The sequence below is a fragment of the Cnephaeus nilssonii genome (assembly GCF_951640355.1).
Source record: "Cnephaeus nilssonii genome assembly, chromosome: 6".
Classification (NCBI taxonomy): domain Eukaryota; kingdom Metazoa; phylum Chordata; class Mammalia; order Chiroptera; family Vespertilionidae; genus Cnephaeus; species Cnephaeus nilssonii.
This window is the reverse complement of record NC_137077.1, coordinates 55,702,629-55,846,807: the sequence shown is the minus strand read 5'-3', so window position 1 is coordinate 55,846,807 and position 144,179 is coordinate 55,702,629. Positions and strand designations below refer to the sequence as shown.

The 144,179-nt window shown below is 40.3% G+C and overlaps 1 protein-coding gene across 1 annotated transcript; it reads left to right on the top strand.

The window, feature by feature from the left end:
- Window positions 1-59,365: 59,365 nt before the first annotated feature.
- Window positions 59,366-110,275, top strand: LRIG3 (leucine rich repeats and immunoglobulin like domains 3). Its single transcript, XM_079774495.1, has 19 exons — window positions 59,366-59,894; window positions 65,828-65,899; window positions 66,111-66,185; window positions 87,877-88,008; window positions 88,574-88,717; window positions 89,735-89,878; window positions 90,175-90,318; window positions 90,731-90,874; window positions 91,793-91,873; window positions 92,815-92,886; window positions 95,491-95,562; window positions 96,078-96,241; window positions 98,299-98,619; window positions 99,685-99,966; window positions 100,922-101,374; window positions 102,245-102,403; window positions 104,183-104,326; window positions 104,426-104,701; window positions 106,063-110,275. The coding sequence occupies exons 1-19, from the start codon at window positions 59,680-59,682 to the stop codon at window positions 106,305-106,307; spliced, it is 3,339 nt and encodes a 1,112-aa protein (XP_079630621.1). The 5' UTR covers window positions 59,366-59,679; the 3' UTR covers window positions 106,308-110,275.
- The last annotated feature ends 33,904 nt before the right edge of the window (window positions 110,276-144,179 follow it).

The following is a 144,179-nucleotide window of genomic DNA, read 5'->3' as shown; positions in this document are numbered from 1 at the left end:
ATGGTGTCCTATCATGCTACTAAATTAAGTATAATTACAAAACCATATTCTCGATTTTACTGGGATTGTTATAACCTCCTTTAGGGTAAATCAGTTGCCTCACTCTTGCCAATAATGGATTGTGGTTATGAGCCATGTCTTGGTAGTATACTTAGAATAAAGAATAGGTAATAAATATAGCAAAGATCATACTATACCTCAGCATACTCTTGATTTTTATTTACTTACTAATCACAGCTGTCTAATATTTTTCTCCCCAAATTAGACAATTCCTGATATCTTAGAGTTCCAATATTAATGAAGAAGAAAATATACAAGCATATTATAGAAAGTGGTAGACAATCTCATGTGAAAGTTCAAAGGAGGAACAAATGGCTGTGAGAGAAGACTTCATGAATGGGATAATGCGATATTCAAGGAGTTTGCCAGTCATAAAAGAAAGAAGAAATAATAGCATTCTTTGCTGATAATAAAGGTAATCACTAACATTTATTGAGGGCTTACTATGTATCAGTTACTGTTCTACACGTTTTATAAGGATTAACTGATAATCCTAATAATGAACCATAAAATAGCTACTATTGTTATCCCTGTTTTGTAAATGAGGAGTTCTTAAGTAGCTTCCTATGGGCATATAGCTATGAAGCAATAAAAGATGTATTTGAACTCAAGGAACCTAATTCTAGAGCCTGGGCTCATAATCGCATTGTTTTTTATAGCATGTACTATATTCCATTAACCTCATATCTAATTTAGTGTCCTGTACAAAAAAAATGTTAAAAGGGAAAAAATGAATAATTCTATTTATAATCCCTATCTATCCAGCCACCTCCAATGATAGTGGTTCCCAAATACTGATTTGCCACATGTTGTGAAAGCAGAGGGTATAATCTCCTTACTTCCCTTTTGGTCATGGGACAGAAACATAAAAGGCTTTTGTGTCACAATCAATTAGAGTTGGAACAAGATATCCATCACTGGCAATCACCTGCTACTTCATCTAGCAAAGCCACCAAAAGTCTTGGTGACTTGAAAGAGCAAGGTCAGGCATATAAATACCGGAAGAATTTGGGAGATGCGCAGTTTTAACAATAGTTTCCTTTTCACATTGGTAGAGAGCAGAAGTTATAAATTCATAATCATTCACGGCAGTGTAGCCTGACCGTGGGTATTGGAATGTCAGACATGAGAAGGGGATTTAAGGCAAATTATGACTCTGTTGGTTTTATCGGGAAAGTAAACTCTCTAACCATCAATGAATAAAAGCAACCTTTCAGATTAGTGGAATATACTTTCTATATTATTTTTTTAAATGGTGCCTCTTTCTCCCAAGAGGACACCAAAAAATAAAAAATAAACATGTAAAGATAAGAGAAAAATATTTACAGCTAAATCCAAGTACAAAAACTTTCTTAATATTCCACAAAACACCTGGAATATAGTCCAGTAATTAAATTAATTTTTAGACCTATTCCAATGTGGCCATCTAATATCTAATTTGCTGACTTTAGACAAAAATAATCAACCAAATAAAATCCCCTTAAATTAATAAAACCTTACCTATTTCCAGCACTTCCATTCACATGAGAAATATATCATTTTGTAGTACACTGCTTGAATAGGCCACTTTATATTTTCATGCATGTGTTAAGACTGGCAGTATAGCATAGTGGTTACAAGGACAGATTCTTGAGGTACACTGCCTGCATTGACTCCTAGCTCCTCCATCGGCTAGTCATATGACTTTGCGTTAGTCACTCAGCCATCGTGTGCTTCAGTTTTTCCTTCTGTAAATTGTTGAAAGTATCCACAGGTGCCACATTGGAATGTTGTGAAGATTAAATGAGTTAACATATGTAAAGTTATAGAACAGAGCCAGGCACACGGTGATTCTCATTGAATGCCTGCTATCACCTGCTAAGGTTGTTTTTACATATTATAGCATTTAATTTTTGAATTAACCCAGCTATTTCCTAGGACAGATATAAGCAGTCCTACTTGTTTTCTATGCACTACACCCTCGTGGACTGTATTTTATGTTTGTGTGTGTGTTACAATACTGACTACACACATGCCCTGTATCCTGATTGTGAATTTACTAATTCCTTACAAGGCAATATTAGCAAACAAAAAAAAAATACAGAAATAAGGAATTCCAATAGAAAACACAGGTTCTGCCTGTGCTACTATTTTACAGTGGAGAAAATGCAGTCCCTATGATTCTAAATGTTTTGTTTATAATGCTGTCCATTTCTAACCAGATAAAATAACTTGATCACAAGTGTAAATGTTTATTTGTATAAAGTTCCTGTGTTTCACTTATTTGCATTACTTGAAATAGAAGTCAACCCACAAACACTGCTGAGGTCGCTGGGTGCCTTGGTCCCCTTCCCAGGAGCAGTGGTCAGCAGGGGCCCGGCTCTGAGCGCCTCTCAGGCTGTGAGTACAGCAGGACTCTCGCCGGAACTCGGCCTCGTCTGCTGCGTCCTCTGGTCTTGGACCGCTGCCAGCACCCATTTCATCACCCTGCTTCAGAGCTAAAGCCTCCATGGAATTCCACACCACTATTTGTTCTGACAAGGAAAATAATCCTATTTGTCATAGACAAATTGAAGAGTTTAGTAAGAACATAACCAAAATGTTGAGGGAACTTGTAAACATCTCCAAGAAAGCCCAGATAAAGACATTGGGTTGGTTAGTGGGAAACAATGAGGGACCAGGTGTATCTGATAACTGGCTTGGAAAAATGTGAAAAGCTGAGAGACGGGGAGGAGGAATTAGACTTGCTCTTATACTACGCCCACATACAGACCTGGGGCTGGGACTAAAATGAAAGGAGCTAGATTTGGACTTAAGAAATGGATGGACATACTGACCATCCGACGGTGAAACAAGTTCCTGTCCTGGAGCTACACCAGCAAGGGCTGGACTAAGTAAGGGGTCAGAGGTGCTCAGGAGTGAGTTCCAAAACTGGCCGGATGGAGTAGCTTTGCTGACCCACCTTTCAAGTCTCAGAAGTGGGAATAGAAGACTACAAAACCCTGGACTGTAATAAGGGGGAAAAATGAATAAACTGGTGCTCACAACAATGGTTCCTATGGGACCAAAAGGAAGCTTTCCAATAGCAAGGTGTGTTTTTCACACATCTAAGGCTGCAAATGTAATAGGCTATTAAGTGTGCTGATATATGGTCACTGTACTAAACATTTTACATACTCTTGTGGGTTAGACTGTGTCTCCCCAAAAGCTATGTTGACGTCCTAACCCTCAGTACCAGTTCCTATAACCTTATTTGGAAATGGGACCTTTGTAGTTATATTCATTAATATAAGATCATACAGAATAGGATGGGCTCTAAATGCAATGACCAGTATCCTTAAAAGGAGAGAAAGATTTGAGACACCCAGATACCGAGGGAAGAAGGCCATGTGCAGCAGAAGCAGAGATTGGTGTTACGTAACCACAAGCCCAGGAATGCCAAGGGTTGCTGGTCACCACCAGAAGAGGCAAGGGAAGGTACTTTCCTAGAGCCTTCAGAGGGAACATGGCCCTGACTGCTCCTTGATTGTGAATGTCTAGCTTCCAGAACTATGAGAGAATGAGTTTCTGTTTCTTTAAGCTGCCTGGTTTATGGTAGTTTGTTATGGCAACCCTAAGAAACTAAAACATGTGCTTTATTTGATTTAATCTTTATAGTAATACTATGAAAAATATCTCTAAGAATGGATGAAAAAAACTAAGAATGAAGAGATTAGAAAACTTAGTCAAAGTCATACTCTAGAAAATAGCAAAACAGAATTTCATCCAGATTAATATTTCTCTGTATGCCATTTCCTGCTCCATGCTACCTCCTACAGCACGCACCCGCCCAGAGAACGTCACACACCTTAGTGTTGGGGGCATGAATGTGTTCTGACTTATGCAACAGAGCCCCAGTTTCCACTTAAATGTTTTCCTCCATCCCAGAGGAGCCCAGTTTTGGGCCATCCTCTATCATGAGCCAAAAGTTCTTTCAGTACCTGACTTGAGTGGAAGAAGTCAAGTCCAGGAATAAAAGCAAAGCACAGAGGGACTGTGGCCTCCCTTTACATCAGTCATATGCCAGTACTTCCCAAGCAGCCACAGCCCCTCTAATCTCATATTTAATAGGATATGAGATTTCTCATTTGCTGAATTCTGATTTATTGGAAAGGAAATATATTCAAAACAGTCTGTGTTGCAAAGTTTTAACAGGGAGATAAAAGATGGTGCAGATAAATATTCTTCTTTGTTAGCTTAATGCCATATGATCTCACTTATATGTGGAATCTAATGAACAAAATAAACTGATGAACAAAATAGAAACAGAGGCATGGATACATGGAACAGACTGACAGCTGTCAGACAGAAGAGGAAAGCGGGGACTGGATGAAAGAAGGTGAAGGGATTAATTTAAAAAATACACACACACACACACACACACACACACACACATAACACAACACATAGACATAGACCAACAGTGTAGTGACAGAGAGAAAGGAGGATGGGGAATAGGTGGAGGTGGGCAAAGGGCTGGGAAAATGGGGATGAAAAGAGACTTTGCTTGGGGCAATGGGCATAGAATGCAGCGTGTTGATGCTATTTTGTTGAGTTGTACAGTTGAAACCTGTATGGTTTTGTGAGCCAATGTCAGCCCAATAAATTCAATTGAAAAGAAAAGAATCAGGAAACAATGCTGGGAGGACAGTTTGAAGCTATCACTGGTTTCTATTTTAGTCAGAGAGCTGATCTAAAAGTGTCAGTTACATCTTTAAACAGATTTTTCTAAGCCATGTGTAAAGAAAGTAACAAAGGAAAACAGAATTATGGATGAGCTTCCAAGGACCTTTGATGGAGGCTGATGCTCCATCTCACACATGTGGTTATCACCTGGATGCTCATCCGCTCCTTTGCCGAGAGAAGTGTTTTGCGTGAGAAATTTCTTGGCTGGTGGTAAGCAGCTGTCAGGCAAGCCTCCAAGAGATTCCCTGACTCTCTCTAGTGAACCTTTTGAAATATTTATATCTATATGCTAATAAAAACTAACAGAACAATGTACCCAGGTACTTTTAAAAGTCATGGAAATACTGGGTCATTGTACTTAGGGAATTGCTTAATTTTACCTTTGAGAAAACAATGCTTCATAGCAGTCATGCTGGAAGAATGTATGTATAGAGACATATGAAAATCAGATGTATTTATAATGTAAAATAGTAGTATGGCCTCTCATATCTAGAGTACAGTTGTGAGTATAGATGTATGTAGAAAAGGTCACTCAGCCTCCACAGGAACCATCTCAGTTCTAAGGATGAAGCTGGGTGGTTTGTTTCAAAGGAGAAGCCCTTAAGCTAGAGGTGACTTACCCTGGGATTGGACTCACCCATCATTTATTGGGTAGATACTTGGTGTCTTAAATCAACCGGGTTATCATGGTGATCAAACAGCAAGGCAGGTGGTGTGGTGAGTAGAAAAACATTGGCTTTAGAGTCAAGTTCCAAATCCCAATTCTGATGTTCACAAGCTGTGCTGTCCTGGCAACTCAGTCTGTCTGGATGTCAGTTTCCTCATCTGTGCACTCAGTCATCACGTCAGCCTCACAGGCTGTTCCAAGTGTTATCAAACGAGACAGTGCATGTAAAGCACGAGCCAGGCCTTGTATGCGTCATCATGTCTCATGTGTGTTTCTTCCTTTCCCTCTACAATTCTCAACCCCTCCTTGACAGTGACTGATTTTACATAGATCTTACTCTAGTTCCCTCCTGCACAAGACCCCGCCATCTCTCCTGGTCCGTGAGTGGTAATTCTATGTGACACATTCAGTTCCTCCAGCCAGAGCGTAAAGGCTGGTTGTAAAATGGTTGAGATTTGTAGGTTGTTTAGGATTTTGTACTTTTTCATAGTAGTAGTAGAAGATACTAAAGGGCTTTAAATGGATGTCAACTTAGGGTCACTATAGAGAGTGAACTGGGGAGACAGGAGGGGATGCAAGACTTTTGCTGTAGTTCAGTCAAGAGCAATGAAATGCTGGGTTGCGGAAGGGGCAGGTATCAAAGAAAAGAATAATTGGATTGACTTAAGAGAAAATTTCAGGTAAAATGTTAGACTGGAGACTAATTAGATATAAAGTAAAGAAAAAGATAAATGGCACATATATAATTGACAACAGCCCACAATTATATTAGCTACATAGATACTCAATAAATGTTAGCTTCATTATTTTTATTATTATACTTACCTATGATTATTTAATAATACTTATCCTATCTTAATAAAGAGGTAATATGCAAATTGACCATCACTCCAACACACAAGATGGCCGCCCCCATGTGGTCAAAGATGGCCACTCCCATGTGGACATAAAATGGCCACCACAAGATGACCGGCCGGGGAGGGCAGTTGGGAGGGACCAGGACTGAAAGGGAGGGCAGTTGGGGGGACCAGGCTGGCAGGGAGGGAAGTTAGGGGTGACCAGGCCAGCAGGGGAGGACAGTTAGGGGTGGCCAGGCCTGCAGGGGAGGGTATTTGGGGGTGACCAGGCCAGCAGGGGAGGGCAGTTAGGGGTGACCAGGCCATCAGGGGAGGGCAGTTAGGGGTGACCAGGCTGGCAGGGAGGGAAGTTAGGGGTGACCGGGCCAGCAGGGGAGGGCAGTTGGGGGAGACCAGGCCTGCAGGGAGGGAAGTTAGGGGTGACCAGGCCAGCAGGGGAGAGCAGTTAGGGGCAATCAGGCTGGCAGGGGAGCAGTTAGGCATCGATCAGGCTGGCAGGGGAGTGGTTAGGGTGTGATCAGGCTGGGAGGCAGAAGCAGTTAGGGGCAATAAGGCAAGCAGGCAGGCAAGTGGTTGGGAGCCAGCAGTCCAGGATTGTGAGAGGGATGTCCCAGATTGGAGAGGGTGCAGGCTGGGCTGAGGGACACACACACCCCTCATGCACAAATTTCATGCACTGGGCTTCTAGTAATTAATAAATAATAAATAAATATAGTAGCATAGTATATTATATATAAACTAGAGGCCCAGTGCATGAAAATTCATGTACTCAGGGGGAGGGGTGTCCCTCAGGCAGGCCTGTGCCCTCTCACAGTTCAGGAGCCTTCAGGGGATGTCCAACTAACGGCTTAGTCCCACTTCCCGTGGGGAGTGGGCCTAAGCCGCAGTCTGGCCTCCCTCTGTGGGAGGCAACCGAGTGGGCCAAATCAGTGGATGGTGCTGGACCCTGATCGCTGTCCCCTCCCTCTGCCCGCTGCCACATGCCTTGGCTAGCCTGGCACCGCCTGCTCATCAGCCACACCCCTGCCAACTAGTCATTCTGCTGTTTGGTCAATTTGCATATTATGCTTTTATTATATAGGATTTTTAATATAAATACATTAAATTATTAATACATTTACAATAATTTAATTTATTAATATATATTGATATTTTGATTTATTAATGTATTTGTATTAATAATTTTATATGATAAATATATTTATATTAACCATTATTTTATTATACATACTATACTTAAAATATACACAAATCACACACAAACTTTACTTTTTATTAGTACAAAATTATGAAATGATTATTACAGTTTTGTTTCTGCAATTCTTTGGCTAGGCATCCCAATGAGTTTACAATTAGTTATATTTTATAGTAAACATGTTGCATATTCAGGAATGTTTATGAAAAAGGAAAATCTAAACTGCAGACTTTCCAAATTCATGGAAATTTTATGAATACTAATTTTAACAATTAAGGACACTGACTTATGTTCTTCAGACATTTAATTAAATAATTATCAATGTTAGTTTTACAGTTTTATTTTTCATATTTTGGAGCATATTATTTGTTTTCAGGACTCAGTTATTTTAAAGATCTTAAAAAAGCTCCAAGGACCTAAGTCATGTGCCTTTTATGCCTAATTACCAGAATAGTCCTGAAATGGTGGACAACTGAGAAAGAATACAGTCAAGCCAGGGTCATGATTCATGAGATTCTGCAAAAGAGGACAATTTGGAGAAAATGGCATCACATGATCCAATTTTCTTTAAGTTTTATTAATTGGTTCCCAGGATATCTCATCTATAACCTGAGAAGTTTATCAAATGTCACTGCAATTTAACAAACACCATTTGCCCTTTTCATCTTATTTATATGTAAATAAGGACTTATTGAATATGCATTTTATCAGATTGTTTAGATTCAAAATCGTTGTATATTCATGAGTATTTTTTGAAAGTATTGAGTTAAAAAAAAAAACCACGTTAGACACTACTAGAATAACATTTTTGACCTTAAAAGGACATTAAAAATCATAATTCAAAAAGGAGAAATGATTGGGCAAGGATCATGTAGCAGCTACTAACAGCTCCAAAGGTGTCACTTCTAGAAATTCTCTGACTAGTTCTTACATGTGCTGGTAGCTTTAAGAGGTAGATGCATGCTAGCCGGTAGTATCAGCCCAGAACCTCTGTATCAGCTCTCAGTGCATTCAGGGCACTCATCCTCTGGTCCCCTATGTGAAGACAACGCCTTGAAAACTCACTGTGAGAACAATTTAGGAAGATTAAAATGATCAAAACAACCTGTCAGGACATTGGCTATTTACCATGAATTCGAGTCACAGAACTTGGATGCATTTAAGAATTTGCTTAAAACACAAAATGGCAATCTATATATATATAAGACCCTAAAATGCAAATAGACCGAATGGCAGAACAACCAAACAATTGAACAATTGAACAACCAGTCACTATGACATGCGCCGACCACCAGGGGGTGCACGTGAAACATGTGGGCGTTGGCCATGGTGGGATGGTGGAGCAAGTAAGCGGAGGCGCCAGACCAAGGCGGGGCATCGATGACTGTCATTGGGGTGAGCCAATTCTTTGCTCCCACGCACCATGGTCCCGCCTGGTGCTCGCACCTGCTGCCGGTGCTGGCCCCATCTGCACCCACTGCCAGCGCCGGAGATGCCGCTTGCACCTGCTGCTGGAGCCCGGCGCCAGCCCCGATTGCCTCTGAGGGCTTCTGCACCTCCCCTTGCTCCGCTGATGGCACTGGCCCTGCTTGCACCTGCTGCTGGCACCAGCCCCAATTGCTCCGAGCCATCAGCACATGAGAGCAGCAGTGGTGGGAGTGGGGCTGCCAGCAGAGAGGGGACCAGGGGCCACAGTAGGAGGGGCTGGGAGGGGGCGTGGATGATAGGCCAAGACCAGCCCTTGTGCCCACCACAGCATCACGGCCCACAGTTCCTTTCAAGGTGCACGAATTCGTGCACTGGGCCCCTAGTAAGTAAGTAAGTAAGTAAGTAAGTAAGTAAGTAAGTAAATAAATAAATAAATAAATAAATAAATAAATAAAATTTTAAAACACTCTACCTTACCCATCTTTTCCAATGGAAGTCATTATAACTTATGGGATTTTCTCAAGTGATTCACTTGATGAGTCACAAGAAATGACAAACTGATCCTTGATTCATATAAAGCATAACTTTTATTCCAGACAGTTCCTTATCTAATATTTGTAGTGGTAGTTATCATGAGAAAAGTGAAATCTATACTGATTTCCCTCAGGGTGACACTGGTCATACCACAATGCCAGAAAGTGAAATACTTGCAGGAGTGTTGTAATAAAAGAGTTCTAACTACCACCATAATTATTCCTTTTCATTGCAGCTATCAATCATTGAGAACTTACTATGTGTAAGGTGCAAAGTAAGATCATTTAATTTTACAACAATCCCAATAATTAAATGTTATTGTTTCTTTACTTTTACAGATGAAGAAATTGGGTCTCCGAGAATTTAAACTATTTATCTAAAGTTACACAGCCAGGAACTGGTGGACATTGAAATTGGGTCTCAAAAGATCTGTTGGTCCAGAAAGAAACTCACTACAGACTGATTCATTTGCCTGTCAGCATAACTATTATTGCTCATCTCACATTCGGTTCTTATAAGTATATTTCTAGTAACACATGATCTCACTCATCTAGGGGAAATAATGAACAACATAGACTGATGAACAAGAACAGAACCAGAAACAAGGAGGCATCGACCGGACTGTCGGTCCTCAGAGGGAGGGTAGGGGAGGGTAGGGGGGAGAGATCAACCAAAGGACTTGTGTGCAGGCATACGAGCCTAACCAATGGTTAAGGATAACAGGGGGGTGGGAGCATCCGTGGGGAGGGGTGTGGGATGGGAATGGGGGGATGAGGACAAATATGTGACACCTTAATCAATAAAGAAATTTAAAAAAATATATGAATAAAATAAAATAAAAAAGGTTTCCACCCTTTTAAATAATTGAAAAAAAGATCGAAAGATGAATATTTTGTGGCATGTGAAAATTATAAGAAATCCAGATTTCGGTGTCTACAGAGCTTTGGATTTTACCAATAAAAACTTTGCAAAAAATAAATAAATAAATAAATAAATAAATAAATAAATAAATAAAGTAAGTTACACGGCCACTAGGCTTCAAGTCCTTGTCTGAATGATGGCATGGCCTTGTTGTTAGGAACTATACAATTGTTTATTTGAATTACAGAATATTTATTAGTCAGCTGCTAAGCATTTCTGAAACCATCCCTGTAGTTGGTTACAATAGCCTAAAGATCAAGCTAGAGTTCTGACAAGAGATAGAGAAGTGATTTTCCTATCTGCTTAGTGCTATTGATACGTCTGAGATCATCCAGAGTGTCCGGGTAAAACATGATAGTTTTGGAAGTGGTTGACTGATAACTCCTGTGGAAGCACTATTCTACATTCAACAGCCCATCACCCCTATCAAACCCAGGGATGCTGCCAGGGGCTCAGGAAACCCCATAGCCCATGCAAATACAATCACAGTGACAACTCTGGTTTTAACAAGCCCAATCCTCTAATTGAGAAAAGAAACAAACCAACAAACATGGTATCTGTTTGGGATGGTCTTGTGGCCATCTATTCACCAGTTTCTCCTTGCTCTGGAGTCATGCAGTAAGAACCGATGCTCAGAGATATGCCCAGAGCTTCTCAGAGTCCGAGTCACTATAGTTCCTCACTCCAGGTTTTCCCCATCTGGTCAGCAGCAATGCAAAGCAGGGAGGATAAGACTTTCTTGGGTATGAAATGAAGACAGCAACAGTGAAGTGGGATTCCAGGGGAAGGAAATGATTTCCTGCCCAAAGACATGAAACAATGCGTTTGGCAAGGAATAATACCTACAAGTAGTAAAGCACTCAATTGCAAAATGAAAAACATAATAAAAGCAGACAAAGTTTCATATCATGTATAATCCCACAAATCATACCTTTAATTAACTTATTTTAATGAACTTAAATAAAAATGTATGTGCCCTGAAATAGCCTCAAAACTATGTCCACAAAAAAACAAAAACAAAAAAAGCTATGTCCACACTATGTTACAAGAATTTAAATAGCTGTAGCTTGAATTTACTTTTTTTTAATTTTTATTTATTTTTGTTAATCCTCGCCAGAGAACGTTTTGCTATTGATCTTTAGGGAGAGTGGAAGGAAGGGGGAGAGACCGAGGGAGAGAAACATCAATGTGAGAGAGACACATCATCAACTGGTTGCCTTCAGCACATGCCCCAACTGGCCAGCAACTGAGGTACATGCCCTTGACCAGAATCAAACCCGAGACCCTTCAGTCCGTGAGCTGACTCTCTAGTCACTGAGCCAAACTGGCTAGGGTGAAATTTACTGTTTTTAATGTGAAGCTTCATAGTAGAATGAATGCCTTTTGTTTTTGTTTTGTTGCTCTTTGTATTACATTAAAAACACTAACAGAAAATTTGCTATTTTAACCGTTTTTAAGTGCACAATACAGTAGTGTTGATTATATACACATTTGTGCAACAAGATCTCTAGAACTTTCTCATCTTGCAAAACTGAAACTGTGCCCACTGAACCACTCCTCTCTCCACCCTCCCTTAGTCCCTGGCAGCCCATTCTACTTTCTGTTCCTATGAGTGTGACTCCTTTAGATACCTCATGTAGGTAGAATCAGGCAGTGCTTGTTTTTATTTTTGTAATATCCTCAAGGTACATCCATGTCATAGCATATGACAAGATTTTCTTTTTTTTTTTTAGGGCTGAATACTTTTCTGTCTTTTTAAATAGGCATTTTTTTCTATAATATAACACAAGCTAAAATATTTTAATGTTTTACAGAAAATTGTAATTCTACAGGAAATAAGAAACTTCTAATAGTCCAGCCAGGTATTCTTCAGCAGTTTCCCATAACACTTCCTAAACCAAAAATCTCACTCCATGCTATTTTAAGTTAAAAAATGTACACATTTCAAATGATATTTTGATATTTCTCTTTTTGGCTGCCCCCCGTGTGAGAAGAGGTAAGTGTGAAGGATGTGGGGCAGGTAACTGAGCATCTCCTACCTGCCAAGCTTCAATTAGGATGGCACACTAATTTATTAATATTTGAATACATTTTATTTCCATGGGAAACACATGGGTCAAAGTATTATAAATATTTACTCCATATAGACAAAAATGAAGATAAAACAAAGTCTTTTTCCTCTCACTATTAGGATTTACTGAAAACCACTTTTAGCAATGCATGAGTTATCTACTTTAAACCCAGCTAAAAATGTTGACTTTATATAATGTAAAAAATCCCTATGTTAATTGTGCTCAAGAAGCATAAAACTACGAAAGTCTTTTTTTATTTCAAATACTTTTTAAAAAGACTAGGTGTGCATTCTTAATAAATGCATGCATGCAGAGACTCCACAGGAGCAGACATAATCATTCTGAAAGAATTAGATATGTGGTCATGAGGTACTGTCTAGAGGCTCTATCACTTGGGTTTAGAATTGCTGTATTTTTTCACTCTAAAATATGTTCAATTATCTGCATTTGAACGTGGATCACAAATGTCAACCCGCCTCTCCTAAACTTTTTGTCAGAGTAGCTCATTGGTAAAAATTAGGCTGAGAGCAGGAATTACATTTCTTGATCGTTGCTTTTGCCTTCCACACTCCAGCTCTTCCCACACACATTGCACACTTCCACCCCTTGATGTCTTTGCAGACCTCCTTTTAACTGTAATGTTCCTCTCTGCCCTGCTCTTACCAAACCCTAGTTCATCACTCAAACTCAATTCACAAGTTACCTCTTCAGGGAACCTTTCTCAACTCTCCTAGGCAAAATTAGCATCTACTTTAGTACTATCACTTTCTATTCCAATTTTTATTTAAAAATCTATCACCCCATCACACTGTGTAATTCTCAAGTACAGGGACTATGCCTTATTCATTTTCGGAGTTCCAGAATTTCTTACAGTACCTAGCACATATGCATAAAGGTACTCAGAACATGTTTGCTGATGGTCTTACACACACACACACACACACACACACACACACACACACACAAAGACCCTGCTCATTCTTAAAATACTGTGCTATCTCTAGTAGCTTATTTTACCATCTGAAAAATGGGTTCATAAATCTTTACAGTGAGATTTTAAAAATTATACAAAGACTTTTAAAATATTCATTAAAGTACATTGAACTGATTTGAGGGGAAAGTATTTTAGGAGAAAATTTTATCTTTGAAAACATACATAAATGATGCCCTAATTATACATTTGATAAACAAGTCTAGAGCACTAGGCACTCACAGGAGAGTTCTTTCTTATTATATATATTATAGACCTTTCCCTAATCTCTTTAAGCTGTGGCCAATTAATATTGCTTATTATTAAAATGTGATGCTGATACTAGTAATAAGGCTGATGGCATTTATTCCATTCAAAAAGTGACTCCAATAAAGATAATAATAGTTTTGCAACCAAGTGCTAATACAAAGAAGGGCAGTATATCACAAAACTACTTCAAAGTCCAGAGGAGTTCCATTGTTAACAGTTATTGGGTAATTGGGTTGAAATACTTCAAAATAAATAGTGACAACCAACAAGTTCACAAAGCATTCCCTTTTCCCAGATGCCTCAGTTTCTTGTCTCTTTTGATCTGATACGAGTTAACCTCCTACACCATTTAGTCTTTTCCACTTCAAATATCCTACACAAATCTGTCAGAAAAATAAAAACAACCACCCTCTCAAGAAACATGAACACATTATCAAAAACATGCCCTGAAAATATAAAGACCTCAAACTCAGAGCTGGGAAGAGGCTGAGAGGAGGATCCTGATACTTCTCTCTTCCCTGGCGTCTGTAGAGGGCACTTTTCCACACTCGCTAATTCAACACAGAAAAGCTTCGGATCAGCCCAGCTTCGTTTCTTTAACTTGCAGACTAGAAGCTTGATTTCTAGCAACAATTTTATTTTAACAAAATACTATTGCCAGTAAACAATGTGGAATTTTCACGGAGTTCATGAAACACATCCTCTCTCTCTCTTTCTCTCTCTCTCTCTCTCTCTCTCTCTCTCTCTCTCTCTCTCTCTCTCTCTCTCTCTCTCTCCCCCCTCCCCCTGCTTTCTTCTTTCTTTTCTCTATGTTTGAAAGAAATCTAACCACCCCTGACCTTGCTTGTTTCAACATGACCGTTTCTAAATTTTTCCTTCATGGATCTAAATAAAAGAAAATGCATCCCCAGCTGTGTTTCCCCCACGATTTACCCAAACGACCTCAGGGCCACAGTTCAGGGATGCCGGTAGTGAAGTCTCACCAGCGACTGCCAACACCCCTGAAATACCAATACAGTAAACTAGCAGGCATCAAAGGGATTCCTAAATCACGCCGAGGACAGTTTTATTACCCATAAAGTAGAAAACCCACACAGAAGAGAAGCTGTCCTGGCTTTACTGTTTATTGGCCAGGTGGAACTGATTAAGAATGTGAGAATCTGTGGTACCAATAATCATGGGCTTCTTGTGTTCAACATAAGAAAGGGTTTCACATAACCCAGCAATAGCAGGGCATTAGTGCTCAAGAAATGCAGACTTGGAGTTATTTATACTCACGACTGGGCGAGACAGGCTGCTTCATAGAAAATAATGTTAAGGGGAGAGTGTAGAAGACAGAGAATTTACTCTCTGAAACCACAAATAAAGCACAGCATATTATAATTCCTTTGAAAATGAATGTAATGATTAACCAGAGTGAATTCAGTCAAGGCTATGTTAAAAACCAGGCTCATAACCAGGCCTGGTTTCATTTGAAATCCTCTTTACAAAGGAGGCTGCTTCCCCAGGTGGCGCGGCGGGGAGAGATGCTACCACAGAGCAGCTGTCTGAAGCAGGTGGGTGGAGGAGAGAGGCATTTTATCTCTAACCCTCACGTGCAGGAAAACAGCCCTATTTTATGAAAATCCTAAAGTAGAAGAATCCAGAAAGGCAAAACATATATAATAGTTGATCAGTTTCATGGTATGAATATTTACTTTGCAAAAGGTTTTGCTGCAACATTGCTCTAAATGTGTTCCTAGTATATTTCACAAATCGTTTTCTAGTTTAAAAAATATGTACTTTTTTTCCCCCGAAGGCATCCATTGCATAATATAAAAACACTGTGTGAAAATTATTCCAAAAATCTATATATTGTGCTTATCATACAAAAACAAATGTGACTACTGAAACCCAAATTATAATAAATTTTCCAGAGACTCTGATAGTTTTCACAGAATAATAAGTCAATTAAAGTATGAAGGAAATAAGATAGGTTGACAGATTTAAATAGGTTTGCTTTCAACAAAATTACTCAGTTTATACCAAACAAATATTCTCACCAAGGATTTTTACACATCTAGTTTTCAAAACTCTAATAACTTCCAATTTTATTCCATTAAAACCTTTATAACACTTCATAAGTTATAACTGATTATCAAAGGGAATACACTTTACCCTAAATATGTGGAATATGATTGAAAATTTTTTTATTATTTTTAATCCTCCTGAGAATGTGCTTTTATTGATTTGTTTGTTTGTTTGTTTGTTTTAGAGAGAGAGGAAGGGAGTGAGAAAGAGAAACATCCATCAGCTGCTTCCTGCATGCACCCTGACTGGAGATGGAACCCACAACCCAGGTTGTGCCTTGATGGGGAATTGAGCCTACCGACCTTTGGAGTACTAGATGATGCTCCAACCAACTGAGCAACCCAGCCAGGGCTGTGGAATATGATTTAGTTAAAAACAAAAATGGCTCTTTTATTGAAAACTAAAACTTTACAAAAGGAAAATAAGAGCCCATAATACATCCAGAAAAAAAAAGCTCACATGTTCATATGCCATGTATCAGTTATCTATATATATAAAGAGGTAATATGCAAATTAGGCCAGGAAGCCATAAGGGTCACAACCAGCTCAGGAGGAGGGGCCTGGCATGGGCCCAGAGCCTGAGAGAACAAGAGACAGGGCAGCCCACACCCGGCCCCGGAGCCAGAGAGAACAACACGCAGGGGAGCCGGCCCCCAGCCCCAGCCTCGTGGCTGCAGCGCTGGGCTGCTGCGGCCGGAGTGGAGACACAAACCCGTAGGGGGCTGGGTTCAATTCTGATCAAGGGCATGTACCAGGTTGCAGACTCCTCCCTGGCTGGGGCCCAGGTCAGGGCTCATGCAGGAGGCAACCAATCGAAGTGTGCCTCTCACATTGATGTTTCTCTCTGTCTTTCCCTCTCTCTTCCACGCTCTCTCAAAATCAATGGAAACATATTCTCAGTTGAGGATAAAAAGAAAGAAAGAAATGTCATATCCTATGAAAGAGACATCTTGAAAATGCCTAAAGAAAGTTGTCATTTTTTCGTGAAGGGACTGGAGTCTGTATTGATGAAAACACCTTGGTGGCTGCCGGCAGTGGCAGCAGCAGCAGGGTGATGGGGGTGGCGCCTTCCCCTGATCAGCCCGGTTGCCTGCCACAGAGGGAGGTCAGACTTCGGCTTAGGCTCGCTCCCCACAGTGGGGAGCGGGCCTAAGCCGTCAGTAGGACATCCCCTGAGGGCTCCCGGACTGTGACAGGGGGCAGGCTGGGCTGAGGGACCCCACCCCCCCAGTATACTAATCAATAGCATAAAAGTGGAAAAATAGCAAGTACTTAGAGCTTAGTAACTACTGTGATATATACTGTGCCAAAAGGAAAAAGAAAAGCCAAATCTAACTGTACAGTATACATAAGAAAGCATTTGCTCATAGTACATCTGTGAGTAATTAGAGTATAATTCTTTATGATTCTGAGTATGAAAGATCATCAAAAGCTATAAAGCAAAGCAAGAACTTTTTAAGCATTTGATGAGTCCTAAGTCTGGCTCAACATTTAGAGTTGAATTTCAGAATACCTAAATGATGTTCCATTTTAAGACTAGAGGGAATTCATTCCACTCAGTGATCATTCTCAACGTGTAGGTTAGGACATTCCTGAAATGGAGCAGCCTTCTGCAGCCTTTATGGTATTTCTCAACAATCCTTGTATAGATGATTAGGCATGAAGTCATGCAACAGCTGTCTGGCCATGCATGTGCTGTGGTCCAGAGGAATCGCACTGCCCAGCTGCATTGCAGTGGTTAGTCTACAGTTGACAAATGGCATCTAACCAGGTTCAAAGACAACATAATGAAGAGCTTAAAAGGCACACAGCAATTTAAAAATGGGGGTGGGGTGAGATTATTTACCTTATTAACATCTAGATTTCTACCTCAATAACAAAGTTTTGTTTTGATTTTTATCTTAAACAACTTTCTCTCAAGATTTTCTAACATATACGGCAATTTGTCAATATCTTATAAATCCTAGAACTTCATTTAGAAAGGTGATTTCAGAAAGGAAAGTTTCTACAACTGGCAAATGGGTTGTAAGCATGCTCAGAGAATTAGGGCTCTTGAGCCAAAACAGTAAATAGGAGGCAAAGTCTCCTATGGAAGAACAGTTATATTTGCTGAGTCAAGGTCTAAACTGATCACAAGTCAAAACCCACCCCCAGGTAGGAGCTCCTAACACCTGACCACTTTGCACCAGTGAGGAGGGCCTCCTCCATCTAACCTGCCTAGCAGTGAGTCAGCGTCTCTCCATGGACCCAGGTTTAGCAAGGCCTGACAATCAGCTTCCTACCCATCCACATAGGGACTCACACATGCATATTCAGTTCTGGAATGTGTTTCCAGAATGCCTTGATCTGTTTTTGCCTGCGGTAAAATATTTGAGTCTTTTAGAAGACTCCCACCAAAAAAATGATGGGGAAAATACGTTCATCTTGTGTGACCCCCATCCCCAAATCCATGATCTTACAAAGTGCAAATTTGATCATGTTCTTCTGCTGTTTTAAAGCTTTCAAAGCAAAAAATTAAAAACTTAAAATTTTTGTCAGCAAACCCTTCTAACCTTAGCCTCTTAGTGCCCTGGGTATAATCCTAAAATATTGGTTACAACTTATTATTATTTTTGTTAATATCGTTATTGGTTTTATTACTCTTCTTATTAGTTTCCACCTTCCTTTGCTAAACTACCAACTCTGTAAAGTCACGGCTTGCTTAAAGCTACTTCCTGAGGACAGTGTCTGGCATATAATAGGCACTCAAAAATAGTTGTTGAAGGATGAATAAACTGTATTGCTCTTGGCTACAATACCCATTTCTGTCTAACAGAAGGTATACTTTGGAAGAGGAACATTTGCCCTGGAAAATTAATGAACTATACTTGCAAGACCATTTTCTTTCATATTTACACATTATGGTGTGTGTGTGTGTGTGTGTGTGTGTGTGTGTGTGTGTGTGTAATCTTGATGTCATGTTACCTAGGCAAATGAAGCTGCTGGGATTGCCATAAATTACCTCTGGTGGGTGAACGCTCACATCAGTGAGGTCTTCACACCAGTAAGAAATAAAGAGCATTAGAAAACGCATAAAAACACCCTTGCTTAGATCACTCTTTACATGGTTGAAAGGTTCAAACACTGAGTTGGGGACAGATGCAAATTATTATTGGCATTTGTCAGCTTTGCATTCCAGCTGTCCACTTCCCCATTACAATTTCGAATTAAATTTATTTTTCTTTTGGTTCTTCCCTACACCACCTCCACCCCACTTTTTTGTAAGACAAACCAATTTCCATATGGAGCCCGCAGCCAGGGCAGGAAGACCTCAGGTTTCTCTCTGCTTTCTGTGTTCTCCTGATTGTTACAAACTACCCCGGTGAACTGGGCTCCCTTGACCTTTCGCTTCTCTCTTCCTGGTCTGAAACAGAATCACTTACAGATGCAGCAAAGCTGAAAAACTGCAAACATTTGGGGGCCGAGACAGCGGAGGCTCCTCCAGAGCAGGTCTGTGCATTGTGCTTTCTTTAGTCCATTTGATTTCAAGCCCCTGATCTGGCCCCAGTCACAAAAGGTAGACAGGTAACTTGAGGTTGAAATTTTGTTGTTGTTGTTTTTTAGAAAAAGAAAAGATGCTATCACATCAAAGTGTTTTATTTTTTAAATTAACTCGCAAGCACCTGCATGTATGGACTTCAGATTTCAGTTCTTAAAAAATAAAAAATAGAAACCCCACCCTTTTCTTATAGTGAAAGAATCAACAATTCAATCAAATATTTAACTGAGTAATGTGGAGAGAATGCAAAATAAATACTACATAGTTAATATTCTTTTGAAGATTAGAGTCCAATGGTAGAGATAAATGCACACATGAAAAAATTCAATATACTATACTGAATAAATTCACATTTTATAGAGCATTACTGTATTGCAAGCACAAATATAAACATATGTATGCGTATTCATACACACACACACACACACACATATATATATATGTATATATATATATACACACACATATACACATATATGTGTATGCATTAGGCCCTAATGAACTATACTGGTTGGCAAACTCATTAGTCAACAGAGCCAAATATCAACAGTACAACGATTTAAATTTCTTTTGAGAGCCAAAATTTTTAAACTTAAACTTCTTCTAACGCCACTTCTTCAAAATAGACTTGACCAGGCCGTGGTATTTTGTGGAAGAACCACACTCAAGGGGCCAAAGAGCTGCATGTGGCTCACAAGCCTCAGTTTGCCGACCACAGCATTAGGGCATGATTAACATTTTCTGTAATTATCATAAGGTCCTTGCAATACACATGACATGCTATTATTGAAAAAGGAGGTTAAGGTATTTGCCCAAGGTCACACAAGTAAACTAGGAAGTGACTGAGATAGGCTTTGAACTTCAGCCTCCCTAATACTAAAGTTCATACTCTTTCCACAGAGCATCCAGTTATGAGTACTATGTACATATCTAAAAGCCAAGTGACTGAAATGACAGAATGACATTGGCACCTCAGATTAGTGTTGTCAGTCATTAGTCCATTCTTAAATCACTTAAAATTTCACCATGATTAAGAATCCCTGACACAATATATCACCTGTATCTAATATAAATGATAATGGATGCTTGTGTGATATTATTTTATGTATGAAAATGTTAAAATTCCAATGAATACAATGTTATTCATCTCTCGCATAGGTGCCTTAAGGACTCCAAAAATTTAAGAATGTGCTTTTGATGCTTTAAATCAGGCCCACAAATCCTATTTAATAAAAGCCTAATATGCTAAGTGTTCGGTCATCCGGTCATCCATTCAACCAATCAAAGTGTAATATGCTAATGATATCTTAAGGTGCTGAACTGCTCGCTATGATGTGCACTGACCACCAGGGGGCAGATGCTCCAACCAGTAGGTTAGCTTGTTGCTGGGTTCTGGCCAATCGGGACTGAGCAAGATGGACTGGACACACTCTGGAGCCCTCCCGCAGTCCCTCCCAGGCTGGCCAACCTCCCATATCCCTCCCTGCCCTGATCATGCACCAGTGGGGTCCCTCAGCCTGGCCTGCGCCCTCTCACAATCTGGGATCCCATGATGGGGGATGTCGGAGAGCCGGAATGACTGGTCGCTATGACACGCACAGACCACCAGGGGGCAGATGCTCAATGCAGGAGCTGCCCCCTGGTGGTCAGTGCGCTCCCATAGGGGGAGCACTACTCAGCCAGAAGCCGGGCTTACGACTGGCGAGTGCAGTGGCAGTGGCGGGAGCCTCTCCTGCCTTCACGACAGCACAAAGGATGTCTGATTGATGGCTTAGGCCTGCTCCCTGTGGATGTCAGTTGGACATTCCCCAAGGACTCCCAGACTGTGAGAGGGCGCAGGCTGGACTGAGGGACCCCCGCCCCCCCAGTGCACAAATTTCATGCACTGGGCCTCTAGTAAATAAATAAGACCATAACATTTCCATCCATAAAAATCAGGTCTCTGTTAATGCAGCAAAAGCAGAAATTAAAGCACTTATCTGGAAAATTCAAAAGGCTCAACTACAACACAAATTAAGCACCTGGGGCAGAATATATCACACAAACTGGGTTTAAACCCACCTCAGCTGCTTGTGTACACAGGTCAGACACTCAAGGCCTTCAGCATTCACATGGATTCTCAATAGAGAAATCTCCATGTAGCCATTTTCCCAGTCACCATCAATTACTCCAAATGAACAATTATCTATACATACACTTTCCAAGCACTAATTGCAGTCACCGAATTAACTTAGGCACAGAACAAAAAGCCAGGACATTTAAGAAGTCTGGCCCTAGCCGGTTTGGCTCAGTGGATAGAGTGTAGGCCTGCGGACGAACGTGTTCCAGGTTCGATTCCAGTCAAGAGCACATGCCTGGGTTGTGGGCTCGATCCCCAGTGGGGAGCGTGCTGGAGGCAGCCAATCAATGGTTCTCTCTCATCATTGATGTTTCTATCTCTCTCTCCCTCTTCCTTTCTCTCTGAAATCAATAAAAATATATTTTTTAAAAAAAGAAAAGAAAAGAAGTCTGAAAATAATTCCTGGAGATCATGGCTATTTGAATCCCCTAAAACTAAAGCTCTGAATATTGATCCCCTTGAGATCTAAGGGGTAGAAACATATGGCTTTCAATGGCTCCAAACTCTAGAAGCCATGCTAAATGTTACCAAAGCACCCATCTGGCCACAAAGAACCACAAAGTGAAGAGAGTGGGAGGGAAAAGATTTCCCACATTCCCATTTCCAAAAATTTACTTTTGAAAGCAAGGATTCCCCTCAGAGAGGTACCAATAAAGGTAACAGCAAACATGTTATAACCTTTATCATGTGGCATTATCTCACGTTCAAGCTTCCCCCCAATACCTAGTTTCATGTTAGCATTAGTTTTCCTTAAACCAAAAGCCTCCTGAGAGGATGTGGAGTACAGTAAGCACCCCAGTCTCATGGGAAGACACAGCCCCCACCCCCACCCCCTGCTTAATAAACTCCATAAAGTTGTTTCTGGGCATCTCCTGCCAGAGCAAGAGCTACAAGGGAGGACACACTCCATAAGGACTTTCTTCGTTACTCTCTGGTGCTTCTATCAAGTTGACTTGCCAATACATGCTTCTACTGATTGCAAGGAGGACCTAAAGTACAGCTTTGCAGAAAGGGACAATTTTGTCCCCTTGAACTAGCAGTGAAAATAAAAGTGTAAAGCTAAACCCTCATGCATACATCATAGCCTAGGTCCAGAGTCAGTGTTTCAGAAAGATGAGGCGATTTGTTTTGATGAAGCTGAAACCTCCATTGACCATTTGCCTTCCCAACCACAAGGCACATCCTCCAGCACAACCACTATTGCCAGTTTGGTATAGATTCTTCTAAACTTTTTCCTATACATTTGCACACAACCATGAAATCACAAAGAATGTAAGCAAATATTATGTCATATTTATATAAGCAAATATTATATCATATTTATTTTTACTTAAGTGTATTCTTCTCATTTGATGATATACAATAGATGTATCTACATGTCTACAGTACTCTATAGTTCCTTTATATTTAGACATCCCTTTCTGGTAAAAAAAAAAGAGTTTCTTAGTCTTTCAAAAACCCATACTCAGGGAATATCTTTGCAAAAGCTTCATGGTGCAAATTTCTCTGTCTGCTGAGAAGCAAACTGGTGGCTCAAAGGTTATGTGCATTTTAAATGTTAATAGATGAGGCCACATTGCTCTCTCAGCCATGTGTGAGGGCCTATTTCACCACACCCTTGTTAAATTATTCTATTAGCTAATATTTAAAACTTGCCCATCTGGTGGTTAAAAGGTAGCACCTAATTTTTGTTTTCTTATATCTTGATCATCAATGAAGTAAAACATTTTTCTGTACATTTATTATCTGTGCTTCCTTTTCTATACATTGGCTATTTATCTGCCCATTTTTCTATTGTTTGGTCTTTTTCTTATTGAAGTCAGGAGTTTTTAAAATATACAATATAGTAGACACCAATCCTTTGTTATATGTTGTGCATGTGCGTTTCCAGTTCTTCCTTTGTGTTTTTACTTTGTTTATTGTCTAGTTTTAAAATTGATTTTGGTTTGCTGATGAAAGCCTTCCTTACCTAAAGTCATTAAAGATATACTACATCTTTTTCTTGCAAATTTTTAATACATTTGACTTTTATATTTAATAGTGGGAAATAGAAACAATATTTTTTCAAAATAAATATAGCATTGTCCTATAACTTTTTCTAATTAATTAGAAATGTCACATTTATCATATATTAAATTTTTATTTACACATGGTCCATTTTGGGAATTCTATTGTATCCTATTGATTCATCTTTCTAATCCCCATGCTGGTTAATTTCAATTAACACTTTTTATATGTTTTGTTCTAGAATAGGGCAAGTGCCTCTTCTGTTTTCCTCTTTGAAAAGAATGCCTATTCTTGGATATTTCCTCTTCCATATCAGATTCAGTTTACTAATTTCATAAAAATTAATTTTGAAATTGTAATATAATAGTATTTAATTTAGAGATTAATGTTAAGAGAATTCACAATTTTTTCATGATTGAGTCTTCATATCCATGATCATTAAGTCTCTATGTTTATTGAGATCTGCCTCTCTCAGCCTTTTAAAATATACTTTAATTAATTGATCAATTAAATTTTATTCATTTATTTTCCATTATCAATATCTAATAATAGTATTAATACCTACTAGGCCATCTTCTACTACTTCCCCATTGCTTTTCTTTTTTAAAAAATGTTCTACCTTCTCTTGCCTATTTATTTACTAAATAATAATTAGCATGCTTTTATCCAGTTCTATAATAAAAACCAAACTTTATCTTCCTCATTATGAAAAGGCACACATTTTTCAAACAGAGGTGAAAAAGCTACATTGAGTGGAATACATTCCGGCAAAAAGGTAAAGCTTGTTCAGAGACAGGAAAATAGGAAGCCACAGAGTATGTTTGATGATTACAAATGAGAAGTGATTAGACTCCAAGTGTAAGTGGGTTAGCCAATGGAGGGCCGCACGTTCCAGGATTACAGTGCTGAATTTGACGATACTGTATTTACTTAACTATGTGATGAAACAAATTTAAACCTAGAATTCTATTGTTACCATAGTTGGCTAACTATTAATAAGAAGGAAGCAAAGGAACTCAAACATTGTTAAGCAAGGTCAGCTGGGGAGCATGAGCCTGTTTGCTTCACCAGGAAGCTAAAGCTTCATCCACTCCAGGGATTAACACCCCTCCTTTCCCCACTCTGGTACCAGATTGTTGAGGGGAACAGGGGTAGGTAAGCACATGCACAATAGAAGTCAAAATGGCACAGGGGGAGGTGCTTGACCATAGAGGCCTGTCAGTCTAACCTGGGAAAGGGATCATTGGTCAGGGGGTGGACCCATCTGAAGCTGGAAAGCTGGGGAAGCTGATTGGTTATTTTGATAAAGCTCCAGAGTTATAATCCCAGGGGAACAAGAGTTCTCTTTTTCTCTCTTCTCTTTCTTTTTCTCTTTCTCTTTCTGTCGTTCTTTCTCTTATACTCTCTACTTCCCTCCCTCGACCACCCGTTGGGTGACCTATACTTGCCCATTTGTTCATGTGCTCTCTCACTGAGGAACATATGACCTTGGGTGTCTAGGCCACCTGGGGCCCAAGGCAGACCACATGGGTGCCAAAGGACTAAACATTAATATGAAACAGAAACTCTGGACACTGGCCTTTGTTTGGGCCTTGATGAAGACAAGATTGGACTTTTTCCATGGCAGGACGGATGGAGATGGACATTGGGAAACCAGAAGGGGAAGCCAGAATAAATCCTGCCACATCATAATCTCCCATGCATGGGTCTTTGGAATGCTTTCCTATCGATCCCATGGAAAAACCCATTTTCCACCAACAACACTATCACTAGCATAAAATCATATACAGCGAGTCCCAAAAAATGTATGCACACTGTAACAGCTGATAGCTCAATTTTGAAAATGAAATGTATTTTAATAAACTTTATAATTATTCAAAGTGTGTGCACATATTTTTCCAGACACCCTATTTTAGATATGGTTTCAAATATAGAAACTCGGAGCAAAAATGTGGGATGCATGCTCACTGACAAGTTAGTCTTGCTCTGGGTGAAGAAACCCAGCTTAGGCCCTGCCGGCATGGCTCAGTGGTTGAGTGTCAACTTAGGAACCAAGAGGTCACAGTTCAATTCCCGGTCAGGGCACATGCCTGGGTTGTGGGCTTGATCCCCAGTGCGGGGTATGCAGGAGGCAGCCAATCAATGGTTCTCTCTCATCATTGATGTTTCTATCTCTCTCCCTCTCCCTTCCTCTTTGAAATCAATAAATATATTTTTAAGTAATTTTTTATTGTTGAAAGTATTACATATGTCCCCCTTTTTATGTCCCCCTTCCCCCCCCCCATTTACCCCCTCCAGCCTGCTATTTTTTTTTTTTTTTAAGAAACCCAGCTTAGAAGGAATGTGTAAAATCAGTAAGTAAGCTTTGTCAGAGAATGGAGAATGAGTCATGTCAGGTGGATAGGTTTTCCCCCTTAGTTGTGGAAATTAGAGAAATAAATGCCCTAAGGATTAACAAATAAATATTATTCTGAGCAGCAAAAGCAAATAAGTTTTAAGGGGATGCGGGGTCAGGGGGGAGTGAAGGAAGATATGGGAATGGAGCAAGAACCAAGTGGCAGTTGGAAATGTCAATTGTGCCCAGGTATCTTCTTGCTTTTCCTACTTCTCTCACCCCTCCTTTAAGAGGTTACTTCCTCCTACATCTAGCCTCCCTCTTCTGCTGCCTTCAGTTGCTGTTTGCCCTGATGCTGCTCAAGCAAACACCTTTCTTTACTTCCCCCCTCCCTCTAGAGAAAAAACGCCTGGCTCTCTGCTGTGAATTGTGTTCTCTGTTGGATGGCAATAAGTGGTAAGCTATTCATTATATGAAGAGATCCTCCTAGGGAATGAGTTCTCAGCTACTGCTTCTTGAGCACTATTGTAGCTTATCTCAGATCAAATGCCCACTTTCAAGGGCTCCATTAGATAACATTGGTCAGGAAGGCTTTTAGCATTTCTACTATCAAAATAAGCCACTCAGCAGAGTGGCTCTGGTAGGAATTTTTGAGCAGAATATTGTCAAGAAAAAACAAAAACAAAAAACTGAAATCTAAGACACTCATGCTTGATGCAGGACATGTGGTTACCTTATCCTATGTAGTCAGTACATCAGAAAAATATCAAATGCAACATACTCATTGCCAAATGAACTCTGCCACATGAAGCTTAACCCTGGAATTTCCTGTATTTGTATTTCAATTGTAATTCATTTTCTGGATTTATTCTTCTCATTAGGGGGATGTGAGGAAAGAGAAAAGAAAGTAAGAAATGGGAGATAAAAAAGAAAATGTTCAAAAGATTTGTGAATTAACATTAAATGAATACTCCACAAATGAGGGGGAAAAGTCCTCAGCCTGAGGAAAAGGTATTTTAAGCAGACATTTAAGGAATACCAGCATTCAAAAGAGGTGTGAGGCTTATGTGTTTTGATTATAGCAAACACCATAAAACACTCAAATGAATACTCCCATAAATAAGACTATTAAGTCACCATTCATCAAGTTTATCTTCAGAGTCTTTCCTGTCAAATGCCAGGATAGTAGTCTTAGCTGCTCTTCAGTTACTACATACATAGAAATAAGGGTCATTAGGACCCAAACTTAAGAAAGTGGGTTTGATTATGCACAACATTCCCCAAAATGCACCCATGTCACACTGCACCACCCATGGGAGCAAAGTCCTAGCTCTCAAATTGCTTTTCTTCAAAGTTACAAGAAGCTGAACTGGCTAAGATCTGCAGAGCTGTCTTCATTCAGGAGTTGAGCAATAAGACACTCTTCATTTCATTTCTCCTGCTTGGTGTGGCCCAACAGTCTAAGAGCACCCGCCAATTTCAGGCAGGGAGGTCCCTTACATACGTCATTTTGGAAGCAAATAGACAATTCTTAAGGATCCAATTGTAATACAACAGGAAAAAGCCTTATCGAACAGGAATTACATCTTGATCTTAATATATTTTTGTACAGAAGGTTATTCTTAACAATATTCTGAATATGGAATATGAGGGGAATGTCAGTAAAATTGCTGGGCTTGCCTACTGAACCTGGGAAACAGGCATTTTCCTTTGGCCCTGGATTGCCACCTGGTTTTCTTCATTCATGGAATGGGTATAATCGATGGTGTGCTATTGTTTGCTCATACTGGCTTCTAAAAGCTGATATGCACATCTCTTCTCAACTCCACATACAGTAACCTTGGGAGCTTAAAACTGGCCCATGGTGGGAGTATTTATACCATGGACACGGGCAAACAACTACAAAAATCAGAGCTTTTCTCCAGAGAGCCAGCTGTTGAATATTTACCACACAACTAAGTATAAAGCATGGTATTCATATTCACGGTGTGCTGACAAACTTTAAAGATTCCGTCGTCGTGTTTGACTTTGCTATTTTCTATGTAGAATGTAACTTTTCTGACTTCTGAAAGTGATCACCAAAGCAGTGCACATGTTTATTTCAACATGGCTTATTATAAACCATTTTAGAAAATCATTAATGAAGAGCTTGATTCCTCATTATTTTTAAAAACAATTAGCTTTCTAATTGGGGATTGATCCCAGACTAGAATTTAATGTGAAGTGACATGTGTACTTATTCACGACACATCTGGCCCATCACAAAGATCTATGTGCCTCTCACCATAATGGGGGATTTACTGAAGGTGTCATTAAAGATCTTCAAAAGCTATCTTCCCCTGTACCTTTAAGGGTTAGTTAGAGCTGGCAAAAGTTCCAAAAGAAAGAAGCTAAGAAGTTTGTAGTACAGTTTGCAGTTTGATTGAGTAATTTGCTTCTCCCTCTTTGGTCAGCAAGGATAACAGAACGGACCAGACCACAATAAAATGACACTGCCTTTGGGTAGAGCCAAATAACATCCCTTTTTTGATCAGGACAAATCTATCGAGAGGGCCTCCCAGAAGGTATTGTGCCCTTACAAAATCAAAAACCATGGACTTGGGGTTGTTTCTATTAGAGAATTATTTCCCAGACATTATGTCACTTTATTTTTCTTGTAATGTTGTTTATGAACAGGTCTGCAACTATAGTACAGGAAATGTGTCGATTATACTTATCACAATGAAATTGTTTTCCATATACTTTACAATTTTCATGCCAATAAAATAATTTGGAACAACTTTGGCAGATAGAAAATGTACTCATTAAATTGTATATGTATTCATTTATGAGGTTATTTTCTGTTTCAAAAATTCAGATCTCATAACTAAAGTTTTCTCTCCCTTGGGTTTAAAGCAGTCCTTTTATCTAGTTAAGAAGCGTAAGAACAAAAATGTATCAATTTTCCAAAACAATTCTTAAACACTTGGGATATTTACGAGATGCTCTTTCAAACTGGAAGGAATGTATAGCCAAGCATTTCCTGAATTTTCAAAGAAATATTAGTATAATATATTTACATACAATATCAGAATCAGTTACTTTATGAACATCAAAGTCTCAAAAGAAAATCAAAGAACTACAGAATTTAAGAACTGGAGTCTTAAAAATCATGTCTGATTCTCTAATGTAACAGATGAAGAGGCCAAATGGTGAGATTCAATGATTTATTTGGGTAGGTGGTACTAAACCAGGTGTTCTGATTTTGAAGGGGATTTTGCATGACACCATAGTCTTTCTAAGATAAGCAGACAACATTCCAACATAGCATTTGCAGGGATACAGTTGTGCCTCTTTCTCCAGAGCAACTTTAGCACATTTCAAATAAACTACTTTGTTTGGTGTTTTCATTCTGAAAAGTATTTATTGTAATGAATCACCTTTACAATGCATATGTTGACACATAGAATTCACTCTTGTAAGTTAACCATAGTACATCCCCTTTTACCAGGTGTGAAGATGAGTCTATATAAGTCAATATATTTCAGAAAGAATTATGATTCACAGTTAGAGAAATTAAGGCAAACAGAAATTACTTAACACCGTGGTCGGCAAACTGCGGCTCGCGAGCATATCCAAAACCACAGAATCCTAGTTAGTGACAGGTCACTGCTTTCTTTCAAATTAGATTGCTTTCCACTTAACTATACATCCATTTAATTTTTAGTAACATAGAGGAAAACCACAAGAGCAACCCAGTGGCTTCAATTACCTATAGCAAAACTCACAGATGCATCATCAGGGCCTATAATAAAGACTCCACATTGGGGAAAACCCAAAATATAATGGAGATATCACATTCTGAATTCAGCCCCCTTGTAGGCAAACCTAGTACTCTCTATGATGGAGATCATTCTTAGAGTTGATTCTCCCTAGTACCGTGGTCGGCAAACTGCGGCTCGCGAGCCACATGCGGCTCTTTGGCCCCTTGAGTGTGGCTCTTCCACAAAATACCACGGCCTGGGCAAGTCTATTTTGAAGAAGTGGCGTTAGAAGAAGTTTAAGTTTAAAAAATTTGGCTCTCAAAAGAAATTTCAGTCATTGTACTGCTGATATTTGGCTCTGTTGACTAATGAGTTTGCCGACCACTGCCCTAGTCTATGAACTCTACCCAAATCTTGTATTCACCTTGTATATGTGACTTTTTATCTATAATGTTCACTTATTAGTTTTAAACTTTTAGAGTTAGAAGGGGTCTTAATATCCTGTTAATGCAGGAAGTCCTTTAGCATTGCAAATAGTCACCTGGATTTTGCTTTAAATACCTGTACTAAGGGGGATACATATCAAAAATCTTACAAAGGCCCCATTGCAATGCAACAAGAAAGGTATATCTCCTCTGTGGAATGCTTCCCCAAAATTCATAGCATCAGTCTAATCATAAGAAAACATCAAACCCAAAATGAAGGGCATTCTACAAAATACCTAGCTACTGGTTTTTAAACGTGTTAAAGTCATGAAAGACAAGAAAAGGTCAAGAACTGTCACAGACTGTAGGAGACATGATGACTAAAAGCAACGTGGTATTCAAGACTGGACACTGGAACCAAAAATACTTCAGTGGAAAAATTGGGGAAACTCAAACATTAATTTCTTAGTTTTGATGAACATACCATGGATGTATAAAATGTTTATATTAGATATTACATTACATAAGATGTTAACATTAGAGGAAGGTTGGTGAAGGGTATATAGAAAGTCTCTGTACTAACTTTGCAAATCTTCTCTAAGTATAACATTATTTCATAATAAAGTGAAGTAAAAATACCCTACAAGGATATTATTTCCATTTTATGGTGAAGAAACTGACTAAGATGTGAGAGAGTGGATTTTTAACTTTAGTCTGTCCCTTACATTTTTGGGGCCTTAATCAACATTTTGTTGAGAGTCTGCATAAGAATGAGTGCTCAGTCTTGTTTTGAAGCCAGTTTCTGCCACTCACAAATCTATACAAATTTCCTTGCCTATAAAGGTCATGGTGATTGGCACGGCGTACATGCCCAATAACTGTTAGCCACCCACAGAATACCCAACAGAAGGCACAGAAACTGACCTAGCTAATATCCAAGCAGCCACTTTAACAGCAGTCCCCAAACCTGGCTGAGCATCAAAATTAACTGGAGAACTTTAGAAAAATATAAATTCCCAGGTCCCATTGCTTTTTTATAAGTCTCCCCAGGTGATTCAAATATGCAGCCAATTTGGGAGAGCCACTGCTCTTTAGTATTTAGAGACTCACCAAGGGGGAGTTCTTTGTGCAGTGTTCCTTGAAAGTCAAGAATTTAAATCTAAGTCTCTGAATAAAGAACCAATAGATCCTTTATAATAGGTAACATTATACATAGTTCTACCTTCCCTGAGGGAGCATTGGAAAAGGGGCATTTGTATGTTGTTTAAGGAAAGGTATAACTGCAAGAACTTAATCTCCTGGCTGATCCTAAATGCTATTACATATTTATGTGTTCTCAGTGTAATCACTTTGTATTTAATCCTCTTGCTTTCATTTTTCAGTTTACTAGAGCCAGGAAAATGCCCTTTCATTTACTTGAGTTTGCTCATTCAATTACTTAGCTGTCATTTTTCATAAAATAGTCGTGACAAATTGGGGCCCAGGTGGGAAAACCCGCCTGGGACACAGGATAAGAAGAAAACACTGGGTAAAGACAAGGAATAAAGAGGGGACATTGACTAATGATTGACATTTTTATCTAGGGGCCAAACTTATTGGTTAATGAAGACAATATGTATTTATAATATCATATATGTATACATATACACAAGAATACAAATATGCATATATAAATGTGTATATGTAAATGTATGTATACAAATGAAAATCTAGATAAATGGTTTTCTAATTTGGAGTCCAGGGAAGCAAAGATAGAAAATATAAGAGAATCTACTGGCAGCAAGAAGAGAGTAGAATGGTGAGTAAATAAGATTGGGGTTTAGGAGGAGATTGATAAGGCCAGAATGAAAAACAGAAGTGAAGCCCTAAATAAAAGAACAGTGACCATCAGGTGGGTTACCAAAGGGAGCAAACCACATTTCAGCTGAGTCACCCCACCACCATTCAGATCTACTCAGCTCCCTGGTTCTGGCTTCAACTTTGAGAATAAAGATGTTTGCAGAGGGCCTTATCCTGCCTTTATTCCATAACGTTCCTTAAAGCTTCCATAGTCATACTATATACTACTTTAAAACAGAGTTCTATTTTGTTCTTTTATGTTTGTGTCACACAGAGGTCTGTAAGAATTGTGATTAAAAACAGCATTATGTGTTGTACCTTTTAAGCAAAGACTGCAATCTTTGGCCTAATTTCTCTTCTTGCTGTGTCTCCCTAAAAAGCTGCTGGGAGAACACAGTTTATTCAAAATCAATGAGCAATCTATGTGTGGATTAGCTCCAGGGGTTTCATACAAAGATAAGGCAGTGGCTTATTAATGAGCAAAGGTCAGGCTTGAGTTAGAGAATGGTTTCCCCATTGCTTAACCCCTGCCTTCTCTCATCACATCACAAAAGCTTCTACAATGTAGGCACTCTCATTAATTAACTTTTAGAGGGGAGTTTGAGTTTATTTCTAGATTCGGCTTTTTCCCCCAAAATTGAGTTGTACTCATTATTATTTAGAAAACTGTGACATTAAAATGTCCTCATAGCAAGCAATCATTCTACTTTTAGAAATGTATCCCAATAATTAGAAATGCTAAGATTTATGTAAAAAGAACTTCATCATAGCACTATTTACAATATCAAAAATCTACAAACAATCCAAATGCCTCACTTAATGGGAATAATTACATATAATAGGATACAGTCATATAATGATACATTAGGTGACTACTTAAATTAGGTTAATGAAGAATTATTAACATGGGAAATCCTTATGATAATAAGTTCATAAAAAAGCAGAATGGTACATTATTTCTAAAGTATGGTTTAAATTAAATATAAATGAGCATGAATATGAGGCAGCGGAGTATAATAATAAAGTTCAGACTCTGGGGTCAGACTGCTTGAATTTGTATGTACATACTCCACCACTTCACTCTGTGTGCTCTTGGACAAGTTACTTAACTTCTCGGTATTTTAGTCCCCTATAATATGGGAACAGTAATATTTCCTACCCCATAATATTTTTGTGAGTATCAAATTAGAAAATGTATATAAACACATACAGTAGAAACTTACATAAAGCACACAGAATGTATGTAAAGCACTATTCTTATGTGCTTACATAAATGTCCCCATTTGATCATTTCAATAAATAAACTATGTACTTATTGGTTCATAATTATCAGTATATGTTAGCTGCCGTTATATTACTATTATTATTATTACTAGAGGCCCAGTGCATGATTTAATCATGCACCTGGTGCACCAGCGGGCTGTCCGCCGGTGCCCCAGGCCTTCCGAAAGCCTCCGGCGCTGCGGAGGCTTTCGAAAGGCCTTGCGCCGGAGCAGACAGGCGGCCAGGTCCCCCGCTTTGGCCTTTGATCGCGGGGGACCTGTCCGGCTGGCTGTCCGCAGGCGCCCCAGGCCTTCCGAAAGCCTCCGGCGCTGCGGAGGCTTTCGAAAGGCCTTGCGCCGGAGCAGACAGGCGGCCAGGTCCCCCGCTTTGGCCTTTGATCGCGGGGGACCTGTCCGGTTGGCTGTCCGCAGGCGCCCCAGGCCTTCCGAAAGCCTCCGGCAGCCATGGTACAGACGCTGAGCTCGCGGCGCCAGAGGCGCCGCGAGCTCAGCGTCCTTCTGGCCCAATCAGCTACCCCGGCCACCCTGAGTCCCGCCCCCTGCGCCTCCTGCTGGCCCAATCGTGGGCGTAGGGGAGTGATGGTAATTTACATATTACCATTTTATTATGTAGGATTATATTATTATTGTTATTATTCTTAACATTTGTTTAAATCTAGGAGAAAAGATGACCCAAATGTTTGCAATAGTTACCTCTACATACTAGGTTTAATATGAGACTTAGTTTCTGTTTTTTATGAATTTAGGACAAGATGCATGTAGGCTTTTAAAATTAAAAAAAAAATAAAACCACATGATGCAAACATTAAAAAAAATTCTGTGACAATTTTCAAACCTTGACATGCCCAAGTGTATGCTCCATAGGGATACCCACTGCAAATAAGGAACACATGCCACTCACTGAACTTCTAACAGGCTCGTGTTATTGCTAAGTTACTGACTTCAGCTTCTTAGAATAAGAAGGGTTTCCCCAACTGCTGAGCTATAATTTAAGCCTGTTCCTGCCCACATAATTGTCAAAGTAAGACCAACCCACTCCTAATTGATACGCTTTATTTATGTCTTGTCTTTGAAGGAATACCCTTAAATATAACATAGTCAGCAATGTGTATTGGTTTGTTTTGTTTCGTTGTACTCCATCTCTATCATCAAAAAGATATCGTTCAGATGAAAGACAAAGATCCATGGAATAGAAAAGAACCTCCAATTACAAAACAGCATGGCATCCACCCAAACCAAAAAAAGAATTGTTACCACAGAAAAGAGCTGAAAAACTGTCATGGGATTTAGGTATCAATAGTGACACATCTTAATTTGTTTTACATGCTGCCACCCTCAAGAGTATAAATTAGATTTGATAAGACCTATAAGCTTTCCAAGTCTCTGATTTATTTGTCCCTTCAGTCCAACCTCCTAACACTCTCCGAAGAGCTCAAATTTCCACTCTGGGAATCCCATGTCATGTTTAATTCAATTGACACATACAGAACCTCCTCTTCTAAGAAAACCTTAAAGGCTCCATTTCAAAAGCATCTTTTCATATGTTTTATATTTAAATCTATATAACTAACTGGATTCTGGGACAAATAACAACCAGTTCTAATATAGGTTTGTTTGTTTTTATTTTTTATTGCTTATGTATTACTCGGGACACGGTACAATATACCATGCAAATGGTAAAGCTGAAGTCCTTCGATCCAATTCTCTTGACAAAGGGGATAATTGCAAAATAAACCAATTATAGCTGCTTTATAAGATCACAGTTGAGGCAAGCGGAAACAGTATTTCATTTATTTGGCAGCCAGATCCTATCACATATGTAGTTAGCGAAACTTTCAAACAGAGCCAAATTAGATCATCCGCAGTAATAAAGGATGATCCTACTGTTTGAGGCCAAATACAATAAAGTATGGATACACTTTTGAAGAAAAAGAAGTGAAAAAATACAAAACAAGAAAACCCACCCACCTATTTGATGTAAAGCACTAACTGCAGGCCACAGGAGGAAGCACAGGATTCCAGGCGGGAAGCCTCCTGTGGTGTTATTGATCTAAGTTCTAAGTCCCTGAACAAGTTACTCCAGTCTTTTTTCTTAATTCCAAAACTGAAGGTCTGGGGTAATATATGCAAAATATGTAACAAGTGCTTAAAATATATGTAAATAAAATCAACCTTTTCTCTATTACTGCCTCAAGAACTAAAAAAAACAAGCTATATGGATTTTTACCAGATTTGGAGGGCATTTTGGGGTGATCTGACTTAAAAGCTCCATGGAATGTTCGCTTTAGAGGCCTAGTGGCATCTCAAAAATAAGAGTCTCCACTGCCAAATGATTGGGAGGAAATAGACTGTGATTTCAAAGTCAAAAGGGCAGACAATCCAAATTTCAGGAGTTGATTAGCAATGGAGCTGCTCCTTACCTGGGTAACTCCAATATTTAGCTCAAGGGTAAACAGTGGTAGGAACTTATTAATTTGAAGATGGCTAATTATTTTTCTGGAACAATGCCAGCCTAGTTGTAACAGAGATTTAGGTTGGCATAGAGAGGGGGGGGAGATAACTATTGCTTTAATATGTTTGCAAAGCACTTCAGGGTAGTGTCCTCAGAGTAGTAGGCATCCCTATTCTTTCCAACTCCACTCCCACGTCACCCCTAACACCTTCTGTAGGACCTACCTTATCCACTATGTTCACACTGAAGTATTTTCAACTATTTTTTCTTCTCTGTCTCATTTTCCACATCCTAAAAACGTCATGCATCTTTTTCTCCAGTCAAAAGATTCAACCTTTTGTTTTATATCCTATGTATGATTTCACTCATATGTTGGGCATAAAACCAGAAAAAGGAACAAAGGAACAAACTCATAGAAACAGACAACAGAATGGGGATTACTTGAGTGGAGGGGTGGAGGATCAAGAGGTAAAGGGAGTCATAGATGGTGATGGAAAGAGACTAGACTTTGGGTGATGAGCACACAAGGGAGTATACAGATGTTGTATTATAAAGTTGTACACCTGAAATGTATGTAATGTTATTATCGTATGTTACTCCCAAAATGTAATTAATTGCTTAATTAATTAAAAGACTTAACACCAACACTCTTAAAAGAGTAGTTTGTCTTTTCCGTCACCACTCCCCCATCCCCATTCACTATTCAACCCACTACAATTGGACTTTTGATCCTATAAACTGACCAAAGTATCAATGACTCTCCCCATAGCCAAATTAGTGGCAACTTCTCAGTCCTTTTCCTGGCCTTTTCTGCACTATTTGAAATTATTCGACCTGCTCCTTCTGGGATATTGCACCCATTGCCATGCTTTTCACCATTCTCTCCACATTGTTCTTTTTAATTTTTTTTTTTTTATTATTAACACTATTACAGATGTCCCCTATTCCTCTCCCACCTTTGCCCAACTCCATCCAGTCCCCGCCCCACTGCCAGGGACCTTCACCACACTGCTGTCTGTGTCTGTGGGCTATGCATATATGTTCCTTGGCTAATCTCTTCACCTTCTTTTATCCAGTCCTCCAACCCCCTCCCATCTGAGATCTGTCAGTCTGTTTCATGTATCCATGCCTCTGGTTCATCAGTTTACTTTCTTCATAGATTCCACATGTAAGTGAGATCATATGGTATTTATCTTTCTCCAACTGGTTTATTTTGCTTAGCATAATAATCTCCAGGTTCATCCATACCATTGAAAAGGGTAAGAGTTCCTTCTTTTTTACAGCCATGTAGTATTCCATTGTGTATACGTACTACAGCTTTTTTATCTACTCATCTACTGCTGGGCACCTGGGTTATTTCCAGATATTAGCTATCCTATATGATAAAGAGCTAATATGCTAATGGTCATGATGTCCTCACGCCATAAGGACTGGTAAGCAGGAGGCTGTGTGCGCAGCAGGCATATGTGGGTGGGCAGGGCTGCATGCATGGCTAGGTGTGCACAAGTGGGCAGGGACTTGACTCTGGAGGACTTGACTGGAGGAGCAGGTGGGTTTCTGGGTCCCACTGGGGTGGCGGGCAGGTTTCTGGGTCCTGTCTCCCACAGCGGTGGCGGTGGTGGTGGCAGCTGTGGTGGCTGCGGGAGTCTTTCTGGGCGGGAGGGTGGGGCTGTGTGCTCGGGGAGGCGCGTGCAGGGAGGAGTTCTGGGACTCACGCAATTTCGCGATCCGGGTCACTAGTTGTAAATAATTCTGCTATGAACATAGGGGTGGATATATTCTGATTTGTATTTTGGGATTCTTGGGATATATTCCCAGAAGTGGGATCACTGGGTCAAAAGGCAGTTCCGTTTTTAATTTTTGAGGAAACTCCATACTGTTTTCCACAGTGGCTGCACCAGTCTGCATGCACCAAGTTTCCCTTTTCTCCACAGGCTTGCCAGCACTTGTTTGTTGATTTATTGATGGTAACCATCTGACAGGTGTGAGGTGATACCCCATTGTAGTTTTCATTTGCATCTCTCTGATGATTAGTGAAGTTGAACATTTTTTCATATGTCTATTGACCATCTGTATGTCCTCTTTGGAGAAGTATCTATTCATTTCCTTTGCCCATTTTTTTATGGGATTATTTATCTTTCTGGTGTTGAGTTGTATAAGTTCTTATATATTTTGGAAATCAACCCCTTATCAGATGCATCATTGGTGAATATGTTCTCCCATTCAATGGGTTTCCCTTTTATGTTATTGATGGTTTCTTTGGCTGTGCAGGAAGTTTCACTGGCCCTGATCTTACCCATGAGCTCCAATTAGATCTATCTGCTGACTTCCCATTTGTCACTGGATGTACAATAGATATTTGTGACTCAAAATCTAGATGCATGAATTTTTGCTAAATATGTTAATCCTCTTTATTCACTTTGTGATGCATCATTCACTTAGTCACTCAAACCAGCGGTTACCTGGAAGGCACCCTCATATCCTTTCTTCATCATTTCTTAAACTCAGCTTTTTTTGTTTGTTTTTGTTTTTTTAATTTTTAATTTAATTTAATTTTTTTAGGGAGAGAGAGGAAGGAAGAGGGAAAAGAGAGAGAGAAACATCGATGTCAGAGCAAAACATCAATCAGCTGCCTCCTGCATGCCCCCTACTGGGGATTGAGCCTGCAATCCAGACATGTGCCCTTACTGGGAATGGAACCAGTAACCTTTTAAGTGCACTGGAAGATGCCCACCAACTGAGCCACACCAGCCAGTGCTCAAACTCAGTTTTAACCTAAACAGTTTTTATTTTCAGTGTTTAACTCCATTCCCAATTTCTTCAATAACTCACAGGAGAACTATAGTACTAGTCTCTGAAATGGATTCTATGCCCACAGTCTCATTCACTCAGATCCATTCCTCCCACCTAAGTTTCTCAAGGTTCTGTTTTTCTCTCTGGAATCTTTTCCTAGATAATTTCACACACTCTCAGAGTTGCTCTTCTCAACTTGTGCATCAAACATCAGCATCAAATTATTATATTTTTGTCTCCAAAAGTCTCCTCCTACTACTCCTGCATTCCATATTTGGGTTAACTGCAACACTCAACAATGTCTAAACTGAAATCAATTATCTTTCTCCCAAACCTTCTCCCCCGCTTACCTTGGCAAATACACTTGATTCTTCAGAAAAACTAGGAATGACCTTTATCTCCTATTTCTTCATCATCAGCCACATCAATGTCTCTTTCAAATACATTGTTGTTTTGACTTTCTTATTCTTTTCTATTATGAAAGTAATTTAACTACATTATATAAAACTCATAATTAGAGACAGAAAAAATCTCACCAATTTGACATACCATTTGTTAGCATTTGGTGCATTTGGGGGTTTTTTAAGAGTGCTTTTAAAATATAGCCATAATTATAGTGCATATGTAACTTATATCATGCATATGCCTATTAGTATTTTCATCACTTTTCTTCATGAGCTACATAGACCTTATGTTATTATCCTAAAAGACTGCAATAATTAACCTAGTGCATATTCCTAGTGCACATTTATTTCACAGATTCCCTAAAATAAATTCTTTTTGGGGCATCTTTATTCTGATTTCTTTTGAACCTCCATAAGCAGTTAGAAATTTAACAGATATTCTTAAGGAAATGTCTAGTAAACAGATGGAACTTTGAAAGTATGTTTTCTTCAGCTTATATAAATTGCACCAGGCAACATTTTTATCAGATCTTTTGTATTTACCATTGATCACCCAGAGACCATAGGTATTGTTACTAGATCCTCAAATCAAACTAATCAAGAATGTTAGTGTCAAATGAACACTTAATCCTGGACAGTAGAACCTCCGACACTGAGAGGCATTTAGTCTTCCTTCCCCCCAGAATCACAGTAAGGGATTTAAAATATGGGCTCTGGAATCAAAGACCTAAGTTCAAAACCTAGCCCATTTAGTTACTTAGCTTATGACTTCGATTGATTTGTTTAGATTCCCTTGGCCTCAATACCAGTTTCCCCTTCATACCATGGTGACAATAGTTATTACTCTTTAGTGTTGTCAGGAGGATCAAGAAATAAGTTTTATGATGTTCTTAGTCAAATGTCTAGCACTAGTCAAAGCACTAAAAAGTATTGGTCTTGTGGATTGAGAATGGACTCGATGTCACTTATGTTCTTCTTGCTGTGGAGTTAATAAGACTGAGCCTACCTCTCATTTTTCACTTTATTTACTAACACACTCTTGGGTTTTCCTGCCTGTTCTATGCCTCCATCCTTCCTCATTGAGAGACAGTAAACAGTCTGAGTGAACAGGAATTCCAATGCAGTCCACAGCTTACCAGATCTGTATCCCCCCTCAGAGAGAGCTGCAGGCACTGTAACCGCTTGATTCACTTTTATGATGATGCATATCCTTCCAAACTGACATGGAGACTGGCTCCTCTTTACACAATGTCAAAAAGCAAAACATTCATTCAGATCATTTATTTTGTTTAAAAAGTTACAAGAAGTTATTTGACTGAATTTTAGGAAAATGAAAAAAATTTAAATTACTATGATTAAAAGTTATCCGGGCTTTTAGTCTATGTAAACATTGCTTTTGTCATCACATATTTTCTCCTATTTTTAAAGAAAGCTGTGAAATACTGTGGTTAAATTTTTCTATCGTAGTGAATAGGTTCTTTGGCAAGACTACCTCTGACATCCCATGTGTATTTATTTGATCTTTTCTTTTTGTCATTATTTACTTAGACTGACATAAGAAGAGCAAGTATATAAAACAATTATAATTAGAAGTGACCAACTTACCTTTCCCCTCAGCCCACTCTCCAAAATTACAAAGACTAGCTACATCTTTAGGAAAATCTAACTTTTCCTCTCATGTAAAATATGCCAAAACCATGAGCAAATAAGGCACTATATATATGTTAGTTTGGTCATTAATAATTAACTACTAAAATATTACAAAAATGACAATTAACAGATCACCTGCTTGATTAGTTTGAGAAAATTACTAGAGCGATTTTTCAGGTACTCATAAAGAAGCAAAGTTTCCATTTTTTGTCTTTATTTTCTTTTAAGATATTTCTGAAGTTAATTTCTCATAGTAGCTATGTATAGCTCCAAGCATTAAACAATCCAATTCAGAAGTCAAGTAAGATTGAAATAGTATCTCCATAAAATGTAATTAATAATTTAAAGGCAATATTTCAAGTTTCACCTTGAAGTTTGTATGTTTTTCTCCCAAGGCAATGCATATTTTAAAAATCCTAAAATAATCCATAGTCATGTAGTTAAGACATGACTTTATTATTCTTACTATTAAATGGGAAAGAAATCATTTTGAGCCATTAGAAGTTAAATATACCCAATAAAAGTAAAGCAGGAAATTCAACTATTATCAGCGCAATTTGAATTATATAGGCAGTGGATTTAAATTATTCACTCCATATGGTGAGAGTCTTCCTTCCTTTGCAAGGGCTCTCACTTTACCTCCTTTCACCTACTCTAAGTTTTAAAATTAAGTTTCCCACAGGAAAGAGAAGCTCAGAACTCAATCTAAATGCACGTAAGCCTATGCCCTAGCTGGTTTAGCTCAATGAAGAGAGCTTCAGACTGAAGGGTCCCAGGTTTGATTCCTGTCAAGGGCACATGCCCAGGTTGCTGGCTCGATCCCCAGTAGGGGGCGTTCAGGAGGCAGCCAATCAATGATTCTCATCATTTATGTTTCTATTCCTCTCTCTCTCTCCCTTCCTCTTCATTGAAATCAATAAAAACATATTTTTTTTAAAAAAGAAATATGAGCTATCTGATATCAATCTTTTGACATTTGTGGAAATATCTTTATGCTCTACAATGCAGTCAATTTTCATAATGTTCCCTGATTACTTGAAAAGAATATTTATTTTCCAATTGTGGAGTGTAATGTTCTCTGAATATTTAACAAATCATACTTGTTAACAATACTCTTGAAATCTTCTACAGCTTTGCTGATGTTTTTGTCTTAATCATCTATCAGTTACTGAGAGATATTTTATAAGATGTTCTACTACAATTTGAGACTATATTGTGGATGCATATAAAATTAGAACTATTATATTGTAGGAGTGACTTGAAATCTTCATCTCTAGGAATGCCTCTTAACATTTAGTTTACTTTTTCTTATAATAACTACACAAACTTTGTTTTGTTTACCACCCAGTGGTAAACAAACTTTTCTGTCCTTTGATTTTAAATCTTTATCTAAACATTTTAAGTTTATATCCTTTGATCTGAACATACTGTTTTTTTTGTATTTGTTTTAAAATTCAATCTGATATTTGATTTTTAATTGAAGAATTTAATTTTTATCATTAATTTTGATTAGTAACATATATGCATTATTTTATACTCTTCAGCCTTTTCTTTAGCTTTTTTTAAATCAAGGAAATTACCATCATTGAAACTTTAAAAATAAAATGAAATTTTAAAAAATTTGCATAGGCAAGATGTACTCATTGGAGAAAATAGAAAAATACACACAAGGAATAAGAATTTTTAAAATGCAATCAAGCCTTCTGTATTCATTACCTTCTTGTATTTCAATCCTGTTTTTATTATTTTTCATATGTTCAATTAGATTGGGTATAGTAAGATTTGTACACATATATAGGGTTGAAAATTTTTTAGGATAAAAATCATACTATGAAAAAATGTTTAAGGAGATTTTCTTAACTCTATGAGATAGATTGGAGAAAAGAGACTAACATCATACAATGCAAAATCAAGAGGCTGCAGTGGTTTTTTTAAGCAGATAAAAGAATGGTTAAAGGTGCATTTGAGTATTCAGCATATACTTATCCTTAATAAATGGGTCACTGAAATTAAAGCCAAAGAAGTCATACGACATTTGAAAGCAATTCCTTCTCCACCATTATTAACGTAAGACATTGTTTTAAGTCATAATTCACATCTAAAGTCATTGAACCTTAGCAGTTTAATGATATCATCAATCTCAGTTGTGTGAAAGAAATCAGCCCACTTGCAACATCTTGACAAGTGATTGGAAGGTGAATTAGCTAATCAAAGGTCTTCATCTATATGTCGTCAAATTAAATTGGGGCAATCTTTTCGCTGAATTAACCAGTTGTGTAAACGTTGCATAAATATAGCCTTAGTTTTAAAATTAAGAACTAACAACATTTCTTTTGAAGGTTGCCAAGTCTGGAGCTATAAAGGTTGTCCCATCCCCAAGAACTTTCCACTTGTAGCTGTCGAAGGTCTCTTCTCTTAATTAAGCCAAAATAGCTTGATGTCTGAACTACTTCCTGATTGCAAATGAAGTGTCTTTGGAAACTATTCTAACTCTTCCAGGCCTAGAGGCCAATCCATGGTGCGCTTGAGGTTTATGTACACTCTAGTGAAGTAGGAGAAGGGGAAACAAGGAAGGAATGCACTGGGCTGTGAGGCAGGCGTTCCTGAGTGGGACTACCAGGCGAGGAAACGTGGCCATTAAGGGGTTTGTTGCTATCAAGAACAGTTTCTGTAAATTGTCAGGCTAGCCTTGTTTCCACACTGTGAGGAGCTTTTAGAAAGGCATCAGATCTCCTTACCTTACAGAGTTCACCATCTTAAACCTGAACACCCACATTGACCTGTCTGTCCTGCGTTCAACAGCCTAATTCTTCCATCTGTGTAGTTCTCCGAAAATGGGCCATAAATCACCTTTTAGACTGATACTCAACATCATTTTCATTTTCCCATTTTCAATTTCTTTCTTTTCTTTTTAAGTATTTCAACACACACACAAACACACCTCTTTTGAGCGTGTAAAATGTGCTCCATGTTCGGCACTTGGCAAGGTTCAGGAGATATTCATGATACATAATTTAGAAATAATTTTTGCATTCTCAGGACTCATAAATACAGGAGCCCTAACATGAATGGCAAAGGCGTTACCCACATTCACTCTTGAGCCTTCGGCCATCCTGGATAACCATCCTTCCCCATACAACTCCAACCCAGGAGGCTTTATTTTTGCAATGACGCACATAAACAGTCCTTCTGCAAAATGTGGCCAAGCAGGACCGAGAGCAATCTGCTCAGTCACATCACATCAGACCTTGGGCATACAGGTGAAGGACTTGGAATAGAAGACATGACTTCACTTCTTCTTTGCTAAACACAGCTGCTTATTTTTAGCTGCTGGGTGTTGTTTTTCTTTTCACATTTTTTGAAAATCTCTCTCTCCTCAGTGAAAGTTCAATGGTGAATCATGGAGACCCCACAGGGAAAGAGCAGCGCTCCATGGAGGACACCTGCGGAGAGGGCCACCAAAGCAGCTCCCCACAGAGTGGGTCTGCCAGGCACACAGCCATCCCCCCCAGGACGGCGCTGACCCGGGTTACAGTAATGCTAACGATTTGCTTTAATCCAACCAAAATAAGAGTAGGCAATCTTAAAGCTCTTAAAGAAAATAAAATCTCATTCTACCTTTGACCTAGGCTATTTTTCTTCAAATATTTAAAGTTCAAAGGAACCATGTTTTTATATTTTTATTTCAAACAAGAAAATCACCCTATTGTACTTGATCACCCTCTTATTTTAATTTGCAGACTTGCTTCATAATAAAGTATGTGCTGGACCTTAGCCTAATATATCATATGTATAATAAGATCAGAGCCTTTTTTAAATTTATTAACTAGGAAATACATAAAATAGTGACCTTGTGGGTAAATGACTTTTGCATCTATTTTTAATCATTATTATGTTGCTAAAGAGTTGCAAGAGTGAGGTTTTAACATGGCTCCTGGGAGAATTATACCAGTCTTTATGAAACATATTGTTCACAGCTGCGGTGAAATAGCCATCACTAAAAATCACGGCACTTTTAATTTCACATCAATGACATCATTGGTATAATTTAACTATAATTCACATGTGGGAAACAGTTGTCTACCAATATGAAATTATCCTTAAGCTGATTCCATGTGGAGGGGGGAGAAGAATGTAACATAAAACAATTTTATGGTTTCATCTGCATTCATCATTAATGCCATTTTCCAATGTTGTGTTTAATATTATCAGAAGCCATACTTCTCCTATGACAGCAGATGATATATTTCGGATACTTCATAAAGTTTTAAGTGGTATTTCTGCAAGATCACTGGACTGCCTGAGATTCCTTAGCCCTCAGTTATACATGTTCTAAAGTGTTTGTTCCATAAAGAAAAGCTTTCTGTTGAGAAATGTGACAGTGAGGCAGTTAGTGCCTAAAACCTACACTGGTGTCCTCTGCGAATCAGATGAGGAATCTGAAATTGTAATGGGAAGAAAACCAATAACAGGTGGATTATTACAGGGTATTTAGGTTCTCACTGGTACAGTATAAGGCAGAAACAAGTAGAAAAGGCTTATAATTAAATCTCTGATACTGACTTGCTTCATGAGAACTGAATGTCACCCTATATCCTTCCTTTGGGAAAAATTAATTATTTTATAGGATAAAATAAGCCCCAAATTGCTAGCCTTCTCCTTGATGTCTTTCAACCAAACAGGCAAAATAAATCTGTTCCAATGGGAGAGTATAATCCAGGAGGCAGAGGGGAGGGTTAGGTAAGAGTGCATTCTGCAAGGGGCACACCCTGCTCAATGGGGGATATTTCCAACTAGAAACACAAAGCTTCTAATAGTCATTCATTTAGACGTTCAGCCCCGGTATACCAACCTCTGATTATGTGACAGCTTTGGGGATACAGACATTCACTGAAGTCTCACTGATATCTATGCCATACCAGACAACAGGCATGGAGTCTGAGTGATAAACAGGACCAACTTTCCACTCTGCCTAAGGCCATCCTTTCTGAGGGAGGACATATGCCATATATATATATATATATTCAGGTACTAATAATACAAAGAAGAAAAATAAGTAGGGAAAGCACTAAAGATTGCCTGGGGGCAGGGAGGGGAGGGGGATTATTTTGGAACTGTGGTGAGAAAAGTTTCTCTGGGAGGTGACATTTGAGAAGACACCTTAATAAGGTGAGAATGAGCGAGGAAGTGATCAAAGAAACACACTGCCTAAAGAACAAGCAGTTAAAACTGTCCTCGGGTGAGAATAACCTTGGTATGTTCCAGAAATCAAAGGAAGGGGAGCAAGTGTGGTGTTGCCGAAGAGGGGTACCAGGCCAGAGCACAGCGCTGGGAGACACGGTTGGGGAACAAAGCAGGTTTTGGGGGGAATCTTAGAGCAGGGTGAAAACTTCAAATTTTATTCCAGGTGTGAGATAAACTGCAGGAAGATTTAGAGGAGAATAGAGGAATCTGGTCTACTAGTATGATTTAAAATGAAGATTTGGGGTGTTTTGTGGAGAACTGATTATAGGAATTCAAGACTGTCATCAGAGATTGGGTACAAGGCTTTTCTATTAATCCAGGTGAAATAAGCTGGAATCGGGTAGTGGGAGTGGAGGGAGGTGTTGAGACTGGTGAGAATCACCTTCCACTTTGAAAACAGAGCTGACAGGATTTAGTGATATGAGAGGCCAGTTGTGAACTGGGACAGAAAGGGAAGAGGGAGGGTAACTCCTAGGAGCTGGAGTAAGTGATTGGATAAAAGGTGGTGCCACTAGCTGAGTTGGTATTCTCAGATTTTTAATGGTTCCCACAATGGTCTTTTTTTTTTTATTTCTTTATTGATTAAGGTATCACATATTTGTCCTCATCCCCCCATTCCAAGCCCACACCCCTCCCACACATGCCCCCACCCCCATGTTGTCCTTAACCGCTGGTTAGGCTCATATGCATGCACACAAGTCCTTTGGTTGATCTCTCCCCTTTACCCCCACCCTCCCCTACCCTCCCTCTGAGGCCCGACAGTCTGATCCATGCCTCCTTGTTTCTGGGTCTGTTCTTGTTTATCAGTCTATGTTGTTCATTATTTCCCCTAGATGAGTGAGATCAAGTGCTATTAGAAATACACTTATAAGAACCGAAAATGAGACAAGCAATAATGGTTATGCTGACAGGCAAATGAGTCAGTCTGTAGTGAGTTTCTTTCTGGGCCAACAGTTCTTTTGAGACCCAATTTCAATGTCACACAGTTCCTTATGTGTACATGTCAGCCATGACATTTCAGTTCTGGATGGTGGACAAATGGTGGTAATGCTGGTCTGACCCTCTCTGGTTTGGTCCTGGGCAACCTGTAGTGACGCACAGCTGTTAACTGCTAGTATGGCAAGGTGATGTCAGCGTCTTCCATCTCTGGACTGCTTCTCTTCTGTCTTGATGGCTGGAGTAGTCCTGTCGATTCCTCTCTGTTGCTGGAATCCACATGGTCTCAATGATCTGAGAATACCAAAGAACTCACATCATCCTGGAGAAGAAGCCAACACACATGCGCGCGCGCGCACACACACACACACACACACACACACACACGCACGCACGCACGCATGCACACACACCACTGAAAAGTATTGTATTAGAAATGTACTCAGGAATCCCTGATCTCCAAATTTTCCACAGCTTTTAAGTGCCTCTTCTTTTGCCTTTAGCATAAATTGACAACTGAATACTAAGGCCTGCTCAGATATCTGGTATTCAGCACTAGCTGATTGCACAAATTTGTCTGTACAGAAGTATATTCTTTATTGTTAAATATCATGCATCTCTTGCTTTGCACCTCAGAGTGTATTCTTCTTGTCCGTGTCCATATATGAGAAAGCATCCCTCAATTTTCTAAATTTCCATACTGGTCCCAGGCAACCATGATTACTCAAGATAGAATCATAGTGTCTTTTTCCATATTCCAAACGATTCATCTATATTTGGCAAAACAGGGTGGGATGAGATAGGAGTTTCATGCATTCGTGGTAAGACTTTCATCACCCATGGAAAGAAACCATGCAAAAAGGTAAGAGGAGAATTCGTCCCCACAATTTCAGAGCAGCAACTTGCAGATTCTCAAACTCCAGAGGTTGCTTTAAAATGCAGATCCCCAGAACCCACCTGTAGGATTTCTGATCAGTAGGTTGGGAAAGGAGCCTAATAGTCTTCATGTTTATTGTCTCCCTCATGTTTGATACTACAGTAATACAGATCACTATGGGAGAAACTCTATCAAGTTGTTTCATTTTATCCTGTGCTTTACAAATGGTAGACAGAGGAATAATAAAAAGCATAACGTTTTAGAACTAATGATAATGAAAGATGAGAGCTATTTTAAAGATTCTATGACCTAAACTTCCATTTATTGTTTTAAAAAAATCAGAGTTTTGGGTGGATACAAGATGGCAACAGAGTAGGTATTTGTTACACTTACCTCCTCCCAGGACCAAACTGGAATTACAACTAAATTATAGAACAGTCAAACCGAATAACCAACTAAAGACTAGCTAAATAGAAATCTTATAAGCAAGGATTTACAGAAGAAGACACATCAAGACTGGTAGGAAGGCTGGAAATACAAAAAGGGCTGGCCCCACTCCTGGCCAGCTGGGTGGCTGGAATTCTGGAGGGATATCTCAGCTGCAAAGGTTCCCTCTGAGGACCATGGGTCTCAATCCCATGCTAGGCTCCCCTGAGCCAGGAAGAGGTACCCACATAACATCTGGCTGTGAACATCAGTGGGGATTCTGCCTGCAGGGAGAGATGGGAGTCTCCTAGAGGCACAGGAGCCCTCCTAAAGGGCCTATGCACAAAATCTTGTTTGCACCTCACTCACCCCGGGCTCCAGCAGAGGGAGGGGAAAGCTCACAGGGGTCCTGTGAGGAGAGACTGGGGTTTATGCCTCTGGGGAGAGAGCTGAGAGGACAGCTGCATGGACCCCTGTGCTGAGTCACTATCCCACACCACAAACACCATCTTTCTTGGGTGGAGCACTCCCATCGTTACAGATTGAGCCTGGCATAACCCGATAGCCCCAACATCTGGACTCCCTGTCGCCCCAGTGTGGAGTTTCCTCATAAAATAAAACATGGAACTGCCTTAGGACTCTCAATGATTCCACTTCTGGGGATGTATCTAAAGAAAGCCAAAACACTAATGCAACTCTATGTTCATTGCAGTGTTATTTACAATAGCCATGATTTAAAAGCAGCCCAAGTGCTCCTCAGTAGATGAGTGGTGTATTTACACAATGGAATACTCCTTGGCCATAAAAAAGAAGGAAATGTTACCTTTTGTGACAGCATAGATAGCCCAGGAGAGTATTATGCTAAGTGAAATAAGCCAGTCTGAAAAAGACAAGTACCATATGATTTTGTTTATGTGTGAATCTAATGAACAAAATAAACAAATTAAATAAAAGCAGACTCATAGATACAGAAAGCAGACTGACAACTCTTACAAGGGAGGGGATTGAAGGGATGAGTGAAAATGGTGAAGGGATTAAGGAAAAAAAACAACTCATAGACTTAGACAACAGTGTGGTGATTACCACAGGGAAAGGGGGTGGGGGGGTAGAAGTGTGAAAAGGAGGATAAATGGTGATGGAAGAAGACTTGACTTTGGGTGGTAAACACACAATACAATATACAGATGATATATTATAGAATTGTACAGGTGAAATCTATATATTTTTATTAACCAATGTCACCCCAATAAATTCAGTAAAAGTTTAAAAGTAAATAAATAAATATAACAATTTTTAAAAATCAGTTTTAAAAACTGGATCACTCTTAATTTCAGACATAGGCCCATATAAATCATATCTTACGGTAACTATAGTTACCAAATATGGATTGTCTTAGGATATTTTAGTTATTTTTAATGGAGGCAAGCATGCTACATTTGAGTGATTTCATGAAAGCTGATTTAAATTTTTATTTTTTTATTTTTTGCCTGGGGAAAAACTTTTACAAAGAACTTTTGTGACTGCAATCAGTATGTGCAAATTATGTGTAATTTTGTTTCCAACATTCTCATCTTGGCTTATAAAAGTCAAGTATAATTACAAAGAAGATGGAGAATTCTATCCTCACCTTGAGACATTTAGCATGTATTCTCATTAACACTATAACTAAACATCAAAGTTATAAGGGGAAAAAATAGTACATTTTATTGCTCCCTTACAAGCATATCAATTTCATTGAATAATCACAAACCTCAGGAAAATGCTCAACTTCTAATGCTATAGAATCCTTTGGAGACAGAACCATCAATATTTAATACTAGAGGCCCGATGCACGAAATTCATGCAAGAGTAGACCTCCCCACTGGCTGCCGGCACCCGGGACCTGGGCTTCCCTCTGGCCAATGGCAGGCACTGGGGACCCGGGATTCCCTTGCAGGCCCAGCTTCGTCCCAAAGGACGTTCAGTCTAATTAGCATATTATGCTTTTATTATTATAGATAATTAATTATTCATGTTTCCATTAACTTCCTATGGCATACTTTCATTAGGTAAAATATTTTTTTCCAAATTCTTGTTTTTTTAAGATATGTCTTAGCTTTAAAAATTTTCACCACTACATTAAATCATTTACCATTCTAGGACAAGCTGTTCAAACAAGCTCTATTTCAATAACATGTTTAAGAAATATCTGAAGAAATCCATATTTTCATATGTATTATCTTGTGTTTAGACTAAAAATCATAGATAAGAGCTCTTAATATTAGGTGATAAAAATTAAAAAATGTATCTACAACTTTTAATACAGGGGAGCTTGTGTCTCTGGTACTTTCTCTTATAATATTAGAAAGTATACATTTTTATCAGGATCCCATTAAGTTAATTTTTATGATGTCTATTGTTTTACTCATAATGGAAATTTTTTCTCATGACAATGAATGGTTTAATAAATATAGATTAAGGTAATGAGTGTCACTATCTTTTAACTCGAATTGGGTCTTTAAATGTGAGAAAGACACTAACTCAAGCATCACTGAGAGGACTCGTGCAGAGTCTCCAAACAGGGGTAGCCTTTGGGATGTTCCTGCAGCAATGGACTTGAAGGGTAGCCTTTTAAAAAGCTGACTGGGAAACTAGAATTTAAAAGTAGCCAATTTGGAACATTTTACATTTTTTCTTGTTTATCTGTACAGGAGTTCCAAAAGCATAAAAATTAACATTAGCTAACCAACCAAAAGTTAAAAGGAAATTCTCCTACCACATGTAAAGTATCTCAACAGCTGAAATATAATCTCCAGTATTAATATTTCATTCTCTGGGCTTCTTGGATCACATGTATCTCATCATAGTCCCCCTAATTAGGTGCAGTCCTAGACAAAATTGTAAAAAATGCAAACTCTGGTTCCCCTTTTGCATCTTTTAATTCTTCTGATTGCCAACCACCTAGATTCTCCTGCAAGCTACCGAGCTACGTGTAGTTTTATTGAACACTGACCCTAAAGTGCCTCTGATGCCTTATGCAACACTCCTGCAGTGGGGATGAATTGACATTGCAGAACTTTAGGGAGACAGTCAGGGCTAAATACATTCAGCCAATCTCAATGTTATATTTCAGGCACCAGTCTGATACCTAGGCATGGATATCTACCTTTACAAATCAAAACCTAAAGTGACTGATTCATCTTTTTTCTTAAACTTAGATCAATGAAGAGAGGAGGGAAGAAGGAGGGAAGGGAAGGGAGGGGAAGGGAAGGGAAGGGAAGGGAAGGGAAGGGAAGGGAAGGGAAGGGAAGGGAAGGGAAGGGAAGGGAAGGGAAGGGAAGGGAAGGGAAGGGAGGGGAAGGGAAGGGAAGGGAGGGGAAGGGAAGGGAAGGGAAGGGAAGGGAAGGGAAGGGAGGGGAAGGGAAGGGAAGGGAAGGGAAGGGAAGGGAAGGGAAGGGAAGGGAGGGGAAGGGAAGGGAAGGGAGGGGAAGGGAAGGGAAGGGAAGGGAGGGGAAGGGAAGGGAAGGGAGGGGAAGGGAAGGGAAGGGAAGGGAAGGGAAGGGCAGGGAGGGGAAGGGAAGGGAAGGGAGGGGAAGGGAAGGGAGGGGAAGGGAAGGGAGGGGAAGGGAAGGGAAGGGAAGGAAAAGAAGGGAAAGGAAAGGAAAGGGAAGGGAAGGGAGGGGAAGGGAAGGGAAGGGAGGGGAAGGGAAGGGAAGGGAAGGGAAGGGAAGGGAAGGGAAGGGAAGGGAGGGGAAGGGAAGGGAAGGGAAGGGAGGGGAAGGGAAGGGAAGGGAAGGGAAGGGAAGGGAAGGGAAGGGAAAGAAGGGAAAGGAAAGGAAAGGAAGGGGAGGGAAGTGACTATAGTCACCCCCCATCATGAATTAGCAGGCAAGTTCCATGCTTTCCTTACTGATCCCAACCTACTGACTGGAAACCCCTTTCCTTAAGGAAGGCTTTGGAAACCCTTGCTTCTTCTGACTAGTGGAAAGCCGTGTAGCGTAGTGGTTAAGAGGATCCATGTTGGAGCCTGATTGACTGGGTTTGAATCCCAACTCCACCATAGGCAAATTCCTTAGCATCTCCCTACCTCAGTTTCCTCATCTGGTAACATGGGTTGTAAGCGTGGTTGTAAGAAATAGATTAATACACACGACACATTTAGAAAATAGTAAGAGCTTGACAAGTGCTGAATATCATCATTTGTGGAGTTGCAGGAGTCTTACTTCCACTTCACCATACTCATCTATGCAAGGCGAGTAAACAGAAAAGAGTCATTCTTGATCCTCCTGAGGGTGTAAAATAGAGGAAGTGTAGTGCTTGTGAGAAAGTGTTGAGAAGAGTTGCAGTTATTTAATTTGCAAAGAGGAAAGCTAAGGAATGTGTCTGGTAATAGCTTCTATTTTGTCCAGAAAAAAAGCAGAAAAGCTCAAAGGGACTCAAGAGAGCAGGAGGAATTTATCTGGGCTGACTGAAGAAGTTGTTCAAGTCTGAAATAACCGCTGTGGGAGTGCAGGAGGCTGCCTGCTGCAGACACGGTTGTGCCCCGGGGCAAGCAGATGAGCAAGGTGCCCTTGAAAGCCTCTTGGAGCTCTCTGTCAGTATTTCCATGGCAATCTTTCAGTGTGAATGTATAAGCATAACAGGACATGTGTAAAGCTTGGGGCTAAAAACTTAATGTTTAGCAGGAAAACATTTGTACCGCCTTCACCGTGACAGAAGTACAATGTCACATTGAACCTGACTCCACAGAACCAAATTTCTTCTTCATTTTCTATTGAAAATACTTATGCAGAAGAATATGGAAACACTGTAGCTTGATAGGGACACTTGTGTTTAAGAATAGAAGCAGAGGTTTTAATGCAGGGAACCTGATTTTGAGAATATTCTTGACAAAGTCACTTAAAATAATTTGATAGTCAGGCGTGGATAAATATCAAAGGTGTAAGAGAATAAAGCTATCAATAAAAGCAATCATAAACTTATCTCTGAGCATTGTCATGGTTTGGACATGCAAGTTAACTCTTAGAATGGTGCATAAGCCAACTGTTCATCAAGTAGAGGGAGAAAAATATTCTACAGGAAAGTTCCCAGGAGGGATATTTGAGTCTTTTTAATAAATAGGCCTGATGATTCTTTCTTGACCTCATGGTATAAATCATAACAAATTGAGTTATGCAATAACTGTTGGAGATGGCATAATACAATTGCTATTAAAAACCTCAGGATACGTATAGTATGCTGTCATAACACATAAATTAAGGGTCTTGTATTAAAGTTATAAAGGTTGCGGGATGTTTTGTGTGGGTTTTTTTTTCATTTTAGAATTAATTATTTTCCTCAAGACTAGTAGTTGAGGGATTACCAAATTCCAACATTCCACCGGTCAGTATTTTTTACTAACGTTTCTAGATTTCACTCGCTCTAATCCTCTGAGTAATGAAGAGAGAACAGCAACTTGAGAGTTAAGTCATGAGAACGAATGTCTATGTGGGGCTTTAGAATTATACAATACTACTGCGCAGCAACATATCACTCTTCACCCCATTTTACAGATAAGGAAAGTGAAGTGTCAAATTGTTCCGTAAACCCAAGTCACAGTGCTTGTGACCTCACTGTCAGACTCCGGACCACCTTGCCTCCTCTACAACAACTCCACAAGCATTTGGATTTCTCACAGGATGGGGCAATTTTATGTGTTGAAGATCCCCAGTGGTGCCTTAATATTGTTGCTGGCTAGAGAGAGAGAGAAAAAAAAAAAAAATGGAACAGGGACTGGAAGTAGAGAAGAAAGTGTCCCAAGGTCCTTTAAGGGTTAAAAAACTGGAGACCACTAACAGGATCTGTTGCTGGGGAAGGCCACTCCCTCACCACTGAAGAGAATCTGAGGAAGTCACAGACCCATCCTGAGCTGACCCTCAGCCAGCGTTTTTCACCCTACCTGAGGGCTCCCAACTCCCAGTAATCCCAGGTTACACTGACGTGATTTCCAGGCTATCCAGTTTTGTCCACAATATGAGTTTTCCTCAGAGAACATATAATTCCTAGAGGATCACTTGAGAAATAAGTAAAATAAAAGACGGCATATATTTAATTTGTAATTAAGCAAATGTTCAGACAACATTGCTTCCAATTCAAGTAATATCGTACAGTTGGCCAACTTGGAGAAAAAAAAAAACACAGAGGAGTGGCTATCTTCATCTTACTTAATATTTTCTAAAGAGTTCAGACATGTTCCTAACAGGGGCTTTGTAAAGTAAGATTCCATCCTCCTGCTCTCTGAGTGAAGCATTGCATTTTGTGTGTGTGTGTGTGTGTGTGTGTGTGTGTGTGTGTGAAAAAGGGGGTTATCTATTTCTTCTAAAATGCCTTAATGAATGGGGAAAGATATGGTTAGGTTACAGAGTACAGCAACATTTGCTTTTGGCATCATTATCTGGGGATTTTTGTGCTTTTCTTCCTGCTTGGCCTTATCTCTTTCCCTTTTCACAGTTCACACTTACACAAACTGTGTCATTCATTGTAATGATAAAGCAAGTACTGAGTGTTTAGCTTTCATTCTTGTCCTTGGATGTTAAAACTGACAGCTTAGCACCTCTATTACTTTTTATCGGTGAGTCATTGCCCTTGCCAGCACTCAAGATAAGAAAGTCTCACACTTGCCAGAGGGAGAAAAAAAAACACACAAAACAGGAAAACTGAAAAGAGCACTGGGGCTGGGTTATACGAACCATAAAATGGATGGCAGGAGGCTGTTTGGAAAATGGATGGGACTTGCCACTCACAAGGACAAAATTATAAATGAGAAGCTATCTGGGTCTGATTTAGGTCTGATTACCAAGGGAGGGGCAATTTTCAACTACCTGGTTAACCATTATAAACCTCTAAAGAAGTAGAGAAAACCATCAATTTGTCTCATTTTAATTCAAATGTGAAAAGACTTCCAGCCAAAGTGAATTTGACCATCTTACACAAAATCCTTGTTTATGAGACATTAGCCACGAGAACTGAGAATCAACACTTGCTACTACAGCAGTGTGAGTGTGTGTGTGTGTGTGTGTGTGTGTGTGTGTGTGTGTGTATCTAGAAAAACTATCATGAGAAGATCAGAGAATTCCAAGACACATTAAGGCTGTTTTGGGGTCAAAACTGATAAATTTGGTGATATTAAGTAGAAGTTCATGTTTCTTTTCCCCTCAATTACAGACTGTCTTTCCTGGGATCCTGCCTTCATTCATATTGTCAAGATACTTCGAAAGAAGCTGCACAGGGCTGTGAAGGAACTCAAGGACCTTCAGTCCTCACCTGCTCAGGTAACAGATATCTAGTGGAAGTTCTGTCCCGTGGCTCACAAGGAGTTGAGAAGTCTGTAAAAATATTACATTGATTTAAAGTTCCCACATGGAACAAGTTTCTGTTTCTACTGGCTGCATAGCTGCGGACATACTGAGGTGGAGAACAGCCATATGTAATGTGTGCTACACCCTTTCCATGTCACCCTAGCTAGCTCTCTCAATGACCAAGTAAAGTTTTCAGTCATTGAGCATGAGCCACACCCATAAAACCTCCTCAGCTGATTGATTCCCAATCCTGATTACTTTAAAGTGAAACAAGCATTTAAAGATGCCTGCAAAGCAATTTTCTAGATTTACAATTTCTCCCCAGTGTTTACAACTGTCTTGCCCATATCTAATTTCACAGCCTTGTGTTTTAGTGATTACCTTTAAAGAATCTTTCCCAACCTTCCAACTCATTATCATAGAAAAGAAGTCACTTTCTGGTTGCACTTGTATTTATTAGGTTTACACAATAATTTAATTGCGTAATTGTAGATATAAACAAGTCTGGAACTAGTATGGGGCAACGGGTAGGAGCAAACATGTAAATAGTGTACTAGGGAAGGGCTTGGGAGCCTCTAGATTTCAGCTAGTCCTAGGCATTAGTCAATAAATCTTACAGAGAGAACAAACAGTGACAGCTAATCCACTGAACTGATAAATGGGAATCAGATAAAGTTTTTATTGCATTCCCCAACTTACAGAAGGAGAAACTGAGGTACTGATTATTTATTTATTTATTTATTTATTTATTTATTATTTATTTATTTATTTATTCTGGATGGCTAGCAATTTTTATTTAAATTTCCAAGTCTAAGGTAAAAAGCACAGGCTTGCTCAACAATAAAAATCAATTCTACCCCCAAGGATATTTTTCCATTGATATTTATTTATTTATTTATTTATTTAAATCTTTATTGTTGAAAGTATTACATATGTCCCCCCTTTTCCCCCATCGACCCCCTCCAGTCCTCCCCCACCTCCCCTCTGAGATTCTGCACTCTGTTCCATGCTTCCATGTCTCTGAATCTACTTGTTGATTAGTTTATTTTGTTAATTAGATTCCACATATGAGTGAGATCATGCGATACTTGTCTTTCTCTGACTGAATTATTTCACTTAGCATGATACTGTCAAAGACCTTCAATGCTGTCTCAAAGGGTAAGAGAATCTTCTTTTTTACTGCTGCATAGTATTCCATGGTATAAATGTACCACAGAATTTTTATCCACTTATCTACTGATGGGCACTTGGGCTGTTTCAAGATCTTACCTATTGTAAGTTGTGCTGCTATGAACACAGGGGTGTATACATTCTTTCTGATTGGTGTTTTGGGTTTCTTAGGATATATTCCTAGAAGTGGGATCACTGGGTCAAATTAAATATGGGAAGTTCCATATTTAATTTTTTGAAGAAACCCCATACTGTTCTCCACAGTGACTGCACCAGTCTGCATTCCCACCAGCAGTGTACTAGGGTTCCCTTTTCTCCACATCCTCACCAGCACTTGTCATTTGTTGATTTGTTGATGGTATCCATTGATTTTTAGAGAGAGTGGAAAAGAGGGGGAAAGATAAAGAAACATCAGTGTGAGAGAGACACATCCACCTTAATTGGTTGCCTCCCACATCTTGACCAGAATCAAACCTAGGACCCTCCAGTCCACAGGCTAACACTCTATCCATTGAGCCAAACCAGCCATGGCATGAAAATTTAAATAACTTATCATATATCTGGTGAAACCCTTAAAGGACATACAGGATATATGGTGACGTGGCAATTCTAAGCATTATCTAGGAAGTAGTCAAGGGAAAATGGCCACTTACATTCCAGTATGTGCTGGGGTGATTGGAGAAATACCTAAAATATCAGGGGAGCCTCCTCCAAAAGATGGATGCTTAACAGAAGTACAAATCAACCAGGCAGAAGAAGGGCAGAGAGTGATCTGCACAGAGGGACCAGCATGTGAAGAAAGACCAAAGGCAAAGAGCACGTCATGGAAAGAGTATTGCAAGTTGTTCCTAGAATAAAAGGGAGAGGATTAAATAAAAAGAGTTTGAGAGATCAGTAGAGGCCAAACACACACACTGAAAGGCTGCATATGTCATGCTAAAAAAATGAAACTTTACTCTGAGGGCAATGGTAGCCTGTGAAAGGAATTAGGTAATTGAGTCAAGGCTCAGATTTGAGCTTTTGGGACATCATTTGACTGCACTGTGGAGAAAGGCCTGGAATGTCAGCCAGGAAAGAGGTATGGCAGTAAAACAAGCAAGAGCTGATGGTGATGTGAGTTTACACAATGTCTGTGGAGATAGAGAAGAGATATATTTAGTTGCTAGCTTCATCAGGACTTGCTAATTAATTCAATGTACAGGTGGTGCTGAGAAGGAGGAAATGTTAAGAGTGAATCAGGCTTCTGGACCTCCATCTGGCTGGAGGGAGGTGTCTTTCCTTGAGACAGTAAAATCAGGAGGAAAAGCTGTAGGCTCAGGGGCGGTGAAATTTAATTCCAGGCATGTTACATATGGACATCAATTTGAGATGACCTACAGATGGTTGAATATATGAATCTAGAGTTTAGGAGAAATATCTGGGCTCGAACATGGATATGGTAAAAATATCAGCATGTGGGTGTAAATAGAACTCACAAAAGGTGAAGTAATATAAGGGGAGTATAGATTGGGGAAATGAGACAAGCCTCCCCAAAGTGGTAGCCTATCTATTTCTGACTCTCTCTGTCAGGTGGGTGATGTGTCAATCAGCAAGCCACCATACTCATGCCACCACGCTTATACATAATGGCACATATATAATGGCATATTTTTTTCCTTTTTAAAAACTCCAATGCACCAAGCCCGATTTTCTTCATATGTAATAGATGAGGGAGACAGAGATGGAAAATCCATAGCATGACTGTGGTGTGTCTTGACCAGTCCCAAGTAGGCAAAATGTTCACTTGAAAACCAAGGTGCTGTCATTATCAATATTTTTCTAAATCATCAACAAAGATGGTGGAGTTGATGCTAATGGCAGCTGGAAAGAAGAGGATGGGATATGTATGTGAAGTAGGGTGCTTCAACTTCAAAGCGAGTCACTCTCTCCCTCATGAATGGAGGTGCTTATACGGGTCATTTGCTACCGTGGAAATCAATGGGCATTAGAGTTGGAGTTAAGGTCTCAACTCTACAAGCTATCTCCACTTCTCAATAATGAAAAGTTTAAGTGGCCCCGAGGAGTGCTTTGGCAGAAAACATGCAAGCAACGCAGATTGCAGAAGTGGAAGTTTAAAACCAGCTTCCAGTTTTTGCCACAAGCAGGTTAGTTACCTTCTCTGGGTCTATTTCATCATCCAGAGGAGGGCGTTCCCAGATGATCTCTGAGGTGGCCCCAATCACCTGCCAGAGTAAGTCAAGGCACAGACTTCACTGGCAAGTCCTGTGTGCTGAATCCACCCCAGACTGAGGAGGCAGGCAAGTACTTCTAGCCTGGTAGCATTCGAAATCGGGATTTGTCATCACTCAAAGCCCAGGTGGACCATGGCACATAGATTAATTCTTTCCACTTAGTTTTCATTTTGCTCTGAAATATTACTGTGACTACTTTTATTATTTCCACCTATTGCATGCAATCTATGATGGCCATCGCGGTTTATTGGAAGGCCATTTCCCATAATTTCCTTCCAGGTCTACTATCCAGCTGGCTATTTGTAACTCAATACACCATTTCCAATACCACGACTTTTACATTTTATTGTTTTTCTTTTTGGAGCCAATATGTGGAAAAAGCCGACCAGCATTACTGTTAAAGAAAATTGTGCTTCCATTGAAACCATTGCTTATCTGTGGATAGTAGGGCAACTTATACATTTTTAACATTTGGAATTGAAAAGTTTCCTGGTGACAGAGCTAACTTAAACTTGACTCCCCTGACGTTCCCTTAAATGCCGCCAACTCCGCGAGCTGCCCTAACGTTATATACTTGTTTGCTCACTACCTTTTACTCTCCAACTCCATTTGATATATGCTTCCCAGGATGTAGTGGAAACTTCTGGCCCGAGAGGCTGGAAAATGTAACCCCGAATTTCCTACAACCTCAGCTCCACTTTCTCCTGCACTCCCGCCCAGGGCTTGGAGCCCTGTTGTTGTCACGTGGCCCGGGGCCGGGACGGCCAATGGGCGCGCGCCGGCCGCTGCTCGCCCCGCCCCCGCCCCCGCCCCCGCCGAGCCGGGACTTGGCGCTCCGCGGCGGGGAGGCGGCGAAAAAGTTTCTTTTGCGGGTACAAGGGGCTTCGGCGCGCCGACGCTGCTCGCCCTGCAACTCTGCCGCAGGCCGCCCTTCTCTTCGGTTCCCCTCACGCTGCTCCGGTGCACGAAAGGGCTCCGCTGTGGAGAGTAAACGAAAGGAGTTTCCCTGGGAGCGCGAGAGGAGGGCGCGCACACGCGGTCCGGCCGGAGCGCGGGCATCACCCTCGGCTGGAAGTTCGTGCGGGGCTCCGAGCGCGCGCCGGCGGCGGAGCGCAGGGCCGGGCGAGAGGCCGCGGGACCGCGATGGGCGCGCCGAAGGTCCGGGCGCCCGCGGCGGCGCTGGGGCTGCTGCTGTGCGCGGTGTTGGGGCGCGCGGGCCCGGCCGAGGGCATCAGCCGTCGGGTCGCCGCCGAGCGCCCGTGCCCCGCTCCCTGCCGCTGCCTCGGAGACCTGCTGGACTGCAGTCGCCTGCGCCTGGCGCACCTTCCCGAGCCGCTCCCGCCCTGGGTCGCTCGGCTGTAAGTATTCTTCCCGAAGGCGGAGGAGGGAAGCCAGCCGCGGGCCTTGGCACGGGGCGCGCAGCAGCTTTTTCCCGGGCAGCTGCCCTTGGCCCAGGCCTCGAGCGGCGCTCGGTGGGGATGGAGAGGAGCCATCGGGGGACTCGGTCTCCCTTCCCCTGCGCCTTGCGGGCTGCGCTGGGGGGCGGGGAGGGGGGGGGCGGGCGACCTAGATGCACCCGTCTAGCCTCACTTGGGCGAGGGGAGGGAGCCACTGACAACTCGGGGGGGTAGAGTCAGCTTTCTGCGACTGGAGCTTTCCCAGGGGGTTCAAATGCGCGCCCCTGCCTGGCCAGGAGGGGTGGCAACCAGCGGACTATCGGAGTTCTCAGTTCTCCCTAGGAGTGTGTAGGGTCTTGGGGTTCAACTATAGTTTCTACTTGTTATAGAAACTATATCGGGCCCCTTCCCTATACCCCACCAGCATGGAACGCGCTCCTTTCAGTTAGGAAGTCTCTCACTGTCCAGGCTGTGGTAGATAGGCATTCTTTTGTTGTTCTTTCTCCGGCGCTCCATAAATCCCCTTCCTAGACCAAATCGTGGCATCTTCGTTCCGGTGAGAAGTTGGCAAGACCCATCAGTAGATAGGGAAGGGAAGGAGCTAGTTTTGAGAACCAAGGGCGTGATTTCTGTAGCTTCTCAGCACGCCCAGACGGTTTAGGAGAGAGTGCTGAGTGCTATTATGCAAGTTTTTGGATGCTAGCTGTGAAGTCTGAAAACCTGAAATCACTGCCAACTGCGTGCAAGAACAAGGAAAAAAATGTAGTTTAGTTGGAAAGGCTGATTCTTTCCAAATGCCATGTCTTTATTCTCTCCCAACCTTAGTTTTGTTGAAATGGGAGGACTCCTGTAACATGTAAACAGTCAAAAACTTGTGCTTTAAAAATAAAAAAAGTTATCTGTTTAAAAGAAGTAAAAGTACAGTCTATACTTAATAGATTTGGGCCTAGCAGAATTGCAATGGAAATTCTAAATTCCTAAACAATTCTAGTAGACTATCCTAATGTCCTAATAATAATAATAATGGTAGAAGGAAATTGTTTTTAAATCATTGTGCCAATCAAAATATTTTTGAATTGTTGAATTGTTGACCATCGAAATAATATTCTTTGTGTGTTAGCAAACCTTGGTTTAATAAAAAAGTAGAACTGGAGAGTTTTAGATTGATATTTAATCTCTTATCATGGGTTGTCTTATTTAGTAGTTTTTATTACAATTGAAGATGGAGATAAAGGCTTTAACCCAAAGCAGGAAGACTTTCAATTAGTTGTGGCTAATTCTGTTCAATTGCCTCTTGTGGAGGTCATGCTGCCTTATTCATGAAATGTGAATGGCTCTATTGACAACATATGGAACTGACTGGAGGTGAACACCTATGAATAATAGAGGGATGAGAAAAAGAAAATGAATATAGTAGTGCTTCCTGGGCTGTGTTTGGAAAGGCTTGGATCTATCACAAATCTATTTTATATTCCATAGTTTCTCAATATCAAGCGGCCTCATCTCCTGCAATATTTGTTTTTGTGAATTTGGATGTCTTTTAAAAAAATAACTGTATTGCTCTTGATTAGAAGTTGAGTTAAACCAAAAGGGGCTTGATACCTATTTAAACATTATCTTAAAAGTAGCTGACCTAATTAGGATTTTGTTTTGCAGATAATTTGGTGGCACACTAAAAACAAATTACAGTTTATTTGGTTAGCACAATCTTTAATTACATTTCCGCCAGCAGTAAATTGTCTCAATACAAGTCCACATTCCTTAAATGTATGTGAAAATAAGTTCCACTTGTATAAATAAGCACTAGGTCTGTTGTCAGAAGCCCCACTGTGATCACTCATTGGACAGCTCTGTCATTCTTGTACTTGTGTGACTTTTAACCAACTTTGTAGTTGTCACCGAACCATGTGGTCTGAATTCTTTATTGTAAATGTTCCTTTTGTTTGTGCTTAAAGCTCTACAGGTCTCCTCTCTCCACCTTTGAAAGGAGAAGAAAAACCCAAGAAATTGAGCTTTAACTTCTCTGTTACTTGGTGTTTGTAACAGGAGGCATAAGAAAGCTGCTTCTTAAATTTTACATAATGAGAAAAGCTTTTAAGTAGATTGTTTCAGAGTGCAGACATAAGTAGAAAAATGCACATTGTTCTTCCATATCTTGACTTCCTTTCCTTAGGTAATGAAAGTAATGAAAGTTTGCCTTAGGACTAGCTTATGGGAGCACTATTCAGAAAAAGTTTAGTGCCCTCCTTTTTTTGTTGAATTAGCAAGTTAAAAAAAAAATCAGTCTTTCTGTTTGTTACAATTATTTATTTTTTCACGTTATTCGGTTGTAATTTATTGCCATAGGAACCTCACGTGTGAAAAGTTGAATAGTTTGAGCTGTAACATAATGATATTGCAGTTAGTTCTTTCAAAAAATAACCTCTAATATTTTAGTGGAAGTGGCTCTTAGTAACTATTTGAAGGTTGCTTACAACTATCTGCCTTAAAAGGCAGACTTGAGTTGACATGTAGAGTTGTGCTTACAGAGTCCTGAACCTAAAGAAGAGCGCTTGTTAGAGATGTGTTCCTTCGCCAAAGAGGGGAAAGGTGCTCAATTGCCATTGAGAGCTTCAAGTATTATTAAAATTTCGCTGGAATTTCAAAATGATTGTACACGAAGAGATGTTTGAGTTAGTGGGGCTCAGGGGGAAAGGGTCCGAGAGGGACTTCTCTCTGCTGGTGGGATTTCCTTAAGTGTTCGCCTGTTATAAATCCTTCGGTTGGTCTCAGAGTTAGGGCTGGGTGGGGGTAATAGTCCTTATGGTTTTCGCAGCTGTTTTTCTGTATTTTCCAGACTAAAACTTGAACATAGCAGGCTGATTTATGAGTCACTTTGGATCAGTGTCTTAAAACAGCTACAGCCTGGCTTTTTGTGTTTCAGCTTTCCAGATTTCTGCTGAATTAGCAGCTCTGCAGGCCCCAGTGGGATTGATTAAGAAGCGGTGCTGGATTTGCATTTTAAAATGTGACTTGGAAGTCAGATTTCCAAATGCTGAAAGGAAGAAAATGATAGCTGGAACCCATTGTTGTAAATTAATTATTATATATTTATTCGCTTGCTAATATTCAGGAAGATTGTCTCTACCAAGTAGAGTTTGATTTTGCAAGTATTTGGCCAGCTGAGTTCTGGGTAAATAGTTAACACATCCCTGCCTGACCACCTTTTCCTTTTATTAACCTCACTACCAAAAGTTTTTTTGGTATTTTTTTTTTTTTAAGGTTTCTTGGTAACACTTTGTAAAGTATATGATTGTCTAACCACTATGTGTAGCTGTACACCTGAAACCAACACAACATAATATTGAATGTAAACGATAATTGAAATAAAATTTTAAAAAAATTTCAAAAAATTTTAAAAAGATATGCCCCTAAATATAATATAAATGGTTTCTTTTTCTTAAAAAAAAAAAAGTTTCTTGGTGAAGATGTTCACTAATGGGAATCTAAAAATGAATCTGCCTTCCTTATTGAATGTTCTTAGGGGTTTTAACAAAACATGGACATTGTACAACTGGAATTTGTAATGGTCTAGCTATAAAAACAATATAAGGAAGATTTAGGAAAATGTGACATCCTTTAACTGGAAAATAAGCATTTCTGAAACACAAACTGCATTAAGTCTAAATTTAGGTGCATTAAAAGTTTCATGGCTTTAAGTATTTAGCAGTAAAAGTCACTTAAGGGGTGTCTTTTTTTCTCCCACATAGAATGTGGTTTTAATAGTGGTACACAGAATTCAGGAGTGGAAGTGTTGCAATAACTGAAATATGTAAGGTTACCAGCTCTTGCTTCTGAATCAGAAGTGAGTGGTCCCTCAGCATGTGCACTGTTCTCTGGAGGCAGCTTCTCCATTTAAAGGCCTTTTGTTGGAGCTCTCATCCCATTCCTAGTTGGGAAAAATGCTAGGCACTCAGTCTCTTTCCTCACAGGATTGCCTTGCGGAATAACCCTTAAAATGAAGTGAAGAGTATGATTTTAGTTTTTCTAATTAAAAGAAAAATCACCTGTGTTAAATGTAAATGCCAGATTGGTTCCTCCTTTAAAAAAACAAAACAAAACAAAAACCACAGAAAACTTGAAACAATAGGGGATGCAGTTTTATGCCGGTTCAATGTTTAGTTAAGTGGGTCCAAGTGAGACTTTCTGTTGATTCAGGCTACCTCCCAGGTGAAGGGCTCTTTTCCTTGGTTGTTTTTTGAACCCTGTGGGAAATCTGTGACTGTCTGTGGTGCTAAAAGCACACAGGTTTTGTTTGAATCCTAACGTGAGTTGTTGGGCTCACGGTTTCCTTGATGAACTCCAGATGGACCTGAGCGGGGTTTGTGAGGGAAAGTGTCTGGCTCCAGCGTGGTGAGCATGCACAGCAGTGGTTGTAATTGCAGGATTTTTATAGTTTAAAGACTGTGCCAGATTTTTTTTTTCATGTTATAACTCTACCAGAACAAATCTGCTCATGTCTGTTACTGTCTGGTAGGTCTTTAGGCAAACATGTTTCAAATAAAAAACCTTTGCAGATTTGTGTGTGTGTGTGTGTGAAATGGAGAAATCCAGGTTTATTCTCAAAACAAGAATTCAAAGGCTGAAAGGCTCTCTGATTTCTAATTGTTAACTAATGGATGTGCACTGAGTAACACTGTGTTTCTCTGCCTTTTTCTTTGGGGGGCATACTTGTGTGCACATAACAAATGGTTCATGCTTTTCTCCAATCAAATTTGGTTATTTGAAACTTTGGTTATTTAAAAATCTTTCCTTTTAAACACTGAAAGAATTAATTTAGTAAGGGTTGGTTAACCTTTTTCAATAGGAGAGCTTTAAACCATACTATTGTTAGCCTGGTTTTCAATGGCTTTTCAGCCATTTTATTTTCATCGCACCATTTTGAGGACACGTATTCAATATGTTGACAAATATAGAGAAGATAACCAAATATTTGGCAGGTTTAAAAATCACAGTTTGAATCTTAAATGCTGTGATGACTTCCTAGTCTAGAGTATTGTATATGTAGAAGTTTTGTGTTGCTTCTTTTAAAAAAGAATAATGTCCAGTGGAAATTGTTAGGTCAAGTTAGACTGAGTCTTGGAGTAAGAAAGCAGAGTTATTTTAATGATTGAAAAGAAATGTGATCACAGCCTTCTATACATTCTGCTTAACTTTGTTAGGTGGCTAATGTGGTTTAAATTACACATTATATTACCAGATACTGAGATTTGGGGAATTCAGGAGAGCATAGGGGTTAGGTTGTTTGCTACCCTCAGCACTTGCGTGTGCACGCACGCGAACACACACACACACACACACACACACCACACAATGATACTTTAAATAATTTATTGCCTTAGCCCAGAGAAGTAAATGTGTGAAAAGCAATTTCTACTTTGTTTGACTATATAATAAGACACTGATGCTTAAATTTATGATAATAAAATAAAAAGATTTCTTTAGATGTTTTAGTTTTAGCAACCTGCCTAATTAGCCACTTTTCATAAGCCATGACTTCATCATATCAAGTTGGAAGTGAGGAGATGGTAGGGGATGGGGAAGGTGAAGCAAAACAGCCAGCTCACAAAAGGTCTGTTCACCCTGTGCCAAAAAAACATCTCCTAAAACACTTGTGGGCTTAAAGCATTGGAATCTGCCAGCCTCCTAAACTAATTCTGTCCTCAGAGTGTGTGTTTTTTGAGTTTGGCATTTTGGTTACCATCTAGTTTATAGACAGGATGGGCCAATTATTTCTTATGTCATCACCAGTGTTGATAGAGATATTTCACAGATCCATTCTGTCTTGTACATCGTTAAGTGCTATTAGTGATTTTTTTTTAACTACTTATCATTTTATTTTTGTTTTCTCATAGGGACTTAAGTCACAACAGGTTGTCTGTCATCAAGGCAAGTTCCACGAGCCACCTTCAAAGCCTTCGAGAAGTGTGAGTCTTAGTTGTCTTCTATTTGACGTTTGAATAAAATACTACCCATCACATTACTTAACTGTAAAAACATTTGGATTATAATAAATTATTTAAAACTGGTAACGAGTTAACAATAATTTTAAATAATTTTACAGAGTTTCACCTCTATGAATTATAGATGACCTAATCAGCTTTCTTTCTTTTTTCTTTTTTTTGGGGGCATTTATAGGAAACTGAACAACAATGAATTGGAGACCATTCCAAATCTAGGACCTGTCTCAGCAAATATTACACTTCTCTCCTTGTAAGTGAATGTTAGCAGGATGTCATATGTATGTCTGCAGGGACTATGGGTACAGTTGGATATGAGCTGGAGTCAAAACCTTTGAAGCAAAATAAGAAGACTCCCTTCAGCGGGTGATGAGGTGTTCTTTAAAACTGTGGACTTGTTTTTCAGCCCCAGTCTCTCTCTCTCTCTCTCTCTCTGCTAAATTTGAAGTATCATTGTAACAACACAGTTTTTACACTTCACTGTCATTGCTGAACTGGCCTCCAAAATTCAGGGGAGCCGCCCCCATAGAAACATGTATTTGATTATATTCTGTTGACTGGGACTTTACCTCTGGTATTGCTTAATGGTTGGCATGGGATCTCTGGGTTAGGTGTTATTACTTAGTTACTAGTGGAGAATGATTGGAGTTGTTTTGTGAGGAGAAATGGGAGCTTTTAATAAGGCATTGGAGTACCCTCTTTTCAGTGTGGCGCCTGCGGTGGAAATCAAGGTTTCAGAAACATCAAATCAAAATCTGAACTTTTATACAGATAAATTAAATAATGCGATTGAAATTTGAAATACCATTGCACATTATTTTGCAAATACAAGTTTTCAAATAAAATTAAAATGGTGTTAGCTTTTCTGTATGTTTAGGGTGGATAACGTATTCATGCATTGAAGATATTTTGGGATAATCTTGACTTGGGCATTTAAAGGCAGCATTTAGAGTGTGCATGATTTAATTTCTAAAATCAAGTAGTTTACCATCTTAATCTTGAATACTTAAAAAATATATTTAACCCACTGAAGTTAAAAATGTTTTTCTCCTTTAAACAACTAAAGAAAATAACACTATTGTTAGGTGCTTCTGGGAAAGGTGTTGGGAGGGTCGAAATTATACAGTAAATTTCAGGAAAGCTGTTCAATTAATTAAAGTGATCACTACCCAATTGCTTACATCTGGTGATTTATAGAGGTTTGTTTTTACTTAGGGCCCAGGTCAGCTAAGTCACTGGTGCAGCCGCTGTGTCTGCTTTCCTCTGTTTGAATAAGAACTAAGTGACATTTGATACTGATGTGGTTTTTCCAAAGATCAGAAACAGAAAGGAATGAAAGAAAAAGCAGTTGATATTTGACAAATAAACACTGAATTTAAAAAATATTTTTATGCTAGCATTAATACCTGCTTTCTTGTCTTTCACAATTGCTTAAAATTTTGGAGTCTAAATGAAGCACTGGCTTTGGTATGTTAAACATCTTTAGCTATTCTCATTTGACCACAGGGGCCTTTTTTAAATCTCAGGGACTGCCGCGTCACCCTTCTGTCCCTGTCCTGTGTATTGGCAGATTCTGTCAGCATGTTCAAGAGAGCCTTGAGGGGGGTCAGTGCATGCTTCATGGCTGAGAGCATTAGCAGTGTAGTTTCAGAATCTGGATGGGACGGGGAAAACAGTCTTCTCTGTGGCTTGCTACAGAGTTAAAAGCATAAGAACCGGTAAGGAAGTTAGAAAGTTCTATTGGGAATAAATCACCTAGTGATTTTGCACTTTGTAGCTTTAATTTGTAATTAGAAAACTGAAATAAAATATGGAATTTGAAATCATCTTCATGTTTTGTTTGTATTTCACTTTAGTGAGTGCTGAGTTCCAATTTTTGGGGAACTTGGATAATCTCACTTTCTTTCCCCTCAACTTGTTGCAGTACATCTAACCAGGGATTGCCTTACTCATCCGTATAGTGATAGATCCTTTTTTATTACCTAGATCACATAGAATCTGTGAAAAATAATTTATGCGATGGGCTGCTAATTCAATATGGATGCAGAAAAATTGTTCTTTTTTTTTTTTTTAATATATTTTATTGATATTTTACAGAGAGGAAGAGAGAGGGATAGAGAGTTAGAAACATCGATGAGAGAGAATCATCGATCAGCTGCCTCTTGCACACCCCCTACTGGGGATGTGCCCGCAACCAAGGTACATGCCCTTGACCGGAATCGAACCTGGGACCCTTGAGTCCGCAGACCGACGCTCTATCCACTGAGCCAAACCGGTTTCGGCCAGAAAAATTGTTCTTATACCTATGAAATACCTTGAAAATTTCACTTCTCTTCCTGTTTTCTTCTACAGATTTTTTTTCCTGTAGGCTTCGTTGGCCATTGCAGTACACAATCATTGTTTCTAAAGCACTGTTACTTTCTGCCTTGTCTTGTGTAGGGTAGAACTTGTGTGTGTGTGCTTTTTTAATATAGAAGCACTTGAGAGTAGTCAGAGCTAAAAGTTAATACTTAACCTATTTCTGAAATTTAAAAAAAAAAATTGTTGAAGCACATAACATGAGTCAGATTAGAAACTTGTAGCACCACAATTAACCTCCCCCCCCCCCCCCATCTTTTAAAGTAGTTCTCAGGATTATTTGACTTTTATTGTGTCAAGATTTTTTTTTTTAACAATTTGTGTAGGAAATCATTTTTTTCCAGGTAATTTGCACAAGTTTAATAATTTTAAACATATCAAAGAAAAGGAATAATTAGTTGGAGTCTTGAGCATGAGATTTGGCGTCAGTGCTCTCTACTCCTGCTGCTCTGTGCAGTGGGGACCCCTCCCAGCTCGTGGGGCTGACTCAGAGAAGAGCAGAGAAGACCTGATAAGATGCTTTTCCTCTCTCAGCTGCAGGAGCTAATATTGGGTCAGATGGCACCCCATGTCCAGGGATGAGTTTATTTAAGGACCAGTCCTGATGTCAGGGAAACTTGGCATTTGTCTTAGGTTGGCCATTGGGTGAGCATTGAATCTGCTCATTAAGAAACCTCGTTCTCACATTTCTAGGGATTTTTCAGAATATAAAAGGCCTGAACAGACTTGCTTTTCTTAGAATCCCACCCAGTACTAGCTCAGAAGTCAACTGGCATTCTAAGAGCAAGACGTGGTTTATGTTTTTTGTTTATTTTTCTCTCACAGTTATTTCCCACCCATGGCAGGATGGTATGTTTTAGGAAAAGAGATGGAATAGTATTTGGGATGAACATATTTTGTAGTAAGACTGTTGACCTGGCCTAAATGAGTTGTGCTCACCGGATGTGATAGATTTGGCTTCCGATGATGTGCGTGAGCTGCTCAAGCAATGGGCACTTGAAACTTGTGACCTGGGTTGGGTCTTGTTTGAATCCGTGATTTATATAACACTAGTGGCCCGGTGCATGGATTTGTGCACATTGAAAGGAAATTAATTAGAAGAAATACTTTAATATCGCTATTCGCCCTTTCTCTATGATAGAAGTGTCAACCAAATTCACGATCAACAATGACAGATCGAAACACGTGCAATTGGTGCCAACAAGAGCTTTATATGTATCATGCATGCGTGAGTCAACTTAGCCTTTGTGTATATATATATATGGAATAAACTTGCTTAATTAGACCTGCTTTCTGATTTAGCTAAACTTTTTCCAGCCCAGTGAAGCACCCCAACTTCTCTTTCAGGTAATTGTCAGCAACACAGCAGTAAATATTAACATGAAGCAGATTATTATTGTAAAATATATAACTGCACTAGTGTTTGACTATATTCTGCGCAGTGAGAAAACCTGAAGTCATTTTCAAGGTCCACCATTTCTTCTTTTCAGTCGGGTCAAGTTTCTAAACTTTCTAAATCTCCAATTTCTGGCTAATGAAAAGAAAATAGGATTCCACCGAGTCTCCTATCTACCTACTCCAGGACTTCTGTGAGGATCAAATGAGATGAGGCATGGGAATTCACGCTTCACAGACATTTGGTTAAAGTGTAAAATGTTTGCACTTGGCTGTAAAGCAAGTCGTGTTCCTGGGCTGAAGAAACTCGAAGGAGGCTAGTCACTAGGGAAAGGAAGCCAAGCGTTGCTAGGTGACGTCATTACCCAGCGCTCACAGCCACCGTTTCCAGGTTGGGTTGGGCTATGGGCCGTATTTTACGCCATGTGGTCTTGGCAGCATTGGCTGCGATTTGGTGGGCTGTCGCTCTGGAATGGTGGCGGGGCCTGTGTCCCACTTGGGGGAAGCTGAGTGTTGGTTTGTGGGCACCAGGTCCGTGGTGCTATTTTTTTTTGTAAATAGCCAGTGCGCATCATGGCAGCTCCTGTGTTGAGGGTCTGCCCTCTGGTGGTCAGTGCACGTCATAGCAACTGGTTGGACAGTCAGAGGGACACAGCATATTAGCCTTTTATACATATATTATATAGGTAGATTATTGTTGAATAAGGGAGGAGCTATCAGTCATTGAATAAAGCTAGTTGAGCCTTAGTCTTGACATTGATGGTTTATATGGTATTGCCCAACACGCAGATACTTGCCTATTATCTTAGAGATGAAAAGGTTTAGGTGAGTGAATGTCCAAGAGGTACCTAGAGTACCTGTTAAAAACATAGATTTCCTGACCCAGTCCTTAGAAATTCTAAATTAATGGGTTTGGGTGGGGGCCCAAGAATATCCATTTTAACACATCTGCCTGGCTGATTCTAAGCAGAAATTACGTAAATATTTTTGGAATTACTGACGGAGTCCAGTTTATCATGATCAAATAAGCATTTTCTCATTATTTCTTATCTCAAAGGTAGAGCATTTCTCCCAAGTTCATTGTTTTCTTCATAATACTTATTTTTCCAGAGATGACATTTGTCATCCTTCCCAAGAAGTTGTTATAAAAAATGATCACCTTCATGGGTGGGACCCTAAAATGGGTGCTCTACCAATGGAAAAGCATTGGAGAATTTCAAGCAGGTTGAGGGGATCAGGTTTGCTTTCTCAAAGTGTCACCCGGGCTTTAGTGTGGAGAGGGGCTTGGAGGTGGCAGGAGGGTGGTTTCACCGGGGCAGATGATGAGGAAACTACTGAGGTTGGCCAGGAAGGATGATGGCACTGTTCTTCTACAGAGCAGCTCCGTCATGTCCATTGAACAGTGTTAACTGTGAGCGCACATCAGATGGCTCAGCATTAATTGCTGGCAGTTCCCTTTGCTGGGTTTGTGGCCGTGGACAAGTTACTGTCTGTCTGTGTTTCCCCATCTATGAAATGAAAATAATAATGCCCACCTCCTAGGGTTGTGAGGATTTGGAGAGAGAGATGGGTAAAACCCACTGGCATATGCTCAGTGAATATAAGCCATGATCATGATCGTTATTCCACTAAAATTTGTGGAATAAATGAACAGTGCCAGGCTCTGTTCTAGTGCTGGGGACACAGCAGTGAACAAAGCAGACGGAGTCCCTTTTATCAGGAAGCTTCCATTCTCGTGAGGGTTGAGAAAAAATAAACAAGTAAACAAACTTTAAAAGAAAACTTGAGTTTTTCATAAAGACTCGGAAGCCAAAGGAAAGAGGCCAAAGGGATCGAGAGCTCTGGCTGTTGCCCTTTAGGGTGGTAGGGGAAGACTCATTTTTGAATATTTACCAAATCCTACAATGTGCTTGGTACTTGTTTTAGGGTTGAGATTCAACAGTGAACAAAATAGCTGAAAGTCTCTGCCCTCAGGAGCCGACCCTCTCGTAGAAGGAGAAAGACAAAAAGTAAAATAAATAAGAAATGTGGCCAGAGGTGATAAGTGCCAGGGAGAAAACTAAAGCAAAAAGGAGGTGGGAGAGTGTGTGGTGGGAAGAGGGGTTGACAGTTTTAAGTGGGGACTCATGGGGTGACAGCACTTGGCAGGTGACAGTTGAATTGGCCTGAAGGTGGGGAAGGACGCCCTGGGGGGCACCTGGGGGTGGGGGTCATCTCCTCATTTCCTCTGCCCTCTTGCCTTGTCTATCTTGATTTTGTTTGTACTTTTCTCCCTTTCTATACTTTGAGGCCTCTGTGGCTCCCTCTTGTTTTTCCCAGCACTTAATGTAGATGTATGGCATGTAGTTGGTGCTTAATTAGTATATGAATTAAGGAATACTTATGGAACAGCCGCATGCAGTTAGCATAATTCAAACAGATCTCCTATAAACTTGGTCTATACCAGTGACTAAAAATTTACAGTGGAGACAAAGCATACCTGTGTTCCACTTAATTTATGTTCAATTATGTGTGCTTGGTTAAAAAAAAAAGATTATAATAACAGCAATAATAATTAAAGAAAAAAGAACAAGAGAAGTAATTTAAGTAGCATAAGGATTTAGCTCACCACTGTAGCCAGTGAGCACATGCCCTGGAGTGTGTGCGAAATGAAAGTGTTTGGGAAATTAAAAACCCCTTCTCCCATTTCTCATTGTTCTAAGGCAGGGGTGGGGAACATCTGGCCCACGGGCTGTATACGGCCCAGGAAATAATTTGGTCTGGCCCTGCCAAGGCATTAGGGGTGAATTAATTAAATGTTTGACCAAATACAGCAGGCTAATTTTTAGGTTGATAATTTTGTATGGCCCACGAATGATGTTATAAATACCCAAATGGCCCTTGGCAGGAAAAAGGTTCTCCACCCCTGTTCTAAGTGAGTATCTTGACCCGCTGAGCATGACTTAGGACTTCAGAGATACAGATTTTTCGTAGCCCCTTTGCCCATCACACATGGGAACTGCATCATCAGGTCCTGAACTAAAAATCCAAAATACAAAACTGGCCCTATGTGGGACTCATTGAGACAGACAGAAAGAAGATGTCTGCCTAAAAATTATTTGCTAGTATGTTAAGGGATCTTTAGGGATGTATTCATGATCGCTGGTCCCCCCCCCCCCCCCCCCCCCCCGCTCCACTGGTTTTAGAACCTAGTGCCATGTGTGATGGGGTTCCATCACGTCATGTCCTCCTGTGTTGGGGATGCTTTGGGGAGTCAGGGAAGTATGAGAGTCATACTTGACTCCAAGATCTGACGTGATTTATAAAGAACAATCCTGGGCGGCGGGGAGTAGGGAGTATTGGGAATTTATTTGTGTGGCACTGTAGGATTCTGCGAAGGGTGTGACTTTTCTTTTATTCTTCAGTTTTGAAACTCCCACAAGGACAGCGTGTGTAGTTCTCCACTGGCAGTTGTCACACATCTCATTCCGGGATAGGACTCATGTCCTCCTGAGCTTTCAGTCCCCTCAGAAGCCCCGTCCAGTCTCTGGCCCATAGGAGATGCTCCGTGAGCATGAGTGGACGAGAGAGGCCACAGGCCCCTGTGCAATAGTGGAGAGACCTGAGCTGGGAGTGGGGTACGCAGGTTTTTGTCTCGGCTCATACTAATGACCTGTCTGGCTTCGGGCAGAGTTAATGAACTCTCCTTTGTTTATCTGTAAAAACAGGGTAAGGTGTTTCTCCATCTCTCCTCTGGCTCCGGGGAAGGATCAAGTGGCACGGTGTACAGGAAAGGGCTCTGAGCAGAGTGAGCAGCAACAGCTGCTGCTGTTACAGCTGCAGTGGGCCTGGCGGGGCAGCAGAGACGCCAGGCCGTGAGCCAACGTGGGTTCTGGAACGGGAGGGTCACAGGAAGAAGACAGGATTTAGAAACATTATCCTGGCAGCAACAGAGAAGGGAGGAGAGAGAACTTTGCATTTGGGGTGAATTTTCAGGAAACGTTTGTTTTCTTCAAATAGTTTTAAGAAGTGGGTGAGCATTCAGTTAGAGTTAATAACTGGACAAGGGCTTGTGTACTAAAAGGTAGGTTTTGAGCTGTTTTAAAAGATTGCCCTAATAGGCCTAATAGGTGCTAAGTGCTTGGGAACAAAGACAAATAAGACTTGGCCTCTACTTGGAACAATGATAGCAGGGGAAGAGAGGCAGTACAGAGATACTGCTAGGAGAGTGCTGCCCTGGGGTAGAGAGATGCTCGGGCTGCCCCAGTGCAGAGCTGTGTTTTCAGGAAGTGTAGACTGTGGGTGTGTGAGGTCTAGGGCAGTGGTCGGCAAACTGCGGCTCTTTGGCCCCTTGAGTGTGGCTCTTCCACAAAATACCACGGCCTGGGCGAGTCTATTTGGAAGAAGTGGCGTTAGAAGAAGTTTAAGTTTAAAAAATTTGGCTCTCAAAAAGAAATTTCAATCGTTGTACTGTTGATATTTGGCTCTGTTGACTAATGAGTTTGCCGACCACTGGTCTAGGGGAAGACAGAGACTTGGGTAAGTTGGTGCGGATCAGCTCAGGTGTTTTACAGGTTTGGGGAGTTATTGCAGACTTTTTAATGCAGGGGAATGGAATGATTACACTTCAGTTAAGCACAGATTCTGCTTTTCTCCTTTTTCTCAAGTAGTTATTAAATGATGTTCATTTTCTGAATCAAGTGCCCTGAAGACAGACAGATAACGTGACTTTGCTGTTTAACAGTTATGACTTACCGAATGCCTGTTCTCCATCCATCCTTGGAACTTTGAGCCCTGCTGTATGTTATGGCCACATCTCTTTCCTACAAAGGGAAATTGGCCATGGGGTGGTTGTCATTTGCATATGGCCTTCTGAAAAGGGTACATGTGAACTAGTGGTTAGAAATCTGATCAACAGTGTTATGTTACTCAGATACCGAACCCAGTACTATATCCAATGGCAATTTCATTCATAAGCATGCATTTCCCATTTCCTTCCAAAAATCAGACTAAGAAAAAAAAAATCAGTTTGGGAGATAGTGATTTAAAAGATTATTGATGTGTTGCATGGCACATACTTTATTTAAATAATCAAACTCAATTTATAACTTTTAAAACATTGATATTTTAATAGTTCACAACTCAGAGATAAAGCTGCCTATAAGGAAGGCAAGCATTATATACGTTTTCAAATGCTGATGTAACTGAGTAATTTTTTATCTCTGCAGTACAGCTCAAAGTGTTATTAGTTGTTTTTAAACCAAAACCTATGTGAGTCAATATTTGAAAAGTGGTTACCGTTTTGTCATATTAATTGAGGCAATTGGGGAGCAGCTTTAGTCAAAATTAGAGCTTAAGTTTCTGGGGAATCAGGGAGTGTTGTTCTGATTAAGTGGACATAAACCATGTTCCATCTATACTCATCTGGGTATAGATAAGTCCATGGAATTTGATCACCTTTAACTAAAAAATTCACTCCAAAATGTATGCTCTATCCATGTGGATGAATGGTCCAGTGACTTCATGTGTAAGGGACATTGCATTAGAGGGCTGCAGACTTCACCAGTACAAGCCAGACGTTATTGTGCTTCTGTGGAAATAAGCTCATGAAATTCAGGTCTTACAAAATAAACACTTGCACATGTTAATATGATAAGTTGTGTTCTTTTATTGGACTTTTAAAATGTTTATATGTGATTTGCACATAAAGGAGTTTACTGTACATAAGGTGTGTTTGTGACACTCTCTAAGTTTATCTTCACATTTACTTGAAACTGCTCCCCAGAATATAAAAATCTGTGCTCATGGCTCTTTAACCCTTCAGGAATTTCCCATTGCTCTTAGGTCAGGAGCAAAATCTTCCTTAAGGTATACAGTGCTCTGGATGATCCGAATCTTCTTTTCCCATTGAGCCTCCTCTGAATTCCTTCCTCCCAGGAATGGGCCAGCTCAGTGGTCTGCAAACTGCGGCTCGCGAGCCACATGCGGCTCTTTGGCCCCTTGAGTGTGGCTCTTCCACAAAATACCATGGCCTGGGCAAGTCTATTTTGAAGAAGTGGCGTTAGAAGAAGTTTAAGTTTAAAAAATTTGGCTCTCAAAAGGAATTTCAATTGTTGTACTGTTGATATTTGGCTCTGTTGACTAATGAGTTTGCCGACCACTGAGCCAGCTCATTCCTGCCTCAGGTCCTGTTGCACATGCTTTTCCCTCTGCCTAGAAAACTCCCCCTCCCCCAACTTTTAAGCCAGGCTTAGGTTTCCCCTTTTATATTTTCATATCTCCTTCATAATATATGCTGTCACATTTTTCAGTTGCATGTTTGTGATACTTTGTCGATTTCCCCCACTGGAATGAAACTTTATAAAAGCTGAGCTCATGTCTGTTTTCATCCATGTTGGCTCCCTGGCATTAGTGCAGAACCTGGCAGATGGTACACACTGCGTACGTGTTTGTTAGATGAATGGACAGATGGTTAACCCGGTCCAAATTAATATACCTAGTTAACTGTAGAAGCAACTATTCCATTAATCTTTGTTCCTACACACTTAAAAATTGCATTAATGCAACTTTGTTTTCCCAAGGTAACAACATTATTAGATTTTGGCATAGTGACCCGTTAAGCAACTTTCTTCATTCAGTGGTGGTTCTTGGAGCCTGTAAAATTGACCCCCAGTCCTTTGACTTGACCCTCCAGTGTAGCATGCTACAAGTACTCCTGTATTATATTTATCCTGAACCTACACCATTTCCTCATCCCTTCCCCCAACTTTATGCTAACTAGCCCTTTTGGTTGCTGCTTTGAAGTATCAAGTACAACTTCTGCCAGAGTCTTCTCTAGGCTAAGTGAGGCTTGCGCTACCAAGACAGACAAAACAATAAAGCTATAGCTAGTTGCTTTTCATGACTGGGGTGGCAAGATTCAACATGTGTTTGTATCCTAGCCTAGTTGCTTTTCCTCCTTCTCTTCCTTATGTTAGTATCTCTGCTATCTCTTATCTTCCTTAGACCAGAGGCCCAGAGCTCTAGTTGAGTGGAGAGACTAAAACAATGAAATAGAGCTCTAACCTGTAAGACTTCTTTCTTTGGCTGGAAGTTGCTTAAGTACTAAATTCAAAACATGAAAGGAAAGGCAATTAAAAATATAAGCACCTCCTTTCTAGTGCTTAAAATCACCTGCCTGGCTGTCTCCCTCTCTCTCACTAAGCTTTAGCCAATAGACACAGTAGTCTGTAGAGTGAGGGAGACAGAATGAAATAGGAAGGTAATATTTATGCTGCAAGGACCATGCAGTATAGAGTAACCGTGGTATACGTTCTTGGACGGTCAGTTTCACAATGCATGAGCTGCTTTAAATGTTTTCATAACAAAACAAACATGGAATAGAATCAGAATAAGCATAACTTTTTAGAAAAAGAGATGCTTTTTGAACTTGGTCACTGATTGACATGTAATCCTGCACAAGGTATTGAGGGTGTTACTCTTTACCGATGTCAGGAAAGTAGTCAGTTCGTTGTGTAAATCCCTCTTTCTCTTATTCTCCTCCTGTCTTTTTTGCTTTCAATTCCTCACCACCATCCCCATTTATGTATCCAAAAAAAAAGGACAGAGGAATTAGAAACAGTTTGCTATATTATATAACTGGTCATAACTCATTTTTGGTTAGTGTTGCGTGTCTGTACTCAATCTTAGTAACTTAGAATTGGAAGAGACGTTTCTCCCTGTGGAGAAACCTCTGAAAGAGGGGTTATCCAACCTCCCCTTGAGCACATCCCGGGACAAAAGCCCACTTCTTGGGGAGGAGCCCTTCCATTGTGAACAATTCCAATTGCTAGGCCTTTTTATTTGGTGAGCTCTGCCCTTCTGTGGCTCCTCTACCTATTGTCCTAGCTCTATGTGCTGGAGAGAACAACTTCCTTCTATTTCTGCATTATAGAACAAGACTCACAATATAAGGTTTTCATAAAGCCTTCTTTTCCCCAGCTCAGAGTCCAATTCCGATTTCCTGTATGAGCTGGGGTCTAGGCCAGGGCTCTCCGGTAGCTCTCTGCCATGAGGGGAATGGGCCGTGTCTGTGCTGCCACCTGGGTACTGAGCACTGGAAATGTGGCTAGTGTTGCTGAATTTTCAATTTAACTTAAACAATTTACACAGGCACTGGCTATTGAACTGGCCAGTGTAGGTCCAGATTTTTAAAGTCTTCCCCACATACACCTCGTCTAGCATGGCAGTGTGAAATATTGTGCCCAGAACAAATATCAGAGCTGTGGTCTTAATACGGAATATGGTTGGACCATCATGACTCTTGCCCCAAATACTGGAAATTAAGGAAGCTTATGATTTTATTGGCATCTTATGGACCATGTTGTAGTATTGTCTCATAGTGAGTTGTCATCAGCTGAGATTCCCCAAGTCTGTTGTCACTTTCATGAAAATTGCTTTCAGATAGGCCTTTTAAAATGATGGATTAAAAATCCAAAACACTACCTTATCCCAGCTTAATTTCTCTGGTTGCTTCTAGACCATCATTTTAGTACAGCAAGAGGTTTTGGATCACAAGTCATCTATTAGATGAATTATACTTTCATTCTGCAGCACCTACCCTGGACTGTTCACTCTCTACCCCTTTTAATACAGATGGTGGGCTGAATGCATTCATTTAACTCTGCAACTTCCTAAATTCCCTTAAAATGAAATTAAAGGACTGCACACTGATGGGAACAAAGAGAAAAATAGGAGACAGTTCAAATGAAAGATGCCACAAAAATTTTGCAAGCGAGCAGGCACACTGTACCTGACTTCAGAGAGAAACTGGAGTGGATCCCAAAAGAAGCAAACATTTTTTTTTTTTCTTTCTGCAGAACCTCAGAATAGTTCATGAACTCAAGACCTGTAAAGGTGGGGTGCAGAGTAAGACTAGACATGGGGGATTGGTTAAACCTCTTTTATAAGAAGCCGTAAGACCTCCGGATCCTCCTCTAAAATTCAAAGCCCCGTGACTGCCCCTCCCCTGGTGTACAGAAGAAATTTACTCTTTGGAGATTTGAAACAGTTTGGGACACAGGCCCAGCTGTGGACTGAGGGCAGCATATTCTGCAACCAATGAAATGAAGTAAAATCTGCGTACTGAAACCCCCCGCCCTTCAGCTTATTTTCCTGTTAGCCCTCCCAGGCCCTAACCTTGAAATTGCAGGATTTGAGCAATAAGACGTGGAGATGACTGAGACTCACAGTCAACAGGTCCATTCTACTCACAGCCCTTAACAAGCTTTTCAGAGCTGCTTTTTATTAAATATGAATGGGTAGCCAGTGATCACCAGACTTTTGAGGAAGTTTCTAACAATGAAGACAGAGTCCGAAAGAAATGGGAGAAGGATATCCGATGGAAGGAGATGGGAACTTCAAAACAACCTAATATCTCTGGAGATAAAAGAATAGAAAAAAAATAATAAAAATATTCAGAAAATAAGGAGTTCAGTCGTTAAAAATACAGTAACAGACACTATTAAAAGGTAATAGAAGGGTTGGAAAAAAAGTCGAAACATTCTCAAAAAGAAGAACCAAAAGACAGAGGGATGGAAGAGGGGAGATAAAAATGAGGAAATGGGGAGATCCAATAGGAAGTCTAATGCCTGTCTAATTGGTGCGCCACAAGGGAGGTCTGTGTAAATAGAAGGGAGAGAATTATCAAAGATACCAAAAAATTCCCCAGAACTGAGAAACTCATTTGTAGGTTGAAAGTGCGCCAGCAAACAAGAAAAAAGAAACCCCAAAACCTACATTAAGGGACATTACTGTGCATTTGCAGAATACCAGAGAGAAAGAGAAGCTCTGAGAGGAGAGGGGGGAAAAGCAGATCAGCTATAAGGATTGCCAGTGGCTCCCCCAAGGGTGCTCCTAGCAATATCATCATCATCGGGGAACCTGGTAAAATGCAGATCCCCAGTCTCCACCCAGACCTACTAAAGAAACCCTGAAGGTGGGCTCACCAATCTTGCTTCAAGAAGTCCCTGTCCCATAATTCTGATGCCTGCTGAAGTTGAAGAAACACTGGGATAGAGAATCAGAACCGCTTCTGGCTCCTCAGACTTACAACTATAAGGGCAATAATAGAGCAAAACGAGGTCTTCAAATCCTAAGGGAAAATGATTTCTAATATAAACTCTGTACACACCCAAACTGTCAATCCTATGAAGATATTCCAAACATGAATATCTCTCTCTCTCTCTCTCTCTCTCTCACTCTCACTCTCTCACACACTCTCTCTCTCACACATTCTCACACTCTCACACTCCTACTCATGGTTTCTTGGAAAGCTAATGGAGGCTCTGCTCTGCCCCAGGGAAATGAGGGAGTAAACCACGGAGGACTGGGCAGCCAGGTAGTGGGACTCCAACAGAATAAAGATGTGAAGCCCCCAAAGTGAGCCGGGCTCTCTAAAAGGCTGCAGCTTTGGCATGGTGATTGTGTGAAGCCTCTGCAGCAAACCTTGTCACTTCCAGTGTTGGTCGTCCACATCTCGAATCTCAGCTTCTTCGAGCTGGAAGAGATCATTCTATTCCTTTCCTCTTGTTGACAGGTGAGAAAATCAAGGTTCACAAAGTGTAGTAAATAGGAACAGAATCAACGTCCCCTTGCTGGGGAACTGTAGTTTGAATTGTTGCTTCAAAGAGACCCTACTTAAAAAAAAAAAAAGGAGCTCCTACAGTTTAACAGGTTGGTTAGTGTATAGGACCAGAGGCTTATGTTTCCTTTTGCTGGGTGATGGCTATAGTGGGCATAACATTTTCTGACGTGCATGTGCATCTAGAACCTCAAGTTACATAAATCCTTAGGGCCTACTCTGAACTTTGATCTAGAGTTTCTGGGCTAATCATGGCCGGTCACTTCAGGGTCTTGAACCCATTCATTTAGGCCTGACTCGGTGGAACCAGAAATGAATTAGAAGTTCTCTCCACTCACAAGTAAATCACAAGCTAATGGGAAGACTCAGACTCCCGGCTTAACCATAGCAGTGGTCTGGCATGTGGGAATGGCTAGGGAGGGCCTCTGTCTCAAAAGAGAAGGGGGAAATTTTAAATTTCACTGGAGTTAATTTTATTGCACATAATTAAATTGTTTCAGATTACAATAATTGTTCAGTAAGTATCTTCTTTAGCATCCTAAATGGAAAAACTTGCTCTTAAAGTTCTGTTTATATAAAGGACTAAATTGAATTTATACTTGGGGATCAAAAAGAGTTGTTTTGTATGTGGTGTGAATGGCTTTTTGACTCATTTCTTTTTTTCATTTTTAACATGTGTTATAATTGCCATATTAATAGGGCCCTGATTATTTTATTAAGACATTGTGGCCATCATTATGATGTTCATGGTCCAAAAGATAATTATATTTTATATTGACCTGGCTTTTAGCTGAAAGAACTGACTCTTTGCCCCTCACATTGGCTCATTTGCTACTTAGTATCATTAATTCTTAATCAAGAATCTCCTTGCTAAAGTTGCCTCATTTGGCTTTATTCTTTGATGCCACAGTACCAGTGGACCAGTCTAAACATGTGTTCTTTTAATGAAACTTAATTACTTTTTTAGAAAAAAGATGAGCAGAGAGAGTTTATTTTTATCTGCATGGAAGAGGTTCTTTGCTTGCCAAGTCTCTCTGTATAAAGAAGCCTAATATTATGGGGTGTTAGTATTCTAGCCAAGATAGTTTTCAAGGAAGCTTTCTTTTTGTGGGGGAGGGGGTGAGAGTTATTGTTGGAAGTATAAGTGCCCTTTAAAGTGTTTGCAAAATGTAGTGTTTTCTTTAACAACTTGTAATTCCTTTATAAATGATGTTAAACTGTTTGCTTGCAAGTTATATATAGAAATCAGAATTTCCTTGGGGCCAGGCCGACTCTCCCAGTCAATACAGTTAATATACTTGCTCTGTGGTTGTATGGAATGACCACAGATTCAGCAATTTGTTAGTTGCAATAGCTGAATTGGACTTAAGGGATGTGGTTAGAGAAATGCATTCTAAGAAAAGAGGGCATTGCAACATATAAAAATATAGTTTCAAATTAAATTTCACTGAACACACCCTCTCTGTAAGGAAAGTGCCACACGCACATACCTTCTCTAAATAGCCAAGACTGCACATCTTCACACATCCCAGCTGCAAAGCCTTAAGCTCCCTGTTATCTGGTGCAATAGGTAGGAGACAGTTGGAATGATTGGCAGATACTTCTTATTCATCAAGAAGTTACAGTTTAATTGGTCCAGGAATTCCAGTGCGAAAAAAACCTGACATTCTGGTTCCTCACTAACAAAAAGAATGTTTCACTCCGTGACTCTCCTTCCAAACTCTGGAGATAAACTAACAGCATCTATATCCACCTATGAGTACATGAGGTTCTTTTAAGACTCTTATGCTTTCTGGAGGTCACAGTGAGTCAAAGAGTAAAATCAATCATCCTCATACTGAGTGGTTATGTCACTAACCTCATGAGTTATATTTTACTGTTACTAACTTAGTCTGGGTTTACGTTTAGTGGAGGTGTTCAGAGTATCAGAACCAATAAGCGCATTTCTTACAGATGAGGAGAATACATTTCTCGATTTCCCTAGTGACTATAGGCACACAGTAAAATGTCAGCACTGGCTCTTCTAGTCAGCATCTCACACCTGAGCAAGAGAGGACCATCGTCTGTGCTCTGTGCATTAGCAGGTCTCCCGTGTCAGCGATACAGAACACGGTGGTAACACAGGTGGAGGGGATGAGAATTCCAGTAGTGCCAGAGATGACAGAGATGGAAACCCAAGCTTGTATGTCAGGGGAGAAGAAAAGCACAGCCTGGGCCCTGGGAAGCCAGAGGAAGACTGGTGCTTCACCCCCAAAGGGGACATCTAGGCACACAGTCACCGTCACCCCAACGTGCCATCCTGTGTCCTCTGCACCTCCTGGTGGTGCGCCTGCACTTGGTCTTGCTCCTGCACCTGGTCTTGCCTGCCTCCCACGCGGTCTTTCTACCCACTGCTGCCAGAGCAACCTTTCTAAAATGCACATGTGATGGTCGCCCCGCCATTTGAAATCCTCCGTCCTCCTCTTCCTACTTGATCCTCAGGTAGAAGCCAAATGCCCACATGCCTTGCAGCCTGCCCACCTGACCTGCTGTTAACTCCTTCTAGCACCTCACACTTGAACTTCCTCTTTCTGCAGTCTCCACCCATGAGCACTATACTTCAGCCATCAAGGCTTTCTTTTTTCTTTCACTTCCTCAAAGGGAATCAGTTCTTGCCTCACTCTCACTTGCTTCTGCTTGGAACCCGAGGGGGCTCCTTGCTGTGGGAAGTGTTGCTGACCTCCCGCCCCCTTCCCACCACTTTCTAGGAGGCTGCCCTTCCCTCTTCCACGCCACTACTTCCTCATCCTAGCACTTACCACTTTAGGGACCACTCCCGTTTGCCTGCCTTTTCTCCCCACTGGCATGTAAGCTCTGTGAGGTCGGGGACCATACCTACCTTGTTCATTATTAGATCTCGAGCACTCTCAGAACAAATGTCATCATTCAAAATGGTAACCAGTCACGTTGGCCTCTACTTTTAAAGGCTTTTGGCAAAGTAGGCTGAAAGGTGGAAATTAGCAACAAAATGAAGCCATTATTGCTGGGCCTGAGAAGCCGCGGCTGGAATGCCTGGGACTGTGTTTGCTGTGTCTCTGAGAAGCCTGAGGGAACCCTGTGCATTCCAGCCGACCAAGACCCCAGGTCTGTGTTTGTCCACAAGGGACTGATTGTACTTGACCTCGGCGGTGATTTAACCATGGAACACCTTGTACTGTCAACAAACATGGAAGACCAAAGTATTCGTCGTCTTTAAGATGGATTTGCATGGGTTTGAAACACCTTCCAGTGCTTACAGTACCATGGTGTGGTTTTTGAACAATGCAAAGATGGCATGTTCACATTAACTTAAGTAATGGAAAAAGATATTCACACACCATGCAAAGGTGGCATTTTCACATTAACTTAAGTAATGGAAAAAGATATTCACACACTTTTGTTGTTGTTGTTTTGTTAAAGCATTTCATATTTCCTGCCAAAAACCTTAACAGCAATGCTTTTAATGAGCTCATCAATTTCGGTGTGCATCCATATTTGGAGAAAAAAATTAACGCTGGATTTGAATTAAATCTTTGTCTTCTAGAAGTGGCTAATTGCGGGCCACTCTTATTATCAGACATGTTTAGATTGAGGGCTTTAGGTGATTAAAAAGAGTTTTTAATCTAGTGTTTTAAATGTAGATGTCTCCTTTAAAAAAAACAACCCTTTCATGATATAAAGCCTGGCTTTTAAAACAAAAACAAAAACAAAACTGGTACATATCAGGTAGTTATTGGCCAGTTAAGTCTGAGAGCTAATATGAAACTGGTATTTGGATTTAATTCAGCTGCATTAGGACAGAGGTAGGATTCTGTGATACAGGGACTGTTATCCTGGCAGTTGTGAGGGATTTTTGTGCCGGGGAGCACTGCTGACAAAGACGGCACTGTGCCGCTCTGTCTATAACTGAGCACTTTCACACTGCAGTTTAGGAGGTGTGCAGCTCAGGAAATTGCTGGCTTTGGCTGGAGCATACTTTAACTGCAAGGAAAATTTTATTCGTCACTCAAGTAATTGGCAGTTTTAATACCTTGTCCATAATTACCTTATAAACAAACGAATATATAAACCAAAGATTGTAAGGCCTGTTATCTAACTTGTAGCCTTATTTGACCAACGGGATAGACACCTGTGGGTCCCCCCGCTCCCTCCCACAAAAAACCAATTTGCTCCGTTTATTGCAGAAAACTAAAGCCAAGCATTTTCTTTTTGTTGTTGTTAAATATAAGTGTAGCTGTACTAGCCCCAGACAGCCTGGGGGCCAGAACCAGATGCAGAGTTTAATGGGAGGTACTGGCTGGGGACGGGAGGGAGGTGGAGCAGGCGGGGGGGTGGGGGGGTGGGGGCGGGTAACTTGGGCACTTCAGGGTTACTCCACTGATTGTGGGAGGGACATCCTGGTAATGCAAACAGTTGGCTTATGTATTTAAGAGAACATTTTTGTCCCCTATAGCGTGGTTTTGCTTAACCCACACACACTAACCCTAAGGCCCTGTGGCTTGTCTCTTGGACTGAATCCATCTCCGGGACCTAAAACTGACTAATTGTCTCACTTGCATTGCCCTGTACCTCACAACTAGATCAAGGAGCTTATACACACTGGTGGATCCAGATGTGGGAAATGGTCGGAATCAGAGGTCGTGGCTGACTTAACTCTAAACAAAGTCTGTAAGATGTTATGGGAATCTGAGGCCTTGATATTTGTGCCTTGTACGTGGAGATGCTAATTCTGTTGTGTGTGTTTTTCACCTTACTGTTATCACAAAAGTTCCGCTCTTACCATTATGCATCACCTTGTTACCTTGCATAGAATTACTTTACAATGGGGTTAGATTCTCAGATGACTTGGACCAAAAAAGAAGATCCCCCCCCAGTCCTTGAAAGTGGCATACAGAGGATTTCAGCACTGCTTTGAGAAGTTTCATTAGTTGTTTACATAGAACATTTAACAACCTTATTCTCTTGTGTGAGGAAAGCAGCACCTGAAGTTTGCACGTATTCAGGAAGACTTCTGTGATGGGTGCCAAACACGTGCAGAACCCTGGGCCCCCTCTGCTCTACCTGTGTGCAAGCACAGCTGAGGCATTTCCAGGGCTTCCTTACTGTGGCATGATGGTGCCTCAGGGAGCCAGGGTGGATTCCCACGTTAGCTTGAAACCAGAGGACAGCATTTTTACAAGGGTGGGAAGTAGTAGGCATTTCTTTAGGTGCATCTCCCCATGAGGCCTTAATTGTCAAAATATCTTTGAAACTGTATGCCATGAAACAAGCCTTCAGGGATTGCTTTGGGACCAATAAGGCCTTATTCTGTGAGGTGCTTTGGGAGTGCTTGGACTATTAGATTGAAAGCTTTAATTTTCTAATTTTAACTGTAATATCTATACCAGAGAAGTGTTGTTGTGGTTAAATGGCAAATATATATATGAAAAAATGCTTAGCATAGAGCTTGGAACCTAATAATGTGTCTTCAACATGATTAGATTCCATGTGCATTCCAAGATGGAGGTGTAGAGACATATCCCTGCATGGAGGGGGTAGTGCACAGTATGACAGACAAGACCACCAGGGTAAGGGCTATGTAAGAACACAGCACAGGATTTTGTGAAAATACATCAAGTTGAACCTAACTCAGGAGCTTTCTGAGATGGTGAGAGGACTGTGAATTATAATAATGCAAAAAAGCTTAATAAACTCAGCACCATAGAAATATATCTGTTGGTAAGAAATCTACACTAATAAAAGAGAAATATGCAAATTGACCATACCTCTGCAACACCCATCAGCCAATCAGGAGTGAGTTTGCAAATTAACCCAACAAAGATGGCGGGTTAATTTGCATACACAGGTCCAGAGCGGCCGGGCGGCCAGGAGCGAAGCCAGGGGAAGGAAGGGCTATTCTTACACGAATCTTTGTGCAATGGGCCTCTAGTATACATATATGAGATACATTTTCTAAGTTTTCTCATTAAGCAGAGGTTAACTACAGACTATGTATAGAAATGCCAGCATGTGGCTTGTATTACATACAGAGTTCTGCCTTCAGAGTGTGTTACTGTTTTTGAGTTGGTTGTAAAGAGAAGACCTTTTGCTTGTAAGTAGACTGTTACCTTCCCAGCCTTTCTACCTTAACATGCTATTTCCTCTGCCAAATGACTGTCTGAAAAGACAAAGATGTAATATAGCAATTAAGATGACCCTCACCTCAGGTTAATTCCTCTTTTCCAGCAAGATGGCCATTTAATGCTGACTTTCGCCTTGGAACCTGTTGTATTGATGACCTCTTAAGAGCTTTGCCTTGGCCTCCTTCTTTTTTTTAACTTGTACAGTGCTCACTAGTAGAACTTTTCACAGTGATAGCAATGTTCTGTGTGCGTACTGTACTGTTTGACAGCCCCAGGCACCCGTGGCTACTGAGGACTTGAAATGTGGCTACGGATGAGTAAGGAATTGAATTTTAACATTTGATTTTACTTAAATTTAAAGAGCCGCATGTGGCTACCATATTGGGCATTCTGGTTTGGTATTCAAGACTTAATGTCAAAATTTTTAAGTCTAATTATTACCAGTGATTATGTAAACTGGGGTGCTCATATGTAATACTGTATAAAATTCAGAGCCCTGAAACACATCCGCTGGTTTTGAAGACTGTGGCAACGTATTGAAACTTGTTATTTCTTAAAGAAAAAGAGATCTTTCTGGAACGATCTTTTAAAAAGCCCCAGTCTGATGAGTATTTTAAGTTCATTGACACCTGAAGTGTGAGTACTTTCCAAGCGAAGAATTAGAGGTAGATTAGGAATCAAGAAGAAGGAAGAGGGAACTAGCAGATTAGTGCCTGGACTGCCAACTCGGTGCTGGGCACTCACATGCCGTTTGGTAGAAAGGAAAAGGAAGAATGAATATTAACAAAATAACAAAGAAAAAGCAGTTTAAGTGCATAGCATTTATGTATTAGATACGTTTGCTCTGACTCCCAGTCTTGTGGGGTGGGCTTTCGTAGTGAATGTCCTGTGGGACCTGGAGCTGTATGCTCTAGGCGTGTCCTTTTTGTGGGTCATTTGGACTCTTCTGTTGTGATTGGGTTCATGGGCGATCTCTCCTTTCAGGCTCTGAGGCTGAGCTGCTACCACATCGTGTGAGTTGTTGTATAGACGCAGTCTCTACGTTGTCTTCAGTGTTCCTCGGTCAAAATACGTCCAATCAGCTATGCTTTTCTTGTTTTTCCAAGCTGACTGTGTGGTATTTTAGCTGTAAATCCAGTCCGTGGCTGGGAGGAAGGGCAGGCACTCAGCCTCCTGTTAGAGTGCAGCCATCTTTGCTCCGAAGTGCATAGCATTTAGGTAACACACCCGTATTTTCATAGGGATGTTCTTCATATTATATTCTAATGTTACAATGTACTGTTTAATTCAAAATGAAAGTGACTAGAGAGATGCTGTTTAACTTTTAAAAAGTACTGTTTAGAGCAGTTTTCCATTTTTTTCTGGAGAGCAAGTTAGGAATAGAGAACATTATTCGCCTTTCCGATTGCCGTACCATTCCTTCTATTATCTTTGCTCTCCTTTCATTCCAGAGCTGGAAACAGGATTGCTGAAATATTACCTGAACAGCTGAAACACTTTCAGTCCCTGGAAACTTTGGACCTCAGCAGCAATAATATTTCAGAGCTTAAAACTGTATTTCCACCTCTACAACTCAAATATCTGTAAGTCAAGATTTCTTTAGCAAAACTATTTAGTTTTTGGTGAAAATGTCATGTTATAACAAGAAAAACCAACTTTAAGATATAACAAACCGCTTATTTTACTTCTAATGGATCAAAAATATAACTTTCTTATTGACTTATAATTTTCTTTAAGTCTGAATAGCCATAATCTTCATTTTACTCTTACAAAAAATTAGACATCCCTTGACTGTTAGAAAACTTACGGGATATAGACTGCTTCTTTAAAAAAAAAATCAGATTTAAACTATTGTTGTTCAATTATTGTTTTATTAATAAGTTCATAAAAATGAAATTAATTTCCAAAGAGTGAGAAACATCTCTAACAAATTTTTATAACTTTCAGATTTTCCAGTTATTCTTTCCCCACCAAAGAGTGTGAATCATAGTCAGTACTGGTCCACAGGACCTAAAGAGCGATTATTCAGAGAGTCCATTGTTACAACTGGTGGTTAGGTTCTGTGCAGATTCTTTATAATACAGACGATGCATGCGCTGTCTTCCCAAAGAAACCAGAAAGAGACGCTCATCTTCGGACTTTCAACAGGTACATCAACAGCAACCGGATCACGTCGATGGAACCTGGGTGTTTCGATAATTTGGCCAGCACACTCCTGGCGTTGAAGCTGAACAGGAACCGGATCTCAGCTATACCACCCAAGATGTTCAAACTGCCCCAACTGCAACACCTGTAAGTACAACATCTCTTAGGTAATGTTTCCTCACCTCCTCTCCACCCCTGGTGTCTGTCCCCTACAAGCCACAATGTGGCAGAAAGAGTTTAGAAGCAAGGATGTTGCCGTCTTCCCTTTGAGAGCCCGAGTTGTGGAATCCCCGGATCAGAGCAAGCCTTAAGTCACCTAGTACAAGCTCCTGCCTGACCAGGCATGTCGGATTGTTACCAAAAGAGTGAACAGTGTAATCATTGAGCAGCCTCTGTACAAAGGCGTCATTGTGGCACTGGAGAAATCATGGGGACTCTCAACAGCTGTGGTTTATGAGAATAATGCCGACAGCTCCAGGAGGCTCTGATAGCTTACGTGGCTGTAAAGAACTGTCTCGTTAATAATGGTGGAATGATCTGCGAACAGGCTCCTACAAAATAGTGGTTTTCAACCTTGGCTGCACATTACAGACACTTGGGGAGCTTTAAAAAAACCCAATGGCCAGGCCACACCCTATACCAATTATATTAGAACCTCTGGGGGTAAGATCCAGGCCTCAGTAATTTTTAAAACTCTCCAGGTGATTCCAGTGTGCAACCAAGGTTGAGAATGACTGCCTTAAAGAGAAAGCATTAAACGTGAAGGATCACGAGAGTAACCAACTGTTGTAAGCACATTGGACAGGATAAATTTATCCCTGTTCCTGAAAAGACCTCATGTCTGAATGTGACATTCATTATTCTAGATCATTTAAAAACAAATATTAATTCGTTTACTTTTATACTGAGTGGACAGCAGTTTTGAAATAAAAGTGTAGTCCAGTTTCAGTATTTTATCATTTCAAAAATACATCACCCATTTCAGAAGGAAATTCACTTACTGTTAATAAATCAACATTTTCCTGGATAAAAATGTTTAGAAATTTAAGACAATATGTAATTTAACGCTGGCTGGTGTAACTACATTGTAGTAATCTGACACGCTATCACTACCTCCAGAATTTGTCCTGTAAGCTGACAATTTAACTGTACTATCCAATGCAGTGAACTGAACCGAAACAGGATAAAAAATGTGGATGGGCTCACCTTCCAAGGGCTGGGAGCTTTGAAGTCTCTGAAAATGCAAAGAAATGGAGTAACGAAACTTATGGATGGAGCTTTTTGGGGGCTGAGCAACATGGAAATCTTGTAAGTGTGGTTTATCATAATTCCTACCCAGACAGTGTGATCACTGAACATTCAGTAGCTTTTGTTTGAAATCCTATCATGTTAAAATCTCATCACTTACAATCATTTATAATTTAGTTTTGTCTCACGTAAAGTGACGGAGAATTTATAAACGCATGGTTGTTTTTCTGCTGAGGTCTTTAACAGAAGCTAACTAGCAACAATAGGAATAGGAATAGATCGTCATCACAGGTCCCCTTTGAAGAGACTAGATAATGAACTCTGGATCCTGCTTTTGATTCGTGTTGTCATTGTAGGCAGCTGGACCATAACAACTTAACAGAGATCACCAAAGGCTGGCTTTATGGCTTGCTGATGCTACAGGAACTTCATCTCAGCCAAAATGCCATCAACAGGATCAGCCCTGATGCCTGGGAGTTCTGCCAAAAACTCAGTGAGCTGTGAGTTGCCTTTTATTCTCCCCAAGTTTGAGAGCAGGGATCATGCCAGAGCATGAGCTTCTTACCACCGATCTGTGAAATTTTCATAACAGTATCCAAGGTGACAGCATTTTTCACATGCAACCTGGTCACAGTTTTGTTGTGGTAAGTTGGGAGACCACGCCGATACTTCAGGCCTGTGGCACATGAGCTGAAGCAATGATGGCTATTTTCAAATAGAGGTGTTTTTCTTAAATTACTGGGATTAGGAATAATGTTTACCTGGGTATTATTAAGGAGGCAGCGTTTTGGAATAAGGATTAATGTGGTTACATTAATATTACCTGTTTTGTTTTTTTAAACAAACCATTGTGTTGAATTAGAAAGTAAAAGCTATGATAGGTTTTTTTATGTTCCTTTTTTTCCTTTACAGGGACCTAACTTTCAATCACTTGTCGAGGTTAGATGATTCAAGCTTCCTGGGCCTAAGCTTGCTAAACACACTGCACATTGGGAACAACAAAGTCAGCTACATTGCTGATTGTGCCTTCCGGGGGCTTTCCAGTTTAAAGACTTTGTAAGTTACACATTTTGCTCTCTGTACAGGAACCTAATTGGTTCCTAAATGTGCCCACTTTTCTCCCAGCAGATTTCCTTTGTTGTGAAGGAAATGTGTGCGGCCTTAGAAGTAGTGTCTTAATCTTTCCCAGATCAGTTTGATTAAAATCCGTCCATTTCACCCACGTGTGTTTCTTAAAGGGATTAAAAAGGACGGTGATCCGCTTGTTTTGGTGATTATACTTAGCCTTCTCAGGATCTCCAGGAAGTTGGTGACTGCTCAAGAGGGAAACAATTTCAAATCCACTAATTTTTCTTTAGAAAATGCAGATTAAAAATTACCCAGAGCACAAAGATCTCATACCAGTTATATCCAGGCTTGATCTCTGTCCAAGAGAAAGAAGAGGGAGTTGATTAACTGACCTTTGAAAAATCTCTCAAACGTTAATTTTAATGTTGCGCAATGGGCTTTTGATTTTTTGCGCTGTCAGAGGCTTTTGCTCTGTTCACTATTTGAAGCATTACATAATTGAAAGACATACTGTATGCTTTGGCGAATGCCTGCTTATGTGGTTGGAACAGTGGTTTTAAAGTTTAATGTATTTTTCAGACTATTCAAGTCTTTCAGAATTTAGTCATCTTGATAGAGGAATTAATAGAGCCCGAGTCAGCTGTCCTGATTTTGGGCAAAAAAAAAAAACTTAAAATGTTGTGGTAAGAAGAGGACAGGGCGTAGGAGTTACGTTGGGAGAGAGAGCGAATTTTCTATTGTTTGGGAAGGGGTGGAGATGATGTGGGGAATTAATGAGGAATTTATTACAAATTACATGCCACCTGGGTGGTGACCTTAGATTTCTGAGTGTGTCCCTAAAGAGAATGCTTGTGTATTTTGTTAAGTACCTAGTACCAGTTTCATAACATCCCTCTGTTATATTAGGGATCTGAAGAACAATGAAATTTCCTGGACTATTGAGGACATGAATGGTGCTTTCTCGGGGCTTGACAAGCTGCAGCGGCTGTGAGTATGATTTGCTTCATAATTTGACTCCCTCTTTAACCTAAAGCAAACAGTGTGTCTTCGTTCAGTCAGTTCCACAAGCTTAAAGAGTGTATAAATAGGTGCTTGGTCTGGTTGCTACCCTGTGTCATTTCCCTAAATGAGTGCTGTTATACAAGATGTATATGAGTTTGCTCTTCTTCCTTGGGTATAAGGGTTTCTATTCCACACTTTGGTGTGTGTAACTTATTTTAATATCTAGATAAGAATTTTAAATTGTGGAATTTAAATTGAGTGCTTAGACTCTAAAGATTATCATTGTGTAAAAATTTCAGCAGTTTGAAATTTTCACTGTTGCACTCTACTCGCAGAAATGTTTAAATGAAGTGACCCCAATATCTACTGAGAACATGGAAGTAGGTTCCAAGCAGTCCAGGATCAAAACATGCTTATCTGTAACCATAAAATGGCCTTGCAGGTGGCCAAATTCTGTACTGTTAGCCGGTGGTTTTCAAATTGAGTTTCATATAGCCCTGAATGTCTGTGGGGCGGCTAAAGAGAAAGTCTCCACTATTACCTGCTTTGTTTTTTAAAGTGCTGAGAAAGTGTCCTTGGAATAAAGTTTCCACCCGTAGGAATGCCTCGCCATTCCTAAAGAGACTTTGAGAATCACTGCTTTAATTTAACCATCAGAGTCATTTATTGAATACCTATTTTTGTTGGGTTCTCTGTTGAATGCTGTGAAAAACATGCTGAACTATATTACTGAAGTAGATGGCACGGAGACGTTTTTACAGAATATATTGTTCAATTCAAGGAAAAAAAGTACTCACAAGTGATTTCAAAAGCAGTTCTTGTCATGAGAATTCTACTCCCAAAATGGTTTTTATTAACGATTCCAATGTAAATTGTGTGTGTGTGTGTGTGTGTGTGTGTGTGTGTGTGTGTGTTTGTTTTTCCAGAATCCTCCAGGGAAACCGGATTCGATCTATTACCAAAAAAGCCTTCACTGGTTTGGATGCATTGGAACATCTGTGAGTAGCTGGAATTTAGTTCTCCTTGGTAGACTAAAATGGGCATTTACTTATGTGTCAGCAAAGATAAGACAAACTAAAATGTAATCTTGTTGACATCCTCTTCATACCATAAAGTACATTTACACATCTGTTTATCTCTGTCTACCCTTCTACCTACCTACTTATCTATCTATCCATCCATCCATCCATCCATCCATCCATCCATCCATCCATCTGTATCTGTCTAGAAGTATACAGGTATATATTTTCCTTGCCATTTAGGGGCATTACTGCAGATTATGTTGGGTTTTATTTAGTTATTTTTCTCAAGTGGTATATATATATATATATATTTTAAACAACCATTTCACTTAGCATAATGTTCTCCAGGTCAAGTGAAATAAGCCAGTTAGAGAAAGACAAGTACCATGTGATTTCACTCATATGTGGAATTTAATGAACAAACTGAACTACCAAGCAGAATAGACACAGACTCATAGATGGAGAGCAGGCATACAGCTCTTGTGGGGGACGGCGGTGGGGGGCGGAGGGCGTCGTGGGGGCAGGGGCGAGGCACGGTGGAGGGATTGAGGAAAAAAGAGAACTCATGGACATGGACAACAGTATGGTGATTGGGCGGGGGGAGGAGGAGGAGTTGGAAGAGGGGCTAAATGGTGATGGAAAAAAATAAAATAAAAATAAAACATAATTTTAAAACGATCATTTATTATGCACTCACAACATGTTAGGCATGATGCCAGGTATATTGTCTCATTAATCCTATGAGAAGACCACTCAGTAGTTATTATTATCTTTATTTCTAAACAAAGAAGTGGAGATTCTGAGGGTTTATTAATCCCATTGTACAGTTAAGAAGGTGACTTGGATATTAGAGAGAAAAAACAGTCCCCACAGTTCTTGAGAGTGACATTTGGAAGGTATTAACACTACTTTGAGAGTTTTTGTTGGTTTGTTGTTTAAGTATAAAACGTACAACTGCTGTTGTTTAATTATAAAACGTACAACTTCTTTTTCCCCCTTTATTGTCCTTTTTCTTGTTCTCTTGCCACTAACCCATCAGTTAGCAACGGACAGACTCAGGACTCAAACCAGGGCTGCCGCTGCCTTCACGGTGTCCCTGCATCACACGAGCTCTTGCCTTCACAGTCTCTGCCACTGGCCATTCTCCGTAACTCCCAGCACACCATTTTGACATGGCACTTAGGGGCTAACCTGTTTTCAGCTTTAGGAGAATGGGCTAGCCAATCATGATAGGAGTCAAAACTTGCCTGAGCACCGAACCAACCAGCTGCTTATAACCATGAGTATATGTTTTATACTTGGACAGTGAAAGTACAAAGTAATCTGGGTATGTCCACTCTCGCTGCTAAGGAAGGCTCATAGCCAGAAGTTTTAATATCTGTTAACTTAGACAAAAGAAGTTGTCCTTTAAAGTATACATTTGGTTTGTGCCCTCGTTTGCCCTGTGTTGAGAGGGAAGATTGCGCTGTTTTCTCTGGGCCATCTTGCTGCCGTGGCCTGGCTTACCTGTGAGGTTGTGGGGGGTTTGGGTGGCTAGCCGTGCTGACAGGGCAGCAGTTCAGGTTGTGGTGGAATGATTGTGCAAAGCAGAATTTGGAAGGCCAGACCAGTATTGCTGGACTTACTGAAACAAGTTATTTTCAAAGGGAAACCAGCCAAAAGGGTTTGTCATCCGACCCATTCCATTTCTGGGAAAGTGGAATTAGAGGAGTATTAACCTCTGCTTCAGTTTGCTAACTCTCCGAGCCTCTTTCCTCTCTGCCCATGTTTGGTACCTTCATTCTGTCTTCTGTGGCCACTCGTCTCATTCAAAATCCTGTTTGTATACTCTGACCCTTGTAAAGAAAAACAGAGTAGTAATCATTGTGGAGAGCACTTTAATTCAAACTGCTTGTAAGTACTAGTTAAAAATAAAATCCGCCCAGAATATTTGCTCATTGTATAAATGTTCTGCCTCAAGTGTTTGTTTGTTTTAGCAAGTACATCTTGTCTAAACACTTAGCCGTCTTTAGTCTTTACAGTAGCGAGTTGTGGGTGGCAGAATTAGGCTAGCAATTAAGCATAGGTTTGAAATTGAAAATAATTGGTTTCAAATCGTATTGCCCTTTTTCCTCCTGCTGAGCAAGGTGGCAATGCCATCTTTTGTGTTGCTGTGAGGAATACATGTAATGTATGTAAACCACTTACCACAGTGCGCATCACAGAGAGTATTCTATACATGATGGTTTTTTTAAAAAGCATAATTATGAGCCATTTTATTTGTGTATTGAAAATGGTTAACTTGAATAATGAGAACTTCAGTAAAATTAGACAGCAGGACAGTTCGGGCCCTTATGAGTCAAATAACCTGTAAGTGGTAATATAAAGAGAATCCCTGTCACCGTGAGGGAACTGGCCTCTGATACAGATATCCTTGTTCTTCAGCCTACACTTCCTCAGGGGTCTTTGAAGTCGACCCATTTGCGCATTTCAACACTGAGAGTGTTTGGTGAATGGAGGGGGCAGTGTGGGCCCAGCCTTTGCCTGAGGGCACGTGGTCACCGTACTTGGCTCTAATCTGTTTGTTTGATTGTTTTTCAGAGACCTGAGTGACAACGCAATCATGTCATTACAAGGCAATGCATTTTCACAAATGAAGAAACTTCAACAATTGTAAGTTTTCCTTCCCGAGAGTTTTCAGTTAAGCATAGAGGGGAAGCCACCATGGGGCATCTCATCCTAGATTATGTCCCTGTAAAATGTGTCTAGCACTTTCTTAATATCCCTGAACTTTTATACCAGAAAGCCAAAGAAAAGTGGAAAGCAATGAAAGGAAAATTCATCCCTTTTGCTACAAAGAGAAGTTTCTTGTTCTTTGTGTGATGAATTTGCATTTTAAATTTGTGAGCCCTCCTGTAGTACAGTGCCCCGTCATAGTCACAAGTGTTCAGCAGTAAGGTGTTTTTGATCTATCAGCACTTCTGTCTCACTAGGTCAGGGAAAAAAACCCCACAAAACTGTGCTGGTCACATTTCTTGCATTTTAAGATGGACTCAAGGATACTATTACATAGGATACGTGTATTGGCTTTCCACATTCATTGTGTTGTTAATATTTACTTGAGTCTAGTTTACTTGTACAAATCTGCATTTCATACAAAACAAATTGAATGTAATTACTCTCCTCAGGCATTTAAATACATCAAGCCTTCTGTGTGATTGCCAACTAAAATGGCTCCCTCAGTGGGTGGCGGAGAACAACTTTCAGAGCTTTGTAAATGCCAGTTGTGCCCATCCTCAGCTGCTGAAGGGAAGAAGCATTTTTGCTGTCAGCCCAGATGGCTTTGTGTGTGGTGAGTGTAACTATTGCCCCGGCCTTTTAGTCATTCTTCTTTTTATGTCTCCCATTTGTCCAAATAATGGTTTTGAATAAATTTATGCTCTTTTCATAAAGCGCTTATTTCTGCTGAGATAGGTGAAAATGGATCTAGAGTTGGCTTATTATTTTAATTTTACAGATGAGAAGGAGTTTTCGTCATCTTCGTTTTGGCATTAGGGTGGTTTGGTGGAAAGAGAAGGACATTGGAGCTCCGGAGAATGGGAGGGTGTAGCGCCAGCCCGTCGTGTAACTTAAATCCCCCGAACCTCGGGCTATACGTATGAAATGGGAACTCTGGGATCTGCGGTCCCAACTCCAGGGGTTGTTGACAGGCTCCCGTGAGCTCAGTGAAGAGACTTCACTGAACCCGGGACAGATGCTGTTTATGTGGAGTAGGAAGAGCAAATCATTAGCCAGTGAAGGATAGGCTGCTAAAAATTTTACTACTGGTGGGTCAAGCATTACAAGCAGTAGGAAATTTATTACAAATAAATCTAAGGTCTGTCGTTTTAGCATCTAAGCATTTCAGCATTAGAAATGTGCTTACCCAAGTGTCACCTACTAGTTAGTAGATCTGGATGAAAAACCCACGCTTTCATCCCCCTGGTGCAGTTTGCTGCCTACTACACGGCACTGTTGACTATTCACTGCCACAGAGACCTTCGTAAAAATGTGTGTGTAGAACGTGAAGTCACAGTTTGCCGAAATTTTAGCACTGTGCGTTAAGATATTACAGAACCTAATTTTACATTGACCTTTAACAATTTTTATTTAAAACTGCTTTGCCTATGATTGTTTAGATAAGTATAACAAAAAATATCTACATTTTTAGGTTGCAGCATTAAACAGTGCCAACAGTTTCTGGAAATAAAACGACTGATGTAGCTTTTGGATCTAAATAAGCTTTTGGCCTTATTCTGTAAGGACCTGAGCTATTCTCACAGTTCTCAAGTTCCCAGATAGGAACTGTTTATTACTCTGAGGCGTACAGTGGTGGGCAAAAGTAGGTTTACAGTTCATATAGGCAATAATATAATAATTAATAAATAATGCAAGAGTAAATTGCATATTCACAACTGTAAGCCTACTTTTGCCCACCTGTATATGCAGTAGCTATAATATTTTATTAACCTCCATAGTGGGGAATGAACATTGATTTACCAGATGAGGATTTTAGAATAATCATACAAAAGAAGAAACTGTCTTGAGCACCACGTGCAGGCATGGCATTGGAAATCAGCAGCATTGGCGTTACCTGAGCATCTCCCACACCCCACCTCTCTCTCCCACACGCACGTCTTTCAGAGAACCCACACAATACATTTTGGTAGATCTAAGATGTTTCCTTCTTCTGGGTTTAGACCATCTCTGAGAAACTGAAGTTCAAAAAGGTGACTTTTCCAAAAAGTAACAGAGAGCTAAAAATAGCTGTTTGGAATGAAAGAGTTGCTTCGCTGTAATTATAATGTAGCCCTGACATGTCGCACAGCGGCTTGATGGATTGTCCCCTGGAAGCCGGGCTCCCAGTGAGCGGGGGAGGTGCTTTCTCTTTCACTGCAGGCTGATTTTTTCTGCTCCACACACAGAGTACTGTGTTTAATACAGGTTCTGTTCATTGCTATCTTTAGTGATACTGATTATCATTATTGATGATTGATTTTTTTTTTTTCATTTTGCTGCTCCTTATATGTGGAGAACATGGGAAGAATTGCAGTTTTCCTGATAGTAGCCTTTAGAAGTGGCCCGTAAAGCCTGGACGTTTCTTAGCTGATTTTTTTCTTGTATTCATATTTAAAAAGCTCCAGGGGTCTGGGATACACTGTATTCCCAAACAGCAGTCTCCTCTCAGTTAATGATGGATAAATAGATCTCTGTCTCTCCTTGAAGAACGGATTCCTTTACAAACACTCCCAGGCTCTCGTTTCAACACTGGGGCGGCTAGTCCATCTGGGAAACACACACCACATCTGAGTAGCTTGTGGACTCTCAAGCCTTAACATGGTTTCATTTCCTCCTCTCCATTTTGAACAGATGATTTCCCTAAACCCCAGATCACGGTTCAGCCAGAAACACAATCGGCAATAAAAGGTTCCAATCTGAGCTTTATCTGCTCGGCTGCCAGCAGCAGTGATTCCCCGATGACTTTTGCTTGGAAGAAGGACAACGAACTACTGCCTGATGCTGAAATGGAAAACTACGCACACCTCCGGGCCCAGGGCGGGGAGGTGATGGAGTACACCACCATTCTTCGGCTGCGCAACGTGGCATTTACCAGCGAAGGGAAATACCAGTGTGTCATCTCCAATCACTTTGGTTCATCCTACTCCGTCAAAGCCAAGCTTACAGTAAACAGTATGTGATCCGACTTTGCCCTTTGCATTTACAGGCACCTTTTAGAAACCAAGCACCTGGTTTGTTCCTTCTCTTATTCCTTATCCTGTCCTCTGTTCTCAGTTCTCCGCCTAATCCTTTCTTCTCCTACCTCTCATTCCACAAAATTAAGATTCTTGGTTATTTGTATCTAAGGAAGCATAGTTTATGTCAACCCGTATGTAGCATGATGGGTAACCCAGAGGTGAACTAGACAACTTGTGCTCTTTGGAGTTCACAGTACACTAATTTGATATGGGAGACCCTAAGCATAGTCTTAAAGCATACCGCCTTTAATGCAAAGATCTGGGTTTGAATTCTGCCAGTTCTGCTTACAGCTGTGTGACTCTGAGCAAGTCACTTAACCTCTCTGTGCCTCCATTCCCATATCTGTCAATTGGGGATAATAGTACCTACCTTATATAGGTATGATAGTCATTAAATAAAATAATTTGTGTAAAGCACTTAGCAGACTGCCTAGAATACAGTAAGTACTTAGTAAAAGCAGTGAGTGTTAGCTGCTGTTAATAAAAGAAATGTATCATCGTTGGCTTTGTGTAGCAGGTAGACAGTTTACAGTGGGATCCTTGCCACTTTATCATTGAATCGTTTGTATCTTCCCTGGTGAAAGATTTTGTTATATGATTTATTAATGCATTCCACAAATGATCGCTGAGGCCTGACATGGAACAATTTTGAGTTCAAATTGTAGGACAAAACACATTTAAAGTCATGGAGTATTAGAGTCAGGAGGGACTTAAAAGGAAAAAAAAAAATGCAGTGGTCAGGGTACAAAGAGATAAATTGATTGGCCCAAGATCTCGCAGATAATTATTGAGGAAACTGGAAAAGAGCCTAAAGACCTTCAGTCTGTAACCTGGAGGGAGTCACGTAATCTTTCCATCTCCACTTCAGATTGTCTTGTGATTAGAAATTGCCCTGCCTTACCTATGTCAGGGACGTTGGTGAGCGTCAAAAACAACAGGCATGAGAACGAGCCTCTGAAACGCCACGGTGCTGACGCCCACATCGTTCCTCTGATTTCAGTGCTCCCTTCTTTCACCAAGACGCCCATGGACCTCACCATCCGCGCGGGGGCCATGGCGCGCTTGGAGTGCGCTGCCCTGGGACACCCGGCCCCGCAGATAGCCTGGCAGAAGGACGGGGGCACAGACTTCCCTGCCGCCAGGGAGAGGCGCATGCACGTGATGCCTGAGGATGACGTGTTCTTTATCGTGGATGTGAAGATAGAGGACATCGGGGTGTACAGCTGCACAGCCCAAAACAGCGCAGGAAGCATTTCTGCCAATGCGACTCTGACTGTCCTAGGTAAGTGGGTGTTTTCAGGTTCTGTGCTATAAATGAGTCCTAAAGGTACTAGCTCACCCAGAGACCCTCAGTGTCAGACCCTCCGTGTCGGAGCCGTGAGGGTGGGAGATGGCCCGAGGACACTGCCCTTTCCTGGGAACAACAAATGGCTTCTCAGACTCTTTGAAGTCAGGAGTGCTTCACACCTTCCCGGCCGTGGCCAGTGAGACGAATCCGCTCTTTCTGTTCCCAGGAGCGGGAGATGCTTTCTCCGTATTGCAGGGTTCACCCGCCCCTGCTCTCCCCATCATGCCATCTCCACCAGTGTCTCAGCGCTACAAAGAGTGTGTGACATAACGTATACATGAACAAATCGGGAAGGACCTAGTGTCTTTTCTCAGCTTACCCCACCACTCTGGAAATCAGAGTTTGTTTTTATCTTTTACCTAAACAAACACTTTTTTAAACATGTGAACATGTTAGTCATGTGTGTATCTGTAAAGGAGTTAAAGTAACCTCTTAACACCACATAATCAAAGTAAATCATTTCCAGAATTTTAATATAGGCCTGGACACCTGGCACTAGGAAGTTTCTCTTTAAAAATTTAAATGTTCTGATTTATTTTTATGCATCAACACACTCTTGTGCTCGAAATTATTTTTATGCATTTTCTGTTTCTGAAAAACGTCTGAGGTATTTTGCTTTGCCCCTCTTCCACCGTCCCCCAACCTTGTCAAGAGGGAGGGAGATTGAGGTTAAAAAATAGTAAGTGTTACCCTTACTTGGTGTTATGAGTAAATGACACCTGGACAATGAAATTCCACGTGTTGTATATATTTAGGCTTTAAAAGAAACATGGGTATTAGTTTGTGGGAGAATAAAATTTTACCTTCCACTTTGAATAAATTCAAGTGCTGGGTCTTACGCAAAACCTGATTTCATTGACAAGATTGAAGACATAACTTGTCATTTCAGAAACGCCATCGTTTTTGCGGCCCCTGTTGGACCGAACTGTAACCAAGGGAGAAACAGCCGTCCTGCAGTGCATCGCGGGAGGGAGCCCTCCTCCCAGGCTGAACTGGACCAAGGATGACAGCCCTTTGGTGGTCACCGAGAGGCACTTTTTCGCAGCAGGCAATCAGCTGCTGATCATTGTGGACTCAGATGTCAGCGATGCTGGGAAATACACCTGTGAAATGTCTAACACGCTGGGCACTGAGAGAGGCCACGTGCGCCTCAGTGTGATCCCTACCCCGACCTGCGACTCCCCGCAGATGACTGCCTCATCCTTAGACGATGACGGGTGGGCCACTGTGGGCATCGTGATCATAGCCGTGGTTTGCTGTGTGGTGGGCACGTCGCTCGTGTGGGTGGTCATCATATACCACACAAGGCGGAGGAACGAAGATTGCAGCATTACCAACACAGGTGTGTAAACAGAAGCTTGGCATGGGGTATAGCAGTCTGTGTGTGTGTGTGTGTGTGTGTGTGTGGCGCGCGCGCGCACGCGCGATCCCGGGGTAATTCTCTTCCATAATGTGTGTCTTGGAGTCTGAGGCCATGTCAGAAGGGTGACTCATTTGTTTCAAGCTGCAGAAATATGGTTAACTAAAAATAGCACCCTGGCCCAAAATACAGCCCATGTTTAAAGATTAATACTTTTTGTGAAAACCTCATCAGAACATCCTGTTGGCTGTGAGATCCGGTGGCCATCATAAGAGTTCAGTAGCCGAACTCCTTCAAAAGATGCTGATGGAGAACCAGGACCAGCCCCTTAGCTCGGAGGTTTATACTCTGCTGTAGGTTTTGGTTTTGTCATGTGTGTGCAGGAATCTAGGGAGGACACTAGTTATTAGGGAGAGGCCTGTATGCAAACTCCTATGAGTAATACGTCAGGACTATTGCAGAAGTCAAGCTTGGTTCCAGAGCTTAGATACTACCCCGTGAAAAGTCTTAACCCTTTGCACTCGCTTGCTTTTTTCTCGATTCCTTTATTCTAATGCTAACCATGTCGAGTCACACTCGACATCCGAGTGCAAAAGGTTAAACCTTTCTTTTTAAACATTGGTTGTTTTTGAAATCTGGGAGGGGCATCCCACAGGCGACAAGGTAGGAGATCCGCTCAGGCTTCCCAGAGCAGTCCTGACTTGCCTGCCTGCGTGCTGCACAACCAGATGGGTTTGCAGGACCCGGTGATTCGCATGCCCAGAAACCAAAGCAGTGCATACTGTTCATCGGGGAAGCCCAGGGGCCCTTGTGATCCTTCTTGGCTAAGAGACTGCTGCTGTTTGATTGTAGATGAGACCAACTTGCCGGCAGATATCCCCAGTTATTTGTCGTCTCAGGGAACGTTAGCTGACAGACAGGATGGGTACGTGTCCTCAGAAAGCGGAAGCCACCACCAATTCGTCACTTCCTCAGGGGGCGGATTTTTCTTACCACAGCACGACAGCAACGGTAAGTGTTTGAGGTGACCATCTTTGCTCTGGGCTCTCAGAGATGGTCGTTTTGAAATAACCTAATGGAAGATTCACATATAATATTAATTTTCACCAGAAACGGATCTTAGGACGTGGCCTAAGGTCACTAGTAAAGCTAAAGTTAAATACATTTTCTTACATACTAGAAAAATCTTTGTTTCTGACAATAAAAGGAGACAAGTAGGTTAAGTAAAATTTAATTCCTCCATGCAAGGTAAGTATTTTCTTTACATTATAAATATTCTTTGGTGCCTTGAATGTTCTTCTTATTAGATGGCATTGGCTGGCTTCGTGCATGGTCTTAAAAGTCACATGATTTAAACATCTTTTTATTAGAGAAATCTAATTCTGACTCTTTGCTTTAAGAACTGTATGGTTTTGCCCTAGCAGGTTTGGCTCAGTGGATAGTGCGTCTGCCTGTGGACTGAAGGGTCCCAGGTTCGATTCTGGCCAAGGGCACATGCCTGGGTTTCGGGCTTAATCCCCAGTAAGGGGCATGCAGGAGGCAGCCAATCAATGATTCTCTCTCATCATTGATGTTTCTATCTCTCTGTCCCTCTCGGAAATCAATAAAAATATTTTTTTAAAAAAAGAACTATGGTTTTAAGAAAAAAAGTGGAGGCAGAATAAGTAAGATCACAGCCTCAGTTCAAGAGCCACTTGTGACACTCCCTGTGTCTCCTTGGACAGCTACAGTGCTTCCTGTTAGGTTGTTGTGAACATTAAATGAAACGGTAATGGAAAACTACTTGGCACATATTAAGGGCTCAACAAGTGGAAGCTATTGACATTATTTTCAAACATTTTGGCACCTTTTCCAGCAAGCGTTTATTGAGTGTCTGCTCTGTGGGGGATGCCACACTTGGGAAAGAAGAATATTTGTTTTCAGTATTACAGTTTCGTCAGTGGTGAGCAAAAATTCAACTGACAATGACAGAGGGCTAGGTAAGGCAGTAATAGAGGGCACAGAGATAAGAAAGGATGTTCTGGTTAGACTCATTTGGTTGCAAAGAGCAGAGGCCCAGTTTTGTTCACATGTAGCAGGGTTTACTAAACGGACACTCATGAAAGTCTACATGAAAGGCTAAAGGGGCAGAACTGGAGCATAGCAGTGCCCCGTTGCCTGGGTGCTGGGCCTGGAGGTCGATCTGCTCTCAGGGCCCTATAGGGGTCACCAGCATTACCGAGTCGTCACAGCCACCCTCTGACTGTCCAGTTCCCGCTTCCAGGCACGTGGCTCATCATGGCACCTCCAACCCTCACCACATCTCTTGCCTCTCACCTGCTGTGTCCACTGCTAACTGGCATCCCGTTTCTGGGTTGTTTAGCTCAGATACTCACGATAGGATTTGGTTTTGGCTGAGCCCATGTTTCCTCGGGCACTAAGAGGTGATTGGTTAAGCGCCAGTCTGTGGTCCTGATCACTGTGGCTGTGGAGGAAGGGACAATGCTGATGGCATCCTGGGGTTCAGGTCCCAGCGCTTTGCTGCAGCACTCGTACACAGACCAGTTTCTCTTGCCAACAGGTGGGGCCAATGGTTAATGGTTAATCAAGTTCCTGTTAGTGAGATGTCACGAGTTTACCCAATCCATAGGCTCCGATGCATTTTTTTTAAAGCCCTAAATTTCTGCAATTTTTTCCCTTTATACGCTGCTCTATCCAAAGTCTGTAAACGTGGGAAATGCCCAAAGTGGAGAGAGTACTGAATGGTCCTTGAATAAAATGGGTTCAGTGACTGAGATATCTGTTTTAAAGGGACATGTCATATTGACAACAGCAGTGAAACCGACGTAGAAGCTGCCACAGATCCATTCCTGTGTCCCTTTCTGGGACCCCCAGGCCCTGTGTATGTGAAGGGGAATGTATATGGGCCGGATCCCTTTGAAGCCTATCACACAGGTATGTGGTCTTCCTACTTGAGTTCCGTTTCCTGCAAGGTTTCTACCAGCGCGCTCTCCTTCTGATCCTCTTCTCTCCTTCTGTCCCAACGTGGAAAAGGTTGCGGCCCGGACCCTCGAGCTGCTTTAATGGACCACTGCGAGCCCGGTTGCCAAAAGAAAAAGGAGTGCTCCCGCTGTCCTCACCCTCCCGAAGAACCCTGCGAGCAGAGTGGCAGGGACGTCGGCTGGCCCTCCCACGGGAGGAAGTTAATCAGCGCGACTTACTCTCCACATGAAGGACACGGCCCGAAAAACGTGTGTCCAAACAAGTCCTCTTCAGATTTTAGTCCAAGTTCAGAGCCGGCGTCCGTGACTTCCAGTAATTCGTTCATGGGTAAGTTGATTCAGTTACGAGACACCTTGACATGGGACTCCTAGTCCACGTGGCGTGTGGGAGAGGAGAGAGAGAGAACTTCAGATGCTGAGCGAGGGAAAGATGTTTTTGATTTTTAATGATTCTGTTATGACAATCCTATTGGTTGGTTTGCATATTTCTAAAAGCAGAGTCAGACATGGGGGATTTTCCTTGATTATGTATTTAATCCATAACGAAGCCTTAGGAGCTTTCTGGGTCGCACTGTGTGTGGCATCCTCTAGAACACACGAGTTTCAGGAGTGACTTAGGAGCGCAGTTGGTCGGCCGTGTGGAAAAAGTGGTTTTGGGCTACAACAGCCTTCGGGGTGGAGTTGTGTGCCCTGCATGTTTGTGGTTTGGATGTCTGGTGGTTTATAACTAAACCTGCAGCCGAAGGGTAGACGGCGTCCTACCTGGCAACAACTAACGGCTCGTCAGCCAGGCTGGACTGCCTTTGGCAGAGGAGACCAGCAGAGCCTGAAAGCCCCCAGTGGCGGTGGTCGACGCTGCTGGCACCGAGGTTCGTGTGCAGACGTCTTTCGCCTGGTGCCTGGAACCGGTGCGGTGGAAGAACTGAGGTCATCTGCTCACTGAGTGGAGATAGGGGGAAAGAAACCACAGCGTGTCTCGTTTGTTAAGCAATAGAATTTTAAAATATTTTACCCAGCTATTAAGACATTTTATATTTTGTCACAGTATAATTATTTATATTCCTTTTTGGAAAAAAAAAATGAAAGTAATATCTTTTATAAAACTCAGGCAAGAATTTGAGTCAATTGAATAATATTGTGCTACTAAAAAGGAAAGAACATGACATAAGGATTATTTTAAAAGATGCTTTATTCAGGCACAGTTTACTTGTGTGTTACTGTCTAAACTTGCCCTTCTTGGAGACTGTGGGCTCTTAAGCCCTAAAGCGGGGTTTTGGAGAACTTATATTGGGGAACTTCATTGCTCAATGATGAATATTGCTATAAGTCATAGAAGTGATAAGGAATAGACACATGTATTGAGTGGATACATATATATATATATGAGGGATTTAAGTATCCTGTCATCTAACACTTCAAAGGGCCTGCCTAGGGATCTCAGGCATGCACCCCAAGGGGGATCTCTTTAAACCAGACTGGTCCTGAGAGACCTCTAGACTGGAAATTCCGCAAGGAATCCTGTAAGTTCAGTCTCCATAACACAGATACACATACCCCCGAGTACCATAATGTGGGCTTATAGAAAATGTTTATTCGTGTTCACGGGGCAAGGTGCTCCATTTGAAGTGCTTTCTGATGACTTCATGTTAGCAAAAGGTGCCATACGCTCAAGGGGTTTCTTTCTTTCAGGAACGTTTGGAAAGCCTCTGAGGAGACCTCACCTGGATGCCTTTTCAAGCTTTGGACAGCTGTCGGATTGTCAGCCAAGAGCCTTTCACTTGAAAGCTCATTCTTCCCCAGACTTGGACTCTGAGTCAGAGGAAGATGGGAAAGAAAGGACAGATTTTCAGCAAGAAAATCACACATGTACCTATAAACAGACCTTAGAAAACCACAGGACTCCAAATTTTCAGTCTTATGACTTGGACACATAGACTGAATGGGACCAAAGAGTTCTAATATACTACTACCTCAAGTGGACTTTTATTTAAAAGAGAGAGAATCCTATGTTTTTAAATGGAGTTATGAATTTTAAAAGGATAAAATGTCTTATTTATACAGATGGACCAAAATTACCAAAATTTATAAAAATTTTATACTGGGAGTAACTTTCATATAAGAATTTCTTTTTAAACTATTTTATAACTTTGTTTTATGCAACAACAAAAAAATCTTGTGTAAATTAAGGGAATAAATCCATGACTATTTTATGTATTTTTATAATGCCAGATTTTTTTTTTATTGAAAATAAGTACTAAAGCAATTTAAATAATACCTGTCTTGTACTTTTTTTGAATAGAGGTCACTTCATTTTACTTTGCACATTACATTTAATAAAATGTATCATTTTGATCCCAAGTGCCATCTATATAATAGCATTTTTATTGTTTTCAACACTGTGTAGGCTTAATTATTTCATATTATGTCTCAAATTGATGAAAATTATATGCAGGACATAAAAATATGAGCAAATTCAACCATTTTGCTTACCTCCTGGGGTTGTAATACAGACTCAAATCAGATTAGTGTATGTGAAAGCACATAGTAAGTGAGAAGGAGCTGCAAAGATTCAAGGTACGTTAATTTGCTTCTAACTCTTCAAACAAAAGATTTGTTATACTCTGGTTAATATAGTACAACCACCATTGCTTAAGTCACCGCCGCAGCCATGAGTCCTTAATTATAATAATGCCTTATGTGGTCTAATGCCTTGTGCTTTTCCAAATAGTTTCACATTCACCATCCCTTTAATTATAACAAGGGTGGTTTTTGCACATTTCTATAGTTAAAACAGCTAAAGTAGATGTGGATTTTCATCCACTGTTCCAGGTTATGATAGGATGCTGGTAGAATTCTTTGCTGTTCTTACCGATTTTCTTATAGAAAAAGCTATTCTAAGCTATCCTGCAACATTCTTTAATAATTAAAATAATTTTCTAATTTGATCATCATAGCTCTATAGTTAAAAACTGAGTATCAGATCTGTTAAACACAAAATAATTTAAATATTTGTTTTAAACAGTAGTTAAGTGACATAGTTTGAAGCAACAGAATGAAATAAACTTACTGTAAGTTTAATAACACAGATAATGCCCTAACTGGTTTGGCTCAATGGATGGAGTGTCAGCCTGCAGACTAAAAGGTCCCAGGTTCAATTCTGGTTAAGGCCACATGTCCAGGTTACAGGCTCTATCCCCAGTAGGGAGCATGCAGGGGATAGCCAATCAATGATTCTCTCTGATCATCATCATTGATGTCTCTATCTCTCCTTATCCCTAACTCTGAAATGAATAAAAATGTACTTAAAAAAAAATGCAGATGATGAAGTTGGATTTTTTTCCCAGTAAATTCTTGTTCACATCTGTAATTAAAACAATCTTCTCTTGCCCAAGAAAAATTAAATTGGTATGGAAGGAGTTAACATAGCACATTCAGCTTTAAAATCGAACCAATTGAAAGTGTGACTGTATGTCACTGTCAGTTCTTTGAAGTAAATTGAAAACAGCTCTTAGAAAAAGCAGATTCTCCTCTGAGGAGATGTTGGGTAAAGTTTTCCTGCTCAGTGAGTTCAGAGCTTTGTTGTTTGTGAGCCAGGAGCCTGGAACCCAGATCGCAGTAAGATTTTCCTTCTTTAATTTAGACACCGAGTCCAAGGCAGGAAGTTGATTCTCCCTTGGACCACAGTGACTAAAGTGCGAAGAAGTGATCTCAGATGCCTTGCCTTTATCATATTGCCAAATTTTCAAATCTTATTGTTGATTTGTCTTCATTATTGCCAGATGTGATGCAAACATCGCTAGGGACCTCTTCAATAATTATGAACTTATTTAAAGCATTTAACTTTTCCAGACTGAAGCACAGAGGGACATTCAAGTCATTAATGCCTGAAATTCAAAACTTAGATTCATTCTGCATCAGTATGATTTTCCCTTTTACTCTGCTCATATGCTGAAATTATGGATTGCATATAATCTTAGCTGCTAGAGGAACAGGAGGAGCTCAATTTCTTTTGGACATTTGCAGGAAAAGAATATAATTTTGAAACTTCACATTCAATTAACAGAATGAGTCTAGTAGGTATTAAGAAATCCTAAAATAACATAGACTTAAGAAAAAAACTTATGTAAATATATATCAAATTACTTGCCTTATTTATGAGGAGGAATGTTTAAAATGTTTAATTATTCTATGCTTTCTGATACAAGACCAATTCATGTACAACATATCCTAACAGATTTCACACAACTTGTATTTTTTGTTCACTATTGACACTAAGGATAAGATAGTTATTGTGTATAACTTTATCTGTTTTTTAAAGATATTGGGGGAAATATTTCTTAATTATGGCAGACAACATTTTCTAAAGATTAAATATCTGTAGAACTTTTACAATTTATTTTCACAGTGTTCCTACAGAAAGAAACTAACAGTTATTTCTCAGAATAAAACCAATGGGACTGTGGTTTAAAACTTGACTGGAAAGTGCTTTGATCTTTGACACACTTGAGGGGTTTTAGTCCTTTTGATTTAATGTGATAGGAAGTAATTCACAATCAATATTGCAGTAGATGTGCTATGCTGGTATTTTTCTAAGAGAATGAGAACCAAATGTCATTGCAAAATGCCTGCCCTGTCCCTCCCACTCTTGGAATCAGCAGTAATTGGACTTGTGTAATAAGATAATTTATTTTTATTTTTTTAAATAAATTCTTTTTTAAATTTTATTTTTAATTAAATTTATTGGGGTAACATTGGTTAATAGGATCATATAGGTTTCAAGTGTACATTTATATGATACATACTGTGTATATTGCATTGTGTGCCCACCACCCAAAGTCAAATCATCTTCCCTCACCATGAATTTGGCCCCCTTTGCCCTGGTAACCACTATACTGTTGTCTGTGTCTGAGTTTCAGTTTTATATCCAACATATGAGTGAAATCATGGTTCTTAGCTTTTTCCAACTGACTTATTTTCACTTAGCATGATAGTCTCAAGGTCCATCCGTGTTGTCACAAATAGCAGTATTTCATCTTTTATGGCTGTAGTACTCCATAGTATATATGTACTATACCTTCGTTATCCAATTATCTATTGAAGGACACTGGTTGTTTCCATGGCTTGGCCACCATGAATAATACTGCAATGAACAGGTGTGCATATGTTTTCAAATTTCTCAGGAAGATACCCAGAAGAGGGATTGCTGGGTCATATGGTAACTCTATTCTTACTATTTTGAGGAACCTCCATACTATTTTCCATAGTGGCTGTACCAGTTTACATTCCTACCAGCAGTGAATGAGGGTTCCTTTTTCTCCACAACCTCTCCAACACTTGTTATTACTTGTCTCGTTGATAATAGCCATTCTAACAGGTGTGATTGCATTTCCCTAATAGTGAATTTGAGCATCTTTTCATATATCTGTTGGCCATTTGTATGTCTTCTTGGGAGAAGTGTCTGTTCAGGTCTTGTGCCCATTTTATTTATTTTTTTTACTGGATTTTTTGTTGAGTTGTATGAGTTCTTTGCATACTTTGGATATTAACCCATTGTCAGAGCTGTTGTTAGCATACTAGTAATTTAGAAGTACTTTTTTAAAACAGCATTTTATTAACACATTGAATAACACAATATCCTGCCAAAAAAATTATTAGAGTCTTTAAAGAGGGGTACAGTTTCTTCACACAATGAATAATTTCAGTCTTCCAGAAATATCCAGTTACCAGAACTTATCTTTTCCATGAGGCATTTTAATGTATAAGAGTGTACTGAAACTATCTTGAGAGTTTTCAAGTTTGACCTAAAATGGCTCAGAGGTACTTTAGTATTTTAACAGAGAGGAGGTCTGTCCACGTACATTTACTGAATTATTCCAATATTTTGGGCCATTTGTTTTCGTTTTGTTTTGTTTTTTTGAGAAGTTTGATGGTGGTGGGGTGTTTTCTAATACAGATGTTTGATTTCACTTGAGGTAGAAAATTTATGTTATAGATTGAAATGTGTACAATTTATCAAATACATTGTTACTGTTGCAAAAATTGTAAGTTCATTTCCCATTTTTACTCTATTTCCTGTCAAGGATCTGAATTCTTTATCCTGAATTCCATATCCTCCCATATGATGATTTATATCCATGAACACAAATTATAACCAACCTGGCCGGTATAGCTCAGTTGGTTAAGTGACGTCCCATGCACCAAGAGGTCACTGGTTCGATTCCTGGTCAGGGCACATGCCTGGGTTGCAGGCTCAAACCTGGTGGGGGTCTTGCAGGAGGCAGCAGATCAATGCTTCTCTCTCATTGACTTTCCTATCTCTCCCTCTCCCTTCCTCTCTCTCTAAAATCAATAAAACTTACTTTTAAAAGAAATTGTAACCAATATTCACATGTAGATTTTTATTAGATTTACATTTTTTTAATTAAAGAATTTTTGAAAATACATTTTAAAGAGGAAGGCAGAGCAACTCAAGACCATTACAATTTTATTCTCAGATTTCTTCTACAATTATTTCCTCTTTTTCACATATCTTCGTTGAGTTTCATGGTTGATTTGGGCTTTTATTTTATTATGTCCAACTTTTTTTCTTAAATCATATTTGAGCATAACACCTAATGCCTTCATGAAATTACTGTCATTTTTTGTAATTATATGATATTTCTGCATATGGCTTTATTTTGACCTATCTACAGCTCAGAGTTGACATTTGGTAACAACACACTATCAGTTGTCAAACTTTTTTTTTATATACTTGGTTGTATATGTTGCATAAGTGATATGAATTGAGTAAAATGACTCTTGTCCTAATTATTATCAGTGGGATAGGAAACAGGTATGTAAATAAATACTTACAATACAATGAGTTAAATGCTGTAACTTAGTAGGGCCCCTGTTTCTGGAACTAATTTGGTGTCTAATTCTACCTGAGCTACCTAGAACTGTTGAATATACTTCACTCAGCATGTCCTAGAACAAGCTGATTATCTGGTCCAGTTCTAGTACTCCCTTTGCTTAATTAGCAATTATCACCATTCCTGTTGATTTTGCACCTGAATTATCTCAAGGCTGTTCATGCCTTTCCTCTTATCCCATTACCACAGCCAAGTTCAAATCATTATCTGTCCCTTGCAGCAGTGTCTTCTTGCCCCTTGTATCTCTCTCAACCAACTCCTTGTTTCACTGTTGCTAGAATTGTTTTTCTAAAATGGATCTAAATTGGTCACCTTCCTGTTTAAAAACCCTCAACAGCTAAAGTTTAAGCCCCGGTTATAACATGTAAAATTTTCCACACATTGATTCCAGCCCACCCCTTGAACCATCCATTCCTCTTCCCCAGCCTCCCCGCTTCCCCCCGCACTCCCAACTTTTTAACAGGATAATACAGTACCCCTGCCCAGCCCCTATGCACCCCTATGGCTTTATATTGACATATGTACAGCTCAGAGTTGAAATTTGTTAGCAACATACTGTTGGTTGTAATTGCGCATATTTTCTCATTTTTAGTTCAGCAAACATTTATTGAGTGGCTACTGTGCTAGGTGCTGTCTTAGATGCTTAGGCTATACTATACTATTAAAACAACGATTCTTCCCCCAAGAAGCTCCTAGACAAATGACAAAATTATTTTCCTGAAATGCTCTTTCTCTTCTCTCATCTGGCAGAACCCACTCCTCTTTCAACACCAAACCTTCCCTTTTACTACAACTTTTCCCCATAGAATTTTATATGAATCATCGTGGAAAAAAATCATAGGGAAGCCTGTGTTGTTGTCTTGTTACTTGAGTCTGGTCCATAGGTTTGTTCATGTCATTTTTGAATGTGGCTATGTCACATACAGTATATCTAACACACATACACCCATACATGCAGACATGTTTATATTTGCTGCGTGACGATGGAAGCAAGAAATCAGAATGTCCTCCTCACCAGAAAAAGATCTAAATGAAGTGGGAAGTGACTGTGAAGGAGAAAGTGAAGATACCCACGTTCTAGGTTTTGTGATTTAGATGGATGGTAGCACCCATTAACTGAGACATAGAACGTGATAAGTTTGGTGAGAGATAATAAATTTTATTTTCTACAATTTGAGGGCCAAGTGGCAATTGTAATCAACTATTGGAGAGAATAACACACAGGAGAGTAAGCCATGCTCCTGACCAAGGGAGTTGAATCTAGCCTGTGCGTCCGTCTGAGTCTTGAGAGGGTCTGAGAGGAAGAGAGTTGGTGAGTGAATAGATAAGAGAGCCAAAAAGAGTAGGGGACAAAAGATGACGTTGAATTAGCAATAAAGCCTAAAAAAAGGACCATCACATCTTGGCTGCATTATTATAATAGTCATGTAATTAATCTCTTTGCTTCCAACCTCACCCTCTTTAACAACATAGCCACTAGATGAACTTGTTAACATGAAAGTCTTTCCTTGGATAAAACCCCCTCCGTAACCGGGCCTGCTCCACTGAGAAAAGGCCCATGTTCTTGCAATCGCCTCTAAGGCCCTAGAATCTGACCCCTGTGTGACCTCTCCGGTATCATCTCCTACTCATCCCCCACTGGGCCCCTCCCCCAAGCCACATGCTCCTGCTTCAACTTCTACTCTGCGTGGAGTGCTCTGCCCCTGGATGTCAACATTGCTGGATCTATCCCTTTTTTTTTTTTCAGGACATAGCTCAAATGATTGAATCTTCTTTGGCCACCCCATATAAAATTGCAGTCCCCACCCCTGATACCACTAAGCACATTTTTTTGCTTTATTTTTCTTTTTAGCATTTGTCACGGTGTAACATACCATATATTCAGCTCATTTGTTTTGCTTATTGTCCGTCATCCTCATTTATTGTTTATCCTTTTATTTCCTGCAACTGGAACAATGCTTGACATATAAAAAGTGCCCAGTGCGTGATTGTTCAATGAATGAATAAATATCTAGGCAATTAGTACATTTTCAATCTCTCTTTCGCTCTTTATTTTTCTTTTGCCTTTCTGAAAATTCTTTTTCAGGCTTTAATGCCAATTTCAGCTGTGAAGGTAGTGAGGATTATAATTGTGTATTTTGACTTTGAAGTCAACAGGTTTTGCTGATGGATTAGATGTAGGGTATGGAGATCAAGGAACACTGTATTCCAGGTCTGCTGTGGCCCGGAGCTCTGCGCCCCAGGCACTCTGTGCCCCAGGCCTGCCATTGCCACTAGGACCTCCACTGACCAGCCAGTTCTCTGGGGGCAGAGAAAGAAGTCACCCATTCCCTAGAGGTTCTCTCAGCTATGGTTGTCCCGTAGCCAGAGGCCCAAATAAACCAAAGGCACTCCTTTCTTTCATCATATTGTTCTGTTTCCACACTCACACCGTGCCTGTCCCTTGTCCTACACCTAATCATGCCCTGTCTCTTGTCCTACACCTCTTACAGAAGCTTCTAGACAACAGGAACAATGCAACTGGAACAATGCTTGACATATAAAAAGTGCTCAGGGCATGATTATTCTGTTGCAAAACTCATATACCAACAGAGGCCAGGCACATTCCCTAAGTGTGTGAACTGGGCCAGATACAATACATTAGGGAACGGCGGGGACGGGTGTCCATCAAAGATGCCAACAGCCCAGACACTCTGGGAGCTCCATTGTTTGGGAGCTCTTGGATACACCATGAGTGCATCCAAGAACCAATGTTTCAGTGAATGGGTGTCTTGGGCATTCTCACCACGATCCCCTTTTGCTGATTTCGTCAGGTTTCCTCAATGCAGACCTAACCTCAGACCAGGTGTTTCTAAATGAATAATTTAGATTTATGTTTCTAATCCAGGAGGAGTGGAATCTAAGTGTAAAAGAGAGCTATTAAAGCTAACTACTCTATTTTGTAAATGAAGGCTGTCAGAGGAAAACATTTTGAAGGTGTTTCTTGGTTTCTTTATTCACCCCCCCCTCCCCAGGGGAAAATGAATCCGACCTTTTAGGGCCAGGTGTTTTTTACGGTTTAGTAACAGCATGGCAGAGAGAGGGTAAGCTCACTCAACTTTTCACAAAGTAAAGTTTATACTGGCTTTGTTAATGTATGTAATTTTAAAGGTGCTGCATAACAATAAAGCAAAAAGACAACCATGGTGTCTTGTGTTCAATTCTGTTTGGAAATCTCTCCTGTCCACAGGAAACTCAGCAACTGGGGAGTCTAAAGTGGTCCCAGGCTCACCCCCACCCTCACTCCACTTCGTTCTTACAGATGCTCATATAAATCAATTAGGGGCTGACACAGCAATTGGCAGCCTGACAAATGTTCCATAATAATGCAGCTCAAGAGAATGTGGAATTTCTGAGGTGATGGTTATAACGCTTTCAATATAGCTGTAAATTCCATGCCATGTCAGCACAGGTGGAAAGTTGAGTCATAAATAAAATGTTTCCCCAATTCCTAAAAAGCTCCCTAGGTGATTGACCAAAGAAAGTTGTGATTTAACTCAACCACTTAAACTTTCGGGGAGTAAAAACCAGACCTTCATCAAATTCAGACCAAAAAAGGGGGGAGGAAGGGGAGAATGTGGAGAGAACAGAGGGAAGAAAGGGAAAGAACACTGGCAGCCAGGTATTAAAATGAGCAAGGGCTGCTCCAGCTGAAGCAATTAGAGTGCTCATTATTTGGGAAACAGTAAAAGAAAAGACCAGGGCTAGACATGTGCTCAGTTCCCTGGGAGTAATTAAAGGAGGCACACCACTTCTCCCCCTCCGTGGACCACAGCATGTCATGCGTGCGGTGACTTAACTTTTCCACTGTAGTTTAATGGCTAATGATGGAAGCATTTGTGATTAATGTGGTTCTAGCAGACCCCTCTTCCACTTGGAGAAGCCCCATGGACTTAAGCCAATTACCTTATTGGGTGAGGGATGAAGGGAGAACTATAGTTCTCATGGGTTTTCTCTGGGAATCTCTCCAAGGGTAGGTACTTCTTCTTTTAGTATTCTCCGTAACTTTGAGCATTAACTTCAAGGACATGGTAGACATACCGATGCTACAGTGAAGAATGAATAAAATCAAAGGGTCGCTCTCAAAGATGCATTCTTTCAGGATACCCAAGATAAGCGGGGCCGTATTAGCAAGTTTAGTGGAAGACCTAAAATTTGAAAGCACTCCAAGTCTGACTTTTTAAAAAATGGAGTCTCATTACTCTATCAATTTTATTCTTAATTCTCTATAGTTTTAGATGTCATTATGTCCAAGTATATCTGGATTATTTACTGGATTCATAGAGATATAAGTATTGAAACATTACTATCTGAATTGCTGTTAATGCATACTTTTATTTTCAGAGAGATGGCTAAGTAGCGTGAAAGAACCCTTGTTGCCAAGATAGTAATTGGTTTTATTTTTATGTCTTCCATTTCACATTTTATCTAGCTTCTCTGCCAAGTTAAGAATATCTATATATGTGCACAGATGTGTGTTTGTGTAATTCTGAGTAGGCTCTTAGGATAATTCTACTAAAGATTCTAACCATCATAAGTATATCATTAAATTCCTCTCTGATGTAATAGCTATGAAGATATTACAGAGGAGCCAAAGATAATATCTATTATCTGTGAAATGAATACTTTTCATATTTGTGAATCATAGCTACGCTTACTTCTCTGTTCCTGGGACCAATTGTGACTTTCATTGGGAACATCAGTAATTCCCAGTGTTGCTGAATTTCACAATATTTATAAATGTCTTAACTCTTGACTTGCACTTCAGTGACCTTAATTCATCAAGTATTTTTATTATGAATGTTGTCAGAAAAGACCAAGCCCCTACTTAATCAAAACTAATTAAGCAGTTAAGAATAATTTTCTATTTTTAATATATTTTTGTTAATGTAATGTATTTTAATCTTTCTATTATAGATATTATTTATATAGTCCCATGAAATATAAGACCTGAAGGGCAAATCTTCCAACTAGATATTTCTACAAACTCTTTTCCTACCCTCTGCTCATCATGGACTACACTCAGTAATATTTACATTCAAATGTGCTATACTTTTCATAGACTCCAGGTGTTAACACATAATCTGTTTCCTTTTCCAGACAATAAGTCTCTTGTCCATCCCATGAACTACAGCTCATTCTTAAGGTCTCAGCTTCAAGGTCCCTTTCCCTTGCAGATTCCCTAGACAAAGCGGGTGCTCCCAGGCTCCGTGGTCCTTTTATGCCTCCCATTCTCCCAGATAATCATTTTAACCTCCTCTGTCCACAAGTACCCCAAACCTCCTCCTCATCACCTGTTCTCACTCAGCTAATTTTATTGAGAAAATAGAAGCAAACAAAAGAGAAACTTCACAAAGTCCACCACTACCCACCTATCTGCATCCATGCCCAAAGAACTTGCCATCTCTCTTGTTCTTTTCCTCCTCTGCTGTGCATACACATCTCTTGCCTGCCACCCCGGGTCTTCCTGAAGGGAGGCAACTTTGACAGATGAGAGGTGTGAACTGCTAGAACAAGTTCTGGACTGTTTGGCAGCTTACCAATTTCTCAGATATGACATCTCCGAAGACGTCCTACCAGACTGGACAATCAGTTTGTCACAAAATGATGGTCAGATCGTTAATATTGTCTTTTTGCTTCTCATCCCTTCCCACCACACTCCCTCTATCCTCATTTCTGCTTCCTTATAATTTCACCCTCCCAATCAAATATGAAACTTTAACATATTGAACTATGTTAACACATAGGACCTTGTTTATCTAGGCAATCACCGTAAGACATTTTTTGTTGTGTACTAGATCCTCCCTTGCCTATTCAAGGCCACTGATCCAGTAATTTCCTCTCTTACATTATCCATTTTTATCTCTATTCTGGATTTTTTTTTAAATAAGGATACAGGTCAGTGTTATTTCTCTCATATTAAGAATTAAAACCTGGATGCCATCTGGACGCCATTTCTTTCTTCATTTGCTCTGATTTTCTCCTTGTTTTTTATTCTTGTTTTACTTTTCAAACCACAAAACTCTTGGAACAGTTGTATCTAGTTCCTCACCTTCTATCCTTTCATGAACACCCCCCCCCCCCCACTTCAGGCTTCTGTACTCACCTTTTCACCAAATTGCTTTTGTGGTGGTCACCTAAGACATATATGTTTCCAAGTCTGATGGTTACTCCTCAATCATGTCTCTGCCCTACCCACCAACAGCATTTGACAGTGATCAATTCTGCCTTAAACATTTTCTTCTGTTGGCGCCCCAGGACATTTTCCTTCTACCCCCGGACTGTGTCTTCTCATTTTCCTTTGGTGGTTTCACCTCATACTCCAGTCTCTTAACTGTGGAGTCCTTGAACCTCTTCTCATCTCTATCTATACCCAGTCTTGATGATATTGTCTTATCCCATGACTTTACATACCATCTAAATGCTGATGATTCTCATGTCTATATCCCCAGCCCATTCTCTTCCCTGAACTTCTATTCCTCTGCCTCATTGACATCTTCATTTAGATTTCTGTTAGGAATCTTGAACTTTACATGTCAAGCACTGAGCTCCTGACCTCCCCTTTTAAAAGCTGCTCTTCCCATTGTCCTTCCCATTTTACTTAATGGCATCGTCATTCTTCCCTTGCTCATGTGTAACAAAAATAATAATAGTCACTTTTAGTTTTTTAAAGGACTTGTTATTTTTTTAAAATATATTTTATTGATTTTTTACAGAGAGGAAGGAAGAGGGATAGAGAGTTAGAAACATTGATCAGCTGCCTCCTGCACAGTGTGCCTGCAACCAAGGTACATGCCCTTGACCGGAATGGAACCTTGGACCCTTCAGTCCACAGGCCAACACTCTATCTACTGAGCCAAACTGGTTAGGGCAATAGTCACTTTTAAATTCTGTCTTTCTGTGATACCCTATTTCCAATCTATGAGAAAACCCTGTTGACTGCCTTAAAAATATATTCAGAATCCAGGAACTTCCACATTATCAATTGCCATCAATCTGTTTGAAGCTACCTTCATCCTCACCTTAATTAATGCAGTATACTCATAATTGGTATCCCGGCTTTTGTATCCTTCAATCTATTCTCAGGAACACTACCAGGGTGATCCTGTTATAACATACAGATCATGTCCCTGCTATTCTCAAAACAGTGCAGTGAATTCAGAGTAAAAGACAAAGGCATTTGTCTGGAAGGCCATACAGGAACCAAATTACCCTGACATATCTGACACCGTAGCCTACTATATTCTCTTCCCGCTCACTACCTCCAACCACATGGACAACCTATAGCTCCTGGAAAGCAACAGCCATGTTCTCACCTCAAAACTTTTCCCCTTGCTGGGCCCTCTGCTTCTGATGAACTCTCCTTGCTCTTCCTTTCCCTCTTCTGAAATGACCTTAACCTAAATGTTCACGTGACTCCCACTCCTTTTAATCCATCAGGTCTTCAGTCAAATGTTTTTTTCCCCCCTCTGGCAGGTTCCCTTTACCCTCTAATTTCAATTGTTTAACATTCCCCTACCTGTGTTATGATTTTCTTACAAGTTCCCACCATCTAACCTACCTTATAGTTTATTTTATTTTCTCTCTCCTTTCACTAGGATGTAAACCCTATTAAAGGCATGACTCAGTAGGTTCATGACTATACCCTCAGTGTGTGTGGTAGCACCTTTCACACAGGAGACACTCACTCAGTGAATATCTGCCCTTCCCTCATCACAGCCTCTGTCTGACTCTACAGTAAGTGTTTGTTAAATGTCTCTCTTACACCTGGGTGACAGTTTGCGAACTGGGTCAGAGTCTATTTTCTTCTACAGCATTCACAAGGCCTAGCGGAGCACTGGTGCAGAATCAGATGCTCAATAAATATGTCAGAAAACTGAATGCAATTTTTCTATTATCCACATGAGTTACTAATTTAGATGCATTTAGATGACTGATTTGCTAAATTTAAATGATGTCAATGGGATAGTCAAAAACTTGGCTTTTGAAAGCTCAGGACATTCATAGTTTCTGCCTTGGTTTTAAGAAACATTCAATCTTGTTAGTTACAAACACATTAGCAATATTTGGGTGGCAGTCATCACTTAGATGGGATGCACTCCTAGAGATAAAGGCCCCATTTACCATGTTAGAATTTGAATCATATGAATATTTAAAACCAACTTCCCCTAAATGCCTATGCAATGTTTCTCCAGCTCCCACTTCTTCTTTGTCCTTTAAAGAAAACAATAATTACTGTGTATATATATAAAAAAAATCAGTGTCTGTGATGACTATGATGACCAAATGACCAGTCACTATAATGCCCACTGTGGCCAGCGAACCGCCCAATCAGAGGCTGGGGCTGGCCAGCCAACCTCCTGGCCCCTCCCCTCTGCTGGCCTGCCCCTGATTGGACTCTCCCATCCATATCAAGAGCAGGGTGCACAGAACCTGGACCCTTCCTGGCAGCCCCGAGTCCCTGGGGTTGAGAATTCTGATGGCCTTGCTCAGAGACTAGAGGTGCCTGATGGGCAGGGACAGGGACCACAGGCCTCCAGGGAACACCACAGAGTTGGCAAGGAGAGGAGAGGGCCTGTGGAGGGGGAGGAGGCAAAGCCAGTGGACATCAGCTCAGAATCCAGCCCTTCCCCCTCATCCCAATAGGGAGCCAGGCTGGGCAGCCAACCTCCTGCAGCCCCTCCCCCTGGCTGGCCATGCCCCCGATGGGCCCCTACCACCCTGATCGGGCTGAAGCCCTTCCCCCTGACCAGCCCCACCCCTGATCACCCCCCCACCCCAGTAGCCAACCACCCATGGCCCTGCCCCCAGGCTACTGGGCCCTGATCGGCACCCCCACCCCATTCAGGGGTGTGGCCAGTGGCCCACCACCCACAGACCCTCCCCATGGCTGGCCCCGCCCCCAATCGGCCCCCAACCCCAATCAGGGCGGGCCGCCGGCCAATTGCCTGTGGCCCCTTACCCCAGCCAGCTGACCCTGATTGGCCCAGATCGGGGTGGGCCAGCCAGCCAACCTCCCGCCATCTCTTCCTCCTGACAGGCCCAGCCCCGATCAGCCCCAATTGGGGCCAGGCCAGCCAGACCCCACCCATGCATGAATTCGTGCACTGGGCCTCTAGTTCTTATTATAAAAGTAATGACACTAAAACTTTAGAGATACTAGTTAGGAAACTAAAGAAAATTTGAATCATCTGTTATCTCTTTTTTCTGTGTATACCTGTGTTATCACTGTAATCTGATCACACTTTTATACCTTATTTTCCAGGTAAAACACCATATATACAAATACATATAGCATTAAATATAATATGTATGTACATTTATAACACATAAGTCCTACAGGCATACTTTTAAAGGATAAACTTATCATGGTGATCATTTCACAATATGTACAAATATTGAATCACTATGTTGTACACATAAAACTAATATAATGTTATGTCAATTATACCTCAATAAAAATATATGTAAATGATAATTTATCTAACTATTTTCATATTATTGGACATTTAAATTACTTAATTTTTCCCTAAAAAAATAACATGTTTATAAATGTTACTTATTTGCTCAGAACAAATATCTAGAAGAGGAACTATTAGATCAAAGGATAGGTACATTGTAAAGCTTGATGTATTTTGTTCTTTTGAAAGACTCCATTAACTCACACTCAACTAGCAGGGTATCTGAAAAACTAGTCCCACAGTCCTTATCAGAAGTATTATGTCTATACATTTTTAACAATCTGAGAAATGAAAGATGGATTCTCATTATTTTAATATATGTAAAAGGTATTTAGTACTTGTTGTATGCCAAACAATTTTTAGAGCACATAAAATAAATTAAATAATTGATCCCCATAATATATCTACAAAGTAGGCATTATGAGGTATCCTATTTATGCCATCATATTACAGGCAAGGAAAATGAGGCTCAGAGAAGTTTAAAGTCCTTTTATCTAAGTTAAAATGTTAAACTAAATAATTTCCCCTAGGTTAAAAAATATTTTAGCTTGTCACCAAGCCTGAATTTGAACTGAAGTGCAGTTTTGAGTCTAATTACTTAATCCCCATGAGAGTGAGGTTGAATTATTTAATGTTTATTGGTTCTTTTTCTTGCTTTTGTAAATTTACTGTTCAAAACATTTTCCTATTGTTCTTTTATTCACCTTTTATTGACATGTAAGAAATATTTATCTAATCACTATAGAAATTTGTGGTACAGTTCGAAAATGTTTCTCAGGTGAGTTGTTTGTCTTACTTCTGTATTTAGTACATTGGCTTAGAGACATTTTATATTTTGTACAATCAAATTACTTGCTTCCTTCATGGCTTTAGCTTTGCTGTAATATTTAATGCATCTTCATACCAGAGGTATAGAAATAGCCACCTATATTTTCTTCCAGTTCTTTCTCTTTCTTGGGGTCACCTTTTGCTGCCATTTATTTTGATGAGAGGAAGGGACTTAAACTTTTTTTCAGATGATTTAACAATTTCCCATGACCATTTATTAAATCATCCATTTCTTTTCTATTGATAACACAATGCTTTCTTTATCATATACTAAATCTTCTTTAATCTACTCAGATCTTATGTCTAGATCTTTTTAACCTCCCTTAATTTTGGAAGGGCATATTTCAAAATACCATTTTATGAGTTCTATAGTGTTGTGATATGGAAAGAACATGTGTTTGGGATTTACTAGATATATAATTCTAGCCAAGCAATTACTTTGCTCCTCTTTCTTTTGTAAAACAAAGAAAAAGCATATTTGCTCAACCTATAGCTAAGGTTATTATGCAGCAAAACAAATTGTAATGAAACAAGGTTTAATTACTCAAAAATCACTATGCAGATGTTTTTCAGCTACCATGATCTATGATAAGTATTGGATCACCATTTTAAAACATTCATGATAGGAAACAATTTCCTTACTTAAATTAACTTGAATAAAGGATACATTATTTTGTAAGTTCACATTTTTTTATTGTGCTATTTCTAAACCAAGTAAATATTTTAATCCTTTGCAAGGGAGAAAGTCTTTTGCCACAAAGACTCTTTTGATAGCCAGTCCTCCTGTTCCTTCTCTTCAATAATAAATGTTTTCTTTGAAAAGTCAGTGAAGTATCTTTCTTCTAAATATGAAAGCAGATGTAGACATTTCCCCCAGACATAGATATTGATGCCAGAATGTCATTACCAGCCCTGAGAGATGTCTATGCAGACTCTCCGTCCCAGTGAGCTGAGCCCCCAGGGTCTTACCCCTGAGCATGATTCAGAGGCCCGTAGGTTTGTTCACATTTCTGCAACGCACTGTTTATGGCGAGCAGAGGTAAAGATCCCTCATTCTCTAAGGAGTCTCAGGTAGGGTGGCAGTCACCTGATAAGAAAGATGAAAAATATCCTGGAGATAGTCTCACCTTAAATATCTCCCCAGTTTTCGATCAGAGAGCCTAACATTGCACCACGTCTTGGGTTTTGACATATCTTTCCTGGTTGTGCAAAGATTCTTTGGAAGAGCCATCCAGCCCACATGCCTGCTGATGCCTTCAGCCAGATGCAAGTTCTTCCTTATCAGAACCCATCTCACCTGAAACCTCTCTTACAAAGGTAAGTATGTGCTGTCCTAGATTAGAGGTGTTGTTGTTCTAGGTCTCGCTTTCCCCAGAGCGAGCTCTTGGGCACAGTTTTGTCGCCTAGCCCAGTGCCTATCACAGTTACCCAATATATGTGATTTGGTTGGAATAAAAGTCAGTGTTTGGAGGAAGTTATTAAAAACCGTAGGAAAACAACCACCCCCCTCCCCCAAGTATGAAAAGGAAGATAAATATTTTGTCGCCCTATGGTTTTGGCTTGTAGAATCTACTAGAGAAAAATGTACTTATTATTACTCAAGGTTTTCCAGAGTCATGCCCCAAACCATCTTCTGGGGGTGGCCTCTAGTCTGCCACAACTTCTACGTCCTCTTCAACAAAGCCTCATGGACAGAAGTTGTAGGGCCTAACACTGACTCTCTGTGCAGCCTCCCTTTCTCTCCTCCAGGCTTCAAAGGTTGCCTGTTCTTAAAATTTATTTCTTCTGAGAAATCATGTATTATTCCTATACAGCTGTCCACATCCATAGCTATTACACTCTTCATTATTCATTTGAACCTAATTTACTGAATGGTATTTTTTTTTTTTTTTTACTTTTTACATGTTTCTATTCTGTCTGTATAGCTGGACCATTAATTCTTTGAGGGAGCATACAAAGTCTGGGCCTTTTAAAATCATATTTTAAAACCATCTCAGTGCTTCAGTTAATACTAAATAAAATTTACTTAATTAAATTACCTTTCTAGCACAAGTCATATGTCTTAGAATCTTGATAGGCAACTTTAAAACTTTCTCTGGAACCTGCCCTTCACTTTATCATTCATTTCTCCTTTCTCTTCTTTTTGTTACAGCCCTTGTACCCAGGGGCTGCTCAACAAGTGTTAATGGTCATGATCTTTTTAATCAGCAATTTGTAAAGTGGGTGATTATGGTCTATAAGAGACAAGGGAGACACTATTTTCTATCTATGCTAATAAAAGACTTGACTTATGAAGACAATATCTACAAACAGTGAATGGCAAAACTAAACTCCTTAGCTCTTCCACAGCAAATAGTGTCCAGATCCAAGAGGAAGAGTGACACCTGTTGATCCGGAGATGCTCATTGATTCCGGCCTGTGTCAGCAATAAGAGCCGTAAATAATAGCATCTCCAGTGCAAAGTGGTACTTGCCAACCCTTTATAGCAACGGACATCTGATACCAGCAGCATTTGGTTTGTGAAGTTTATTTGCAGTTCACACATTTGTCAGCAACCGTATTTTAATCCATGCTCACTTAAACAGCACATCATTAAAGATGGAAAAAGAGCTACATAAAAATACAACTAAAGCATGTTTTTTAAATTACTAAGGAAAACTATGAATTATGAAGGAGTAATTCTAATAAGAGTACCTGGTGAAATATGACTTCTTTGGATAAAATTATACCTCTGTAAATTTAAAAAAAAATGAAAGTTTTAAGTTTTGTGGCACATTTTACATTCTGAATAGCAATGTATGAGAGTCTCAGTTGCTCCACAACCTCACTAGTACTTCATAGAGACAGTCTTAATAATTTTAGACATTCTAATAGGTGTGTAGTGGCATTTCATTAAAGTTTTAATTTGCATATCTCCAATAATGAATGATGTTGAGAATCTTTTCACATGCCTATTTGCTGTTCACATATTTTCTTTAGTGAACTGTATGTTTATATCCTTTGTCAGATATATGATTTGCAAATATTTTCTTGGAGCTTGTGGCTTAACTTTTTAATCTCTTAATGCTATTAATTATAGAGCAGACATTTTTAACTTTAATAAAATTTGATCACAATTTTTTCTTGTATGATTATGCTTTTTCTATTATATTTAAGAAATATTTGTCTAACCCAAGGTCATAAAGATTTTCTCCTATGTTTTTTTCTATAAGTTTGACATTTTTAGGTTTTATATTTTGGTCTGTGAGTAATTTTTATTTTTGTACAGGACACAAAAATTTAAATATATGTGATAATATGGCATATGAATCAATTATTTTATTTATTTGTTTTTCTTATGACTATGCATTAGTTCCAGCACCATTTGTTAAAGAGATTATCTTTGCTTCACTGAATTACCTTTGCCATTGAAAGTCAATTGATCCTATAGATGTGGGTCTATTTCTGTATTCTCTATTATGTTCCATTGATCTCTCCATTAATTTTAATACCACACTGTCTTGATTACTACAGCTTTGTAAGAAGTACTGAAGTCAGATAGTATAAATGCTATGCAGTGGGTTAAATGGTGTACATAGGGGGAACCTGTGTTACTTTATTTGGGAAAAAGAGAGTCATTGAAGATGAAATTATGTTAAGGATTTTGAGATAAGGAGATTATGCTTGATTATTTGAATGGGCCCTAAGTCCTTAAGTCTGTATACATAAATGACTCACAGAGGTGAAGTCAAACATAGGGAAGTATTATGATCATAGAGATAGGGATTGGAGTGATGTGGCCACAAGACTACATATTAAGGAACTATTGGCCCGGTGCACAAAATTTGTGTCCCTCAGCCTGGTCTGCACCCTCTTGCAATCTGGGACTGCTGGCTCCTAACCGCTCACCTGCCTGCCTGCCTGATTGCCCCTAACCACTCTACCTGCCAGCCTGATCACCCCCAACTGCCCACCTGCCAGCCTGCTCGCCCCCAACTGCCCCCCCCCCCCGCTGGCCTGCTCGCCCCCAACTGCCCCTCCTCCCCCGCTGGCCTGCTCATCCCATACTGCCCCCCTCTGCCAGCCTACTTGGCCCCAACTGACACCCCCCTGCTGGCCTGCTCATCCCCAACTTCCCCCACCACCAGCTTGATCACCCCCACTGCCCTTCCCTCCTGGCCTGATTGCTCCTAACCACCTCTGCCTCGGCCCTGCCACTATGGCTTTGTCTGGGCAGCAGCCTGGGGCAACCAAGGAAGCCAACCCTCCCGCCTGCTGTCCGGCTGGTGCCACCATCTTTGTCACATCAATTTGCATATTCCCTCCTTATTGGCTATGGGCGCTGCTATCTTTATCGCGAAGTGATGGTTAATTTGCTCTTTTATTAGATAGGATGCTGACAACTAGAAGATACAAGAGGCAAAAAATGGTTTCTCCCCTAGAGCTTCTAGAGGAAGCCCTGCTGACACCTGATTTCAGACTTCTGGCCTCTGGAACTGCGAGAGAATGATTTCCGTTGTTTTAGGTAACCTAGTTTATTGTAATTTGTTAAGGCAGCAACAGGAAACTAATACATCCTTCAACTATATTTTTCCCTTTCAAAATTGTTTTGGCCATTCTTTGTGCTTTATATATCCTTATAAATTTTAGAAAGAGCTTGTTAATGGCTACAAAATAAAAGATGGCAGGAACTTTGATTGGGATTGAATTGACTCTGTAGCTCAGTTTAAGGATAATTAGCATTTTAACAATATTGTGTCTTTCAATCCAAATCTATGGTATATCTGCCTATTTTTTTGGTTTTCATTAAGTTCTCCCAGGAATGTTTCTGTATGTTTTAGAGTATAGGGCTTGCATATTTTAAATCAATGTATCCCATAGGTATTTTATATTTTTTATTACATTGAAAATGGTCTTATGTTTTAAATATTCAATTTATGATTGTTCATTGTTATCAAAGAGAAATACAATGGACTTTGTATATTGATCTTTTATCATACAACTTTGCTAAACTAACTTATTAGTTACAGGAGATTTGTCTGGATTTCCTACATAGGCAATAATGACATCTGCAAATAAAGACAATTTATTTCTTCCTTTCCAAGATGAGAGAGATGCCTTTGATTTCTTTTTATTGCCTTATTACACTATTGCGACCTCCAGTATATGCTGAGTAGTACTATTGAGAGAAGGCATCCTTACACTGTTCTGATTTAGGGAGGAATAATTCAGTCTTACATCATTAAATATGTTTGCTATAAGTTTTTCATAGGTGCCTTTTATCAGATTAAAGAAGTTTCTTTTCATTCTTTATTTTCAGAGAATTCTTAAAAAATCAGGAATGAATGCTGAATTAGTCAAATTATATTTTTCAAAAAATTTGTCTATTTTATCTAAGTTGTTGAATTTATTACCATAAGGTCTTTTAAATGATATTCTCTTATTATTTCTTAAATAACTACAGAACCTATAGTGATATCAGCTTTCTCGTTCCTACCATTGTTAATTTTTGCCTTCTCACTTTTGTTATGATGATTTCATCTGGTGGTTTTTCAATTTTATTCAGCTTCTCAAAAAATAATTCAGATTTCATTAATTTTCTCTATTTTTTCTATTTTATTGAATTCCACTCTGCCTTTACTATTTCATTTATTTGACTTACTTTGCATTTTGTTCTTTTTTAAGGCAGAATAATATTTTGCTGTAGATGAATACTACTTTTTCTTCATTCATCTGTTGATGGACATTTAGGTTGTTCCCATGTCTTGGCTATCCTATCTAATAAAGAGGGAATATGCTAATTGACCCTCACGCCGTTGCAAAAAGGGTGGCTCCCTCAGCCAATAGGAGGGAATATGCTAATTAACTGCCCCGCCCTCAAAGATGGCGGTGTCCACAGCTAATAAGGAGGGAATATGCTAATTGCCATGCCCTCAAAGATGGCGGTGCCCACAGCCACAAGATGGTGGTGCGCAGTCCCCTTAGCCCCATTGGGGTGGCAGGCATGGCAAGGCTGGGCCCGCCCAGGTGGGCCTGGCCGCTCCGTGTGCCTGCCTCCGGAGTCCCCCAGTCTTCTAAGCCCCCCAGCCGCCCAGGGCCAGCCCAAAGCACAGGCAAGCCTCACATGTCAGCTTCCCAGCCACCCAGGGCTGGCCCGAGGTGCAAGCAAGCCTCGGAAGCGGCTGCCCAGCTGCCCAGGGCTGCCCGAGGTTCAGGTAACCAGGGCCTTCTGAGGCTTGCACTACTGGCAGTGGCAGCAGCAGAGGTGTGATGGGGCATCACCTTCCCCTGATCGCTGGATTGCCTCCCACCCCTGAGGGCTCCCGGACTGTGAGAGGGGGCAGGCCAGGCTGAGGGACCCCCCCCCCCCCCACTTCATTGCATGAATTTGTTGTAAATAATACCTCAATGAACATGGAAGGGGGGAGTGCAGAAATCTCTTTGAGATAGTAATTTCAATTCCTTCAGATAAGTACATAGAAATGGAATTGTTGGATCATTGAATTATATGGTAGATTTATTATTAATTTTTTGAGGAACAACCATACCGTTTTCCATTGTGGTTGCACTAATTTACATTCCCACCAATAGTTCACAAGGGTTCTCTTTCTCCACTTTCTCACCAACACTTGCTATCTTTTGTCTTTTTGATGATAGCTATTCTAACAGGTGTGAGGTGATATCTCATTGTGGCTTTGATTTGCATTTCCCTAATGATTAGTAATGTTGAGCATCTTTTCATGTATCTGTTGACATATCATGTATATGCCTTTTTTGAAAAAATGTCTATTCAGGTCTCTGCCCATTTTAAAATCATTATTTGGTTGTATTTGTTTGCTATTTGCTATTGAGTTATATGGGTTCTTATTGGTCTTAGAGAAGTTGAGTTACTTGGAGGTGAAAAGGCTTTGTCTCCTTTGATGTTCCAAATAAATAGGTATTATTTCACCATTGTTATTAGTTTTAATTAGAATAAGAGAATTGAGTGGAAACTCTATTAATTAGTAACTAAATTCTCCCTCCTAACACTGACTGATCCAGATATTTTACAGACATGATTATGAAAACATATTGCTCATTAAAACAATTCTTATTCATTTAAATTATCATCAGTGATTTCTTTCTTTTTGTTGATTTTGAATGTCTTGTGAATATTGCAGGGTGTCTCCCTAGCCAGGCAGAACAGACTTTATAGGATGGCTGTCACTTAAGAGCATGTGTCCTTGGACACCTTACTTAATCTAAGAACCTCAGTTTCTTTTTCTGAAAGATAATGGTATTAATATAATATGATATACCTATATTGAGACTAAGTGTAAATGAATTTATGTATTTAATACCTAGTAGAGATTAAGATTGTTATACCAAAACTGCTGTTCTTTTACTGCCATAATTAGAGTGAGGAATAGAAAAATTTAGAATTTAAGTGGAATGATGGAAAAAAAAAAGAAAATATTTTCATGTAAAAACATAACATATTTCTTTAACCAGCATTTACTATGTGCTTCAAAACCCCCTCTTAAAAGTGTGTCAGAGCCTATTTTTCCTCTTGAAGCAAAATGAAGCTTTATAAAAGATATAAAAGACAAAATACAGCAATAGAAATAACAAGATCCAAAATTTTCTGTGTGTTTGGAGAATTTCACCTTTGTTATATAATTTCTACACCTTGTAGCATTTTGGCCATAATGAAATTAAAAGTGCTTTTAGGACTATCATGATTACATACATACTAGGAGAGGATTTGCTGGAAAGATTTTATTATGAAATGGGGTTGCACAGCAAAACTACTTGATTCAACTACAAATGGGAAAATAGCTTCAATTAGTTCTCTGAGGAACCTTGATTTATGTAGATTAGGTGGTGAATCGAAGGAGTTTGAGGTACGGGATTTACTAAATTCAATTTAAGGTACTACTTTGGGATAGTGCATAAAACACTTCACTCAGTAAGTATTTATTAGTAAGACAAAAATAAAAAATAGTCACTTATGCTTTTAGAAACCAAGATTTTTTACCATTACCTGGAGAAAAACATATTTAAGACCCATATATACATAATATGAATTGAAATCTGTAACTGCATTAAAAATTTATAGAAACTAGAAAAGCTGGTACATTTGATGTTTGCATTTAAATGCCATATCTTTTTTATTTAATCCTCAATAAAGAAAGCAACTTAGACATGTTAAAGAGTCCAGACATGCATGCTTCTTTACCTTCTAAAGCAAGAGTTTTCCTCCATGGCACTAATGTTCTAGAAGCTTTCAGCAGACAAAGGGACCTATATGAAAAAGAGACAGGCATGATGCTGAAATTCTGAGGAGCATTTGATTCAGGGAAATGCCCTCCCCTCCTTAAAAGGTGGAGATATAAATAAGGCAGCACAATTCTCATAGTACTCACCTTTGCTGCTGCAGTGCAAAAGTAGTATATACAACACATAAACAAGTGGTCATGGCCGTGCTTCAAGAAAACTATAAAAACAGTACAGATTTGCAAAGGAACATAGATTGTTGAACCCTGCCTTAGAGCAGTTGGCATTTACTTCTGACAGTGTCTGGAACACCTGAGAAATCTGTTTGGGTACAAACATTTCTCTTTTGTTCCTTTGCTCCAGGGTCATGCCCAAGAATTTAGAGATCTTCTGTGAGTTCTGAGCTTCCTGCTCAACCTTGTTTTTCTGCCTTTTTTTTTTCACTGAAGGAAGGCACTGGAGAATCCCAACACTCATTTGCCCATTGCTCTTTCCCAAGACTTCTGTAAGAAAATATACTTGAGAGTTCTTTTAAGGAAAGAGTTGCTGCTCAAAAGATTCTCTTTTACTCAGTCTACCATTCCAGCAATTAGATTCTTTTGAATTACCAATAAAACACCATTTTTGAAATTAAGAGTTATATCATTAATGACAGCTTGACACATATCAACTTAATTTGGTTGATTTTTTTCTCCTCAAACTCCAATAAGAGCTATGTGGTGTCACAGGAATAAAGAGTAGTGAGAGATATCGTGTGGGTTTCTGGTACAAGACTGTGAACTGAGCATAAATGTTTATCTCCTCTCTTCCTCTCCCATCTTGATACTATATTAAAGTTAAAATAATGGAATAAAAATATTATAAATTCTCAATAATGAAGAGAATGAAGAGACTCTTCAACAGACAAAGACATGAACAAATTTCTGGAGAGCAGATAAAAAGGTGTTTACTAATGAAGCAGAGTAGAGAAATCTAGAATTACCTCAACATGTAAAAAAAAAAAAAAAGGGCTATAGGCAAGGAGGGTGCCTGTGTGTTCAACACAGCCTTTGAGAGGTTTTGCAGTTAGATATCATTAGGTGGTGGGTATAATGAAGCCCAGGAGCAATGAGAAGAAGTGAACAGAATAAAGATATACACAGAAGCTTGACTTTTCCTAATTCCCTTTAATCACCTCTGTGTTCATAATGACTAAGCACATAATGACTAGGCAAAATATTGGAGGATTCATCTCCAAGAGAAGCTAGACTGTTCATCATAAAACAGAACTTTTTCATCAAAGTTCTTCTCATGTACACAAAGTTCTATCTCTTCGATCATTCATTTATTCATCCTCCATTCATCTCAACAAATTGAGCGTTTAATAGATAGTGGAGTGAAAACAAAGTGTCTTTCTTCATGTAATTTACAGTATTAAAAGGCTTACCATACGTGTGAGGAAAAACTGTGTCGTGAAAAAGAAGGACCAACATTTTTTCATAAATAATAGAGAAACATGCAAATTGACCGCACCTCCGCTATGCCCACAATTGGGCCGGCAGGAGGCTGGGGGTGGGACTCTGGGTGGCATATCTGCCGTTGAGAAGATCAAGATGGCGGTGCCCAGTGGCCGGGCCCATGCCGCCGCTCCCCGGGGTGCCTGGGGCGATCGGCACCCCGGGGGGGCGTGGCCGGACCCATGCCGCCGCTCCCGGGGGTGCCTGAAGCAATCAGCACCCCAGGGGGGGCGTGGCCGGGCCCATCAGCACCCCGGGGGGGCGTGGCCGGGCCCATGCCGCCGCTCCCGGGGGTGCCTGGGGCGATCGGCACCCCGGGGGGGCGTGGCCGGGCCCATGCCACCCCTCCCGTCCCTCCCGGGGGTCCCGGTGTTGATCGGCCACCCGGGGGGGCGTGGCCCTGTCCCTCCCGCCCCTCCCGGGGGTCCCGGGCTGCGATCGGCCACCCGGGGGGGCGTTGCCGGCCCCTCCCGCCCCTCCCGCCCCTCCCGGGGGTCCCGGAGGCGATCGGCCACCTGGGGGGGCATGGCCCTGCCCCTCCCGCCCCTCCCGGGGGTCCCAGGGGCCGAGGCTTTCCGGGCCTTGGGCACCAGCGGGGAGCCTGCACCGATCGCAGGAAACCACTGGGGGTCGGCTCCTGTGATCGGTAGCAGGGACGCTGGGTGCCGCGAGCCCAAGGCCAGGAAAGCCTGGGGCGGAGGCTTTCCCGGCCTTGGGCACCAGTGGGCAGCTTGCACGGATCGCAGGAAACCACTGGGGGTCAGCTCCTGCGATCCTTAGCAAGGATGTTGGGTGCCAACGAGCCCAAGGCCACCGCCCGGGGCCAAGCCCCGACCCTGAAAAAGGCAGAAGGCGGTGGCCACAGCCAAGGCCTGGGTCCCCGGTGCCTGCAGAAAACTGGTGCAGGCAGCCAGGTGAATGAAGGTCTATTGCACGAATCTTCGTGCAAACGGGCTACTAGTTTTTTCATAAACTTGAATAAAATGTAGTCTGACTTGCTTCTCTCCTCAGGGTATCTCAAAGCTTGGAATCAAGATGTTGGCCAGGTTGAGTTTTCATCTGGAAGCTTTCATGAAAAAATATTCTTCCAAGTTCATTTTTTGTTTGCAGATTTCAGTTTTTTGTAGTTGTAAGACTAAGGTCCATCATCATTTCCTTGCTAGCTCTCAGCTGGGGCCACTCACTCCCAGTATCTAGAGACCACCTGCCTTCTTACTAAGTGACACCTCCATCTTTAAGCTAACAATGTCATATTGAATTATTTTTGCACTTCCAATCTCTGGCTTCCTTTTCTGTGACCAGGAAGAACAAACAAACAAAAACCAACCTCCCTGTTTTTAAAGAGCTCGTAATTAATTCAAGTCCTTGATAATCTTCATATCTTAAGGTCAACTGTGCCATAAACATGATGTAGTTAATGAGTAAAACCCATCATATACAGACCCTGAGATTATATAGGACATGTAGGTCAGGGTGGTGGAAAATCTTGGGAGGCATCTTAGAATTCTGCCTACACTAAACCTTTCACACAAATTTTTAAAATACCAAGGTGTTTAAAAGATTCCAGAGTAGAAAATGCTTATCTCCTACAATGGAATAAGAAACAGACAAGTATCAGCAACAATAATTTTTAGGAGGTAATAACAAACCCTTTCAAATTTCTAAGGGAATTTATTCTTTTCAATTCAATATTATATTCCTAGCCATTTTATCACTCCAGTATATAGGCAGAATAATGAGATTTTCAGATAGGTAAAGAGTCATAGAACTTATTTCCCATGTGCTTTTTTTTAAGGGTTAAAGGGGATAGAAAATCAAGAAAGATGATGACACTAGATTCAGTATACAAAAGAACAGTGAAGGAAACATCCAAGATTGGCAGGTCTATTTCTTCCACCCTAAATGACCATAGTAGAACCTATTTCATAATATTACAAAGACTAAAGTCAATATTTTTAAAGTGTTTAAAACAGTGTTTTAACATTTATGAACACTTCATAAGTGTTTGTGAAATAGGTTTGGAGGTAACTATTAGAAAAACTAAAAAGAGAAAAGGCTCAGCAGAGATGGGTCAAGTTTTTTGCTTATTATTTGAGTTCCTTCTATTCCATATAATTTTTCTGAAATAAGAGATGTCTAAGATGTATCCATGCATTTAGTAGTAAAGAGGTTGTTGATAATTTTTAGCTATCACAGTTTCAGAAAAATGATGGCAATTCAAAAAAGAGAATTTGATGAGTTTAAGAGTAATAGAAGGTGATAAGTAGTGTACATAATTTTTTTTAAAAGTTTGACATTGGAAAGAGGAACAAAACAGGATGGTGACAAGAGAAGGAAGTAAACTTGAAAGACATGTCTGTTTTTGTTGTGTGTGTGTGTTTTTAATTCTCTCACGTCAGCCAAAATAAAATTAATAAAAATATTTTTTATTGACCTCTACTACATAAGCTAAGTGAAGATGAAGTGTCTTCCATGCAAGCACAGCTTTGAGTCAGGGTCTGCAGTGCAGTCCTAGAGTTCTGAGCCATTACCTGCTGAGAACACAGGTAGGCAAGACCCATGGAGAGCAAGGGTAACTCTGGCTGCCCTCCTTGTTCCTGCCCTTCTCCGGCTCCATTTCACCCCAGCACATGAGGAACTGTAGCCTCTCAAAGATATGCAGAGCAGTTGTCTGGAGAACAAGGATGAGCTCAAGTCCTTACACCAAGTAGTAGCCAAATGTTGACACCTGGAAATGTTCCTTGGAGGAGAATCCTGGTGAAAACGGAGTGACTGATTGAGATTGGGCTCAGTTCGTCTTTCTGTTCATTTTGAAGCTGGTAGGATTTTTCCATATATTTTCAGTGATTTGGCAACATCAGATTGAACCAGCACTTCATCACAACGTTATTCATCCAAAGTGTGGACTGATGTTGGTGCAGGAACCATTTGTTACTAGTCTGCGATGGTCATTAAAGTTAAGCATTTATTTGTATAGCAATTTGACATAGTACCTTTATATCTTTTGAACCTAATCCTAAAATATTTGAGTCTGTATGTTATGTCTGCTTTTTTAAAAAATTCATTTTCCTGGTAAGTCCATTTTTTGCATTAACCAATGCATCATCATAAAAGTGACAAATTGGATTTTTTTAAAAGTCCTTCACCCTGGGTAAGTTAGAGGGCCTTCTATAGGAGCTCTGAGTGGCCTTGAGAAGACTTGGGTTCTAGCCCCTGCCCACCAGCCAGGAAGACATTTAACTTCTCTAAGACTTCATGTCTTCATCTTTCACATCAGGGCAACAACTCATAGCTCAGAGTGCTGCTGTGGGGGTGAAAGAGAATAAGGGATTGCAAATTGATTGGTTCCCAATAAAGAAGGCACAATCCCAGGTGGACCAGGCTGTTCTGTGCATGATTAAGGAAAGAATGTCTGCAGTTTTATGGGAAATAGTACATCATAAAAATGTTTTGTGTCTTAAGTAGGATTCTCTGGCAAAATGTCTCACTCCGATGTTTGTGTTGAGCTATCCAGTGACAGGTTTCTTTTTAGCATGATTAGTGAGCAGGTAACTGGTCAGCTTTTGTCTCCCTCTGCATTGTCTTGCTGCCCGTTGGCAGTCCCTTGTCTCGCTAATTCAGTGGATAATGAATGAAATATGGCTGGCAATCCCTATACTGTTGAATTATAATGTCATTAATCTTTCACATTTCCTCCATAGATTCTGCTGATCTTATGCAAAGGGAATGGATCTGGCTTACCTTCAGAGATTCATCATATGACCTCAGGGAATGCAATGCCTTTAAGATCTCTTTTCTGTTTTACTTTTATCTGACTATGCATTTTAGTAGCTGATTGAGATGGGATCCATGCTGGAGAGGTTTACAGAATTTGTATCCAATTAGCAAGGGTCACTTTATTCTCTGTAGATATAGATACTTTTTTTTTTTTAATTTTCAACTCTAAGTTTGCATGCATTCATTCTTTCTTAACTCTTTTTGGACTTTGTGTTCAGGATAGAAATTTCCCTTTTTAAGAAGCTTTATCCAGCTGGGTGGAAATCTATAATATCCTGGCAGTAAAATCACCCCAGAGGGATAATTTTGTACAACCATTTCAATCTTTATACCAATTAAATTGGTATGATCTATCTCGCCACGTCACACAAAACAGGCTTCTAGGCCATTGCCTCACTAGCTCTCAGAGAAAGCCATCAGATTTATTTGGCCCTACTCAGATTTAAGATTATATATCTTTTTTTTTCAGAGCTTTATGGTTTCTAATAACAACAAAAAGTACTGAAACAAACCTATTTTCGAGACGGCCTTTCAATCAACATGTGACACACTTTCTGCCTTGTCTTCACCAGAAATAAATTGTACTTTAAATCCCTGCTCTCCTTAAATATGTCAAATATATGCGATATGGTATCATCTCTAAAGTGGAAAATTCTTGAGATGGCATTGTTAGGAAGGCTTAAAAAAAGTATTTTGCAAGCCCATAACATCATTCTAGAACAGGTTTTATTGCCTTAGAAGATACTGGCATCCTCCTGAGATTAGGAAATTGTTATAATTGCTATGTGAAAGTGCAGGCAGAGAGATAGTTTTTGCTGATAAACTTTAAGGAGCTTTGGAAAAGAAAGACAGAATAGCTTTAACTATATAATCTCCTTTCTGCACTCCTAATTGCCCAAATCCTATTCCTCCACACCCTTGCACTTCATTCCTCCTGCTCACGGCTGCAGTTTGCCTCAGCAATGTGTGACCTCACTTTAATAATATCCATGCAATTGAGTCACTTGGAGAGACATCTGCTACATCTACAAGGGAACAAGCTTCATAAATAGAACTGAATTTACTGTTTTGGGAGGCCATGGGGTTTTGTGTGTTAAGTTCTAGGAACAAAAGAAACACGAATTGTGGCTACAATTTATGCCACGCCATGTATTCCCTACTCTACACTTAAAGCTTAATTAATTGCTTTTTATCACTTAGACTCACTGGCAGCATTTACCTCTTTTAAATAGCTGCTCCGGTTCCCTCCCCTTCCCCTAGTTTTCTTTAGCGCTCTCTAAAGGGTACTATTCTTCTTATGCGACAGATGGACATAACTTCATAAGAAAGTGATTTAGTCATTAACATACGTGCACACAGACTGTTCTTGCTAAGACAACACCTTAGGTAAGAAACTAAATCTCATAAATTGAAACGGAAAAATACTTTCAGATAAAATGGTTTCCATTAAAATTACTTGGGAGGGGCAAGGATATAGAAGCAGAAGGCAGGTCGTAGAACAAAGATTTTTCGTTATGACCTTTCCGAGTCTGGAGGGGTGGCTGGTGGCGGCGGCAGAGGGAGGCAGAGCAGTCAGGGATGTGATGTGGAAGGAAGGCAGTGGCGAGGAATTCTGGAGGTACCGGCTACCCCAGATGGAGCGCTTATTTCTCTCCCGGCTGGATATGGCTGCTTCTGCTTGAAAACCGATCAACATCGACTTGCCATATTGATCTGGCATGTCTTATGTCCATTAATTCCTCCTGCTCCAGGTCAAACCTTATCTCTTCCCTCTTTGAAAGGAAGTAGATGCTATCCTCCATGCCGTGAAAGACATAGTTAACCTTATTGGCATAAACAAAAATACTTTCCTTTGGGTAGACCAATTTCTATATTTCCATAAACCCATTCTGAGTTGTTAAGTATTTATTGAGTGGCTACTAGGTGCCACAAACTGAATTAGGTGCTAGAGAATGCTCCAGGCTCCATCTCAGAAAGCTTACACTCTATTGTGAGAAACTTAGACATTAAATGAGAAATAAATTACAACTTAAAATGTGAATTACAATCACGGCAATAAATTAATGCACCTTATAGTAAATCGCATGCTGGGCAGAGTGTTTTCTTTTGAAGCACTTCTCTTGCATAATACGTTTTTCCTGTTAAGACTAAAGTTTTCAGTTTTGCAGGTAATGGAGTTAAAGCACAAAAGGTGAGGTGATTTCCCAAAGTCTCACTGTGCGTGCTCATTGTTCTCCGTCCTTAAGGCATGTGCATTTATTATCACTTTACATAGTAATTTGTTGATGTTAAATTAAATAATTAATCCCTACTTCCTACTTTGTAAATACATAGTGGAATTCTATTTCTCATAATTCAGATTTACCACGATGTGGATATGATGTTTTGAAATAATTTTTTAAAGGTAAGTTTTTACCAGAACATTTCAAAAATATAAAATTACAGGAGGTTGTGAGTAGCACAACACAATGAGGAATATAGAAAAGCAGAAGAGAGTTCATTATGGTGATAGGTAATTAAGCAGCGAAGGTGATGGGACAAAAGGGGAGGTTTTCTAATTGGAGCGGTGGAACTTGGAAGACACGCAGCTAAGAGATGAGTTAGTCTAAAATCACATAAGGGGCCCTTTAAAGTGCCTCCTAATTAGACCTCTTTCGCTTGTGCTCACAGTTTCTCATTCTTTACGTTACTTTGTCCTCACAGTGACCTGCAGGGGTGGTCAGGGCAAGTGTGGCCCTGCTGGCTTCACGGGGAAGTTTAAGTCTTGTCTAATGTTCCCCAACTGATACAGAGCCGTGCTGAGACTCGGACTCGGGTGTTCTGGGTTCAAGTCTGCTCTGAGTCTACTCCATGGCCACACCCTTCCCTTCACCTGCATGGCTGGATGTGTTTGACTGCTCTAGGGGGTCTCCATGCTCAACAGTGGGATCAAGTTCATAGCTGTCAAGACCTCCGTACTTTTAGAGGGAATTTCAGGTGTTTTGCAAAAGTAATTCAAGTCAAATGAAGAATATTTAGAAAAAAATATTCTAGAGAAACAACAAAAATCACTCATTATTCCAGTAGTTAAATATAACTACTTTTAAGATTTACATATGTATCCTTTCAGTCTTTTTTCCTGCATCATATTTTTTTGACGAAAAGGGATTCTATTTTTAAAAAAAGGTTATATAGTACTTCTACTTTGCAAATTGCAGTTTAAAATTAGCAATATATATTTTGTACATTCCCCCTATTAATATTTCTCTTCACTGTCATTTTAAGGCTATACTATTTCTTTTGTAGGAAGTACACTAATTAATATGTTTATTTATTTAGCCAACCCCATTTGTTAGGTGCCACTCTTTTCCTTTTTCTGCCAATATGTACATGGTGGCAGTGGTATGCTTATATATTTCTTTAGAAAGAAAGCCCTGGTTTGTAATGTTTGCCAAATTTCATGGTGTAAGTACTTCCACTATGGCCAGTGACAAGTCTCCAACTGTGTAACTGGCTTGCAAACTTCCTAAATATTTAACAACTAGTGGCCCAGTGCACGAAATTCATGCATGGGGCGGGGGAGGGTTGTCCCTCAGCCCAGCCTGCACCCTCTCCAATCTGAGACCCCTTGGGGGATGTCCGACTGCCGGTTTAGACCCGATCCCTCTCAAAATCTGGGACCGCTGGCTCCTAACTGCTCACATGCCTGCCTGCCTGCCTGCCTGATTGCCCCTAACCACTCTACATGCTGGCCTGCTTGCCCCCAACAGCCCCCCCTGCTGGCCTGCTCACCCCCAACTGTTCCACCCTGCTGGCCTGATCGCCCCCAACTTCCCCCCCGCCAGCCTGCTCGCCCCCAACTGCCTCCTCTGCCAGCCTGCTCACCCCCAACTGCCACCCCCCACTGGCCTAATTACCCCCAACTGCCCTCCCCTCCTGGCCTGATCACCCCTAACCACCTCTGCCTCTGCCCCGCCACCATGGTTTTGTCCGGAAGGATGTCCAGAAGGTCTCCTGGAAGGTCTCCTGGAAGGTCTCCTGGTCTAATTAGCATATTATCCTTTTATTAGTATAGATAGGTTGCAAGCTCTTAAGTGCTGGCTCCAGCTCACCTCTGCCTGGCTGGGATGAATACTTTTAGGTAAACCTTTTTCATATCTTTTATTTCTTTGATTTTAGTTTCATAAAGAGAAAGATAAATTAAAAGTTATTTAATGATAAATATTAAAATGATGGAAGTAAGCTTATTTCATTACTAATAAAGATTCATTATCACTTGTGATTATTGATATTTATATATTTTAGTCACTTTTTCTTAACCAAATATTATACAGTCTTTTTCTCTCTGTCTCTCTTGTTTGTGGTTAAAAACCTAAGGAATCTGGGACAATCATTGAATATATATATACTCTTTAGGGGTCACTTGAATTTGTAAATTTAAAACTCATTCTCAGGGCTAGATTCAGAGTTGTAACAGATGGATATGGATTGTGGTGCTTGCTCTACCAATAACAGATTGCTAAATTTAGGCTATTTTACTAACTTCTCTGAGGCTCTTTCCTCATCTGCAACACAGAAACCATGGCTTGATTTCACAGGGTTATCCTGAAGGTGTTGTTTAAGACTTAACGACTCTTGATGGTGGGGCACAGCTTGATGACACTGGCTAGGTAGAAAGCGCCACTCCTGCTAATCTGGCCCCTGGGTGATTAGGGCTGATTGATGCACAGTGGCCTGGCGTATGAGAGCTTAAGGGGAGTGGTTGAGGTGTGGACTTAATCAGCTGCTCAAGAAGGGGAACTGACCGACCTCTAGCCAGGACCTTAAAACTGGGTCATGACAAGCATTGAACACACACACACACACACACACACACACACACACACACACACACAATAATAAATGTAAAGCTCTGGCAGGATACCTAGCCCAAAGCCTAGTTTTCTTCCTCCTTCACCCTCATTTAAAGGCCCTCAGTGGACAGGAAAATAAACATGATCAACAGAAGCTGTAACAGAGTATTTTTTAACTTTGTGTGGTGCCATCTGTAAATTGAATGCTGGGGTAACAGTGGTTCTTAACATTCTAGAGTCAGAGGCTCACTGAGAATCCTTTGGAAGCTCTTGATCACCTTGCTTGAAATGTGTCAGACTAATACACGGAAAATTTGGCCATTTATTTTGCTGCTTTGGCACGTACACTTCACCGGAGCATTCATTTTGGTATTAGGCAGCTCACATAGCACTCTGCCTTCATTTTTCACTGGAACAGTTTGGTGGAAGGAGATGGCAGTAACAGCGTGTTAGTTACTGCAGGGCATTGAAACAGAAAGTTACGGAGTTAGCATGGCTAAAATTATCCACCGAACAATCCAGGTCTGTAATGAGCCCCTCCTGGTCAAACTTAGCGTGGTCTTTCTTTAATGCTCACTAAAAGTGAGACTTTTTCCTCTGGTTCAATTAAGGCCCTTGAGACTTGTCCTCTGGAAAGGCATAGATTTTTGCACATAGTAAAAAAAAAGAAATTCATGTTGTTTCCAACTTCTTATAAACTTCTTGAAGAAATTCTATTTTCCATGAAGGTGACAACATCATAGCAGTGGATGAGGCTTATTTCAAGGTAATTGGCAAAAATCTTTGATGCCAGTACATTTTGATGTATTTGTAATAAGTAATTTAGCAAATGCTCCTTAGGCACCAGTTATGTATCAGGACCCCTATTAGGCTGTAGAGATATAGCAGGGAATAAGAAAGATAATTACTTCAATGACCCATGATGATGTGTAGAGCTTCTATCTTCAGCCAACAAAAAACCCAGATGTGCTGCCAAACATTTCAAACCATAATGTCCCAACGTTTTCCTTCTAGTCAAAGACACTGTATTTTTCTTTGTAACAATCCAGAGACATCAATTTCCTTGCAGTTTCCAGAGCAGACATAAAATAAAATTGAGCAATGAATTTTTGACGGCATAATTTACATATTCAGCAAATGTAACGAGCACCTACTGCATGCCATTCACTGTGGCTGCCGCAGTTAACACCACAGAGCTGATCCCATGCCCTCGAGTAAACCGGGAAGGAAGAAAGCTCGCAGCTATCTGCATTTGGAGACATCAGTAATTCCATCCAATTCAGACTGAAGGAAAATGGCACATCTGCCAGTTCCTCTAAGATATTAAGTGAAGTAGCCACATGGCTGGAGTGGATGATGTAGACAGAGGCACAAACCACAAACCACTTCTCCTATTTCCAAAGCATGGATTCCTTGAAGCCTGTCCAATTTGTGTCACATCTCTCCTTGGCAGTACAACAAAACACTCAAAGAGAACTTCAAATTTCACATTGGGACGTAGAGTGAGCACTTATAGGACTGTGTGGCTATCACACTTTTTCTAAAAATTTCCCTTTCTCTAAACATATAGTTCCACAGGCACTACCATGATTCTGTAACATGATTCTATTCGATAGCCACAGCCATTGAGGGATGGACACCTGATCCAGACTGGAAGAAATTAACTTTTTCTCTGGGTGAATTTGGATGTATAATTAAGAACTTAAAAGCAACAATTTAAGAAAAAAGATATCAGGCCTTAACTGGTTTGGCTCAGTGGATGGAGTGTCAGCCTGTGGACCAAAGGGTCCTGGGTTCGATTCTGGTCAAGGGCATGTACCTTGGTTGCGGGCACATCCCCAGTAGGGGGTGTGCAGGAGGCGGCTGATCGATGTTTCTCTCTCATTGATGTTTCTGATTCTCTATCCCTCTCCCTTCCTTTTGGTAAAAAAAAATCAATAAAATATTTTTAAAAAGAAAAAAAGATATCAGAACTACCTAATGAGAGTCCATTATCTTCGGTTTAAAAATGTAATCAGAAGCTATTTGTTTCCTGATTAAAATCATGCAGTGATTTTGCATTGTTCTTAAAACAGAAATGAATTCTTTGCCTGTGTCTGCACGACTCTCTAGGACAGCTTCTGCCTATCTTCTTGACCTCCGTTTTTATCACTCTACCCCTCATTGTCTCACTAATCCTTCTATTTCTAAAATATGGCCTGTGTTCTTCAGTCTCAAAGACTTTACATTTGCTCCTCCTAAAAACTGAAATAAATGTCCTCCAATTTACCCATGACAGTCTCCTCTTCATCACTCAATTTCAGCCTTCCTTCACAACTGTATCTAAAGCAGCACCCAACCCAAGTCATTTGACTTACACTATCCTTTTCCTTTTCTTTAGTATCCTTATTATAACCTGAAATTATATTATTTTGGTGTGTTTGCCCATTTCTTACATCCTTTCCCCTCAATTAGAATGCACTTTTGTCTGACAAGTTCACTGCTATAACCCCAAGGCCTATGAGAGTACTTAATATATTATGTTAATCAATATCCAAATGTAATATTGGGTGGTGGGCACACAGTGCAAAATGCCAACCTTGTATCATAGAAATGTACATGTGAAACCTATAGGATCCTATTATCCAATGTCACCATAATAAATTTAATTTTTTAAAAGTTAGCTGTAGTCATTACACTCAACTACATTCCTCTTAACTCCCTTGAAATGCTCTCAAATCCCTTTAATCAATTTTTTTTGTTGTTTTCTGAAGCTAACTTAAGATTTCTGTTACCTTTAATGAAAAAGTTAGTTGCTTTTTTAAAAAATTGAGGTATGATTTACATTTTTACAAATTCACATATCTTAAGTGTTTAGTTTGATAAGTTTTCATGTTTGTAAGCATCTATGTCACAACTACCCAAAACATGGCATTTAACCTTTTCACCGCCTCAGGATTTTGCTTATGTCCTTCCAGGAAGTTCTCCACCCCCCACCAGGAGGCGATCACCTTCAGACTGGCATGATCATAGATGAGTTTTGCCTCCACTTGTAATTAATATTAATGAAATCTTACAGTATGTATTCCCATGTCTTATATCTTCTGTTTACATCATGTTTTTCACATTCATACTTTTGCAGCATTGAGTCAAATCTCCATGCAGGCGCTTTTTAAAAAACTGTTGAGTAGTTTTCCATTGTGTAGATGTACATCACTTGTTACCCAAGAAAGAATTGTAAATGCAGCTGAAACCGGTTTGGCTCAGTGGATAGAGCGTCGGCCTGCGGACTGGAAGGTCCCAGGTTCGATTCCGGTCAAGGGCATATACCTTGGTTGCGGGCACATCCCCAGTAGGGGGTGTGCAGGAGGCAGCTGGTCGATGTTTCTCTCTCATCGACGTTTCTAGCTCTCTATCCCTCTCCCTTCCTCCCTGTAAAAATCAATAAAATATATTTAAAAAAAAAGAATTGTAAATGCAGACATTGGCTGAATGAAGGTAAGGCAAGGATGGTGGGAATCTTTAACTAGGTCCAAGAGGAGAATTGATATAGCTATGGTAGCACAGCAGTTGGTTATCTATCCTGTATTTTCTTTATTTTCTTCTTCTTCTTTTTTTTTTTTGTAGCTTGTATTTAGGACTTTTAGGGGGTTTGGTGGTGAGTGTCAAAATATTTTAGTATGTTGGCTACTTTATTCAGGCTTCATTAAGGGTTTTTCACAGAAGGAATAATGTTCAGTTCAAAGTGGCTCAACTGAGAGCAGCTCAAGGCCGATAGTACGTATTAGTGACCCCGGTCTTTGACCAGCTTGGGGTCAGATAACCTTCTATCTTCCTGAGTTGCAGGAACCAAATCCTCAGTTGCATTCTATTCTGTAATTAAAACAAATAAGTTGAATTATAGAAATCAGAAGCAAATTATCTGGGAGGTCCCAGAAAACTTAAGGTACCCCTCCAAAACACCAATACTGCAGGAGCTGACACATTGAGGACCCCTCTCTTTGAAAGGACATTTGGTTAGAGCTAGAATACACCCTGGGTTTAGGAGGCTCATTAGAGAATAAGGCACAAACTTTATTGTCCCAACCTATTGTTTTCCAGGCATGAGAAAGATCCTTAAGCTGAAAAAGGGATGGGATAAATTCTAAAAGAGTACAACGAAACAATATTTCTTTCATTGGTTATTTGAAAATAGAATTCTCTCAAATGAAATTGACCAAGCTGTGTTTCCAGAAAATCTAGTTTCTG

Excerpts from the sequence above, each read along its gene's own strand:
- LRIG3 (XM_079774495.1), top strand. The coding sequence starts at position 59,680 with ATGGGCGCGCCGAAGGTCCGGGCGCCCGCGGCGGCGCTGGGGCTGCTG. Across the intron at positions 88,009-88,573 it reads CCTCTACAACTCAAATATCT|GTACATCAACAGCAACCGGA; the intron begins GTAAGTCAAGAT and ends GACTTTCAACAG. Across the intron at positions 90,319-90,730 it reads TGCCAAAAACTCAGTGAGCT|GGACCTAACTTTCAATCACT; the intron begins GTGAGTTGCCTT and ends TTTCCTTTACAG.